The sequence below is a fragment of the Thamnophis sirtalis genome, unplaced genomic scaffold, assembly GCF_051295495.1.
Source record: "Thamnophis sirtalis isolate CommonGarterSnake01/CBP01778 unplaced genomic scaffold, rThaSir2_p1.2 scaffold_4, whole genome shotgun sequence".
Taxonomy (NCBI): Eukaryota; Metazoa; Chordata; class Lepidosauria; order Squamata; family Natricidae; genus Thamnophis; species Thamnophis sirtalis.
Window position 1 is genome coordinate 20850054 of NW_028261384.1, and position 106883 is coordinate 20956936.

The window sequence follows — 106883 nt, forward strand, 5'->3', positions numbered from 1 at the left end:
GATTTTGAATGTGACTTTATTTCCCTTTTAAGTGCCATAGATGTCTTATCTATATTTATTTTAAAGCTTTCTATATTTATTTTAAAGCTTTCTAAATATCTTGGCTTTGGTTTATGTCACAGCTGAATATTGTGCCAGCGTGTGGCTTAACAGCGTCTGCATCCAAATGGCCGATGTCCAACTCCGCCAGACAATGTGTATCATCTCTGGCACATTTGCATCCCACTCCTGTGGAAGGGTTACCAGTACTTAGCAATATCATACTGACCCATATTAGAAGACAAGCTCTCATCCATCTGTGGTCAAAGATATTGAACAACAAGACCCTTCCTATTTACCAGGGTAATGCACAGCCTTTCAAAAGATTGAAATCCCTTAGGCCAGCAGGGAAAACAGCTATTCACTCAACATCTAGCCAATTTAAACTCGAGAATGCCTGGAGGGAGGAGTGGTCCAATGAACCTTCTTGTGGCCTGACCATTAGTGATCCCTCTACCAAACCATCTGATTTTGATCTGCCTTACTCTGTCTGCATGAAATTGAACAGAATTAGGTGTGATACTGGTAGAAATGCCTCTACCCTGTTGAGATTGTGGTTAGATGTGCAAAGCAATTATGCAATATTGACCATGATGTGCTTTGCTTAGAGATGGACTGGATAGCTCAGGGGTCGGCAACCTTAAACACTCAAAGAGCCATTTGGGCCCATTTCCCATAAAAAAAAGCTACTGGGAGCCACAAAACCCTTCCTGTGCCTGACTATTTCCTGAGCAGTCACAAAACTAGTACACTGTAGGTAATTGAATTACATATTCAATTTCTTCTGAAACTTTTCTTTTCTTGGATTTAACCATGGTTGGCCTGCTGGGGGTTGAAAACTCAATAAATCACATTCCAGTGGGTGTTGAACATTGGAGGTTGTGACAGATATTTTGAGCAACAGGGAGCCACAGCAGAGGGATGAAAGAGCCACATAAGGCTCTAGAGCCGCAGGTTGCTGACCCTTGGGATAGCTGAACAGGATATCCAGTTATGAGGTCATTGCCATTACTTGTAGACATCTTACATAAGTACCTGGACTGTGTATGTATGTTTACTTCTCTTTTGTCATGCTTTCATCATACACTAAATAACTACTACTACTACTACTACTACTACTACTACTACTACTACTACTACTACTATTACTACTACTACCTTGATGTGGTTATGGAGCTTGTGTGCTCTCAGGAAGATGAGAGCTATGCCAGGGGTTCAACTATACTGGACAGGTCTCATCAGAGGAGAGACTATGAGTGTCTCTCCCATCAAAAAATACAGTGAGATGTAAATTTCAGAAAGCGATACTGGCCCAGATGTCACCCGGGTTAACAAGGTCCATGCTAGATGTTGGTGTTCATAGGGTTCAGGATTGTTGGCTGAGCAACCAGGGCCAACAACTGCAGAATTACTAATTAATATGTTTACCCATTGCAAATGTACAGATTGAAAACAAAAAAATAATGATCTTTATTACAGATCAAGTCCAACAAGAAAAGGATTTTTGAAGTGAGTGCACCAGTTCTGGAAAAAAAACCCATCCAGAATCAGAAATAACAGAGCAGAGGCTAGAAGAGCAGAGGCTAACTTTGATTTATAATGCAAAATAAAGTATTCATAGAAGCAGAATTGGAAAAACTGCAAAGGTTTACACAGGACAAAGAAATCAAAGACTTGCCAGAAATAATTCAGAATATAGAGGCAAACCAGGGGAAATTGGTTGTAGAGGAACCCATCAGAGACATACAATTGTTTTCATTTGGAAACCAGGCACCTACACCACTGCCTCAGGAAGAACAAAGCCCACTAACTAAATAAGTAAAATAATTGAAACAAGGAATAAGTGAGCATCTAGCACAGTACAAAAACTTCAGAATAAAGCTGCCTGCATTGTAGCTTGTTCCAAAGAAACAGCTAGCACAAGTGTTGAAAAATGCAAATACTGCAATGTCAAATATAAGCACCAACTCACTGCACAAACCCACTAATGTACAACTGCAGTTATAACTGAATAGCTGGGATGCAAAAAAAGCCAGCAGTGCACCACAAAAATGGAAGATTTGACTGGAAAATAAGATCAACAAATTAAGTTCACATGCAAGCAAGGTAGAACAGATGGAAGAAAAGAAGCTGAAGATCAAAAAGATCAAAGGATACCCAATCAAGAAATACCACTTAGAAACAAGTGCCGTATATTTCTGAGTATAAGACGCACCTTTTTTCCTCAAAAAAGAGGCTGAAAATTTGGATGGGTCTTATACACTGAATACAGCATTTTTTGCCTCCTGAAACTCTGCCCCTTCACCAAAATTGCCGTACAGAGCCTCTAGGAAGCTTTATAGAGCTCCTGGGGGCTGGGGAGGGCAGAAATGAGCAAAAGATGGCCCACTTTTTGTTCAATTTTACTCCCCCCCCCCAGCCTCTGGGAGCACTCTACAAGCTTCCTAAAGGCCATCCATGCCGTTTTTTAAATGAAAAACAGGCCCATTTTTTGCTTGCATTTTTTGCTCAAGGCTATTTATGCTTTTATTCATTTTATTCATTTTTTTGGGGGGGGAAGGGGCCCATTTTTGCAAAAAGCGGACTATTTTGGGGAAATTTGCAGAGTGCAAAAACTTTTTTAAAAAATTTTCCTCTTCAAAACCTTGGTGCGTTTTATACTCCGGTGCATCTTATACTCCAAAAAATACGGTAAGATGAAAGAAGCACTGGAAATAATAAAGCAGCAAATAGCAGCTACAGCCAAGAAGATTAACTACGAAGCTCAAATTGCAAGTCGTAGGCAGTACGTCCAATTTCAATCCAATCAGAAACGTTTCTACCAATCCATCAATGGAGAAACTGCAATGAATTAGTCAGTACCTGACAAGGAAGAATCCATGCAATTCTGAGTGCAGATATGAAATAACATAAATAAATACAATGATGCAACTTGGTTAAAAGATGTGGATAAGAATAAAAAAGAAGTTGAAATGAAATAACTAGTAATAACAGCAGAAATGGTAAAGAAAAGAGCGAGGAAGATCAAAAATTGGTGAGCATCAAGTGAAGATGAACTGCATGGGTTTTGGTTGAAACATCTAACTGGTCTACACCCACTTGTTGCCAAGCAATTTAAAAACACAACACAAGGAGTGTTTTTTAAATCAGGGCAACCTGGTCTACCCAAATATAGGATGGGACATACTGTTGCCTTTCACTTTACAGCCCCAATCCAGGAGTCTTCGCAGGCAGTTGCTTTCGCGATAAACTTCTTCTGGGTTAAATTTTATATTTACCAACAAAGAAATAAAGGGAGACTAGTATAGATCCATTTCAAGCTATTTAAGTCTCGTCAGCTAGCCATACCCTTCTGGGATTCAAACCCAGGCTGTTTACATATTAGGAAGAACTCTGGGTTTATTAAAATCAGCTCTTTTAAAATTTAAGACACTAGTTGAATTATATTCTATTGCTTATGCTTGCATTATATTGAATTCCAGTATGGTATCGTCACTCTTGCCAAGTTTCTGGTAATTTCAATTCCCTCTAACACATCTCTATTAATAAGAATTAGATGCAGTATAGTTTTTCCTCTAATTCCTTCCTCTACCTTTTTGGATGAAAAAATTGTCAGCTAAATTGGTTAGGAATCTGTTCCATCTCCCACCTGCTGCAGAGTTTGTGACCCAGTTGATATCAGAGTAATTAAAGTCTCGCATTACTATTCTGGTATGTTTCCTACATACATTTGTTAATTGATTAACAAAGAGTTCATCTATTTCTTCTGCTTGGTTGGACGATCTCTAGTATTTGTCTATAGCCGGGATGGTGAACCTATGGCATGCATGCCAAGGTGGCACGCGGAACCATTTGTCAGAGCATGCGAGGCGTTGCCCTGTCAGCTGACTAGCGCACATGCACGCACTGGCCAGCTGAGTTCAGCCTTTTTTAAAGACATTTTTCGCCCTCCCCAGGTTCCAGAAGCTTTATAGGAGCCCGGGGAGTGCGAAAAGAGTCTCCCCTGCCCTCCCGGAGAGCCTCCGGAGTGCAAAAAATGGCCCTATGGGCAAACTGGAAGTTCGGGAACGGATTTCCGGTTTGCTCATAGGGTCGATTTAAGCCCTCCGGAGGCTTCAAGGACCTTCAGGAGACTTCCCTGAAGCCTCTGGAGGACTAAAAACCACCCTATGAACAAACTGGAAGCCACTTCTGGTTTGCTCGGAGGATCCTTTTTAATCCTCGGGAGGCTTCAGGGAAGCCTCCTGAAGATCCCTGAAGCCTCCGGAGGGCTTAAACCGACCCTACGAGCAAATCAGAAGTGACTTCCAGTTTGCTCATAGGGTCGTTTTTTGCCCTTTGGAAGCTTCAGGGAAGTCTCCTGAAGGTCCCTGAAGCCTCCAGAGGGCCTCCAGGGGGTGGGGTGGCTGTTTCCACCCTCCCCAGGCTCCTATAAAGCCTCTGGAGCCTGGGGAGGGTGAAAAAAGCATGGAAAAATGGGGGGGAGCGCCTCTCATGCACGCATGCGCACTGGGGGGTGTCGCGCATTGCATTATAGGTGTGTCACGCCCACACATGACCCCCCTGCGTTCCCCCCTTATGGCAACCGAGCCAAAAAAGGTTCACCATTGCTGGTCTATAGCAATGTCATTTTTTCCCTTATGTATTGATCCATATGGGTTCTGGAAGGTTTTCATCCTTGCTTTGTGTATTTCTGTAGAGATAGTGATCTTTTATATATAATGCAACTCCAGCTTTTCTTTTGTTTCTTTTGAATAGTTTGTATCCTTCCCTCAGTATATTCCAGTCATGACTTTCATCCCACCACGTTTCAGTAATGGCAACTATATCATATCTGCCTTCATGTACTAATACTTCAAGTTCACCCTGTTTGTTCCCTAAACTTTGATAGTTAGTGTACGGGTATTTGAGTTCTTTATGGGTCTTGGGTATGTTTGTTATATCTCCTAATTTGTAACTGTGATTTCCATATTTTCCATAATTCTCTAGTTCATTATATTGTTCTCGCCTCCTTTCCTCCTGTGATTAGTCATCTTGTGGTTTTTGCTGAGAATTAGGTTCTAAAAGTCATGAAGATTGGCTCCCCTCACCCCAATTTTAGTTTAAATCCCTTTTGATAAGATGAGCCAGTTGTTTTCCGGATATATTGTTTCCAGTTTTTGTGAGGTGCAGTCTGTCTCTTGCCAGTAGCCCTTCATCTAGGTAATGCAGACCATGGTCAAGGAAGCTGAAGTTCTGTTGAAGACACCAGTTTTTAAGCCAGTGGTTCATTTCTAAATTCCTTTGCTCCCACATTAGATGTTGGTCTTTGTTGGAAATATAGATGAAAACACTACTTGTGCTCCTAACTTTCTTTCCTAGCTGTTCACATTCTATTGTTATTGTTTTCAGATTCTTTGTTGTGTCATTGGTCCCCATGTGTAAGAGAAGAAAGGAATAGTAATCTTTGAGATTGATTATTTTAGTAAGATACTCAGTTACATCTTTGATTTTTGCTGCAAGGAGACTCTGTACTTCCCTAGATTGACTGCCTGGTCTGCAGGCTATAATTTCTGTTTCCCTAAGAATTGAATCTTCTATCACCAATATTCACCTTTTTCCCCTTTGGAAGTCTGGAATACTTTTCTTCCTGTTGTAGGTTGCTACAAACACCTGGATATCCTTCAAGCTGAATATCAAGCACACTGAAGTCAAGGAAAATATTAGAGATGAATGCATCAAGAGAGTGAAAAAGATCTTAAAGTCGAAACTCAACGGATGAAATACCATCAAAGCTATTAACACCAGAGCAACTCTGGTCATTAGATACACAGCAGAAATAGTGGACTGGACTCAAGCAGAATTAAAATCAAGGGATAGGTAGGCTAGAAAAATAATGACAATGAATCATGTCTTTTATCCTCGCAGCGACATTGACAGATTCTACCTACCAAGGCAAATAGGTGGGCATGGAATGTTGCAAGTGCATCAGATGGTTGAAGAAGGAAAAAGGGCTTTGAGAATATCTGAAGGGAAATGAAGATGATGCACTGAAGTTAGTATGCCAGGAAGGCTTACTGATTACTAGAGAGACAAAACTAGCCTACAAGAAAGATCAAGCGAATGGAGGCATGGGAAGTCAAAGCACTACATGGTCAGCACATTAAAAAAAATCAGGTAGGAAATGGCTAAAAGTAGGAAAGTTAAAGAAAGAGACTGAGGGACTTGGCTGCATAAGACCAAGCTTTAAGAACAAATGCATACAAAACCAGAACCAAGAAGACAGCAACAGAAATAAGTGCTGCCTATGCAAAGAAGCTGAAAAAACAGTGGACCACCTGGTAAGCTACTGTCTCTCTCTCTCTCTATCCTTCTACCTACCTACCTACCTACCTACCTACCTACCTACCTACCTACCTACCTACCTACCTACCTACCCTCTCTCACTCCCTACCTACCTACTGTATTTCTCTCTCTTTTTCTTTCTCTATTTCTCTCTCTCTCTCCCTTTCTCTACCTCTACCTACCTACCTACCTACCTACCTAACTAACTAACTAACTAACTAACTAACTAACTACTCTCTCTCTTCCTATCTACTGTATTTCTCTCTTTCTCTCTATTCCTCTACCTATCAACCTACCTATTCTCTCTCTCTCCTTACCTACAGTATCTACTGTATTTCTCTATATCTTTCTATTTCTCTCTATCCCTCTACCTACACTATATTGCCAAAAGTATTCACTCACCTGCCTTTACTCGCATATGAACTTACTGTAAGTGACATCCCATTCCTAATCCATAGGGTTCAATATGACGCCGGTCCACCCTTTGCAGCTATAACAGCTTCAACTCTTCTGGGAAGGCTGTCCACAAGGTTTAGGAGTGTGTTTATGGGAATTTTTGACCATTCTTCCAGAAGTGCATTTGTGAGGTCACGCACTGATGTTGGACGAGTTTACGTGGCCTACCACTTCATGGCTGAGTTGCTGTCATTCCCAAAGACTTCCACATTCTTATAATACAGCTGACAGTTGACTGTGGAATATTTAGGAGTGAGGAAATTTCATGACTGGATTTGTTGCACATGTTTATAAAAACAGTCTGCATGCCTAGGTACTTGATTTTATACACCTGTGGCCATGGAAGTGATTGGAACACCTGATTCTGGTTATTTGAATGGGTGAGCAAATACTTTTGGCAATATAGTGTACCTACCTACCTACTTACCTACCTATCTACCTACCTACACACACTCTCTCTATCTCTATTTCTCTCTCTCTTTCTATCCCTTTATCTACCTACCTACCTACCTAACTACTCTCTCTCTCTCTCCCTACCTACCTACTGTATTTCTCTCTCTTTCTCTCCCTCTCTATCCCTCTATCTACCTACCTACTTTTTTAAAAATTTGCCTCTTGAAAACCTTGGTGTGTCTTATACTCTGGTGCATCTTATACTCCCAAAAATACGGTAATGTGTGAGTGTAGCAAAATCGCGCAAACTGATTACAAAGATAGACATGACCAAGTTGCTAAATTAGTCCACTGGTCATTATGTATCCGAAAAGTCATGGAAGCATAGTGTGGAAGAAGTCACAGAAAATGGAAAGGTGAAGATCTTGTGGAACTTTTGAATACAGATGGATCGTCATTTGGAACACAATATGCCAGATATCACAGTTGTCGAGAGCTGAAGTGTACAGTTTATTGATATTGCTGTACCAGAAGATGCCAGAGTCGAAGAAAAGGAACTGGAAAAAAATTCACAAAATATCGCGACCTGGCCATCAAAACTACACAGCTATGAATGAAACATGTACCAGTGATACCTGTTGTCATCAGGGCACTTGGTACCATGTCCAAGAATTTTACAAAACATATCAAGAAATTGCAGCTTCTTATAATAACCCCAGTGGAACTGCAAAAAATTGTCCTCTTAGGAATATCATATGGTATTTGTGAGACATTTTTAAATGTTCATTTGACTGAGTTTCATGTTTAATGAATAAAAGACATAATACAAAAAAACCACTGACAATTCAAACTGCTGACTTCGCAATGACAAAGTTGAAATGGTTTCACATTTAATATATGAGTGCAGCAAAATTCTGCAAACTATTTACAAACCTAGACATGACTGAGTTGCTAAACTAATCCACTGGTCATTATGTAAAAAATACGACTTACATGTATCTGAAAAGTCATGGGAACACAAAGTGGGGAAAAAAAATGTCAAAAATGAGAAGGTGAAGATCTTGTGGGACTTTCAAATATAGACACATTGTCATTTAGAACACGCCAGATATCACAGTTGTCGAAAACCAAAGCGTACAATTTAATGATATCGCTGTATCAGGAGATGCCAGAGTTGAAAAAGAACTAGAAAAAATAATGAAATACCATGACCTGGCCCTCAAAACTATGTGATTATTGATGAAACATGTGACATTTATACCCATTGTCATAAGGGCACTTGGCACCATGTCCAAAAGTTTTAAAAAATAATCAAGAAATTACAGCTTCCAGCAATAATACCAGCGGAACTGCAAAAAACTCTGCTACTCGGAACATCATACATTTTAAGAAGGTACTTGGTTGATACCTAGAATGCTGGCAGCAACATGTATCAACCATTAGCACCAGTCAATGGTATTTGTGATACATTTTTAAATGTTCAGTTGACTGAGTTTCATGTTTAATGAATAACAACAACAACAACAAGCTCATCAGGTTGAGAAGGTTTTAGAGAATGAGAAAGTCAAGATCTTGTGGGACTTCAGAATCCAGACTGACAGGCACTAGGCCTACAACACACCTGACATAACAATAATTGAAAAGAAAAAAGTATGCTTCATTGACATTGCAATACCTGGTGATGCACAAATTGAAGATAAACAGCAAGAAAAAATTACAAAATACCAAGACTTGCAAATTGAGGTTGAGCAACTGTGGAAAAAGAAATCATGTATTGTCCCAATTGTAATTGGAGCCCTTGGAGCAATACCTAAAGGGCTTCCTCGCTGTTTGGAAATTTCTAAATTTACAGGACTTGAACATTCTGACTCTACAAAAAACCACCCTATTTGGAACAGCTTATTTCCTCCGACGTTACTTTAACAGTTCTTAGGTCCTTGGTTAGGACTCAAGCTGTTGAGCTACCAACCAGCTCCAAAGGCTGTGAATCTCACCAAAGATTAACCACATAATAATGTTTAACCTGCTTCAGAGATATTCTAGGATTCAAACAGATTACATCCTGACATTCCTAGAAGAGCAGCGTACCAACATACGTATGAAAATTACATTAGAGATTACAAAAATATTCTCCACTTAGCATGTCTATTTGGTTAATGACTAGTTTCTGGCCCTTTGCTGTGAAGTGTGAAGCTAACAGAAACTCTTAGCTTATTTCTCTCAAAGTCTGAGTATGAGAGGAAAAGCCAAACTGTAAAGATATGTCATTGCCTCAAAAGATTATAACTTGACAGGTTTGACACCTTGAAAAAAATGGAGGGAATGGAAGTGATGCAGGCTTAAAAGAGCAGAGATCAGGCCCACATGTGCTGAATATAATTCAGAGCAGAAAAGTAGATTCAGTTTATTCCTGATATTTTTTATTAGGAAAGGTATAGGACGGACTGTTATGAAAACCTATTGGGTAAATACAGTGACTTGCCTTTTTCTTCCTTTCCAGCATTTCCTTTTTAGTAGCTACTGCTTGGTGCAAAACCTCCTGTCCAGACAGCAGAGGTTCACCAGTGAATTATTATCTAAATGAAAAGAAAAACCTCAGAAGCTTCAAGAAAATAGGATAGCACTTAATCCATAGATGCAATGTAAGAATAAAGCTATTCTAAATTTCATGGGAAAGAGAAGGAATACAGTCATACTGACAAAAGACACATGGTGTCCATGAGTGGGAAACTTTTTTTGGTTCCAGATTATTTCTGGTCTCTTGGGGCCTGTGAGGGACCACTGGTAAAAATGAAACAATAATTTTTTCTTAGCTTCAGTCAATTGCTGTCCTGACTCAGCTGTAAACAAGGAGTGAGCTACAGGTCACATAAAAACCTTATGGGGCACTAGTTTTCCATCATACCCATAAAGGTATTGTTTGGAATTTATAGATAGTCCTTGATTTATGACTACAATCATAAATCTATTTTTAAGCAGTCTGTTCATTAAATGAAGCACCATGTGACTGCATCCAATTTTACAAGCTTTTTTGTCACAGTCATTAAGCCAGAGGTGGGATTCAGCCAGTTCATACCAGTTTCGGTGAACCAGTTGTTAAATTTTTAGGCAATTTGGAGAACTGGCTAATCGCACACTGACTGGCCCTGCCCACAGCGTCCTACCCACCTTGCCATTCTGAGTCACCCCTTATCTCGCCTCGCCAACCTTAGCAATTGTATAGCAGTTGCTGTTCTCTGGCTCACTCACTAGCTTGCTTGCCTCCACCACGTGCCCCCGGGGCCCAGCCCACTTGTCTACCTTCACACCATTCTCCCATGCAGCCCAGCTCCCTTCTGCCATTCTCCTCTGGCTTCCACGTGGCCCAGCTTCCTGCCTGCCTGGTGAGCTTTCCTTTGCCTCTTTGCTGGCGTGAGGCTCCAGCCATCACCACCGCTGCTTCGGCCTACCTGCACACCCCTCCCCCATCTTGCCGTGAGTGACATCGAGTTGGCCATGCCCACTCAGTCACATGACCACCCCCCAAATTCACACTTTTAAATTACTTGAGTCCCACCCCTGCATTAAGCAAATCATTAAATGAGACAACCCTGCTACTTCTCCATTGAAAGTTATCTATAAAGTTAAAATGATGATCACATGTCAACTGGACACTGTAACCATTACAAATATACAATGGTTGCCAAGCACACAAATAATGGATGTAAGTCACTTTTTTCCACTGCTGTCGTAACTTCAAATGATTGGTTTTTAGTCAAAGAATATCTCTGGTGGCACAAGAGCAGATTTTTTTTCTTCAAATTTGGAATCTTTAAAACGTGTACTACAACTCCCAGAATGCATGGTGGGTAGGGAATTCTGGGAGTTGAGTTCCACACATCTTAAAATTGCCAAGTTTAAGAAACATTGCTTTTGGGTTTGAACCAAGAAACTCATTGATTTGACAGAGCTATTTTGACAGCGTGAGACAATAGCCATGTTCAGAGCGGGTTTTCTCCCAGTTCGGCCAAACCGTTAGTGGAATTCGGGCCTGGGTCACAGAACCGGCAGTGACCCAGGCCTGTCATGCCCCTGAACCAGTTCCCTCGTTGCCACCACCATTTTGGTTTTTAGTGACTGCATGTGCGCAGTTCACTGTAAATTGTTCTGTGCATGCGTGAAGAACAATTTACATTGAACAGCATATATGTGCACAATGGGTTGTAAAACCGGCAGCAACTCACCCCTGGCCATGTTGTAGTTCAACATTTTTGAAGCTCTTTTGTGAATGTTTCTACCTGCTACCTGGTAGCTTGTTGTCTGCAGCTGAGCCTGTCACTAGGATTTTACCCACAGCAAAGTTCTGTCTGGGTTTAGAAAAACACTGAAGGGTGCCGAATAAACAAACGTTGTGTGATTTCACCTGTTTTTTATTCCACACTCTTATGAGAGATATTTGCTTCAGTTCATTCCAAGAGAAACTACATAAACGGAGACACTCAGGAGCATTGGCTGGATTTTGAAAAATAATCCTCTAGAGAACAAAGCGTTGGGCACTTAAGTCTTGAGCTGGGGTAGGGGGCTCATTTCATTACAAGCACCCCATCTCATAAAAATATACAGTTTATTCCTGACCTGAACTCAGGCAGTATAATGGATTCCCATAGCCGGAATCTCCTCCATCAACATGGCAAGCAGACTTCCAGGTGAGTAAAGAGAGTGATAACTCCCTGCAACTGTTGCCGTTTTACAGTGGTTTGCAACTGAAAAGTTGGTGGGCTGTAAGAGGCAGGAAAAGGAAAAGGTCGCCAGAGGACAGAACCCCTTCTCAGCATCAGATTTCAGATGAAGCGGTGGTGGGGGTGGGGGAGGAACATTTGGACTTAATTATAGCACTAATTTGGCAAATAAGGAACAGTTGTTTGCTGAAGATAGTGAATGATATACAGAAGGATTTTCTTTCTTTTTTTCTGCCTCATTGAAACATCACTTTGTAGTTTTCTGTTGCTTTGAACAAGAGAAAAAGACCCTGGTGCTATACAATTATTATGGGCCTCGTGGGTATACAGCCTAACTCCTCTGAAGCAACAGCTGTCACACAGTATTGGGGTAGATGTGCACGGCTGCATATGGGGTATTCCTTAATGAGAACCCTATGAATACAAATGGCAACAAATCTGATTTCCAGAATAATGCATTTTCAAATTTGTGTGTGCAATTTAACGTTGCTAAGCAGGAGTCAAATCTGTTTCTTCTCATGCATTTTTTTAAATTAAAAAACTTGGGTTTTTTAAAAATCAGCAGACCAGGTTTCTAGAATTCTCTGGTTTTTTTTTTGTTTTTTAGAAACAGTGACTTATGTTACATTTTATTGGTCCCTTGAGCCATTCGGAGAAATAAAATGATTCAGCAATTCTCCTTCAAAATTAATATTGCATATTGACAGGAGTTTTATTTATCTGGTTGGTTTTGGTCATGATGGGGAAGAGATATTGCAATAAAACCAGAACAAGTTACATGATTCTGTAACAGCTTTGTTCCCTATGCCATCCCTCTGGTAAACTCGCAAGATTAGTTTTTCTTGTCATACATTTATACATCCAAACTAGACTGCGTTGTTTCTCTGTGTAATATAATATATGTGGTTATGCAGGTATATGCATAATTTTATTTATTTATTTATTTATTTATTTATTTATAATTTTCTCATGTTTACATAGTACATATTGGAGGTGATGACCCTTTGAGCTGTATGCAACAAAAATTCATTTTAATGTATGCCAATTAGTGTAGATTCAAAGTGACAATGAAGTTATACTAAGTCCATGTTCTATCCAAATGCATGATCCACAAACCTAATGTTGTCAAATGTGTGACTCTGTTTTTCATTGGCAAAAGATAAAAGAGATATAACAAAATAAATATATAAAATAAAATAAAATAAGGGGCTGGGGAACGTTCAGTTCATAGAAGAGAAAAAAGCACCTGTTATTTGAGGAAAGGCAACATGAAATCACAAATGAAACTCTGAGCAAGGTGACAGCATGAGCCCTTAAATTGCAAAATAAATAAGAAAGAAAATGTAATTCAAAATTGCAAATGTGTATTAAAGTACTGATTAAAAAGAAAAGCCGAGTTAAAAGCTAAAACAGCAGTATATATTTTACAAACAAATAAACCAAAAATCTATCGGAAAGAGAAATAGTAATTTCGACTAGTAATCAATGCCAAATCCGGTGAAACAACTGGCCGCTGTGATACAATTCTGTTGTTGCGATAATAATAAAAATAAAACAAAATGCATTGTGTATTTTAGCAGTTTGGGTTATTCTGAGCTACAAAATTGCATTCTTATTGGGCAGGTCAAATGGATAGACTGAGGGTCTTGTGTTAGGGCATGTCAAATTTTTGAACTTTCAAATTTGAAACTTTAGGAGTGCTCAAAGGTTGTGACACTGCCTTGGGAATTGTAAAGATATTTTGGTTACTTTAACATAATTTAGACGTGTTTGGTAAGTAACCTACATAAATATCGTAACTTTTCAACATTTTGTTTGTTTAATTTTATGTTATTTGGGATAAGTCCAAGCCTTAAGGAAGTGGTGGCGAACCTATGGCACGCAGAGCCCTATCTGTGGGCACGCGTGCCATCACCCCAGCTCTATTTCAGGTCTCTACTGCGCGTGTGCAACTCCTGCCAGCCAGCTGGTCTTTGGGTCTCTGTTGCCATGATGTGAGGTGTGCTCGTGTGGGGTGCAGGTGTGCATGTAGCCATGCCTTGCAGTTTGAGCAGGGCATGGGTGATGTGCAGGATGCGCATGCATGCATGAAGTATGCACATGCATGCATCCACCCCTTGCAATTTGGGCATGTGCGTGCACTTTGGGCACTCGGTGCCTAAAAGGTTCACTGCCCTAAGGAAACAAACAGGACCCTCAGAGCTATAAATGTGGCCACCTGCGTTTCAAATCTGTTCTCTTCCTAGTTGATCAAAGGAGGGAACACATGGGTGGATCCTTGCAGTAGGAAATGCCTTGTTGAGACACGGAAAGGTTTTACTTTGCTCTGATTTAGTTTTGTGATGACTGATTCATTATCTAGCGGCCTTTTAGTATTACTTCATCCATATAATATTCTTCATCATTTCATTTTGAACAGCATCAGACCAGCGAGAGTCCTCTTCAAATACTATATACAGAAAGAAAAAAAAGGTAGCTATGATGATAAAGGTTTTTATGAAAAATTACTTTTTGCCCCAGAAATATTGTCAGTGAAAATTTGAAAGGGTTTAGTTTTGGCAGAATTGTTTTTGCATTTGCGACCACATTGGTAAAATGTGCTTCAATGAGTTGCGTAGTGTAACTATGGGAAAGATTGAGAACGTTTTAACTTGGGATGATCTCACCATTATATGCATTACCACAGGGAACAGCTGCAAGGAAGAAAAAGCCAAATCACCGTAAGTGACTTACATTCACATATAGCTAATGGTGCTGTTTTGTTCTCATGTATGCCACTAAACTGGTTATATTCACTCTGGTTCCTTTGGGAATTGTAAAGGATATATTAGTTTTGGTCAAATTACTGCTGAATGGCTATGGCTGCTTTCCACGGTTGGACGTTGCCATGGGGTGATGGGAACTGCAGTGCAACACAAAGGAAAGGCATAAGGTTGTAGATGCCTGGTTTATAGAATGTTATGCATACAATGCTAATATTACTGCAATTCAAGGACAGACAAATCTAATTTAAAATAAAGCGTCTGTAATCTTGAAAAGTCATCCAGAAAAATAATCTATAATTATTGTCCTTTTAGACTACAATTCCGTAGATTTTTCTCCTATGTAGCTTCAAATGGCGGCAATTTTATTCTAAGAAGGGCTATGACTCGAGAGGACTCTGTTGATGTGGACAGGATATTTATGGCTTAGAAATGGTTATCTTAATTCTAAGTCTTTCCAAACAAGATTTCTTTTTTTCTTTTTTTATATCAAAGGCAAATTTTAGGTATATTGAGTTTTCTTCTTTATAGATATAACTCCCCCAAAGAAAAATACTTTTCATTAAATTAGAATTGTTATCCTATGTTTTGTTTATGAAACATATATTTAAAGCCCTGAATATGAAATGAGATTAGAGATGTTAATCTGTAGCCCATTCCTGTATCATTCATTAGTGTTAGTAGCAGCTATCAGGAGATAAAAGTGTCAAGATGGCAGCCACAACTATGCAATTAAAGCCCCACCACTTTTTGTATTCCATATTTATTATGATCTCTGCCTCCCATTGCGTTTCATAAGTTTTATGGCAGCAATCTCTCTCATATAGTTTTTTTTAAAAAAAAGATCTTACGTGTTCCAAAACCCCACAAATACATGGTAAAACATTGTTGATGAAGGTCTCTATAAAGAATGTATTCAAAATTAATGCTATCCTCAAAGCATTTCAGGTTTTTCGAGGGACTATTCCTATATATTAATTGAAGAAATTATTCAAAGTAATAAAGCTTACAGATAATTCAGCAGCATCAAGGTTGCATTTCTCAAGGTATTTTTAAGGAGGAAATATGTTAAAATGATATAAGTAACCCTAGCAACTTGTTTTATGAATTATATTCCTCAAAGCTTCTTTGAAAAACTCTTGGTAACTCAAGATATATTGGAATTATTTTCTTTCATTTTTGAACTTAAAGTAATAATGATGATGTTATTGAAGTTGAAAAATGGAAAGCTGGTCGGCTGAAAGTAAAATACCAAATCCAGTACAAAGTTTATTTAAAAAAAACAACCTCATGAAACACTAGTTTTATGATAATTCTTAGAAAGTATAATTTTTAAAATAATGAGGCCTACAAAACATTGTGGCCCAATGTTTGGGTAGAAACTTTCCCAGAAAAAAGACAAAGATCCATACCTCTAATGTCTCTATTCACTAATCCTTCTCTAGACAGTTTGTAACTAATCTGAGGTCTCCATTTTAATGGGCTTGAAATACCATGAAATAGAACAGACATAAAAACAATACAATTACCAGGCAGTGCCTGTCATGTATTGTGTATAGTCAGTAGTGGAATTCCAAATCTTTTCCTACCGGTTCTATGAGAGAGCACTTTGCGCATGTGCGCAGTACTCAAACACCACCCTCGGTGTCAGCGCTGGTTAGCTGAGCTGTTTTTTAGCTCAGCTGAGCCGCGGCAATCTGCTCTGCCGCAAGAATCAGCAGAGTTTAAAAAAACAAGGAAATATAGGACAGGGAACAACGAGGGCAGGAGGGTGGGCCCAATCAGAGGTGGTATTTTCCGGTTCCCTGAACTACTCAAAATGTCTGTTACCAGTTCGCCTGAACCAGTCTGAATCGGCTAAATACCACCTATGTATTGTATAGTGTATAGTTGTCAGTTAAAGTTCTCATTCTGGTCCTCTGTGGGAGGGGGGAAATACTCTCCTGGTTGGTTGTTTGGCTGAGCAGTTCTCTATAAAAGGAGCTTTGTCAGCCAGGGAGTTCAGTTGCCTCACAGGCAGTATTGAATAAAGAGCTGTTAGAAATCAATCTCGCCGCACTTCCATTCTTCGCCCAGAACCTAACAGTGCCTACCCTCTTTTCCTTGTTCAGACTCTTATTCAGACTATTTTTTGCCTTTTCTCGGTTGATCACTCAAAGACTGTAAAGAACATCACCCAGCCTGAGCTAATATGCTCAGCTTAGATAGTCCCCGTGTATCTTGTGCCATGCATATTTTAATTTTAATAGTATTTTAATTGTTGACTTTTTAATATTTTTATAATGGTTGCTTTTATATTTTATTTAATTGTACACCACCCAGATTGCTTTTTTGTGAGATGGCTGGCTGTGTACATTTGATTTAATAGAATAAATATTTAAAATTACCTTTGTGTTTCTTAGCACATGCATTTGTCTGTATTAGTCTGGGGAAGTGATTTCTGTAATTGGAAGTTATTCAAGGAAAAGCTGATTGTAAAAAAATAAATAAAAGGAAGATTTCCTCCAAAATCTTCCCAGGCAGCAAGCCACTGTTCTCCTTTGTTGCCTTTAGTGCCTTGGTGACTTCAGAGGAAAAAACAACAGCATGTGGAGATTTTTACAGCTATGAGCTTTCCCTGAAAGTTATGGTTATGGTTGCATATTTATTGTTTTTGGAGGAATGGGGAAAATTTAAGTTCTGAATAATGCATTTGAAAATATGTGCTTATATTACTACAAAGCAAAAGATGATGGCCATGTTTTTTTCTGCTAAATTTCAACCAAATACCTGCTAACAATACCATTCCCCCCCTCCAACGTATGGGAACGAAGGTAATCTAATTTGAAGCAAGGCAAAACATAATTCAATAAACAAGGAAAATAAATAAAAAGGATAAAATAAAGTATCAAATGTACTAATGCATAATGCTTATGCAAATGCACTAATCAAGTGCAAGTACCCTCCTAGGAGGGTAAACATGAACTTATTCCTAGAGCAAATGTACCTTTGAAGATAGATTTTTTTTCATATTTGGCTTCTTTTGAAAAAACAAACCAGAACATAAAAAAATAATGTTGGATCAAATAAAAGCTATCATTAAATTTAAATATGAGTGTAAGACAGACATTATTTTTGCAAAAGGATTTATCAGTGATTTCATCGTATGTTACACATAATGCTTTGCCATTTCATTTTTCATTGAAATAGGGTAACCATGTTATCCTACAACACTGGGATTTAATTATTAAAATTATTAATAGCTACATAATGCAGCCTGAACCTAAGCATATTTAAATGGAACCAGAGTCTCCTGGAAAAATAGCCCCAAAGGAAGTGTCTATAGGTGGAGGAGATAACTTTGTATAATGTGGGATATAGGTACTGCACAGAAATACAGATATGTCAGATGTTGATGTAATAGGAGTAAACTATTTTTTAAAAAAAATCATGCCAAGTGCTAAGAATCTTTCAAAAGACAATTTGATTCTTATTTGCCAAGCTTTATTTCTAGTAGTAAGGGGCCGAATGCAATCTTTTTTAGAACTGAATTTGGAGTTTTTCCCCCCACTCAAAATAATCTAGAAAAGAATTCTCAAACTATTCATATGTGCCCTTATTATTCAATCCTATACCAGACTCTAAAAAGGGCACTCTTTGTCAAGACTGCTGACTACTTATTCCCCCCCAAATAAAGACTCATTGAAAAGTCATAAGATATGGGAACAGAGCATACAGAAATGTTAATTCCTGGGGAATAATACACTTATTATGTTATATTGCTTTTGACTATTTTTAACAGCTGTATACACTGACAAGGCCATTTTGATTTCTCCATCTGCAACATTTGGAAATATTCTTTTGAGAACAGTCCAGGGTCTGCTATCTACTAATAGAAATAACAGAGTTGCCCACAAAAACTCCACATGAATCCTGCTGGCAAAAGCGTTGCTTCTTTGTTGAGGTTGATTCTATTCCAGTTTATCTGGAAAGTTCATATACATCACTGAGGACTGCAGAACAGTTTTAACCTATTCTGTTCCCAGAACTAGGCACCTTTTAACTTACAGACACTATTCCAGACTAAACACATCCAAAGAAGCAATTTTGTGTAACATTCACTCAGATTTACAGAAAATACAATATAAACTGTAGTTATAATTTATATTTGTGCAAGGCTTCATTACCTACATTTGAATAGAGTGACACAGAACATGCACATGATATTTTGAACATATTCCATAAAAATCTCATAGCACTTTTTTCTATAACTGATTTTGATTGAAAGATGTAAGAGTATGAGGGCTTTAATAAAATTCTATACTCAGAAAAGATGCTATCAGAGTTGTGATTCTTTTGTCACCCTAGACTAATGTGGCTCTTGCCTATCATGTCTTTGAGCATGTTGAGAATATCTTTTATCACTATTGTACAATCAGCAAGCTATAAAATGATTTTTGCTAATTTAAAACAAGACCAAAAGCAACCAAATTGCCTTTAAGAAACCCTAACTATTATCCCTGGAAGGAATAATGAAGACCATCTCTTTTCCTTGCTCTTCCAACCCAGGAAACTTTCTTCCATGCGATGTGGCTTCTGAATTTCATAGTTCCTGAGAATTATGAGAATAAGGATAAGCAGACATAAAGGTAAGAAGAAAAAATACCCAAGAATAGAAACTGTTAGATGCGTCTCTTGGAACCAAGCAAAAACCCCACCTTTCTTTAGTCTACAACAGCATTAGATTATTAGGCAAACGATTAAAGAAAAAGCAAAACAAATCAAGAGAGAGACTAATTGTTACTTAAACATCTTTATTTTTTACAAGGTTTTTCAGCCCCCTGTTCAAATCTTTTCCAGAACAGCCATCCTAAGCATGCAATTTTATCCGTACTTACCTGGGAATAAATCCCTTTGTCTGAATTCTGAGTGAACCCACATAAGACTGCACTGGTGAGAGCGATTTAGCGGATTAGCTCTGAGAACTACCTTCGACTTTTCCCTCTTTTTAAAAATTATGTGATAGACCTGCCATCTACGCCTGTCTCTTCGGATGAATTAAGAGTTCAAGGGACCATAATTCCTGTTCAGCACAGCATCATGGGAGTTGAAGCGTTCAATATGCCGGGGCGAGTCTGGGTAGAAGGGGAGGGGCTAAAATAATTCCGACCTCATCCGGCCACCTGCTCCGGCCCCCACCTTCATGTGGCCGCAACAACAAGCCACGCCTTCCCCGAACGCGCGATGCGAGAGAAAGGACAACGAGTCAACCCCGCCCTCAGTTCCGAACGTGACATCAGCTAAGACTCTCGCGCAGGACGGCTTTGGTTTAGGACCGCGTGATGCCTGTGACGTCCTCCAGGCGTGACGCAGCGGGGCAGAAGGTTGAGTGGAACGTCTCTTTTTCGTTTCTTTCGTCGCTTCTAAATCTACGTCAAGCCTATTAGCTCCTCCTGACTGGTCGCATGTAGGCACGCACGGAATACTAATTTGGAAGCATAACGGTTTCTCTCCCCCCATCCCTCTGTCAGCCGGACCTCAAAAGAGCGGATTGGTAGCTTTAAGACTCAGTCTGGTCTGTGCTGCTTCCGCGACGTACCTCATCCCCAGGTGGCGGTTCGTTGCCCGCTAGGGGAGGGGGAAAAGGTTGTGGCGGTCTGTTCGGCGGGCATTTTGTGTTGTTCTTTGTCTTGTTCAGCTACACAGTTCAAGAATCCTGGAGCTCGCCTGTATCTAGAGGGATGGCTTCTAAATTCCGTTTAAACCCCAAAAAGAGGACTTCATCTCTTTCTTGCCTGGATTATTGCTTATTTATTTACCTCACAAATCTAGTTACTAAGTAACGTTAAATTATCTTACGTGTATATCGGAAGAAAATCCCACTGCTAAAGAGAGGTTATTTTTCAAAATTTGTGCCAAAATTGTGCAGGCTAATAAATTAGACTGAAAAGTTGTGGCCTCCAAAATAGTACTCCCTATTTACATGGCGAGCTTTCATTTTCCACATGGTCAATTACTGGGGTTCTGTCTGAAAATTCTGGGATTTGTATTACACTCAAACTCATCTGGAAGTGTAGCAATTTGGGAAAATAGTCACTTAGATAACAAGTGAGAAAAAGGGACCTGTCTTATAACTTAGAATTTTCAGAAGATAAGCGACAAAGAATCTGAGGCACCGAATCTAGTCAAATGATTAAATCAGAGACCTGTCAGGTTTATTTTTGAAATGCCATTAGGTTTCTTTGGTTACTGATATCCTAGATTAAATAAAATTAAATCATTTGGCTCAAGTTAATATTTCTATCTCAGCCCAGCAGAAATAGGTGGATTAAATTCACAACAGAATTTCATTTGCTAGAATTGTAAAATAAAAGGAATAGATTTAAGCTGTTCCTCACTATTTTCACAAACAGAAAATTCCATGTATAAGAATATTTATGAAGGCAGGAAAAATATAATTACACCCATTTTTAATTGTTGTTCAAAAATTGACCTGATGGAGCAGGTGTTAATTATGGTAAATCTAGAATCAAAAGAATTGCAAACAAAGGAATCTATTAAATCTATTTTGAACCTATTTTTGTACCATAAAATACTACTTGCATTCCATAAAAAGTGAAAATATCATAGCACTATAATGGATTAGTTAATTTAGGGTGAAGTAATACTACTTTGCATTCACTTAATTACCATTCAAAGTTATAGTGACTGTTTTTCACATGCAGTATCCCTATGGTGATATAATCAAAATTCTAGGTATGAATTAATCTGAATAATAAAACAATAAGTCTGAATAATCTGAAGTGCCAAATGCAAGTGTAAATATTTTAGATTATTTCAGTACTTGTCTGAGCAATCAGATTTCTGCATTCTCCAAAGAAAATATCAATGTTACATTAGGTTTATGGAAGTTATGTGAAATAAAAAACCTTGCCTCTGAAATTTGCAAAGAACTGTCTTATAATATCTGGGTTTTAAAAAAAGTCTAATCATTCAATTTTTATAGTTATTTATAATTGCCTTCTTTGGAGTTATTTCAATGTCTTCCTCTAGTCCATGGATGTCCAACTTGCGGCATCATGTTGCCATTACATGATGTTTTGTGATGTTTTTCCCCTTTGTGGAGCTGGGGTCCGCATGGCTTATGCATGATGCATCTGGTCCCAGTTTGAAACCCCTGCGCTAGTCTCTGCTTAGCTTTTTAAAATCTACCAAGATAGCTGTGTTGGAATTTGAACTTATTTGCTTTGAAATTCCATGTATAATTAAAATAAATCATATTGTGAGTGTGCTTGTTTTATTTGAAATAGTTATTATTCATCAGCAATGTAGTTAAATAAATAAGAAACTTTTTAAATTTTATTGGTTTTCTATCTTAATGTAAAATTAAGTTGTTCACTGAAGATTTTTTTAAAAGGAAATATACTTAATATATTGAATATTGATCAGTAAATTAAGCCAGAAATGAAACCAGAAGTTTTCCTGTTAGAACTATTGGAAAATAGGTTGAAAAGCTTGAAAAAATGTGGAACTTTGTTATATGTTGAATTCAATGAGAATTTTATATACTCAAAAATGGAACAATATCAATTCCCACAGTGGAAAAATAGGTGGAAAAAATATAGAGATAACAAAATTAACTGCTTTGATTAAGAATGTATCCAGTTTTGTTTCTATTTTGAAACTACTTCAGACCTTTATTCTCCAACTAGAAAAATGAATGTTTCATTTTGCTTTTGGTGATCAGATTAGTTTATTGTTATAGAAATGGCCAAAACATGTAGAGTAAAAAGTTGAGGTTATAATTTTATATTTTACTGTACTGAAAATGTTGGAAGTCATTGGTTTTTTTCCCTTTCCCTTGCACTTCCTTCCCTCTCTTCCATTCCCCTATTATCTTTTATATTATAATAAACTTCAATAAATTTTTTAAACATTGTTAGAAAAATCAGATATAGTTTGTGTTGAGTTAATACAAATGAAAAAGTTCTTTTGAAATTAAAATCAATTCTTTAAGAACCTACCTAAAGCAAGAATTGTGACGATGAGCGATCTTGCTTAATTCCTTCTACTTTATCTGAAATGATCTTTATGTCGATTACTCTTGCCTTTTCTTGAAACGAATGATGTTATTTTAGTAGAGTAGTTAGAATTGGGAATGTTCTTCTTTATGCACATAACTTCAGTTGAAGTAGAGTTGTAGCTGCAGCTTCTGCAACACAAATGAAACAGAATACAAATTGCCTTCATAAATCCTGAAATTTCTTGGCAATTCTTTCTAGGAGGAAAAGGTAGCAAAATCTAAGGGATTGCCTTTTTCCAAAAGTCTACTCATCCAATCAGATCAAGCAGAATGGACTGCAGATCCCATCAGCCAAAGAGGTTTGACTGATTAGTTTCATGAGAAAAGCTTTTTCTCCAATGCCACCTGTTCTATGGAGCATCCTCCCTTCAGAGAGTAGAATATTTTCTGTTAGCCTTTTGTAAGGGCCTAAAAACTTGGCTATATTCTCCATCCTAGGTGCTGAATATGTTAAGGAGCGCATTGCCTAGTTGTATTGCTAGCTGCCATATATGTGTGTACGTGTGGATGTAGTATATGTATATATCTCATTTGGATGTTGCAACTGTTTTTAATTGTTTCTAATGTTTTAAAATGTTTTTAGTATTTTAATTGTGATATATTTTTGAATTGTAATTATCTAATTCTTCTTTCTCATTTTCTTTTCTTTTCTTCCTAAACTTGGGATATTTATTTCTGGGAGTCAGACTTCAGAATCTTTGAACTTACCAACTTCAAAATACAAAATAAGAGAAAAAATGTAATCAAGAAGTTGTTAACGCTTGATTAAAGTAATTTTAGAAATCAATTTATAGTCTCTACAAAATAGCTATAGAAACTATTGACCTCTCTTCCAAGTCACATGGCTGTTGAAATGAGATCTGTGATCTTAATTATAAAACCTTAATGTTCTGCGTATTATGAAAGGAAAAGGCATCTATTCTAGATATTTTTAAAAATAATGTTATGTTTTATGTATGACTTTCTCCGTTCTTTTTTCCTCAGTTATTGTAACTCTGTAGAACAATTCAGTCTTGAACATTTGGAAGAACATTAAAGGGTTACTATCCATACTTCCTGTGCAATTTCTTCTGATCTTGTTGAGCTGCAATTATTTTCTTGAGGTTAAACATTCCCAGGCTCCTGTAACCTTCTAGACTATTTACTCTGGCCAAGTTTGTCCCAGGTGAACATGTGGGCGATATTCTTGGTTTTATAGAAAAGGAAATCTCTTTCCGTTGTAAGATAGCTTTCCTTTGCAGTCCCAGAAGAAATCCTTTGTAAAAACAATAATGTAAAAAAAAAGCCTTTTCAAGTCAGATTCAGAAATAAAAATTAAAATAAATAGAAATAGCAGCTGATTAAAATTGCAAGTTTAGAATGCTGGAAATTATTTATATTGAGCATGCTTCTTTATGTAACAGTGTGTAATTGAGAAAATATCCATGTTTGTGATATGAAGTCACTTTTCTTTAGCTCTAGTCAACATTATTAGCTGCTATTTTGTGTGTGTGTGTGTGTGTGTAGAAAGCATGATAAGGGAGGAGTAGGAATTGAATCCCAGGATTTATCACTGTATTTCCAAATGAAATATATATGGATAACTTTAACATTTCAAATATAGATTTGCATGTTTCTGTTTCATTAAAAGGTTGGGCCTTCAAATAAAGCACTTCTTATCAGTGCTGGTGGCCCTTCTAATGAACTCCATATCAGATGTAGCAAACAAAAAGCAAAATGCTAGAACTGTATTCCATGAGGAGCAATGTCAGGATTGAGTAAACAGTTTCCAGATTGACTTTCTTAAGTCAAAGGTAATTGAGATTCTTGGAGTTATAGGCCATTGACAGACTACTGAGCTGTATTTGGACTTGTCAAAAGAAGGCAAGATGTTTCAGCAGAGAAAAATAAGTGGGTTGCACAAAGGAAAGGTGTCAATGTTTCAAAGCATTTATGATGCTTTAAGAAATTACAGGGAGATAAAGGATTTAATGAATAACATAAAGGGAAGGTAGAAAGTGTTCTAGATTTAACAAATGTAGCAACTTAGAGAAGCAACTAAGAACTAAGGAGAAAATTCCTGGCACTTAGAACAATAAAATCAGTGGAACAACTTGCCTCCAGAAGTTGTGAATGCTCCAACACTGGAAATTTTTAAGAAGATGTTGGATAACAATTTGTCTGAAATGGTGTAGGGGTTCCTGTCTAGGCAGGTACTAGAAGACCTCCAAGGTCCCTTCCAACTCTGTTATTCTATTCTATTTGTCTGTCTCACCATCAGCTTCTCTAGGCAATTTAAAACAGTAAAAATGGAGAAATGAAAAGAAGCACTAGCAGAAAAATTAAACATAAAATAAACAATAAAGATACAGCAATATGTGATTAAAAGATGGCTGGGGGGAACTGGGAATATGGCAGGGGAAGTGGTTTGCTTTCAGTCTAGTATCCACCACCAGTGTTGTACTTTCCATTCAGTCCCCAGGCAAATTGACAGAGCCAGGTCTTCAGGCTGTTGTGGAAGGACAGGAGGGTAGAGGCAAATTTTACCGTGGGGCATACGATTTTCCAAAGATTGGGTGCTAGGCCAGAGAAGACTCTTTGTCTGGATCTTGATAGCTGAAGTTCTTTGACAAGATCTGCAGTAGGCTCTCCCTTCCAGTACGAATGGGCTGACCTAGCAGGAAGAGATGGTTCCTCAGGTAATCTGGATCCATACTCCTAAAGCTTTTAAAGGTCATAACCAACACCTTGCACTCATAAGCAGATTGGCAGCCAGTGCTATTTGCAGAAGAGGGCTGTAACATAGGTCATTCTAGAGCAGCGGTGTCAAACTGGTTTTCTTTGAGGGCTGAATCAGCATTGTAGTTCTCTGCGGGCTGGCCAGGAGGCAGACCTGATGGATTTCCATGCAATGCCTCTTGCAACACTTTGCTGGCCAAAATGGTGCATTGGGGTGGGGACTATATACAACTTTAGAAAATTACCAAAATGAGGAAAAATATGAAATGTGATGTAAGAAAAAAATGGCCTCATAATGTTAACACTATATTTGTAGATAGTCTTGCTGATCATAGTTTTGAGTGAAACTGTGCTTTAAATCCATTTGCATTGACAGCTTTCTTTAGTTTGTCAATTGATAGTTTATTATGAAAAAAGTATTCCAATCCACATAATTAAACCTGAAAAAGTATACTGCAGTTACATTGCTTAAGACTAAGCAAATGTGGATGAATAATTCTTTGAAGTTGTTTCGTCTACAGTAGGCATAGGGAAATTTGCAGTAATAGAATAGATAAACTAAAAGCACAATTTTGAGAGGGAGGTATGATTTAGGACAGGCGTGTCAAACTGGTGGCCCGCACCAGTCACGCACAGGCTACGCCCACCCCAGTGCAAATGGGAAAACATCGCAAAACGTCATGTGATGGCAACATGACGTGAGTTTGACACCCGTGAATTAGGAAATCTATTTCTTGTAACAGTAAAATATACATTTAAGTTTTAATCAGAACAAGTATTTGAAAATCTAAAACTAAAGAAAAAACAAAGATTCTAGATAAAATGTTGCCCTTTAATAAATATTGCAAACTATATTTTAATATATAACTTATCATGCAAATACAGTTTACAGTTACTGAACATGTGTTTTTTAAAAAAACCTTTCAAATTTGAAAAGTGTTTTGCAGTCTAGCCTGCAGTTTTCTAAATGGCTATGGGCCAATCACTGTATCAGTGGTGGATTTCAAAAATTTTTGGAATCTACTCTGCGTGTGGCCTGCTTTGTGGGAGTGGCTTGCCGGCCATGTGATCAGGTGGGAGTGGCTTGCCGGCCATGTGACTGGGTGGAAGTTGCTTGGAGTCATGTGACTGGGTGGGAGTGGGCAAGACGATGTCACTGAATTCTTTGCCCCAATGGATGAACTACAATAAATTAAAATAAGTACAAAAACATAAAACAGCTACTTACAGGAAGAAGATGACTGTTCTTGCCAGTCTTCAATATCACTGACTCCAATGAATGGGCTGCACAAAGAAGAGACACAGAAATGAACTCTTTCATTCCCATCATTGGGATGAAACCAGCACACAAAACAATAAAGACAGCTACTTACAGAGGGAAGATTACTGCCTTGCTTGTCTTCTGCACCACCACCTCACTACCTTGCTCCAATAACCTGCACAAAGGAGAGAGACAGAAAGCAAGACTTTAATTGCATGCACTGCATTAGGATGAAACAAGCACACAAAATAATAGAAAAGGAAAATTACTGTCCTTTTTTGCGTCTTCTGCACCATCACCTCACCAAGAACAAAACCGGGTCACTTACCAGCAGGCAGCGTCAGCAGCTCTCTGATGCGATGGATCCGATACGATAGATGGATGCAGCAGGGAGCAGGCAGGCAGCAAGGCAGCAAGACAGGTAAACCTACCGGACTGAAGGGATAAGGGTTGTCGGTTAGCTAGGCATGCTGCCTGGCAGGCTTAGCCAGCCAGGCAAGGCTAGAGAGGGATGGCAGAGGGCTTTCGGCCGCATGGTGTACGCCAGCCCGTGGCTTTGGCTAGGGAAGGCCTGAAGGCCTTCCCTTGTGAAAACTAAGCCGCTGCCGCCGCTACCCACCCACTTTTGACCATGTGGCGTACACCAGCCCGTGGCTTTCGCTAGGGAAGGCCTGAACTTAGGCCTTCCCTTGTGAAAGCTAGGCTGCCACTGCCCACCTGCTTTTGGTGCGTGGCATATGCCAGCCTGCGGCTTTCACTGGGGAAGGCCTAAACTTAGGCCTTCCCTCACGAAAGCTAAGCCACCGCTGCCGCCCACCCGCTTTCGGCCATGCAGTGTACACCAGCTCGTGGCTTTCGCGAGCTGGTGTAAGCTAACTCCCCCCCCCCTCGCGCTTAGTTGCTTACCTTAGTTGCAAGCTGCTGGAAGGCGAAGCAAAGAGAGGACCGATCAGCAAGCTGTCAGCTGGGGAACAAGAAAGAGGGGAATGTTGGTGTTGGCGCCACGCTTTTAAATGGGTCGCCTCCAGCCTGCTCACTGATTGGCTCGACTCCGGCCAAACAGTGAGCGGCAGGCTGGGTTTAGTGCGGATGGGCGGGGGAGCAAGTGAGCTGCAACGGCGAGCAAGCAACAGGGCCGGGGCAGGAATTCCGGAAGTTACTTCCGGGTCCACCGGTCGAACCTCCTCTCACCGGATTGGTAAATTTCACCAACTGCAAACCCACCACTGCACTATAATAAATAAATAAATAAATAAATAATAAGAAAGATGGTTAATTGAAGGTAAGTTAATTTACTCAGACAAAATATTCTGTGAAATAGTTACAGGAACCTCAAATTGCTGCTACAGCTTTCCTAATCTGATTCTCTGTGTCCTCCCTAGATGTTGGGGATGCATCTGAGATCTAGGTGTCAAAGTCTTAATATCCCTAGAGAGCACCAGGTTAGAGAAAATAATGCCACAGTGGCTAATGTTATATAAGGATAAAATATGTAGGTGAAACAAATCTAAACACAGTTGAAGTTCAATATGACAGAAATGAGATAAGTAAGTACCACATTCAGTATCTCCCTCCAGCTTGATGAAAAAAACTTAATAAGAACAGAGCTTGAAGGGATCTTGGAGGTCTAGTCCAATCCCCTGCTCAAGCAGGACACCACTATTCTATGTTAGTTTTCGCATCAAACCCTTGAGCTTTGGCTGGTTCATTTTTACATTATTCCTTCAGGTAAATTTTCTTTCCAGTGTCTCAAAGATACTACAGTATTATTTTCTGTATTTAAAATTTGGTTCATGGTTGACATAGAGATGTGGTTGTAGATCTTTTTGCTTCAACTGGTCACTCAAATTTCTCTCTGTTGCCAGTGAAAATAGCTGAGTTAAATATTGTATTATTGGTGATTTTTTTTCAATACCCTTTTCATGGAAAGCCAAGATGCACTTCCCTTTTTCAGCTCAGTATAAAACCTGGCACAACTTATCAAGCTGTTCTGAGATACTAGGAAGCTAGGAAACTGAAGCCTCACATGAAGTCAAGAACTCTGGAGAAAAGGGTCAGTATCATTTTAATAAACCTGTTTTGTAAAAAAGTGTAAAATAAGTGTAAAGTGCCATCAATACAACATGTCATTAATATACATATATGTAATAATATTAATATAGGCTTTTAGAAATAAAATTTGAAACTATTTGGGATCTCTTGATTGCTGGATATAACATTACAATTTGTTTTTATTAGTTGTTCAAAAGGCAATTCAGAGAGGGACCTGAAAAATCAAATTTGTATGTAGCAGGCTTTAGGAAACAGAAGTTCAACTTCAATTAACCAAATGAATGTATTTCATAGCACCAACTCACACTCTGTGGAAACCCCTGCTGCCTTTCTTGTTATTAACATAAATGCAGGTGCAAATAGCATTTATGTATGTTGATAGGAAGCAGTTGGAGGCATTTCACCGTGGGATGCAACACTTTCGTATTACTTTCATCTGTTCAAATAATGTATTCATGCTTAGTGACATGAGCATAAGGAAAGAAACATCTGCCCCAGAGACCATTTCAATAAAGCAGATGCTTAAATCTTTATTTATGCAGATGTTTTGTGTGATGAACTGAGTGAAAATAAAAGCAGGAAAAATTGATAAAGACTTCTTGTGTGTTAAGGAAACCAAAATAACAAAAATGTCAATAATATATATATTTCATTTGCAGGTATATAATTTAAGAAGAATTGAAATCAAAATACATTTAATAGTACACCAGCTAACCAGGGACAGTGATTTTGACTTGACCTTTTGGAGTGACTATAAATATAAAGCTACAAGTTTGGTTTAAAACTTCAGTCATAGTTTAGGAAAGTATTAAAAGGATTGCTATTTACAATGATGATAGCAGATACATTTGGCTTTGCCATGCTATACTCATACAGATAACTATAGAAAGGTACTTTATAGAATGATCAGATCATTCATATTTTCAATGTTTAGTACAACTTACCTAGAAAAATCTCTTTTGAATATTAACATGCAGATTTTTCAAGGCATCAGCCATACTACAAAACTATTGCTTGGAGCAATAACAGAACTAAAGTTGATTTCATTTACATTTAAACATAATTGTAATTAAAAAAACCTCCACTGATGTATTTAATGTTATTTTTCTATCACATTAAAACTACAACTTTGTAATTGTTGATGGTCTTTGGGAGATATGGTTAAGATTGCATATGAAATGACAGCTGATACATTTATGCTCTTAAATTGGGCAAAGGCATTTCATGTCTCCTTTAAAGTTGCATTTGCCAGCAATGTATCTTAGAAGTCTTAGCAAGCAGTTTCAGCCTCACTGCATATGGATAGGTTTGAATGGTGGATTTTAAAATTGACATTCCACATGGCTGTTGTAATAAATCTAACAGAGGGATACACAATGGCTTTTTAAGGTGATTGGTCACTCTTTTCAATAATATGCCAGCAACCACATTTCAACAAGTGGATTGAGCCAAAAGCAGAACAATAACTATAGTAAGTTTAATTTAAATTAGAACTAAAGTAAATTATAATACAATTATTTTATTTAAAAACAGTTTGGCAACAACTTCTGGAGACTTTCTGAAGGCCATACTTGGTGGGAATGTAGAACCCTAAAGCTCTGTATACCAAACTGTTCTAAATCAATATAGAGAATATTTTAAAATTATTTTATTATAGAAAACTAAAAAGAAACAGTGTACATATATACAAGAATATTGGGAATCTAACTACAAAAGAATTAAAATTAAAAGAAGGATATCCTTTAAGATTATAGTAGAAAACTTCCTTCTCTACATTGCTAAAAATTTCTCATTACTTTTTTGAAAGAGAAAATCCCAGACAAAAACGCCATTAATAAACAATTGCTGAAAATCTGTTACAGATTTATCCATGCAATATTGTATTCTTTTAGCCAGATACCATATCTGAAAGACCCAGATGCCATGTCTTGATGGGTTGATAAATTTAAATATTGGAAATGTAGCCAAGAAAAAATTATTTGAGCTAAATTCATATTAATAAGTCTGAGTTTCACCATTAAATAGGACATTAATAGGACATTTCTTACAGCAAGTAGACCTAACCTCTAGTGTAAGGAGCAGGTAAATTAAACAATGCAAGCAGTACATGCTAATTAAAACTCTGATCCATATGTCATCCTCCAGGAGTAGCTCCCAGCACCTCTGGCTTTTTTTACATTTTCTGGAATGGAACGGTTTATTGAAGTAATATAGCCAATGGCCAATACAAAACAACCACACACAAACAAATCATGCAAATCAAGTTCATGTATAGTGTTACTTTGTTATTTATTTTTCTTTACAGAGCTTCTGAATCTAAATGGTAGATGAATGTGGATGGAAAGACTACTTGAGTATTAAGATGGACTTGTGATTAAATGGACCAATGGTCTGATTGTGTATAATGACATCTTTATGTTCATAGAGAAATCCTTCAAATAGTAAGTAAATTCCTCAAATATTTAAAGGGTTGTATGTGTATGCTGGATCTTTTAAGCTGAATTACTGTAATCAAAGATGGACTATACAGTGTAAGCATTGGTTTTGCATTACAGTGCTGTATAATATCTATGTATTTTTATCCATGTAGTGTGTCTATAGCAGTGTTGGTGAACTATTTTGGCACTGATTGCCAAAACGCGAGTGTGGGCATGGGTGTGCCAGAAACCAGAAGAACAGCTGCCCGGTGGGCATGTGCGTGGACATTTGCCAGCTGGTCTTCATGCACACACACATGTCAGAAAGTGGAAGACAATTGGCCAGTCGCATGAACGTGCCGGAAACCAAAATATCATCTTCCCAGCACACTGGGTAGCTACGCCTCTGGTTTCTGGCGCGCCCGTGTATGTGAAGACCAGCTGGCTGGCATGCCGGAACCTGGAAATGCAGTGGGCAATGGCTCGCATGCCTGGAGAGATGGCTCTATGTGCCATTTCCGCCATGCATGCCATAGGTTCACCATCACAGGCCTATAGTAGTATTATTTGTCCTTATTTTCTTTATTCTACCCTTTTATTGCGATGATGTTGATAATGATAATGATTCTGTTGCTTTGCATATACATTGAATGCTTCTATACCAGAGACAAATTCATTTTGTTTTTAATCCTATTTGATCAATAAAGTTCAGTTCAATTCAATTCAGTCAGGTACAGGTTTAATCTCATTTGGTTTGAGCAAGTTACTTGCAGTTGTAAGTGTATTCCTGAGTTTATGTACAACTTTTTAATCAAAGCAGGTTTTCTATTTCATATTCATGAGATATGTCCATTTGATCTTTAAAAAAAATGTTATCCTTTTAAAATTCTGTCTTAATATTTCATTCTCCTCCGATACATAATCAGCATAATCTTTCCAGTATGGTGGAAAGAGGATGCTCATTACCATTTTATATTATGTATTATCAGCTCTTTTAATAGACTCAAAGTATTCATATTAATTCAAAGAGGACATTTACATCTACTTTACAAAGATAACCTGCTGTGAATGGCAATAAACATCTCCCTCTGCTATATAGTGCAATTTGAACCAACATTGTTTTACAATTGCTTCATAATAGAGGATGAATCAAATGCCTTGATATTATTTGTATCATGCTGCAACAAAAATGTTTTCTTTTCCAAGGTTTCCAGATTTTTGAAGAGCAATAGACATAAATCTACTTACATTTCATTCTACTTGGAAAGTTTAAAAGCTGAAAAAATCTTCTCAGCAGAGTCTTCTCAGTGATGGCTTTAACTCTGGTGAATTTATATTAAATAGACTTTATTCAAACACAAATATATGGATAATGCAAAAAAGAAAGCAAAATACATTGAAATACATTTTAGAATGTATTTGGGAAGGTTTTATATCGATGGGGAAAGCTGAACACGTAACAACCACATGAATGACTTAACAACTATAGTGGCGCAGTATAATACTGCATAAATATTCCAATTTCATTCTGATTTAGCGTGTTTCCCTGAAAATATGACATGTCCTGATAATAAGGCCATGCCATATTTTTCTGGTGGGCAAAAATATAAGCCCTCCCCCATAAATAAGCCCCCTGGACAACCCCCCCACCTCCGGCCAGGCAGAGGGCTGCTCACTAACCTATCGGTATCCCGAAGGTGCCAAGCCGCGGGAACTGGAGGGGGGAGGCAAAGGTGATCGCGTTGCTTGGCGCCTTCGGGATACTGCTAGGTTGGTTAGCAGTGCTGTGCCCAGCTGAAGAGGGGGGTTGCCAGGTGGCTGCTCTCTTGTGAGCGGGCTCCCAAAGAGCCGGGCACAGTCTCATGGGTGAATGACTGTGTCATGCACTGTCGCAGCAGCACAACACAGCAGCCATGAAGCTCATGAGCAGCCACCCGGCAAACCCCCTTTCCAGCTGGGCACAGCGCCATTCACTGACCTAGGGGTATCGCCAAGCTGTGTGAGCGCCTATTCACCGCCGCCTGACTTGCGTGGCTTGGCGCCTTTGAAATGCCAGTGAATGGCGCTCTGCATTGCTGGAGAGGGGGGTTGCACGAGCGGCTGTTCCGCTCTCACCTGTGCGCCTCCCAGTGTCATGATGCCCTGGCCCAGCTCTCTCTGCAGAGCCAGGGCACCTCTGCTGCCGCCGTCGCCACATTGCTTTTGTGGCGGCTTCCAAACCGAGTCTTCCGGCAGTGGCCGCTCTGGATGTATGCTCTATGGTTGTGGGCCAGCTGCCAGCAGAACATACAACCATAGAGCGTATGCCAAGAGCAGCCACTGCCGGAAGACTTGGTTTGGAAGCTGCCGCAAAAGCCCTGCTGCATGAGAGAGCTGGGCCAGGGCATCGTGAAGCTGGGAGGCGCGCAGGCGAGAGCGGAACAGCCACTCGCGCAACCCCCTATCCAGCTGTGCAGAGCGCCATTCACTGGCATTTCAAAGGCGCCAAGCCATGAGAGCCGGGCAGCAACGAATAAGCACTCATGCGGCTTGGCGATACCCTAGGTCAGTGAATGGCACTGTGCCAGGCTGGGAAGGGGGTTTGCTGGGTGGCTGCTCGTGAGCGTGGTTGCTTCACAGCTGCTGTGTTGTGCTGCTGCGACAGTGCAATATAGTCATTTGCCCATGAGACTGTGCCCAGCTCTTTGGGACCCTGCTTGTAAGAGAGCAGCCACCTGGCAACCCAAAACAATAAACTCTCCCCTCATAATAAGGGCCAAGCCATATTTTGTAGGTAAAAAGAAAATAAGACCTTGTCTTATTTTCTGGAAAACATGGTACTTCATGATGATTGTGATGTAGTTTACAGCTCAAAAACTCATGCAAACATTTGAAATTCATGTAGAGTACACATAATCCTTAACTTGCAACCATAATTGGAATGAGAATTTCTGGTGTCAATGAAGGCAGTTGTTAAGTGAGTTACATCTTATTTTATGAATTTTTGGTTATTAAACAAGCCACAACAGTTGTTAAGTCAGTCATCTAGTCATTAAGTGAATTCAACTCATTGATTTGCGAACTGAGAAGGTCACAAATGGAGATTACATAACCACAAAATGCTAGTTGCCAAGCACCTGTATTTTGATCATGTGAATGGGAATGCAATGGTTGTAAATGTGAGGATTGGTTGCATGTCACTTTTTTCAGTGACATTATAACTTTGGATGGTCACTAAATGAATGATTTTAAGTTTGTTTGTTTGTTTGTTTGTTTGTTTGTTTATTTATTTATTTATTTATTTATTTATTTATTTATTTATTAGACTTATATACCGCTTCATAGGGCTTTCAGCCCTCTCTAAGCGGTTTACAATTTTTTTTAGCAAATTGAGTCAGCAACTTGCCCACACAGTCCGGGTCCTCATTTCACCCACCTCGGAAGGATGGAAGGCTGAGTCGACCTTGAGCCGGTGAGATTTGAACCGCTGAACTGCAGATCACAGTCAGCTAAAGTGGCCTGCAGTACTGCAAGTTGAGAACTAGCTGTACCTGATTAACCTGGTACTTGGTAGAATTTATAGCTAAGTAAACATACTGCACACATGTATATAGTGTGAGCAAAGCAAAATCATTAAGAATATCCAGAAATCTTTCCCTCTTCTGCCATGCCACAATAACAAAAATGCAAATGGATAACATTTGGAAGAAGAGTGCTCTCCCTTCCTCTCTCTTTGCAGGCCTCGCAGTTCAATATTTGTGGATGTGTTTTATTTTTAAAAGGAAATAATGGGAAAATTTTCAGTTGCTATACCTATGAGCAGACTGAAAGTAGTTAGCATATTCAGTCTATCATACAATTCTTCTGTCTCCACCAATCAGGGCTCCCTCAGTGGGCAATACAAAAAAAAACATCCAGAATAGATTCTGGATGCCAAGAAATGAAAAGCTCAGATAAATTGGTGTTATTGTGCGAAGTGTTAAAATCTGGGAAAAGCTTCCTTAGGTCACGCTAAACAAATGGGGCTATCTGATAGCTTCTACCCTTTGCAATTGTGGAGACATGCAGACTACAACACATATGTATACTTGCTCTTTGTGTCCTGATCAATGTACACTTGACCTTATGGCAGCATAACAATGTAATTAAAGTTGCTAGTTTCTGAGCAAGATCTGTTTAATTTGTAGATATTTTAATCTTGTATTTTATAGTTTAAATTTTTGTCATGTAGTGTATCTTGTTTTAAGCGTATTTCTGACATGAATAAACAAACAGCATTTGTGACTTGGTCAGTGATATTGATCAGTTTGGGTCTAGAAATTCAAATTTTGTTTCCTGTGTAGTAAAAGTAAGAAATAGCTGGAATTAACTTCTTTTAGTTTATTGGCTTTGGTTTAGGTAAATTGGAAAAAATGGACTAAATTGGAAAATGCCACATATGGGCATCAGGAATGATACTGATAGGGAGCAAGATCTGAGAAAAATGGGAAATGAGCAGCAATTGAGGTATGAGGGAATTCTGAGAAATGTAGGGCTAAATAGATAATATATGTTGCACTGCAGTGAAAGGTGGAAAACTACAACTTGGTGCTGCTTGTTATTTGGGTAAACTTTTAATGTAATGAACATTCAACAAGAGTTTGGAACATGATGAGGCTCAGAAACTTCCTGGTTCCTTTTCTCCATATTAGATAGAAATATTAGCATTGGTTAAATTATATTCAAGATTGAAATAATGGCATAAATTATCCTGTAAGTTTTCTAATATAATTGTGCAGTGTTGTGACATCCTGTTTATTTTGTACTCTTAACTGAATGGCTTTACCTGGAGTCTAATTCAGGAAGGAGTAAGAATAAACAGCAAATGAAAAAGAATTCTGAACAAAACTGAGAACAGCAAGCAAATTTAGCATGTTGGTAGGTTTTCAGAGCTAAACAATTGGATGCCTTCCAAATGTTTTAGGCTACATTTCTTCCTGTTGGTGATATTGCCTAGGACAAATAACAGCTAAAGTTCAGTTGCTGTCACATTATTATAAGCTACTGCTTGGAAATCATTGTGGAAACCTCAATACAACATCATTAGTATTTGTCCTTCTCAAGTGAGGTTGATCAAATTATTTAGTCTAGCTTCATGAACATTAATATGCAGCATTAAATAACTTTGATTCATTCTTCTCTGCCTGAACCCTACAAATGTCTTTCTTATCCCTACCTTCTTTTACTTTCTTTTTATTGTATCTGTTTGTTTACATTTGGGTACATATATTTTGTAGTAATAATATGAACAGATAATAAAAGCTCCTACATTAAAAAAGGATTGTTCAATTTAGTACTGATTGTTAGCATTAACTTGGAATATATTTTTCAAATATATTTTAGAGCAGTGGCCATTGGGGGCATCAGGAGCCAGTTCCATGGAGGGTGATTTTTCTGTAAAACGGGGGGTAGAGTTTCATGTTTTGCCTGAATCTTGCACATGGATGCTTGGGATTTCACTCATCTATGTTCCTAGTGGGCCATGGATCAGTGCTGGCATGTGGCCTGGGGATCCCTGTTTTAGAGCAATCATTGGGTCCTATCCAACAAGATGCAGTTTAGTGAGGTCTTCACTTAGGCAGGAACAAAACAAATGCATAGAAATAGGAGGTATGTGACTCAACAGTAATAACTCTGAGAGAGATCTAAGTGTCCTAGTGAACGACTACTTAAGTATGAGCCAGTACAGAGAAAAGCAATAAAGATGGTAAGGGGCTTCTAAAACATATGATGAATGATTGAGGAATTATTTATATGTCTAGCCTAGGATTAAGGAGGACATGATAATTATCTTTCACTACTTGTGGGAGTTATCTCAGAGAAGAGGGGATTGACTTATTCTCCAAAGCACCAGAGGATAGGAAATGAAATAATTTGGAAATTTGTAAAAAGGGATTCAACCTAGAAGTAAGGAGAAATTTTCTGATAGTCTGATAGTTAATCTGATAATTAATTAATGGAACAACTTGCTCCCAGAGTTGTGGGTGCTTCATCATTGCTGGATTAAAAAAATAAACTGGACAACCATTTGACCAGGGAGTGTAAGGTCTCCTACCTTAAGCAAGGGATTGGATTAGAAGATCTCTGAGATCCCTTCCAGCCCTATGAATCTATGTTCCTCAATATGGGTGTCCTTCTAATGCATGAACTTGAAGAATACTGAATGGACAAGATGGAATACATCTTAAGTTAGGGAAGGATGTTTTAGCTGATTAAATCTGGTTATATTATTCATAAAGTTTCAAATTGTTCCAGAAAACTCTTATTGCTTCTCCTCAATTTAAACATTTTAGAAGAATAAGTATAAGTCTCTCTCTACAATGTATATTTCTCTTATCTTTCATATTTATGACTCTATTACAGTAATACATCAAAAAGACAAAATCGAAGTATAAATTATCTTTAGGTTAAATAATGAGTTCCATAGTTTCTGATAAGAGTTGTTAAAAGTTAGAGAGGATCACAATGTACGGCTTTCTTACGTTTCTTCTTTCAGAAAGTCAAGCCAAGCAAGTACTTAGTTTAATTTTTTTCTTGATTTGTTTTAATTTACTGCTTTTTTGGCATGAGCTGCAATATATCGATTGCCAGCACAGCAGATTTATTTTTTTCATTTCCCCTTAGAAAGTTAATATTTTATGGAAGCACTTCTATTGGCCTTAGGGTTGATTGATATTTTTCAGAGCCTAAATTTGTAGATAGATTTTACATAGCCATATCAGTGATGACATATTGTTTGTACAGCAATCCTTTTAATTTCCATTAATTTAAACACTGTTAAAGGTAAACTATATGTTGAATATAAATGTACTTAGACCCACTGTTTCATTTTTGTTTTAAGAGCAGAGAAGTCACATTGAGAAATAGGATGTGTAAGTCTGCTCTGGACTTGAGTGTAAATCTGTGCAATATTCCTTGCATGCATATTTAAATTTCATAAGCGTCCTTGTTGGGAGAAATCTGCTTTGAAACCTCTTTGGTAGAGAATATGCACAAGAACATTTTATATTCGAGAAACAATAAAGAATTAAACTTCTTTCAGTTCTGCTTTGCATCTCTGTACAAAATTCTCTCTCTTGAGAAGGCTTTTCATTTGTAAATATCAAAACTGGATTTTAGTTACAAATTGAATCTTAGCTACCTAACCTTTTTTTAGTTATCCTGATTTGGATTTGAGTTGAAGGGCCAAATAATGTATGTATATTCTAGAATTTATCTATTATTCTAATACCTACATTCTAATACATACATAGTATCGTGTTCCATGACCACCTAACCTGATTCTTTTGCATTCCAAATTCCACCTCATGTTTCTAACCATTTGTAGAATCCATCCCATGTAGCATAGTATTCTGTATCCCCTTTATCTTTTATATTTAGCGTTAGTATGTCCATTTCCACACAGACTAGTATCTTCATTATTGTCTCCTCCTCTGAAGGGGTATTTTCGCTCTTCTACTGCTGTGCATACACAATTTTTGCTGCGGTCAAGATGTGTCATATTAGACACATTGTCCTTTATCATAACCATCTGATATAATACCTAATAAAAATAATTCTGGCTTAAACACTAAAAGTTGTCTGGTCATTTTTTCTAACCACATATGAATTTGAAACCAAAATTTCCTTGCCTTTATACAGGTCCACCGTTTGGGGACATATTGCAAAACATTTTGGCCTATTTTGCCAGGGGCAGATGCTACCTATAGAACATTTTAAAAAGATTTTACTTATAAGATCTAGCCATTGTAAATTTCGGATTTCTTTCCCAAAGCTTTTGCCATTTATCCAAGTCTATATTATATCTAAAACTTTTAGCCCATACTATCATCGTCTTTTTAATTTATTCTTCTTCCATTTCATAATTTAATTGTATAGTATCTTATCAGGGACTCAGTGGCTAAGATGCTGAGCTTACAGCTTGGCAGTTCGAATCCCTAGTGCTACATAACAGAGTGAGCTCCCATTACTTGTCCCAGTTTCTGCCAACCTAGCAATTCAAAAGCATGTAAAAATGCAAGTAGAAAAATAGAGACCACTTTGGTGGGAAGGCAACAACGTTCTGTGTGCGTTCGCTGTTTAGTCATGCCGGCCACATGACCACAGAGATTTCTTTGGACAGTGCTTTGAAACGGAGATGGACACCGCTCCCTAGAGTCAGGAACGACTAGAACATATGTGCCAGGGAAATCTTTACCTTTACTTATCTTTATCAATTTGTCATCTGTCCCCACTAATATCTTGTCCAATGTTGTTAGTTCTCTATAAAAACTCCAGGTTTTCACAACTTTCACATATCACGATTGTATCTGCAGGTGTGGCCACACTCTAATTCCACCCCTTGGTCTTTTAGTTATAATAAGGTTTTCAATTCACCATTCTCATTTAATATATTCTTATAAGAAACATCTCCCCATATTTATAAGATTTGGCTGTATCAATGCTTCTAAGATGGGCAACCAGACTAATATTTCCCTATAGTTTTATTGTTTAATTTTGTCAATCACTAATTACAATGTGTTTCTTACATAATATCTTTGGAAATATCGATGTGCCGTATTTCTCCCATACCAGAGAAACGCATGCCAGCCTAGTTGAAGGTCATGACGCTCCAATAATAATAGTTTTCTATTCCTCAAAATGATTCACCCTTTCACCCACGTGAGTGTAGCTGCTTGGTAACCAAAACCTTCTTTTCCTTTTGACTCTTGCAGTAGTTTCACTTTTATTCTTGTTTTTTTCCCCTTGCCAAATGAATTTCAACATTATTTTATTCAATTCCACAAAATGTTTTTTCTCTAGTTTTATTGGTATTGGTGGGGGGGAAGTATCTTCGGCATTATGTTCATCTTTATTGCAGCTATTCTACCCATCATGGAAAGTTGCAAGCTTTTCCATCTCTCCATATCCAATTTAATTTGATGCATTAATTTTGTATAGTTATTCTCTTTGGTTGTTATACATCTTACTGTTAGATAGATTCCTAAGTATTTCACTTTTTTCACTATCTGGATATTCATTTTTTAAATTAATTCATCCCTCTGTTTATTTGTAAGATTTTTAACTATCATTTTGGTTTTTTCCTTATTTATTTTTAGTTCAGCAACCTCTCCATATTCCTCTGATTTCTCTATGAGTTGCGGGCCTGATTCTAATGGTTCCTCTAAGATGAAAAGTAAATCGGCTGCAAATGCTTGTAATTTGTACTTTTCTCTTTTGATTTCCATTCCTTTGATTTGCTCATCTTGTCTGATGTTTCTGGTTAGTATTTCCAGTGTTAAGATAAATAACAATGGAGATAATGGGCAGCCTTGCCTTGTACCTTTTTGAATTGAAACATTTTCAGTCACCTCAACATCACAATCACTTTGGCTTGCTTCCTTTGTGTGTATTGAGAGGATGATTCTTTTTATCTAGTAAGAAATCTATCAATGGCTCCAGAGCACATAAAATTTAATCAAATCAGTGTCTCTAAGCAAAGCATTCGATTTTGCCATTTCAGCAAGCTCCATTAATTTCAAAGTCTATTCTTCTATTGTGAGTATATATTCTTCTTTCATCTTCAGACATAAAATATCTTGTTATGATTTTGGTAGCATAATTAGTCAGGCACCATAAATTTAAATAACAAGAAAATAGATGATTTAATGTCTTTATGAACATATATTAAATGATCATACGTGGAATTGTATACATATTCGGTTTGCCCTATTATAAAAGAAAAATTTGAAATTTTTTAAAAAGTGTAGAAGAGAACCATCAACAATATCAAAAGACTTAATGCCATTGGGATTCTCCCATGACAAAAAATAATAAAGTTATAATTTTTAACTTTTTAAACAGAGTAATGATGAAAGATCTAAGGAAATATATAAAATTATGTAAGGTATAAGAAAGTAGACACAAACGTTCCTTTCCTAATTTTAGACAATATTACAACCCATCATGGCTAATCAAGCTGAAAAAGGGATGAGAGAAATAGGTTCGAATGGAAGAATTTAAAGACATGATTCATGGCCTTTAAAAATGTTTGCTTTGCTATAGAAAAGACAAAACAATACATATTTTAAAATAATATAAATCTAAAATTGTAATATCAGGGTGTATTGTTAACCACATCCATTATGCATTCTGGAGTAGTATTTTATACTTTAAGCAAGAACAGGATCCAACTTGTAAATAGCATAGAGAGATACTGCAGGTATTTGAAATTAAGCCCACTCAGATGGGACATGGTTTGTGTTTGTTGTTATTTATTTTTTATTTGCATCTATTTTTTATTTTATCTGATGAAGTTAAGGTGTAAAACTTCAAAAAAATCCAAAACAGGGCAAAAAAAGAACAAAACAATCAAGACATTAAAAAAGAACAAGTTACATAAACACATACATATAATATAATACACATATAATATCCCTCTAAGTCAATACTAATTAATACATTACTATGTCATTGATTCCCACCCCTTGCGAAATAGGCACCTCACCAAACTTTTAAACTGATACATCTATTTGTAAGTTATTGACCTATCTTCTACATATGACAAAATAGTTAAAAGGAAGAATAATAATACTAAAACAAAACAAAATTAAAGTTTCAAAATTCTGTTAACCAACTCTTACTGTAATCACTCATAAAATATTTACTATGGAATCATATTTATCCCAGATCATCCTAAAAGTTAAAAATAGTTCTGATAGTTTAGATCAAATCCAACAAAAACTCAGGTATGTGCTTTCCATTTTCATAATAAGCATGTTGCTAGAAAGCTGCAAATTATATGAAAAGGGATGTTATTGGAACATTGCCATAGCCCTAAATATTTAGGGGTCACTTTAGATAGGACCCTAATATATAAGAAGCACTCTACCAACATTAAACTGAAGGTTAGTGGATGAAATAACATTAAAGATTGTATCTTGATCAATGTACACTTGAGGACATTATAGTAGCATGAGAGAACACAGTTAACACTGCTGGATTCTGGTCAATATTTGTTTAATTTGTACATATTTTAATCTTGTATTTAATATTTTAAATTTTATGTCATGTAGGATGCCTTGTTTTAATTGTGATGCAAACAATTGTGATGCTTGTAAACAAACAAGCAAGTACTATAGTACTATAGTAGCAAGTAAGCCAAATTGTATTAAAACACTGGTTATGCAATCAGTTTCATAAAGTAACTACATTGGACAGCTTCAGATAAACAATAGCATTCATAAGAAATGGATCATTACATTTGTTAGCCTTTCCAGGTAAACTAGAAAGGAAGTATAATCAGATAAACACATTCTTCTTTATTGTAAAGCTACATTAACCAATCTGCAAGAGTATTTTTCATACCATCACTTTTACAGCTCAATAACTTAGGACCCGTTCCTCCTGAGCTTCTCGTAACATCCACTGTGCAGCTCCGGACTATGCTTCTGTCATCTGACCATTCCCTATAGGCAAAATCTCTTTGCCAGGTCTCAGACCAGAAGTTGCTGATTCTTGGAGGGTTCTTTTAAGCTTTAATTAAATTTCAGTTTGACCAAAGAACCAAGTCCAAATCTGGCTTCTAAAATATTTTATGAATGGTTTCTTTGCTGAATTTGATGCACTGTATCATTGAATGACTGAAGATCTCTTTATTCAAAGAAGCAGTAATTCTTCAATATTGACAGAAGCGACAGTGCTAAAGGATAAGTGGAATTTATCTTTACTGAGTAGTTATGACCTGAAATCAAGCGCTCTGCCAACAACTTCTTCTGGGTGCTAGTTGCTTTCCAATCTGTCATAATGTACTGTTCAAATAAATCTTCATCTACTTCTCAGCCAATCAGGATTTGGCTGAATTCTGAATTTCACCTGACCACTTTTTCCTATCTGCCAACATATTTTGTTTCTAAGTGCAAATCAGAACTCATTGCCAGTAAATCTGCTTTCATACCTTTAAGTCATATTGTCACCTACTATGTGTTCTGCCAAACTAATCAATGTAGAAGAAGGTATGCTTTAAAATATAGACAAGGTCTAGAAGGCTGTTGCTCTTTGGCATATTTAAGAAGATTAATAGCATATCTGTAGGGCTTCAGGGCTGATCAACTTGTTTTCTGTCTAACATGATAAATGGAAAGTAAGAAAGAAGTATGCCAGGAGAGCCTCAAGAAAAAGTTTTGGGTTCTATGAATTTCAAGATACTTCACGTGTCATGGCTAAGCCAAGATAATTTTCTGTCTGAAGAATATACAGAGTCTCTGGCACTCTCATTTCATGTGCACTAGCAAATTTAATTGGTTCTTTTTAAGTGATCCCATCCCCAATATAGGTGAACCCGAGAAGAACAAACAAGAGTCATTTATAACATACAGTGTAAGGACTGCTACAACCACTATGTAGGACAAACAGGCAGATGACAGGCAAAATGCATCCACAAACACCAATTAGCCATCAGAAGACATGATGAAAATCCTATAATTTCACAACATAAATACAGATTTAATAATAGTTTCAATTGGAAAAATGTGACCATTCTAGACCAAGCCATTTCCAAAAACACCAGGGAATTTCTAAAAACCTGGCACTCTGACAAATCAGCTATCAATAGACACATAGATATTAACAACATCTATAGACTATAGACTATAGAACATATATAGACTATAGAGCCTGCCAACCTAGCAGTTTGAAAGCATGTAAAAATTCAAGTAGAAAAATAGGGACCATCTTTGGTGGGAAGGTAACAGTGTTTCGTGTGCCTTCGGCATTTAGTCATGCTAGCCACATGACCACAGAAACGTCTTCGAACAGCGCTGGCTCTTCGGCTTTAAAATGGAGATAAGCACCACCCCCTAGAGTCAGGAACAAATAGCATATATATGCGAGGGGAACCTTAACTTTACCTGTAAACTATGCAAAAAAGACTATCACCCAGCCCAAAAAGGAGCAAAAAGACCCAAGCATCTCTCTACCAGCAATCAATACATGATCAGCATAAATTAACAATGCTGTTAAACAGGTTAACATCAGACCACCATTCAAGTAAACAATACTCCAATCAAGAAAGTGCCAAAGAAGCCAACAGCAAATAGCCCAACCAAAGAATTACTAAGACCGCCCCCACCAACACTGACAGGCATGCCACCAGAATATAAAGTGACAGTAAACACCACTCCTCACTAGCACTGATGATGTTACCTAGTTTGGGTAATAAAATGTCTGCCAGAAAACAAGCAAGCTCAGAGAGCACCAAGAACCTCTCATGTCAACCCTGAGCTACAAATATTCTCCATTATTCGTACAATTTATTATGTATACTTTTTAACTGGCAAGTAACTGTCATGAAACCATTCCACCAGGTGATGTGAAGATTAGTTATGTCCTTTCAGCTGCAATTGTTGTTTTTTTTTGTCTATATGGGAGATAATTACTATCATTTTAAGTTGAGATTACTGATTTGCTTTACAACTAATGAGACACAGGGTCTGAAGTGTTTGTTAATATATAATAAAACTTCTGACTTATTAATTGAGTAAAAGAAGTATGTAATTATGTTACTATGAGAGACATTCTTGAATACATTCTTGTATTAATACAAGAGGTGAATGGCTGACCACAGAGTCTTTCTCGATTATGATATGAGGAAAAACAGTATTTCCTTAGGAATCCTAAGATGCTATCCATGACATGACTAATTATTTTATAAATAATGCTCTTTGTTTTTTTAAAAGCAGTTTGATAGTAATGCTTGTTTATATACCTTGTAGTAAGATGTGTGGCAAGCAAATTAAATAAATATAGTATGTTGAAGTTTCTTGTAGTTAGGACACATTTTAACAAATACTCAAAAACGTGGTTCTTTCTCAGTTATTCATACTTTATGTATCAAAGCATATATTAAAAACTATGGCAGCAACACAAAAGTTTTGAAATTTAATGTTCATATTATGCTTGCTGTCCTCTCTGTACCTAGTTTTTAAAACAAAAAACAAACAACATGTCTTCTGTTTTGTAGAGACGCTGCTGGGTCCAGTAGCAAAGATTTTGTTTGCTAGTTTTTTAAAAAAAAGCTAAAAATAACCCCTAACTATGCTAAGATGTCCATATTTTAAATTCTTTATATCTCTAGATATTTAATTTGTTTTAAAGATATCTATTTGTCCTGAACTGAGGCGAATATAGCATGTGCTTAATGTTATTCTACTTATGGGGAAAATTGCATTAAATTCAACAAAGGAATTGAACAATTCAGCATCAAAATCATTGGTCCCAGGAATCTTGGTTCATTGGCATGAATAATTGATTTTTACAGCTCCAATATTATAGTACTGAATTAGATTGTACAGCAATACTTGCATAAGAATCCAATTTAATAAATAAGAAAGGCCTCTATCTTTAAATAAAGAATCCTTTACATATATAGCCTTTCGGGACTATAATTTTTTAAAGGACAAGGCAAGGAAAAGGTGTTTATCCAATCCCTTGAAGAACTGCTGTCTGGGCCTACAGGAAGGGAAGGGAAGGGAAGGGAAGGGAAGGGAAGGGAAGGAAAGGAAAGGAAAGGAAAGGAAAGGAAAGGAAAGGAAAGGAAAGGGAGGAAGACATTTGTCTCAATAGCAGAAGTTTTGCATCAGCAGTAAAAGCTCCTCAATGGTTCCTTTCACTCCATCAGAATTAGATGTCCTACACAGCCACTCCTGCATCCCTAAATCTAGTGCACAGGTGTCAAACTCAAGGCTTGGGGGTCAAATCCAGCCCACAGGGTGCTTAAATCTGGCCTGCCAAGCCACCCTGGAAACAGCAAAGGACCAGTCTGCGGTATTGTGCCAGCAAAAACTGAGCTCGGGAGGGCTGTCCACAGCCCTTCTGAGCTCCGTTTTCACTGGCAGAGAGTTGTAGCAGGCCATCACAGTAGAAAACGGAACTTGGGAGCCTGTTTTTGCTGGCAGAGTGCTTAGGCCACCACAGGTGCCCCCAAACACAAGTGACATTGAACTGCCCATGCCCACCCTAGCCATGCCCTCTGAGGTCAGACACAACCCTGATGTGGCCCTCAATGAAATTGAGTTTGACATCCCTGATCTAGTACCTTTAGGTGTTATGAAGAACTTTACTCTGCTTCAGGTTTCAAGGTAAAATTGAGCTACTAATTTATCTGGCTTCTGCACATGGAGTAGAGATAGAAATGTGCGCAGTAAGTGTGTTGATGATATCCAAGGATGGACCAAGTAGAGTAAATTACATTGAGTTAGGCCAAGGCCATAAGTGAACCAAGGTCATAAGCACACCATCATAACTTCAGGATAACAGACTTGAAAGGACCTTGGATATCTTCTAGTCCAACCCCCACCCCTGCTCAAGCAGGAGACCCAGATCAGACAAATGGCTGTCTAATCTTTTCAGTAATAGAGTATCCACAACTTCTGAAGGCATGCCATTCCACTGATTAATTGTTCTGACAGTCAGGAAATTTCTTCTTAGTTCTAGATTGGATCATACCTTGACAAATTTCCATCCATTATTTCAGGTTCTTTGAAAAATACATTTACTCCGTCTTTTTTGAGATAGCTCCTTAAATATTGGAAATCCTAGTCCGTTTCTTTGTTAGACCGGACATTCCCAGTTTCTGCAATCATTCCTCACACATTTTAGCCTGGAGTCTCCTGATAATCTTTGTTGCTTTTTGCGCCTTTTCTAGACTCTCAACATCTTGTTTGTGTCATGGTAACCAAAACTAGACATTTTTCCAAGTATGGTCTTACCAGTGCAGTATAAAGTGGTATTAACACTACACATGACCTTCATACTATCCCAAAGTACTGCTTTGAGTTTTCTTGGTAGTTGCAGCACACTGCCCGCTCGTATTTAAGAGGTTATCCACTCGGATTTCTAGATCCCTCTCATAGTTACTGCTGCTGAGTAAGGTTCCATCTATTCTACACCTGTGCATTTGTAGTTTTTTGCCTAAGTGTAAAACTTTACTTTTCTCATCATTGAATTACATTTTGTTGGATAAGGCCCAGTGTAGATAGGGCCCTTCTGGATCTTTAGCCTATTATCTAAAGTGTTGGCTATTTCTCCTCACTTGAAGTTGTCTGCAAATTCAATGATTTCCCCTTCTATCCCCTCATGTAAATTGTTTTTGAAGATGTTGAAGAATATTGGGTCTAATAACAGAACTGCCATTGCAAGCTTCCCTCCATATAGATGTAGTTTCCTTAAGAAACATATGTTCAGTGCACGTTGTCAGCAGGTTATCAATACATTTGGAGATGATGCTGTCTATCCCACATTTTTATACCTTACAAGAAGTAGGATGCGATCTACTTTGTCAAATGCCTCATTGAAGTCCAAGTAAATTATGTCCACAGCATTTCATTGGTCACTTCAAACTCACTGGTCATAACTTGAGGACTACCTGTATTACCCAATCACACTAACAGCACCCTTAATAATAACATGGAGAAAATTATTCAGTCTACAAAGCTCAAGTCTAATCTCCTCATCCAAGTAATAAGAAGGAACAGCTGTAAAAATAATCAAGAAAAACAAAACTGGATGCAAGCAGCTGTGTTAAAAAATATACTTTATTTCTGAACAGATGGGGTGGATATGATTGAGAGGAAGCTATTCATTACCAAAAGGGGGAAAAAGAAGAGAGGAATTTACTTATTTTCTTTAAAACCATGATGGAAGGAAGTTTGCATGGGATTCTGAAGCAATCTTAGATCTGTTTTTTTCCCCATGTGACTTATAAACATGTTCCAGGTTAAAATATATCTATACAAATGCTATCAATCAATTAAGTATTTTACTTGTGGGAGCTCTCCAATATTTTGCAAATATATGCAGCCAACACCTGCCAAAGTGGTAAATATTTTCTGTCACCTTTTTAAAGCACCTTGTATATTTTTTAAAATGAAGTAGAAAGAAAAGAAGAGAGAATTCTTCATGGAACATCTGAAGTGATACTCTGTTGTCTTCTCAAATTTTACTCCATCAGTTCATTGCTTGTTGGGTCAGGGTTTATTTTTATGCTATTTTGCATAATTAGTCATGCTTTTCTTTTTTAAATGGATTTTCCTCCAGACAAATTTACAAGGAAAGACAGTAGTAATATTAATAAAATTTCTTAATTAATAAGAAAAAAGTAAAATCAGGAGTAAGGAATCAAAAATATTCCTGATAAAATTAAATGTTTGAGGACCTCATAACTTTCTGCTTCAAAGACTAAGATTTTATTTAAGCATGATTTTTGTGTTTGTTAAAGAGGAAGTGAACCTGGACAGTGATGTATCATTAAGAGGATAAAACATTACCTTGGCTTCCTTCCTTTCTTTGAAAATGTTCAATGTTTTTTTATTTGTTTATTATTAAACTTGTGCATTACTGCAATCACTCAACTGCTTACAATAGAACCGAAAGTCATACAACTATCAAAAGCAGAGATCAACGTGCAGAAAAAATAATGGTGGCGTAATACATGAAATCAAAAGACCTCTGAAATGATTATTTTCAAAAATGTCTGAAAGCTAGTGGTAAGGGAATGAGTTTGCTCTCGATAAGAAGACTATTCCCAAAGCAAAGTACCCCTACATAAAAACTGTGCTTCTATCCTTGGTCCCATCACAACCCAGAAGGCCATAACCGGTATTTCCTACACTATTTAGTAGTCAAAGTTAATGGTCCCAAAGATGGGTAGGTGCCAAATTACAAAATATTTTACAAGTGAGCTCCTTAAGTTACCCAGACTCTAAGGCAGGCTCTGCAAAATTGATGTTATATGTTTCCATCCCTTAGAGCTAATAAGTATACCAATCACCACATTCTGTACCAATTGTAGTTTCCAAACAGCCCTTTGTGAAAAACGTTGTCATAGTCTAGTCTGATGATGATAAAGGCATGAGTTACTATAGCTAGGTCCCTATCTACCAGGTAAGGTCACAATTAATATATCAACTTGAGCTTGGCAAATGCCCTCTAACTCTAGTTCCTAGTAGTGAAACTAGAAGGAACTGAACTTGTGAATCTGCTCTTTCACAAGAAGTGTCTGCCAATCAGACACAATATCTCTGTAGAAAGAGAACCTCAATGTACACATAGTAACTCTTTCTTACTTGTGTTCAATTTCAATCGTTTCATTTATTGGTTTTGCTCATAACTTATAGTCTCCAAGCATCTGGCAAATGCATCAACAGTTTCTTCTCTATGTCCCAGAGTGGTAATATAAAGTTGGGTATCATCAGTGTATTGAAAAGTTTGCATACAAAACCATTGTATGGGTGGCCTGCCCGAGCAGTATATACATAATTGTTAACCAGCAAGGGAGAAGGGGCTTTGGCTCCCTACATAAACAGAAGCTATTGGACCAACCTTTCATTCCTTATCACCATTTGAGAACATGTGCTGAGGAAGGAGCAGAATCATTCCTCTCCCTAACCCATAGACAATTCAGTGTCATTCTTAATTATAAGTGAATCATGGCATGATCTGCCCAAGATAATAAGATGATGGAATTTGTCTTCAGCTAACCAATCATCTGCTCAGAACCAAAATAATGTCTAAAGTGTAGCCACCAGTATGGTTTAGGCCTAGAATTACTTGGGAAAAACTCATGAGCACCATGAAGGATGGTCTCCACCACAAGATCCAATAGCTCAGGAAGGGGAAGAGCTATCAGTACAGAAACAGGGTCCCAAGCTCATCCATCTAGTCCTTCCTAATATTTAAGCACTCATACCTCACAATCTCAAGAGCAGCATCTCTGACTACATATAAAGCAGCACATATGATAAGAACCATTCCCTTCCCTAATCTTGGTATTAAGCTGCTGAAGCCTGGAAAGTCAGATAACTAATGAGGTCTATAGTTATTCAAATAAACATTGCTTTTTTATTGTTATGACAAAAAGAGATCATTGCTAAACTCTGGTGTTAGACAATATTTTCTTGTCCACCTATAATTCATCTGAAAAGGAAGCAAATTGATTGGGAATTATTTATGTAATGAATGTGAATATGAAATTATGGTTTGAGTCCAGTTTTAGCTTATTTTAGAGTATAGATGTTGTACTGCTAAGACTTGTATATCTCTGAAAAAAACATTAAGTAATCTTTGTAGATCTGGTTTAAGTGATAGTAAATTTAACTTAGGTTTATATGAAGATTAGAGAAGTTAAACCTCAAACCACTTGAAGGGTGGTAGAAAGTGAGCATAGATAAAAATCTCTATTATGAAGACACTTGTTAGAATGATGGTCTGAAATTCTGAATGTCAAAGTATACAGGTGAAACTCAAAAAATTAGTATATCGTGCAAAAGTTCATTTATTTCAGTAGTGCAACTTAAAAGGTGAAACTAATATATGAGATAGACTCATTACATGCAAAGCAAGATAGTTCAAGCCGTGATTTGTCATAATTGTGATGATTATGGCTTACACCTCATGAAAACTCCAAATCCACAATCTCAGAAAATTAGAATATTGTGAAAAGATGCAATATTCTAGGCTCAAAGTGTCCCACTCTAATCAGCTAATTAAGCCATAACACTTGCAAAGGGTTCCTGAGCCTTTAAATGGTTTCTCAGTCTGGTTCAGTAGGAATCACAATCATGGGAAAGACTGCTGACCTGACAGTTCTGCAGAAAACCATCATTGACACTCTCCATAAGGACAGAAAGCCTCAAAAGATAATTGCAAAAGAAGTTGGATGTTCCCAAAGTGATGTATCAAAGCACATTAATAGAAAGTTATGTGGAAGGGAAAAGTGTGGAAGAAAAAGGCGCACAAGCAGCAGGGATGACCATAGCCTGGAGAGGATTGTCAGGAAAAGGCCATTCAAAAGTGTTGGGGACTTTCACCAGGGGTGGACTGAGGCTGGAGTCAGTGCATCAAGAGCTACCACACACAGACGGATCCTGGACATGGACTTCAAATGTTGCATTCCTCTTGTCAAGCCACTCCTGAACAACAAACAACATCAGAAGCGTCTTACCTGGGCTAAAGAAAAACAGACCTGGTCTGTTGCTTGGTGGTCCAAAGTCCTCTTTTCTGATGAGAGCAACTTTTGCATCTCATTTGGACACCAAGGAGTATGGAGGAAGAATGGAGAGGCACACACTGCAAGATGCTTGAAGTCCAGCGTGAAGTTTCCACAGTCTGTGTTCATTTGGGGAGCCATGTCATCCGCTGGTGTTGGTCCACTGTACTTCATTAAGTCCAGGGTCAACGCAGCCGTCTACCAGGAAATTTTGGAGCACTTCATGCTTCCTTCCACAGACGAGCTTTATGGGGATGCTGACTTCATTTTGCAGCAGGACTTGGCACCTGCTCACACTGCCAAAAGCACCAAAACCTGGTTCAATGACCATGGGATTACTATGCTTGATTGGCCAGCAAACCTGCCTGACCTAAACCCCATAGAGAATCTTTGGGGCATTGCCAAGAGAAAGATGAGAGACATGAGACCGAACAATGCAGAAGAGCTGAAGGCTGCTATTGAAGCATCCTGGTCTTCCATAACACCTCAGCAGTGCCACAGGCTGATAGCTTCCATGCCAAGCCGCATAGAGGCAGTAATTGCTGCAAAAGGGGCCCAAACCAAGTACTAAGTATATATGCATGCTTATACTTTTCAGAGGTCCGATATTGTTCTATGTATAATCCTTGTTTTATTGATTGCATATAATAGTCTAATTTTCTGAGATTGTGGATTTGGGGTTTTCATGAGCTGTAAGATAATCATCACAATTATGACAAATCATGGCTTGAACTATCTTGCTTTGCATGTAATTAGTCTATCTCATATATTAGTTTCACCTTTTAAGTTGCATTACTGAAATAAATGAATTTTTGCATGATATTCTTAAATTTTTGAGTTTCACCTTTAACCTTCACAGAGTTTGTACAAGATGAAGTTTTAAGTTTTTTGATAGAAAAGTACTTCAACTATTGAGGGTGAAGGTTCATTGTTCAATCTTGTCAGTTGGTTTCTGGATGTTTCGTTATCAGTCTAGGTAACATCCTCAACGGAGTTTAGGGCTTGTCAGTGTTCTGAACACTGACATTGATATCCCCAAAACTCTGCTGAAGATGTTACCTAGCCTGGTAATGAAACATTCGGAAAGCAACCTGCAAGCTCTGAGAATGAACCTTCACCCTCATCCTACATCCAAGCTACAGATATTTACCACTATTGCAAACTTCAACAATTATTAACAATATTCAGCCAAGACCTTCCCCCAGCTTTTCAATTTTTGCTTTGATAAAGGCTCCTAACTAGCATGACTTTTTTTCCTTGTGCCCATTTTGAAATTTATAATTGCAGCAATTTAAAAATGTCAAATGCGTTGACTTGAAAATAGTTCAGGTGATGCTCTCTTTTGAGGATTGGGACATAGAACATAAGAAAATTAACAGACTTAGGGAAAAGTAATATATCAATGATTTCTGCAGGAGTAAAATAGTATAACATGTGGAAATGCATTGTTAGCAATGAACATTCACTAACATCCATCATTCAAAACTTTCTGATAAAAAGTATGTGTTCTATAAAAATGTATGTTTAGCAAATGGAGTATGAAATAATAGCAAGAATTAAATCTATGTTTTTTTAAAAAAAATACATTAAAGAAGGTTGCATATAAAACAATGTACATTGGGGAACGTTGCCTACAAACGTTTATGTTATATATGTACACTTAAGACATTAGCAAAGATTTAATTTATATTGATCCATAGATGTAATATCTCTGATCATATCCCTGGCAAGCTTTAAAAGTTAAATAGAAACATGTATGTAGAACCAAAGATAGAACCACAGAATCAGAAAAAGGATAGAGCTAGAAGGAACCTTGGAGATCTTTTAGTCCAACTTCCTGAACAGATAGGAGACCTTATACCAACCCAGACAAATCATTGTCTGATATTTTGTAGAATGTAGGAAAAAGGACAGGAAAAAGAATGGCTAACAAGACAATAGTCAAATAAGTGAGTCTGAAGAAAAAATGAAATCTAAGTAAATGTCTCAGATAAGACCCTCACTAAAGTGAAGGAAGGAAGCATAGTGAGACTTGCAAAATTCTATTACTATAGTTTATATAATAAAATTAGTATTGATCTAAGGACATAGGATTCCTAGTCTGATCTACTTTGAAGGGCTGACACATCTCTGCCCATCTTTTTTCATGGTTGATATTATTCATTGGGAATATATCTACTACAAGATGTCCATATTGCAAATAATACACAATGCTGAACAGAAACAAGCAAAGAATAATAACAAAACCCACTCTACTTCTACGGTAGAATCTGGAATGGTAGATATAGTGATCATTGAGATTTGTCAGTGCTTTGGATTCAAGTCTCAAGAGGTTTGTTCTATTACTTGGTGTTCTCTGTAATTCCTTAACTTTCACTGTATCTTTCCCTGGAATTGTGTGGTTACGCTTGAAGTTGCAATATGATCCTGAAAGAATACATGTTTGGTTTGAGAAATTACAGGTGTACATGCATACACAAAGTACTTTACCTCTTTGCTTTTGAAACCTAAAGTGCCACATAACCTAAATGCTATATAGCATTTAGTCATCATTCTTTTGCAGCTCTATTATTTTTCTCTCTAGGGCAGCTGGAGTAATGGGAATATTGTAATATATTTCCATTACATGCATTAGATAATTCTATCAGAAAAACACAGAGATCAACTTTGGCTCAGTTAGTGACCTGTTGTGATTGGATTTATTTCCAACATACCTGGAAAACAACATTGAAAATGATATGGACATTTCCTCAGTGCAATTCCATTTAAATATTATGGGTTTACAATTCCCAAGATTACCATCTAGTCTGGTCGTTCTGGTTTATAATTCTGACAAGTGGGTAAAGTTACTGCAGAGAGTTCCTTGCAGCATTCACGTCAGTGGTGGATTGCTAACCAGTTTACTACCGGTTTGCTCATGCATGCACTTGCATGCAACAATTCTGTGCCTGCGCAGAAGTGAGTGGGTGGGCAGAGCCTTCCGCCGCCACCACTACCAGTCGGGCTGAACCGGGAGCAACCCATCTCTGATTCACATGCATGTAATACATGCAGCAACACTAAATAGTTCTGGATTATAGTCTTACACCACATTTTAATTTTACTCTTAGTTTCATCCAAATTCGAGACCTAGGTTTGCTTCATGTGACAACACAAAGGGAAACATTTGCCAAACATCTGTTATATATTCAATTATTGTTGTACTTCTAATCTCCAAGTCAGTTCTTCCAGGTCTCTCGTCTCATAAATTACATACTTCATCCCTTCTTCCATTTAAGTTGGCCCTCTAAGAAGGGCTGCAGATGAATAAACTGAACTTCAAGACCAATGATTTAGCCTGCTTATCATACTATTGATCTGTTAAGAGGATGTTCCTAATAAAGTACTGAAGAAAACTTTTGTAAGTTTGATGTCATGAAACTGTGGAATTTGTACTGTTTCATTTTCTGGGTCAACAAAAGTGACAGGCAATTAAAGGTAAAGGACTGATATGCTTTAAAAAATAAATAGAAAGGAGAGGTGAATCAGTCTCTTGGCCAGAGATTAAAAGAAAATGTGGGCCTTTATTTAACTGTAAACTGACAGGTGAAACAGACCAGGAAGAAGTACCAGGAGTGATTCAGGGACACAGTTCTTGAATTGCAGCTTTTAATTTCTCTCTGGGCTAGAATGGGATAGGAATTATGCAATAGTCCCTTAATATCCCTCCCAGCTGTGGAATACAAGTACATCTGGAATGGAATATCGCAGTGGAATTATATTACAGCTGCAGGGTTACTAAATACTTAACTACAAATATATAAAGAGGATTAGAGGAATACACCTAATTTTTCATTAGCTGAGAAAAAGAAATTGGAGTCAGATACAGAGATATTTTTTTCATTTTAAAAACTCTACAATTAAAACAGTCCAGTTATAAACAAATAGGAAATAACTGGTCAGTTTGAGAGGTCAGATGCAGTACACTGTGCTGTGGAAAGGTGGGTAATTGCCAGTCATTTAGTTCATTGATTTATGTTTTTTTTAAAGCTGTACCACTATAACTTCCCATTTCTAGTATGAAATATCTTGAAAATGATCTTTTAATATTCAGATTTCAAATCACTGTTTAGTTTAAAAGATGAGCTCATTTAGGGCAACAGTTAGTATAGCCTGGAATCTTGTTTCTACGTTAGCCAAACACATACCTACAATAAATCCCTAAGTTTGGCATGAAGGCAGCAGTATTTCCTTTTCCATCTGCAATGCCTAAATATTTGAATAAAAAGATTTAAGGAGACATTGCTTTTGAACGTGGAAGTTCTGTTTAGTTACCATAGTTCATATCTGTTGAAAAAACCCAGTTCTCTATTATAGTAATGCCCCTAATCCGGCTTTAAAACCACTTTTTAGCAGCCTGAAAGTTTAATAATTATTTTATTTTTTAAAGAAACATTTATAGTGTGTCTCATCCAAACAATTTTAGAATAATGCCTATGAAAAGATCAAGACTATTATAAAATATGTTTGAACCCATCATATAAAAATAACACCAAAAAACACAACACATTATTAAACAATACCTCAAACTGCATTGTAACCAACAACAGATACTGTAGTCCTTCTTAGACTTAAAATCTCCATTGCTAGGCAAAAATTGTTAAGTGAATCATGTCTGTTTTTATCAAGTATTGTACCACAGTTGTTAAGTTAATCACTGCAGTTATTAAGTGAAACACAGTTGTTTAACAAATCTGACTTTGCTTATCAGAAGTCAGCTGGGAAGATCACAATAGTGAATATCTGACCTCAGATTTTTATTATTTGACTGTGATGTTGCTGCAATGGTCGTAAGTGTGGGACTGATTGTAAGTCTTTCCCCCCCAGTGCTGTTGTAACTTCAAACAAAAGCTGAGGACTACGTGCAACAATGCCTTAGCAAATTTAAATGTCTTAATCCGTGACCCGTCAAAACCGCGGACAATAAAATCGCGCTCGACGAAAGCGCGCATTTGACGTCATCACAGCGCGACGAAAAAAATTAAAAATTGAAATAAAAATAAAATTAAAGCAGTTAGGTTAAGGGTTAGGTTTAGGGTTAGGTTTAGGGTTAGGTTTGGGGGGGTTAGGGTAAGGTTTTCGCTTTATTTTTACATTTATCGATCACAGCACGATGTTTTCATCGCGCTGTGATGACGTCAAATGCGCGCTTTCGTCGAGCGAGATTTTGTCGTACACGGTTTTGTGGTGGAACCGTCTTAATATGGTGTTGAAAATTATGACATTTCAGTGCTCTCTTTGAAGATAACATTTTAGAGCTGGAGAAGACCTGTGTAACATGTGGTAGCTGTATTCATGATGGTTGTATCTTATATGAATATCTTAACAGACAGTGGCCTGATCAACTATATCATCTACAGGTAGTCCTTAACTTAATAATCACAATTGAGACCAAAATTTCCATTGCTAAGCAAGATAGTTGTTAAGTGACTTTTGCCCCATTTTATGACCTGTCACAAATATGAGTCAATTGCCAAGTGTCTGAATTTTGATCATGTGACCACAGGGATGCTGCAGTTTCCCTAGGTGTGGAAAATGGGCTTAAGTCACTTTTTTCTGTGCCTTGTAACTGAACTGTCAGCAAACAAATGTAAATCAAGGAATACCTGTGGATCTATAAAAAAAGTTAAGGGATGATACCTTCAAGAATCTCAGACTGCAAAAATTTTCAATTAAGGAGCAGACTAATAAATAGAAAGAATGAAGCTCTTTTTATTTTTTTTTATTTTTTTCAGCTTTATACTGGCACTCATAAAAAGATGCATTCTAAAAACCTTTTTAAATTTCAAGAGATTGGACTTTATTATCCAGATGTAATTCAAAGAAAATTAATTTCAGATAGCAGGAACAAAATAAAGCAGGGAAAATGTAGAGTGGCAGCTTCATTATAAGAAAAAGCTCGTAAACTTGATTGCATAATCAAATCAAACCAAATCAAATTCACAGGAAAAGTCTTCTCAAACTTGATGTTCTCCAAAAGTGTTGAGATTACCATATATCTCCTGGGCTCCTCAATAATAGTGACAGAAATGTCTGTATAGTGTAGCTCAGGATTATGGAAGACACTAGTTTGGGAAAAGTGAAAAAAAACCTGCTCTTGTAACTACATCAAGGGTAGACTTCAAAGGTTCCAGCAGTGAGTTCACTGTCATGTTGCTGGGTGGGCGTGGCCATGGTGGGCATGACCTAGTCAGCTTCTTGCAACATAGCAGGGGGTGTTGCCCTCCCCAGGCTCTGGAGGCTTTCCTCGAGCCTCCAGGAAGGCGAACACTGCTTCCCCTGGGCTCCAGAGGCCAGCCAGGGCATTTAGGGGTTTGTCAAACCAGGCAGAATCCTAGCTAGAGGATCGTCTGAATCCCCCGGCAGCCCATCCTGAACTACATCATATAAATACATAATATGGATGTGAAAATCTTCCAACTCTGGATGTAATCTACTTATAAAAGGGAAAAAAGAACTCTGATAAGGTGTACAATGACAAAATATGTTAACAAAAAAAAGTGAAGAGAAGAGCAACTGAGATGTTTAAAGGGAGCTAAAACATATGCAGAATGGTTGCAGGAATTAGCTATGGCCAGTCTAGAGAAAAGAAGGACTAGGAGTGACATGACAGCAGCATTCCAATAATTGAGGAACTGCCACAAAGTCAAATTATTTTCCAAAGCATCAGAAGGCAAGACAAGAAACAATGGATAGAAACTAATCAAAGGGAGAAGCAACTTGGAATTAAGGAGAAATTTCCTCACAGTGAAGACAATTAACCAGTGGAACAATTTGCCTTCAGAAGTTATGGATGCTTCATCACTGGAGTTTTTAAAGAAACAAAGAAAGAAACACAGAAAAGGGAGAAGACAGGAATAGAGAAGTGGGACAAAAGGCTTACTAGGAAAAAAAAAACCCAGATAATTAGAAATTGTTGCATGGGGAAATATATAGCTGAGATATGTGGTTCACTCCTATACATGATAATAAATTTGAGTTGCTAACTGATTGAGTATGATAATGGAAAGATAATTAAATAAAGGTTAAAATATAAGGAATATGGACAAATACGAAACTTGTGGGGAGAATGTAAAGCAGAGGTATGTGATTCACTTTTATACATGATAATTAAACTGAGTTGCTAATTGATTTGATATGACAATGGAAGGACAATTAAGTATGGGTTAAAATATATGAAACATGGATACATATAGAACTCCTAAGATGATAAACAAAGTGAGATGTGTACCGCTTGTTATTCTATATAGTAGATTAAGGGGATTGTAATAGCAATATATACCGCTTCATAGGGCTTTCAGCCCTCTCTAAGCAGTTTACAGAGTCAGCATGTTGCCCCCAACAATCCGTGTCCTCATTTTACCCACCTCAGAAGGATGGAAGGCTGAGTCAACCTTGAGCCGGTGAGATTTGAACAGCCGAACTGCAGAACTGCAGTCAGCTGAAGTAGCAGTAGTAGTAGCTGAAGTAGTAGTAGTAATGAACATTGAACAGTAAGGATTGTTATTTAAAGACAATTAAGGGTAATCTAAGCCAAGATATGGAAAAATGGAGAGGGAACATGAAATATAACTACAATGGGAAATTATTAGGATTACAAAGACAGAATCAAAAATTTGGGGTGTGTAAGGATGCATAATTATACAAATACAGTGATGAGAATAGCTGGGAATTATAACCAGGTCTACTTCTCACTCAAAAATAGGCTATGGTTTTTAAAAAAATACAATTACTATATATGTATACTTCTTTTTTTCTCTTTTTAAAAAAAGAAAGAGGAAGATATATGTTAAAATTAAATATGTATATTGAAAAGGAATTATAAATACCATCAACATAAAATGGAGCTCGCTCAGAGGCTGAAATACACCAAGTAAATGAGATGAAGAGTGTGAAGTAGAGGAGAGAGGTAAGGGAAGAAGAGAGGGATAGGAGAGAGCGCGGGGGGAGAGGAGGGGAGAAAGAAGGAGTGGAAAGGGGGGAGAGGAGAAGGAGAGAGTAAGGAGAAGTAGAGAAGGACGACAGAGGGAAGAAAGGTAGGGAAGAGGAGGAGAGAGGGAGAAGAAAGTGATGGATAAGGTACACATATGGTGTATGGAGAGCAGAAGAGCCAATAATTGTTTTTGGGAGTTGATGGTAAGACGAATTGATATAAACAGTTGATAATATAATACGATGTTGGTTATGTAATAGTATACATGTGGCTATAGGTTATGAAAATGAAAAAATAAAAAAAACTTGGGAAAAAAGGTTAATGGGTGCTTCATCACTAGAATTTTTAAAGAAGGGACTTGGTAGCCACCTTTCTGAAATGATATAGGATCTCCTGTTGAAGAGAGAGTTGGACTAGAAGACCAGCTCTATTCTGATTGGATTGAATCTATCAGCTGAAAATTTGGTATCCACTTAAGCAATTTGAAAAGGACTAAAAGCCATACATGGATGGGTAAACCCAGAAAGCACAAAACTTACTTAGAAAATAATATGTAAAGCTTTGAGAGCGGCAATTTTTAAATCACATATTCTGTAACAAAGCTGCTGTTTTATAATATTTCAATGTGAAGAGTTAATCAAGATGTCGGTCAATCATCCAGAAATCTGTCCATTCAATTCCAGAACGGTCCAGCATTTTTTCCCCCAATCATATACTCTCTTCTGGAATTTTCCAGCAAAGCACAAGTCAGTTGGCTGGATCTTAATATGGAGCAGTTCATCTTAACAGCAACTGACATTTGGCTTCCAAACATGTAACCTTCTTTCACACTCTTTTATCCCCCATTTTATTGAAAGAGCCTTCCCTCAGCTCTTCCAAAATAAATTTTAGAGGTTACTGACTCAAGACCAGTAAATGTAAAAGTAACATATGGAAGTGCTTAAGGTGCATTGATGTATAAAAGAGAAAAGTGCTGAGGTCTTTCCTTGGCTTCATTTTCAGCAGTTCATGTGGTGAGTGGAGGAGATGAGTTGATCAGCTGCACGTCCTAAACCTTTGGAGACTTCTGTACCATTTTAGAACTGCAAAGTAGAGGTGGAGAATCCATGGGGGTTTGTATACATTGTATGGGAGAAATATTTCCTTCACATTTGAAAAGATAGGTAGGATATAGAATTTTAAACTTCAGATTTTATTTTTGCGGGGTTCTTGATGCTCTCTGAGCTTGGATGAAATGTTCTTGCAGACATTTCCTTTCCATCATGCTAACACTGATGATGATTTGATAATGTTTTCTAGCAGCAGCAGCACCAACAATTAAAAAAATATTACAGTAGTAAAAACTAATACAAACTTAAATATAGAAAAACAGAAAGAGTAGAAGATGCAGGAAGGATAAAAAAGGGAAAATATGAAGGTATATAGAAAAGAAAATAAGTATGTATTAAAGAAAAGTCATTCTTGATCTTGTCAGATAAAACCTATCCTTTTTCATATCATATTGCAGACAAAGACTCTCTCCGCGTATACCAGATGTCTATCTTGACATTGTTAATAACCTGAGTCCAGGAATAATGTTCAATATGTCCAATGTTAGAATATTTTGCTCCATTCTGTAATTGTAAATCAACTTTAAGTGGTGTTCTCCTTAATTGTAATTTTTATTTCTTATAAATATCCAATTTTTAAAAAGCTTTAAAAAGATTTTCTCACAGGAAGATTTTTTTTATAATTAATTCCAAAATCTAATTTCAAATTTATCTAGACTTTTAGTCTATTTGTAATTTTCTAAAACTAAAGTTTTAATAATAGAATAACAAAATTGGAAGGGATCTTGGAGGTCTCCTAATCCAACCTCCTGGTCATGCAGGAGACCATATACCATTCCGGAGAAATGCAACCCAATATCTTCTTAAAAACTTCAAATGTTGGAGGAGCCACAACTTCTAGAGACAAGTCATTTCATGTCAGAAAATTTCTCCCTACTTCATGATAACCCTTGTACATTAACAACCCAGTAAAAAGCACCTATTTTTAAGAATCCTATCCCCGTGGCTTTTCTTTACTGTAAAGCAGGGGTATCAAACTCATGTTGTCAGAGCAGCATCACATGACTTATTGGGACTCTCCCCCCCCTTTCACTAAAATGACCGTGGGCATGGCCAGCACATGACGCCTATAGCCCATGGACCAGGATATTTACAGCCCTGTTGTAAAGAAATTATCCCTGTGGCAAACAGATATCAGTGATCATGGTGCCTTTAATCAAGAAATCTTCACACATCTGGGAAGATATTAGATTTTGGTTTCAGTTTGAATTTTTCAACTCTGGTCTCTTTAAATGCTAAGTGCTCTTTATTGTAGTGTATTTGTGTTCTTTTAAGTACTTTCCTGACTCAGGATGCTGAAGCCTGAATCTTTAACTTGGACCCATTTCCTTCCTTGCCTCCTACCTATCTCAAGAATTTCAAACTTCCTGTTTTATTTAACAGTAAGGCAATAAATGCTAAAAACAGGGACTGTGATGCAACTGTTGTGCCATCAGTTGTGTAAACTCCCTAATTTCCTAAGGCTGTAAGAATACCTATAGAGGCTTTCAAAGCTTCAATATACAACTGGTCCAAAGAGTTGCTTATACTAAATTAGAATTTCCTGTGTAAAAATTTTCATTGAAGTTCAGAGTGGCAAAAGGAAACAGTTGAGAGCCAGTCTGGTCTGCCTACAAATTATTTTAAGATAATTTGTTCTGAGAAGCACATTAGTCTCTTGAAAGGATGATTAAGGAAATGCAGCATTATATATATATTTTATTAGTCTGGAGCAAGGGTGTCAAACTAAAGGCCCGGTGGCTGGATCTGGTCTATGGGGCCGCCCTGGAAACAGCGAAGGATCGGCCCATGGTGCTCTGCCAGTGATAACTTGCGAGCTCCATTTTCACTGGCAGGAGGTTGCAGGAGGCCATTGCAATCAAAAATGGAGCTCGGAAGCCCGTTTTTACTGGCAGAGCACTTGGGCTACCACAGGAACCCCCAACACAAGTGATGTTGAACTGGCTATGTTCACCCTGGCCATGCCCCCCCCAGGTGAAACCCAACCCTGATGCGGCTGTGAAATCGAGTTTGACACCCCTAGTCTGGAGTATCAGTAAAGCCAGGGAGGTTTCATTAATCAAGGATTGAGCTTGAACGGGAAGTGTGTGAATTCAGGGTGCTACGCTTTTTTTTATTCTGGCCAAGATTTGGTTTAGTTGGATTAACTGAACACTGATCTTAGATACCATACAATTAATTATTCCATACTACCATCACACTGAATATGGCAAATTAGATCGAAATTAAGCACAATCCAGTTTTAGACCCAATATATTTTTGTGCTGAGTGTAAGAAATAGAGAGAATGGTTTGGCATTCAAATAAAACTTATCAGATGTTACTTCATACAACATAACTTTGAACTTAAAAAGAAGAGATAAGAGAAAATGCAAAATATTCTGGAGAGATAAAAGGAAAGGAAGAATTTAAAAAGGTTCCAGCGAAGCTAAGTTTCTTCCTACAAATTAAGCATTTACAGTAATAGCTATCCATGTTAACAGTAAGAGAAACAAAAATGAACTACACAAATTTATGAATAAACCAGAGTAATGATTGGCATGAGAAAAGAAAGAGGAAAGAAAACAATACTGAAACTTCAGGTGGGAGATACTGTGTTAATGCATATTGTGGCTGTGCAAAGAGTATTTCATCAGTTAAAAAATCCCTATTTGTGTGATGTATCAGCCCAGGCCCTCTCTTCCATTCCTTGCCCTCATTCTGTCCCATAGAATTAATTAGTGGGAGAGTAAAGTGGAAACCCTGTATAGAGAAAGGTCCGGAGTCCTTAATGGGATGTTATACAAATGTGACAGGCATACAGATGAATATAGCAAAGAAGAAAATAAGAATTTTGAAAGCCAGAGGTAGCCATACAGCTGGAATTCAAAATCTTTCAGCTCTGTCTCATGATCTGCCATGCTAACCCTTCTCACGCTTCCGATTGGTTTGGAAAACAATTTTCCATTGGCTAGAAAGGCATCTCTCCTCTAGAAAACAGAAACAAGCCTCTGTCAGCGCATCTTAGCAGCTGAACCAAATAGAATTCCTTTTGATCAGTGATGTTTATGAAACTGCCTCGACATGGGGACACACCCTCAAGCATGGCCTGCGTAGTTAAAGCCCTAACCTTCCAAAGGCTCCCATTGTGTTATTTTATTTGCACTGTTCCAGGCTGATTTCTTTTATTCTCTCTCTCCCGCTCCTCTCCCCACTTTTGAAGTTACAAAAATCATTACCATCTGTTTAAAAGCGAGCAGCGAAAACTCATTGCTAATAAATGCCAACTTGGACCGCAAAGCCCAAGGGAATTGATGCAAACATTTTGGTTGTTAGTATGAAAGATTAAAAGCTATTAGCATACAAAAGTGGATTACGGTAGATGGCTTAGTATTATTTCTAATGATGTTTCCAAAAAAACAGCAAGCAAAATCTAGAATGGAAGAAAAACCTGTAGTTTTGTTTGTTCATGATTGCTACCCTTAAAATTAAAAATAACCTTTCCCCGCCATATACTCAGCTGAGTTTGTGCTTTGGCAGTATTTTACCTACATCACATTGAAACTTTTTCCTCCAAGCTAGCCTATGTCCCAACAATTCAAATCTGGCTGAGGTTAGTGACGGCTTGAATTCGGGACATGCTATCTCATAAAGCAAAGACATTTTTTTTATATCTCTCCAAGAACACATCATCACATTTCTTTTAACAGCTTCAGTGATTTTTATATTTTATATATTACAACTGAAAGAAAATTCAAAAGTTTGAAGCTTGAAAATTGCCACCAAAAAAAAAAAAAGCCTTGTGGGCCAAAATTCTCCTAAATGCAATGAAACAAAATTTGGGCTCTTGCATAGTACTAAAATGTAATATTTCTTTATTTAAATATAGACTGCTTTATTCCTGTGAACCCATCATTGTTTTTTGCAGATCTTGGCTTATGGGATAGTATGTTGCCAGCTATGTGTGTGTTTATGTCAGCCAATTAAGGTTTACCCAACAAATTATGTTTATGAAACCATGACTGTTTATCTTTTGTCTTTACTTATCTCATATCATATGATTATTCCATGATTATGTTTAATAATATCTGCAATAGCAATACTTATCAGTTTATCCAAATGTAACATTTCCTTGGCCAATCTTCTTTTGAGGATAGAGAAATGTAGGTGCTAAATACATGAAAAAGGGGCAAGGGAGTAATTTGTTAAAAATATACTGTTTTTGGTAGTCTTGCAACATGTAGCCCAGCATTAGACTCTTTGTTTTCTATATCATTATTCTATTGCTTTATTTTTACATTGCACAGAATTATTGCATATGAAGAACAGTAATGGTATTGTGATTTTTTTCTCTATCTAATTTGCTAGGAGTAGGCTTACTGAGTCATTCATGCTAATTCCCTTGGGTCTCATAAATGTAATACAATACTCAATCTCCTTTGATTTTTATTTAGTAAATACTTAAAAGCACTTGGGTCAGAAAAAAAAGAAAAGAATCAGGAAGTGGGGAAGATAAGATTTCTTCTAATCTTCTAAAGAAAAAATGAATACATTGAGATTTGAGGCAATTGATTAGGACTCTGAGCAAAGGTGAAATACTTCTTTGAAGGGTTGCTTTATTAATCAAAATGGCACAGAAAATGTGCAGATGTACAGATTACAGATTAATAGAGTTGGAAGGGATCTTATAGATCATCTAGTCCAATCCCCCAGTCAAGCAGACCCTACACCCATGATGGTGAACCTATGGCACGCGTGCCAGAGGTGGTATGTGAGCCATCTCCAGCTGCTCTTCTGGTTTCTGATGTACACATGTGCATCAGCCAGCTAGTCTTCGCAGGCACCTGAGCGCTGGAAAACAGCCTGAAAATGACCCAAGAAACAGCCCAAATCAGCTGAAAAATTGCCTGAAAATGGGCAAAATATAGGACGCTTTCTGGACTGTTTTCTGGCTATTTGTCAAGTTGTTTTTTGGCCATTTTCAAGTCATTTGTCAGGCCAAAAACAACTAGAAAAATAGTCAAAAAACAGGTATGCATTCACTGGCCAGCTGGTCTTTGTGTTTTTGGTGCTCCGGTGTGCGTACGCGCACACATACATGCACGTTCCAGTTTGGGCATCAGTGCCGAAAAGGTTCACCATCACTGCCCTCACCATTTCTGACATATAGCAATCCAGTCTCTTTTTGAAAGCTTCCAGTAAGGAAGCTGCCACAACTTCTGAAGGCCAGCTATTCCATTGGTTGATTGCATTATGCCTTGTCTGGTCTTTAGGTGCTTTGGAAAAAAGTTAGATCCCTTCTTCTCTCTGGCAGCCCCTGAAATATTGGAACATTGCTATCATGTCTGCCCTAGTCTTTTTCTTCACTAGACTAGCCATGCCCAGTTCCTGCAACTGTTATTCATATGTTTCAGCCTTTTTGTACTCTTTCTAGAGTCTCAATATCTTTTTAAAATGTGGTGACCTAAACTGGATGCAGAATTCTAGGTGGGGTATTACAAAGGCTTTATATAGTGGTCTTAGTACTTCAATTGATCTTGATCGTATCCCTATGTTAATGCAGTATAGGATTACATTGGCTTTTTTGACTGCTGCTGCACACTGCTGGTTCATATTTAGCTGGTTGTCCACTAAGACTCCGAAAATCTCTCTCACAGTTACTGCTATTAAGCCTGGTTTCATCCAATCTGCATGTGTAGTTTTGGTTTTTCTTGCCTAAGTGTAAGACTTTACTTTTTTCTACATTGAATTTCACTTCGTTAGATAGGATCCAGTGTTCAAGTCTGTCAAGATCCATCTGGATCTAGAGCCTATCCTGCAAATTTGGTAAGTTCCCTTTCTATTCCCTCATCTAAGTCGTTTATGAAGATAAATGTATCTACATATACTTATGTAGAATTCACAGCTTTTTCTTTAAATGCCAATATCTATCAAAACATTATGAACAGAATTGTACTAGCTTTACATATTCCCACTGCCATGCCATTTCTTTACAGTTGTGAGGTGCTGGGGGAGGGGGCAAGGAACTTGACAATGGGACTGAGTCCATATCCTTAACTACCCATGTCATAGAAAGGACTTTGGAGATTTTTCAGTACAACTTCTTAATCAGGGCAAGAATCCTTGCCTAGACAAATGAGCGCCTGACTATTGTTTTAAAAAGTTTTGGTGCCCATGAATCCAGGAGGCAGATTGTTCCACTGGTTCTTAACTCATAGTTAGGAAATTCCTCCTCATTTCAAATTTGAGTTTCTCAATGTAGATCTTTCATCCCCCGGTTCTTGTCCTATTCTTGGATGCTCTGGAAAATAGATTCACATTCTATTCTGTGACAGTCTTTCAATGATAGGAAGATCGCTATCAGGTCTCCCCTTAGCTTTTTCTTCCTTAAGCTAAACAGGCCCATTTATTTTAACCATTCTGTATAGATTTTAGTCTAAGGTTCTCACTGTCTTTGTTGCTCTTCTCTGCACACTTTTTCAGCAATTTTCTTATATTATGTATACTAAAACTGGATCCAGTATTCCTGATACAATTTGACTGGTGCAATGTAGAGCAGAATCATCACATCTTGTAATCTTGACAGCTGATGCAGCTCTACCAAGCCACCCATATCTTTGTGACTAATACTTCTGTTGAGCGAACTATCATCTATCTTATACCTGTGGCCCTGATTTTTCTCAACTAAATGCAAAACACTGCATTTCTCACCCCTAAACTGCATTTTCTTGGAAAAGTCTCATTATTCAAGTCAATCAAGAGCCTGTTGAACCTTGAGCATGCCTTCTGAGGTATTAGCAGTCCCTCCCAGCTTTGTGTGTACTATACACTTCAGTAGGTTAAAGAAAATGAAAAGTAATAGAGCAAAACATGCATTATATGTAACATTTTGTTATAAGTAAGTTCTTTTTATTTGAGACTTAACTGATGGATGGAGGACCATCATCTGATTTTTACTGTTCCTTAAAAGTTGGTATGATTTGAATTTAGGAAAGGAAGGTATGGGTCATATTCTAAATGATAAAAAAGATGGGACTTCATGGGGAAGATATGTCCAGATATCATTCATATCTTCAGAGCAGAAAGAAACAGAGGAAAGAATTTGCTTCGTAATTGGTTAAATTGTAACTTGAATCTAAGTTTAAGGGATAAATGTTTGGATCCTCTTTACTTCAGAAATTCTTTCTCATTTTAACATTTAAAACAGAGTCAATCCCAGCACAACTGAAATCTGAAGCTCAGCTTGGAAAATTTACAATTTTTTTGTTGAGCTCAAGAATCAGAAGGGAATAGAAGCTACATTATGAACTTCTTGGATAATGATAGACTTTTGGTGTCCTTCTGCACATAATGATTTCAAAAATAGTACTTAAGGTTTGGGAAATCACTCGGAGTTCTCCAGGATTGGTAAGGTGATATGTCCTATAAAACATATAAAATATATAAAGTAAAATATAAAATAAATACAGTTATGCAATATTCTCTTCCTGTATTTATATGCCACTTTTCTGCTAAAGGATACTTGTAGTTTACAACAGATGTAAAACTCATGACACAAAATACAGTATGTAGTTTAGACTCTTGCATGATGAGATCACATTTGATCTGATACAGTGGATGAGAGAGAGAGGAACAATCAGCATATATAGCAAAGGCTGCGCTATATGAATTCCACTTAGGAATTCCATTCATCTTTTGTCAACCATGGCATCAAGATGGCCCACTAATAATTTGCAAAGGTCATGACATTTCCTTCATCTATCCCCAGCTCAGCATAAAGGAGAGATCAGATATCTCACTCTTGCCTAAGCTAATACGTTGCCTAAGCTCCTAATATACATGGTTCTATGTTACAAATAATATCTATCTAAACTGGGAGACATTATAATGTGTCAAATGTGTGAATCTGGTTAAGGCCAGTGATTGGTGCTTGTTTTTCTTGCTGGCAGATGATGCTGAATGGGAGGAGAAAAATACTTGGGGAAATCCATTCATTACAGCCCTTCAATTATCCCACCACATATGTTGCGAGGACAACACTAGTCAGCAACCTGTTACTGAGGCAGAGGAGGAGTTGGCCATCAGGCATCACAATTTATGTTGGCATACCTAGATGCCAGCGCATGCATTATAGATAGGCGTGTTAGTATGATCATGACAAAAAACCCCGAGTGGAACAGATATTTTAGGGATACCTGTGGTTGATTATCACCTTGTTATGTGTACATAAGTGAACATCCCAAAACATTTATCATCTTGAAATGTTGCAAGATATGTCATCTGGGAGTTTGTTCTGAAGCTCTTTCTTCCTCAATGAATTGCATTTCCAGTAATTTGGAACTGAATGTTTTAGCAGACTATCTCATGGTTTAAGTTACACAGGAAAGCAGTCACTGTTGCAAGAAAATATTTCTTTCCCCCTGAACCATAAATTTGTAACATTCTGTCCTAAAGGTGATTTTATTCCTGTGCTAAACCTGTACTCTGTAATGTGATCTCTGATTACACCCAGGATGCTAGATTTATATTTATCCCTTAATAATCCTTTTATGTGAATAAGGCAGTAATTTGCTCCTTCCTCTTTACAGCATTTATATTAATCCCGGTTGCGAGAGAGAAGGAGAGAAAAAGCAGTATCCACATGACTGAATATTTTCGGGTGGACTCCAACATATAGGCTCTCGAATTCTGGGAGTTCAAGTCCAGTATATTAAAGTTGCCTTAAACACTGGTTCAAAGAAATCTCTTATGTTTTAAAAAAGCCCTGCTTGTTGATATCAAAGCCCACTCCTTGGACATTTTGAGTTATGAAATGGCCAACCAGCTGCATCTGCGAAGCTCACAAGCAAGGAAAGATGAGCAATAAATCTTTCATTGTTTCTTCCAGTAGCTGGTATTTAAGGAAATAGCTTGTTCCTTTAGGCATTTATCTAAGCCTCTTTAAAAACAATCTTAGTTCATGTCCTTCACCAGAGCTATGGAATGCATATTGTAACAAAATACTTCTTATGGGCCCTAAATTTTCTCACTCATTTATTTCGTTTGATTGCTGCTGAAATGCACATAGATCTTTAAATGAGGGCAGTGAGTTTCTTGCCTTATTTGTCATATTTTTGGACCAGTAAAGATCAGGAAGGCAGTAGAATAAATCATACCAATTACCAACAAGGTTAGAAAGTAAACCCATTCTTCTGTAATTGGAGGATTATGTTTTGCATATAAAGGAGAGGTAGGTTGCTTCTGTGCATGTGCAGAAGCATCTGGACAGATGGGCAGAGCCTTCTGCCACTGCCACTACCAGTTCGCCTGATCTGGGCCAAACTGGGAGCAATCCCCTCTGATATAAAGAAGTTCTAATTCAGAGGAGTCATGGCTGAGTTCACCATTGCACTAAGGCATGTTTTTGTGAATTCTATGATTTCCAGATTGTGCCATATTTTATTGATTTGTACATGGTTTAGGAACTGGTTTATAAACTACAGACTTCCAGTTGTACTTCCAGAGCCTTCAGAAGCCTGATCTGCAAGCTCTGTGGTCAGCTCCAATCTCTCCCTGTTGGAGGGTCCAAATTCAAACCACAACCACCTTGAAGGGGTGGTGAAGTAAAGGGGAACCACCTGGCAGGTAGAGGAGAGTCGCAACTCTCCTCCTTGACTTGGAAAGCCCCCTCATCTGAAGAAGAGGTGCAGCAGCAATCAAAATGAAGGCGGGGACAGCCTGAATACTCAAGACTGTGCTGGAGTGGAGAAAGTAAATGGAGTGTGATGTGGGTCAGAAAATATTTTTTATTGGAAGTTAACTCCAGCAATCCAAAGGGGAAGCATATTTAAAGCTATTTGTTGAAGCTGCAAATGGGCACATAGGAAAAATACTGAAGAATTGAAGAAGAAGAAAATTGCTTTTTAAATAATAAATAGAAACTTGGTTCCTCAAAGCTAAAACATGTGGTATTGAAAGCATTTTAAAATACTGGAATTAAAGTCCCAAATTTCTCTTTAGAAACAAATGCTCAATTATTGGATTTATAATTTTAAAATAATTGAAATTGGAACTATTAACAATATCACAGAGAGGCTGAAGCAGACAGAAATGAGAACACCTCTCAGGCCTGCAGCCATCTTTTCTTTTGGATCTTTGGTCTGCCACACTTTCTATTATTCCACTATGCATTTTCTATTGTGGGAAAATGGGAAGGGGGATTGTACAGAGTTAGTTGCTATGTAGCCATAACAAAATTCTTTCTAGAAAGCCAAGGTCATATCTCAATAAATTGGAACTTTGAGGAATCCTTTGCCTCGGGCTCTGATTTAATTTTGGATGCTATTTGGAACCCTGACAGAGCCATCTGCTGACAAAAAGGGAAATATGAAAGGTTAGAAATAACTATTCAAAAGACTGGAAATATCTGTTGTACACAGACCTACTCTAAGACCACTAAAGATTTGATTATTAACTAAGGACTTCAGTTAAGAGCCCCTGAGCAACATTGAATATTATGGAACATATAAAGTAATTTGAAGAGGCATGGATAACCTCCTGGTGAATTTAAACTGTTTGGACTAACTATTGATGAGACATTTAAAATTGTGACTTGGAAGTTTGGCTTTTTGAATTAATGAACAGTGGACCAAAAAGGAGATTGATTAAACACAAGTACAACACAAGATGGAAGTGAGGAGAACCTAAACAGAATGGAGCTTTTTCAAAGCATTGAGAAAATATTTGATTGTACACCAAAAATTAGGAAATTTAATACAAAGAATAATGGACAATGATCAGGACAAGGAAGAAAGAATGGAGCTACCAGAAGAAACAGAGGGGAAAATGGAAAGAAATCAGCAAGAAGAAGATAATAAGGAGGAAATGTTACCAAAACTAATAGTGATTAAGTAACTAAAAAAGGAGCGAAATAATGTAAAAGACCTAAAAAGGGAATGGGAGAAACAGGAAGAGAACTGGGGAAAAGAGATAGGAGGTGGAATGGATAATTCTGGAATTAAACAGTGGGAAAGGGTAGAGTTGGGAGGAAAAGTTAGACTGCATAGTCAAATAGAATAAAAGACCTAAGGGTCAAATATGGGAGGAAAACTAAAAAGAAAATAAGATTAAAGGTTTGGATGCAGTTTAGAGATGTTGGACAAGAGAAAATAGGATAAGAGAAAATATCAAAACTATACAGTTCTGATATTATTATTTTAGTGTGATAGATAGGATAATATTTTAATATAAATGGATATGAAGAATTAGAAAAATAGATTTTGAATGCCTCTACTAATAAATATATATAAAAATATGAACAACAGTGGAAGGTTAGAACTTAACAATGGACTATTAGGGAAATATATATTAATCTAAACATGTGTATTAATAGTAGAATTATATGGATTGAAGAACTGAAAAGAATATGAATAGAAATACTCTAAATGTATAAATGATTGTGATTGATACTGAAACTGTATAAGGAGATATTGAATAATGGAAAAATGAAGGATGGAACTTTGATTTAACTGAGGAAATATGAACAACTAAATAGGTGGACAACACGTCTTTGAATACTATAGCGATATAAAAGGGGGAAGTTAAAATAGGGATAGAAAATAATGGGGGGAAATAATAATATATCAATATGTTAAGATATACAAAATGAAAGATGGTTCAGAAATGGTGATAATGAAAAGCATATATAAATAATATGAAATGTAATATTTAGGAATAAGAAGACTATGTTTATGTATACTGAAATGTACTGTATATACTCAAGTATAAGCCTAGTTTTTCAGCCCACTTTTTGAGCTGAAAAAAGCCGCCTCGGCTTATACTCGAGTCAGTGAAAAATTTGCCCGAAATGGAGGAGAAAAAGGGGCGGGGGCATGCCGCTGGGTGACGCTCGTGAATGGCCCAGCGCCCCTGAGTTTCCCCTCCCTCTGTGTCAGTTTGCCGCGCAGCGTGCACCGCACCATCCCCCCTCCTCACGTTCTAATGTAATGCAGGGCTATCTTACGATTCCCCTTCCTCCCCCTCCTGCCGCTCTGCAACGATGTCCCACCTCCTCCTTGTTATGGCAAGCAGCCACATAGTGATGTCCCACCTCCTCTGGTACAGTGATCCAATGATAGGAATCACTGTGCCGTGTGTCATAGGAGGCGGGACATCATCATCACAGCGGGACATCAGCATCATGAGGTGAGTGAAGTATTTCATTGAATACACCGGTATTGTGTGATAATAATTTGTTATGCAGAGCAAATTTTTACAATGGCTACTGTATATTTAATGGGCACAGGCAGGCTGTATATGTTATTCAATGGGCAATGGCATTATTGGTATCTATTTTTATTTTTGAAATTTATCGGTAGCTGCTGCATTTCCCACCCTAGGCTTATACTCGAGTCAATAACTTTTCCAGCTTTTTGGGGTAAAATTAGGTGCCTCGGCTTATATTCGGGTCGGCCTATACTCGAGTGTATACGGTATGTTACCCAGTTACCGCACCATTTACACCTTTATATGTATAAAGTATATAAAAAATAAAAATTTGATTGAAAGAAAAAGAAACTATGAACTACAGAAGTCACTCTGAGATGAGCTCAAATGAATGATATAGTTTTACATACTATGTCAGCTTGAACGTGATTGGGCGCTGTTATGGTCTCTTAAAATCATCATTAAAATTAGTGTGTGAAAGTAGGCATAGTTTGGACTCATGTGCACTTGGATTCTGGCAAAAAATCTCTCCCCAGTGACCTTGCATTTTCTTCCATTTTAGCTTTTTCCCAACATAAAGATGACAAAGGATAAAGGTCAGCCTGTGATCTCATGGATATGTAATTGATTCATATTCTTACTTTATTAAGGGCATAAGCTGCTCATAATCACTTGATAATGAAATACACAGCATATATATTTAACAAACAAACAAACAAACAAACAAACAAATATTAAAGAGTTAACCTTGTTCTTTACCCACCCTACTAAATTTTTCATCTGATTGACAAAATGGGATATTTTATCTTCCAATTAATTTATAAGATATCTTTCTGATATCAATCCCATTTTAAAGATTATAACAAAAGGAATACACAGACCCATTTTTTTTAAACAGCTGTGATGTCAAGTTAGAAGAATCACAGTTGCTTATTTGTTTACTTTATTTCTACACTGCCATACTACATGTATTCTGTTCCATAATTTACTGGGTTTACACACCATTGTTTGAAAAAAAACCTTCATTTTCTGAATATTGCTTTGTCCAGCTGAACAAACTTCCGAGCAGATGTTTGGTGTATGATGATAATTGGATTTAGTTGAAGGCACGGCTCCTGTCTGGATGTCCTGCAGTGTGAACTTAAGATACCTTACTATATCTATCTTGTTTACAAGAAAGTGGCTTGGTATATAGAAAACATGGGAGGAAATTATACACATTCGAGCGCTACATTTTTGCTAGCATCAGGTGTATGTATGCATGTATGTATCTATACTATACTATGCATGCATGTACACACACACACATACACACACACACACTTTTTTGAGGAATCTTTATTTCCCTCCTATAAACAAACACCAGGAATAAGCTGTCATGACATCGACATGACAACATATACATGATGATGCCATCATGAAAATATTGCAATTATTTGCATTGCAATATCTGACACAAGCCATAAGGTCACATTGTACATGTTACTAATTGCTTCCCCTACTACCCCCAGACTATAAAGATTTCCCCTGTGCAGTCATGCTTGACCTAGGGGGCGGGGTTGCTCATCTCTGTTTCTTAGCCAAGAGAGCCAGTGTTCTCTGAAGATACTTTTGCGGCCATTTGGCCAGCATGACTTTACAGTGAGGCTCATGGAACATTGTTATCTTCCCACTGAAGTGATACTGTTGTGGCTTGTCAGCTGCTGGCCCCTTCAGCAGCTGAATTGGATGAGGAAGCATGGGAGTCAAGGTCAGCATTGAGACAACCTGAGAGCTCCAAGGGGGAAGAGGGAATGGAGCTGTCAGAGAGAGACAGAAGTAGAGCCTGGGCCATCCGTCAGCCGTCAAGATGGAGAATCAACAGCTCCCAGATCTGGGGGTGGCTGATGAGGAAGAGGAGGAACAGTTGGGTCCCAGTGCATGATGTGCAGAAGCAGAGGAGAGCAGTGGAAATCTATGGGCCAATCCTTGGGATGGAAGAGCCGCTGCTGCTAGTGAAGCCCCACCTAGCTTTGGGAATAAAAGGCAGGGGGCAGAGATGAATAGATGTGGCAGACAACTATTCATCTCCCTTCCAGACAGACTTGTTAGCCTGTGGTGAAACAAACTTTTTGCCAGGACTGCTGGCACTCCTAATAAAGGAATCATTGTTTCAAATTCAGAGGGTTTGTTGTGTTTGGGGAGTTGGATCAGAACAGATACCTATTTATCTACTTTCTACTGAGCCATTGTGCTCTTCTCCCCAAGCCATGAACATTGTAATTCAACAATATCTGGAGGACCTTTGGGGACCTTCGTAATCCTTATTATTGTGTAAGTTCTTATATGCAATATATGGTTTTAAATATATTTCAAAGATATGAAAATTTATTAAATGGAGGTGATATGACTGAAATAAACCTTTAATGGACAATAGGGGATAACAGGCTATGAAAAATCAACCAATATTCCTTTTGCAAGATAGTCTTTTTTATGCCAAGGAACAGTTAAATTGGATATTGTACTTATGATACAGCATGCAGCCATGACTTGATTTTTGTTTACTGAGTTATAAACATGGACTATCTTAATGACCATGCATGAGGATAATTCCATATTTCCTGATTAGAAAAGGAGTAATCTAATTGTAAGGCTAAGGGGCTTCAGAAAAATAAATGTTTGGCACCGATAACAAGTACTGCTAAAGATGTTTGCTTGGCATTTTTAGCTCGCAATATACAACACCATATTGACATCCCTGCAAACACAGTAAATGCTTTCTATTTTTTTTCTAAAGAAAGGAAATTCAACATAACTGAGCCTTTTCTGCTCTGACATTAGCATTCTTGACAAAGGTTAGTAGCATAGCGGACGCAGAAATGACAACTTCCTTGGCAGTTCTGTACAAACGTCCCTTGTTAGGGTGAAAAAGACAGCTGAGTACATCCTGACTGCTGGATCTGTAAGATGTGTGTGCATCCATTGTCTGATAATTAGTCCTTTTGAAATGGCATAGGACTTCTGGTTCCTGAAATATATATCCTGGCCAAGATGCTGGCTACTTTCACTGTCTGCCTCCCCCCCACAGAAGAAAGCCTGTTAATTGCAGTGGTTTGCTTCCTATGCATAAACTGTGTTTAGACTGGAAAGAGCAAAATCAAGGAAGCAAAGATCATGCAAGTTTCCACCAATGAATTATTGCTTACAATGTATTATTATCAGTCAGCCAGGTATGAATATTAAATGTGTTATTCTGCTTAACTAGAATGACCCATATCAATTTGTTATTTATTCTCTAAAAATCTTTTAACACATCCCACTATATTTGCAAAACACAGCCTGTCAACACCAAACATCTTAACCAATTCAGAGGAAGTCAGGTAGGTTAAAGGAAATCTGAAGTGTACTCTAAATTGGGCTCCATTTTTTTGTAGTGGTTTTTATGCTTTATACTTAATGGTCTTTGCTAGCAAACATTAAATAAATGTTTTTGCAAGGACAGTCTGTAATGACATTAAGAACAATCAACCAACGGAACAGCTTGACTTCTGAAGTTGTGGGTGCTTCAGCACTGGAGTCTTTTAAGAATACTGGACAACCATTTGTTTAAAATGGTATTAGGGTCTTCTGTTTGAGCAGGTGCTTGGACTAGAAGACTCCAAGCTCCCTTCCAACTCTGTTATTCTGTATCCGGATCCGATGCTTTGTATCTTACAAATTAGTTTTCATAGCTGCTATCTTCCCAGGAATTCTGGGAGTAAAAGTCTAAGCGGTGGCCACAAAGAAAAGAGAGTCAAGCTATTCTCCAAAGCACTTGAAAGCAGGAGTAATGAATGGAATCTAATCAAGGACAGAAGCAACCTAGAACTAGGGAAAAAAATCAGTGGAACAACTTGCATCCAGAAGTTGTGAATGCTCCAACACTGGGAGTTTTTAAGAAGATGTTGGCTAACCATTTGTCTGAAATAGTATATGGCAGGGGTGTGTGTGTCAAACTAGCGGCTCATGGGCTGGAGTCATCACACCCAGGCCACGCTCACCCCAGCTCCATGAAGGCAAAAAAGTCAAGATACAACAATGTCTGATGGGACATGCATTGTTCATTTGTTTTATATATCTTAGGTGATCAAGTTGATTAGAGATTTAGGAATAGGGAATGACTCAGTGTCCTCCAGATGTTGCTGAACTACAACTCCCAATATTCCTTACCATTGGCCATGCTGGGAATCGGAGAGGAACAACATCTGTAAGGCTAGTGGAATGTTTGGCCCAGTTGACTATTGAGCACACTCAAAACCCCATTCATTATCAGAAAGATAGCGAGGTTCCCCATAACAATAAGATCCCAGCCAATCTCAAGTCTCAATAAGCTACAAATTCCTGTTAAGTATAATCTTTATTGTCATTGTACTTAAATACAATGAAATTGGTTTCGTTCTATATTTTTGTTCTATATTTTTTCCTCAAGAATGTTTCTGAATTATATAGGGGATAAAAAGCATATCAAAAATAAACTATTAAAAATGTAAATAGTTTTAAAAATAAAATTAGTTAAGGAATATACCCTAGCAGAACTGAAGGAGGTAAAAGCAAATGTACTGTTGAGATCCAAAATTTAGATGCTAGCCAAGAATGGAGTCCAGAAACTGAAGATAGATCTTGTTGCATGTTGATGCAGTGCATCAAATGATAAACTTGACCATTCATGGTGAGTTCCTCTATTTCTGTCCATGCCCTCTGCTTTTGATTCCTGTCGTTTGGTTGAACACAGAAATTCAGTTTCACCTGGCAACGTTTCTCCTTACGCCACCTTACTGCTTATCTGAGAGACCTTCTTTCCCTCAGCTACAGCCTGGTTGATCTGGGCAAATGTATTATCATCCTGTGATATGTCTTTCAACGCACTGATATTGCACTCTATATTTATTTCAGCTATACTTAAATGGAAACAGAGAAGCTTACTTGTCCTGTGCTAAAAAAGTGGTGAACATGTATGCACACATCCACATACACTGTCAAATACACTACCACCCCCACTCCTGCCAAGATTGTTCTTTAGCAGCAACTGTGTTACTTAATATTGTTGACAATAAATTAAGACAGCATGGTAAACATAATTTCTCAAAACCAGCTATGTTCAACCAGATGGTTTAAAATATTTTGGCAGGCCAATTAGCCCAGGTTCATACATATATGAAGACCGAAGTTTGTTAGATGACATATGGTGCCTATTTACTATTTTCTGAGAAAAGATAGTCATTTCCAGCTTTATTATGAAGGCAAGAATAGAAGAGTTGCTTCCTGTATTAAACGGGAATTCCTGACTTTTTAGGAGAAATGGAGAAGCAGTGGGAGGGGAAAAGACAGCATAGTAGGGAATAACCCAACAAAAGGGATGGATACTAACACAATAGAAATCTGGCAGGGCTCCTCTTCCAGTTCTGTTTAACATCAACCACAAAATCCCCAGCCAGCACAGAATCATGGGAATGTCAAGCTGACACATTTGAAGGGCATCAGACTAGGACATCGTTTACTGTTTTTGTTTTTTTAATAGCATTTAGCAATGAATGTTATCACGAATGAAGGTAGATAAACATATTTCAAGATTATGTTGCAGGATCCAATCTGGGTTGGGCACTAACTAAACCAACAATATGGCATACACTGCCATGCATCAGAAGCATTTTGGAAGCAGTGGAATACAGCTTTTGAGATTTGCAAGTGGACATCACATACCATCCAGAAGTTATCATACAAGGGCAAATGCTTTGCAAAGAACACTTGAAGGTGGAAGATTCTTCTAATGTAATCTACCGGATCCCCTGCATGGAATTGCCCCTGTGACCATGTAGGACAAACAGAGAAGAAGCTAACCACCAGATTGCAAGAACACAAGCAAGTGGTCAGACAAGGAGACCCAAACTCATTGGTAACCTAACATTGCAGTGAACAAGGACATACATTCAATTTCAAGGCTACTAAGATTGTTGGCCAAGCAGGTACAAAAATAGCCAGCAAAATAATTTAAATCTTGTCAATAAATAGGAGGACCGATTTACCATCAGATTACCAGGAGTCAAGGATTTGGCAACATAAGAAAGCAATAGCCAACAACTTAATAACTGGCCATCAACACCCCAATCAACAATTAAAAAACCATATACAACCAGGCACCACAGAAATACTGGGCATAGAATAGCCCAAAGCACACATTCTGGTGAGAGAGATATTTCCTATTCCCAAAAGCTCAGACTAAACCTCTGGTCCTGGTGACCGACCCAGCTTGGATCCTGCATGAATGTTTTTTTATATTTATTTGTTTTTTTAATACTGTCCCTCATTGCTGCCACCTCGCTGCTCCGTGCCCCCATTTTTGGCTTCTTGCATCCTGTTTTCAGCCTCCATGTGCCCCATTTTTGGCCTGTTCCAGTCAGTGGGGATTGCTGCTGTTGCCTATCACCACTGCCTGGAACGGGTCAAAAATGGGATATGTGGAGGCCGAAAATGGGGCATGTAGAGGCAGAAATAGGCAGCAATAGGCAGTTGCAGTGATGGGTGATGGACAGTGGCGATCTCCGCAGTCTGGAAGAGCTGATAGACGGCATTCCAGGAGGCCGATCCAACCACCAATCAGTTGCTCATGCTAAATCAAGCTGTGCTGAAGCTGACCAGGCTGTTTGCTGTTTGTTGCAAGGGGGCAAATTGCTGGGAGGCAGAGGTTGAAGGGTGGGGGCCGGCAGCTGGGTGGGGCTTCGGCAACATTCACTGTATAAGACACACAGACATTTCCACCCGCTTTTTTTGGGGGGGGAGAAGGGAAGTGCGTCTTATACACTGAAAAATATGGTAAAGGACAGTAAAGTTAATGAAACCAAATGTAATCATAAAAATAACCTACATGAAAACAGTAGTGATTATCCATGTAATGAATAAAAAAGTCTTCAAATATCTGTTGTGACAGATGAACCAATGTGTTTTATTGAGTTTGAGATAAAAAGCTTCCCAAATACAAGACAAATGATCAAACTAGCATATGGTTCGAATGAATCTGATTCTGTGAAGTAGTTGGTAGAAATTAATAATATGCCAAACTTTCTTTTTTTCAATATAATTGAAAAATAATTGAAATAAGAATAGAAAATCAAAAGTAAAGGTAAAAGTTTCCCCTTCCCAGTCAGGGCCAACTCTAGAGAACAGCGATCATCTCCATTAGCCAATGTTGTCCAAAGATGCTTCTGTGGTCCTGTGGCCAGCATGACTATATGCCAAGGTGCACAGAATGCTGTTACCTTCCTGCAGAAATGATACCTATTTATCTACTCGCATTTGCATGCTTTTAAACTGTTAGGTAGGCAGAAGCTGGGGCAAATAACGGGAGCTCACTCCATTGCACAGCATTCAGGTCTCAAACTTGAAGGTAAGGGGTGGGGGGACATGTCAACATTTCCAAATACATAGGCTGAAAGCAAACCAGGTAACTTATTTCAGGGCAGGGCAGAATGAACAGACAGGTAGCTAAACACAACAAGCCTGTCTTGTCTCATTTGGAAATAAATGAATTGATATACAATACCATCTCTCAAAGAAGTACTCTTGTAGGACTATTACAAATCAGTCAAGACTTAAATGCACCACTGACCAAGATGAAAACCCATTCAGAAACCCCGACTTTGCAAAATGCATTGAGCCTCAAATTAACTTATTTTACCAAAACAGGATACATGGTGTGCTTGGTCTATGGTTCATGTGTAGTACACATCTCGCCAATTACATTATTAATGAATCATGGTTATATTTGCTAGCTTTCTTGGAGAAAGACAGGATATAAATATATAGGACAGATAAATACAAAGATAATTATAGTGTTACTTGAAAAGCAATTAACCAGAAATTCTCTTGTGCATTTTAATTCTTCCCAACCTATTCTGAAAAATATTTCAGCACAGGGAAGTAATAACTATAATTACTTGGTCCAGCATTCTCCAACCGCTCACCATATTTTGGCATTCCAACTCTCAATGGCCCCATCCTGTATGGAATACTGCTAATTGCTAGAATTTTGCACAAAATGGAAAATATATTTGTTTTGAACTCAAAAGAAAATATAAGTTTCAGTAAACATATTGGAAACAAAATTTGAACAGGTACTAAACTACTGTTTAAATTCTTCCTACTTTTCCTCCTCAGAATTGCCTATGCAGCTTGCAAGCATCTTTTCCTTCCTTCCTTCCTTCCTTCCTTCCTTCCTTCCTTCCTTCCTTCCTTCCTTCCTTCCTTCCTTCCTTCCTTCCTTCCTTCCTTCCTTCCTTCCTTCCTTCCTTCCTTCCAAGGTCCCCTTCCAATGACCCTTCCAAATGTGTTATTCTATGTTCTCAATACATCATTGCACAAAAAACCTTGCATTTTTCTAATTTTTGTTTTTTAAAATTATTTTCACTCCATAGTTGGGACAAAGCAGTACTACTTTCCTCAAAATATAAACCAAAGTATTCAAAATATGAATATTTTAGTTTGGATAAACTTGCTGTTCCACATATAGAAAGTTTTAGCTTAGTAACTACATAGTTTGGGGAAACTGTAATTCAGCACCCAAAAGGCTCAAATTGGGGAAGTTTGATTTAGATCATATTCAATCACCTTAAATGTCTTTTGCAATATTACAGAGCCCGTAAGACCCAAACCATATATTCAAAAACACCTTGCTTATTTTTCCTAAATTGCACCGTTTTGAACATCCAAATACTTCAATTCAGTCAGCCTTTCCATGTTAACCAACTGTGTGCATGAAAAGGAAACCTAATACTGTATAGATAAGGATAGTATAATATGGGCCTCTTATTATCTTAGATTAGAAAGAGTTTCTAATTTCAATCTTTCTTTGCCTTTCTCACTTCTATATGTTTCTCAGATATTAAAGGTAAACGTAAAGACTGTCCCTTGTCCAGTTGTTTCAACTCTAGGGGGCAGCACTCATCTCTGTTTCTTGGGCAAGGAAGGCAGTGTTGTCCAAAGACATTTCTGTGGTCATGTGGCGAGTTGAGGCACATGGAATGCTGTTACCTTCTACCAAATAGTTTGAATAGTTCTTTTTTACTCAGATTATCCACTCCAATCATATTACTGAGGATCTTTTCATCTGACTTATCTGCTTTTTTCTGGCCAACTACAGTGAACTTAGCTTGATCAGATATTACCTTCTATCAGTTTTCTATGCTACTTCAAGGGTCCCCAGGTTTCTTAGCATCTGGGCAAGGAAATGCCTTTTTGACAGAAGATCATAAAGAATTGAGGAAGAAAACAAATGATTGCACAGAGAAAGCTGGTTTATGTCGACCACTTCAACTATTTCAGACTAATTTTATGTATTTATTTGTGGAATTTTTATGCCTTTATTTTTCGCTAACTCAAGGTAACCTACATATGGTACTTAATACTTCATATTAATAGTAACCCTGTTTTCCTCAAACCCAGAATGCTATGAGTTAGGGCTGAGAGAGAATGACCATCCCAAAGTAACTCAACTACCTTTCATGCCTAAGGGAAGACTAGAACTCACAGTCCCCTGGTTTCTAGCTAGCACCTTACCCACAACATCCAACTGGCTGTATAATGACTGGGATCAGTGAAAACCAAAGTCCTACAAAATCTAAAGTCCATAGTTTTCCCACCATTTAGCCTGGATATTTTTTACACTTTTGGTTTATGCTTCATTTATTTGGCCAAATGTGGTTCTTAAAGATAGGAGAGGACATGGGGTGGGTTCTGGCTCCTGTTACTCCCAGTTTGCTCAGGGACGCACTTTGTGCACATGCATGCTTGATGTAGTAAAAAAAGTAGTAAAAGAAAACCTACTAGCAGTAAAAAAAACACCACAAGATGGCAATGCCTACAGCTCTGCCGATAGAACCGTTTCGGGGGCATGACCAGCTGAGTTACTCCTTACTTGGCTGATCTGGGCCAAACCAGTAGGAACCCATCTCTGGAGAGGACATGACTGCAACAAGGAAGAACCTTAAAACAGTCAGCAAATTTCACTGTTCTTTTAATCTGGGTTGACAGCTAGTTATTTATGAATATGATCCTTTAAACAAATATATACACTTATTCGGATCTGTATGTACCAATTTATGCATTTATTTAGTATTTATACAGTGGCCCAAGGCATTTAGCCCTCCTAGCTAATTTGTGAAGAAATAGGTTCCAGCAAAAACATTTTCTTGATCAATTCCATAAAATTGACTGTATTACATTTTTCCAGTTGACCGCCTTTTCTCTTATTAAAATAAATTAAACAAGTACTGATTTTATTACTTTCTTTTAGGGAAACATTCCTCTACCCTCTTGAATGTTTGCTATTTTTAATCTCATTACAGCAAAACAATGTCTAACTTCTGACATACAGTACAGATTTGATCAGATTTACCTATAAAGAATGATACTCGCCAAGAGAAAAATCAAAGTTAAATCAATGTATTTAGCAGCATCTGTGATGTTCAAAATGACTTAAATAAAACAGCCAGCAAATTCCCTTTGTGAAGTTTTATTTAAAAGATTATTGCAACATTTTAACAAAGAATTTAACTGAAGCTTTAACAACTCCCAATGTCTTTGCAATTGGCCATCAGTAAACCAATTTTTGACATTTACTAGCAGCCATTAGGTACCAATTTAAAGGCAATTATATGTGATAGGTATGATGTAAAAATAAAAATATTTGATACAGTCAGGCTTTGTGATGTGTTAATTAACATGTGATCTAGCTAGAAATTGTACATGGAAGAAATACGAATTTATAGAATTTTTATGCAGCTTTGATTTCATAAATTGCTTCAGAATACAGGTCCAAAGAAATGTGTCATCACAGATTCGATACAAGGTATGAAGTAAACCTGGGAAAATATAACATTAAATTTGTAACAGAGAAGTAATATTTGAACTGAAAAGAGAACAAGGGATACTTTTCACATTTGATTGACGGGCTTAGCTTGGAATATCTTGGCATCCAGCTGTGCCAGGGCAGCAGTCTCTGGATTCATCCACAAGCTGAGTCATTGACAGTGCAGTTCCAGATGTCAACAAGTCCGCGCTGACTCATTCTTTGCTCCTGTTGTATAATGATTCAATCCTACATGCACATTGTGTGGACTTAGGCACTTGTGAAGCAAGTACATGGATGCTCTGTGCTGTGTATTCGTAGCAAGGTAATTATCTTTATTAGGATCAACTAAAATAACACAGCAGGGTTTGTGAGTTTTCTCCAGGTTTCTTTATCAGGCAAGATGCTGTTTAAATGATAGAACAGGGGGAAAAAAACAAGTCCAAATCCTTGGTTAATTATTTAAACCACTTGGTGTCTTGCTCAGAATAATTCCCAATATAGAGTTATGGCTCTATTTACTGCTGTTTTTAGATTATGTCTAATCTTCAGAAACATAAAAAATAATTATTCCCCCAATTCTAATAATACGAAGTCATTGTCTCCAGTGAACTGCTTCTAATAACTATAGGCAGAAGAGTCAATCTCCGATCTCAGTCTTTCCAATAAAGCCAAGAAGCTTTTTTTTTTTTTTTTTTTTGGTGGTCAGTAAGTATCAAGTAACCCAGAGGTGGCTTCCAGCTTCTTCTACTGCTGGTTCCCTCAGTGACTTGCTTTGGGTGTGTGCGCTTGATGTGCGCTACTCCCGCATGCGCAGTAGATAAAAAATGCTTCTGCGCATGCGCAGAAGCAAAAAACAAGATGGCGCGACCTATGGCACGGCCAATAGAACCGGTTCAGGGGCATGGACGTCCGAGCTACTACCTACTCAGCCGAACTGGTCTGAACCAGTAGCAACCCACCTCTGAAGTAATCCAATTCTATACAATTGCCTGCATGGTAGAACAGGTATCTGCTAACTCACATATGGTAGCCATTGGCTTCTAAGTATATTCAAGGGCCTTAGGAGATCTAGATTATTATTTTTTTCCTATTTAAATATTACCGTTTGCAACTTATGGTCCTTCTGTAATATATTATTCCTCACTAATATTGGAGGAGGAGGAGGAATGATTTGAAATGCCCACCTTCAGAGGCCTTGTTCTGGATCAACATTGCATTTCCCTAGATATGAAAGTCATGTTTTTAGAAGGCATCAGTGATTGGCAAAGTTGATTTGGATCCTTTGCAATCTATTTTTGCTGATACATTCTACCTTGTGGTTATTACAGAACAGAATAAGAATAGAATAGTAGCCTAGCCTAGCATAGAATATTTTTATAGGTCAAGTATGATAAGGAATTTGTCTTCAGTGCATAAGCTCTCAGTATACGTACCAACAACAAAGTGATTAAATCATAAAATGCTATCATAAATCATGAAATACAACCAACAAAGTGATAGTCATAAGACACCAACAGGAGTAGATAATAAGAAAGATGAAAAGGACAATAGTAATACAGTCCTGTATTATAGATATCCTTAGGCATGGACAAAATGCTCTGGAAATTATGTGTTTAGCAGATTAATAGTATTGGGGGGGGGAACTGTCATAGCGTCCAGTTGTTTGATTTATTTAAACTCTTGTAACTTCCATTAAGCTTGTAAAAAAGATTATTATTTAACTGTTTAACTGTAATAAAAGTTATAAATGGATGACAATCCTACTGTCTGCCTTAAAAACTTACTAAAAAGATGTGTATGTGTGGGAGAGAGAAATGAATCCTTCCTATATCTTCCATGTTTCGATAGAGACTCAGTCATTTTACTTTTATGGTTTTGAGCCATGGAATCAGGAACTAGTTATCTTTTGAAGTCCATGTGGTGATTAGACATCTTTGTTTTCTTAGACATCAGAGAGAGGACTTTAACAGAATAGATGTTCCAACGTTGATATTAATTATTGATTTATTTCTACAGTTGGAAGAAAAATCTAAATCTTCTTATAGGCAATAGAATTATACTGAACAGCAAATGTAATAATTTCCACCGTTATCCAGAGGTTTATCCACTCATTTGTAGTTGATATATGTCACCAATGTTGTTTGGACTTATTGCCAACAGAAACGCCTTCACTGAGAAACAAAATAACTATGAAATGAGGCAAGGAGAGAGGGATCTGCAATTGTTATTGGCTAAAGCTCAAAACGCAAGTCTCTCTCTCTCTCTCTCTCTCTCTCTCTCTCTCTCTCTCCCTCCCTCCCTCCCTCCCTCCCTCCCCCCCCTCCTCTCTCTCATAGGGCTTTCCTACATGAGTACATATCAACTATTAAACCATCAAACATTTTCCAAGCTTGCTCCAGGTAAAACCTCCTCAATTGTGTAGCTTCAAAAGTGTTTATGGGATTTTGTTGATGTGATGGAAGGTAAAGGGGGTTCCCATTAGCCAGTAATTTCCCAGTAGTGCAGGCTACATCAGGCAGGTGATGATATCTTATCAGGATTCTCCAGAAAATGACATAATTGCTTAATTAATTGCGGGGGATAATAAAGAGAGGGGAAAGGCTTATTAGAGAGGAAGGTCGCTGATGCAATGGAAGAGCACTTCCACAAAAATCTACATTCAGAACTATTTATTCTGCAAGTGCGTGCTTACCATTTCAAATTCTTCCATGAGTTATGCCATTTTTATTTCTTTAAATAATCACAGAAAATGATAGTTCAAGGATAGGAATTTTCTCTCCCTCTCTTTTTTTCTGTCTTTCTCACAGGGGATTGCTTGAAAAATCTGGGTTCATCAAAAGAAGCATCAGAATGCTTCTGAAATTTGATGGTCTGCTTCCTAGGAACACATCAAATAGGCAAATTCAAACCAGTACCTCAATATGATAGAGGCTCAGGGTCAACACTTTTCCATATTCTTGGGCAAATGAAGTTTTCAGTTCTAAACTGAAGGTATATTTGGGACAGTAAGGGATTATTTGCATGAATGCTATGTATAAACTGAATTATGCAACAGCTACCAATACTTAATGCAGTCTGTTTATAATCTACATCTTGAGACAGAACTTAATCTGCAAACCTTCCATTTTGAATTTCAATGTTCTGAGAATTCCAGTGAATGTTGGAATTTCCAAAAATGGCATTTTTGTAGCATTTAAATTGATCTATATAAGGATACTGCCCTTCAATAGAAGATGGAATATTATTTTCTCATTGACTAACATATCTGTAATTGATTTTCATATTTTGTTTGTTAGATTTTTTACCCCATTTTCATTATTTTACAAGTAACTCAAGATAACAAACATACATAATGTTCTTTTCTCCGCCTCCTTTTCCTATAACATGAAATGGGTTGGGCTGATAGAGAGTGACTGGCCCAAAGTCATCCAGCTTACTTTCATGCATAAAGTGGGACTAGAAACTCCCAGTATCATGATTTGTAGGCTATCACCTTACCCACTACACCAAGCTGGTTCTCCTACACAAGCTTATGTTATAAACCAGATACGTTGTACAATATCTTCCATTATTCACTACTATATGATTCATTACTGATCAACTGTTAAAGAAAATCAAGTGTTCTTCCTTGATACTGATGTATACATGTTTACACATCCAGAAGTGAGACCGGGGGACCTAACAATGTCCTAGAAGAAGACTATGATAAGCTATTTCTGAATTGTTTCCCCCCCTCCCCCAAACTTCATAGATGTGACTAAAGAGTCATCAGAATGTGGCGCGATGACTCAGCGATTAAAGACGCTAAGCTGTTCAAGTGGAAAGCTGACAGTCCAGATTTGAGACCGAGTGCCACATAATGGGATGAGCTCCCATTACTTGCCACAGCTCCTGCCCACTTAGCAGTTCGAAAGCATGCAAATGCAAGTAGGTACACCTTCGGTGGGAAGATAATAGTGTTCCATGCAACTTGGCATGTAGTCATGCTGGGCACATGACCACAGGAGCATCTTTGCACAACACTGGCTCCCTTAACTAAGAAACAGAGATAAGCACATCTCCCTAGAGTCAGGTACCACTGCATAGGGGAAACTTTTACCTTTACCTCAGTCATTGGAAGCCAAGCTCTATAGAAAATTTCTATCAACTACTTTCTCTTTTTAATTAAAGAAAATAATTTGCAGAGAAAGATGCACAATGCTGTGTGTTCTTTTCCAGGAAAAAAAGAAAACAAAGTCAGATACTGCTATCACAAAAACACAATTCTCCTTCCTGTTTGTACTACCTAATATAGACTATTTGAGTTTCATGGAGAGCTTGCAAGGAAGGTTGGACTGCAGCTGGTTTCTGGGGCAGCTGCAAGCTGAATGCAAAGATGAGCTCACTTTTTTGTTTGTTTGTTATTTGTTGGATTTCCTTATGGGCCTATTTTGGTAAAAATCCAAAACTAGAATGGACTTTCTTGCATTGAGCAGCTGTTGTTCAGCCAAAGATGGACACAGAACTGTAGGATAAAGGGGTGGGGATATAAACAGTGCTTAAATACATCACTGCTGACACGGAACCTGAAATCAATTCCATGGGAATAATCCCTCCACACTAACAATAAGTCTTATTAAAGATCTTCCCTGCTCTTCTGTTCATCTATCATATTTGTTGACCCAATAGTTCAGATCAAAAGATAGACCGGAAATGTAGATCCTGGATCTCAGCCAACCATTTTTCTAATGCCAGCAAAGACTTGCTGGCAGATAGTTGTCACCACAGACTGAGACCCTTGGAAATGAACCTGAAAACAGCTCCCATAAATCTTAGAAGAAACATTTAGAAGAACCAAAAATAAAAACAAGCAAATAAGCAAGAAGAAAATGGCAAAAAATTTCTGATATCCAGTTTTGTTTTTGCTTTTAATGTTACGATATTGGATCTCAAATCTAATGAGAAACATTTTCTAAGCGTTAATTGTAAGCAGATTATGTATCTTCATCTAAGCAATGAAGATAAGACTTCTGAATGAATCATATAAAACCAAAGTAAATAATAAATACATTGGTCTTTACATAGATCTGCTAGAGAATTTCTCACAAGACACTTGCAGCTCTAAATTCCAGAACCAAACAAAAAACAGAAATTTTTATAGGAGAGTTGGCAAACTTTCAAGCAAGGGCTATGATGTCAATCCATTTAAATCTAATCCATTTTAGTTTTTAGCAGATTAAAAAAATCTGATTTATTCATAACTTTCTTTAATATACAGAACTTTTGCATGCAATTTCCTATAATGTATATAGTTGTTCATGTACATTTTTTAGGTAGTGTTCCAATGCAAACATCTCTGATGTCATTCTTTCTGAGGTAAACTTTCCTCATATAAGCTTTTAAAATAATTCATTTCCATAGAACTTTACTGCTAAGGTTGTGGGAAGAGGCCACTTTGCAGAAACTTCCTTTGAACTTTCTGACCTATGTCAGAGCTCCATCCTCTGAAAGACTTTCCCACGTTGTCTTCAGTTGCACAAGCTGCTGGATGAACACTTTCACTTGGTAGCTAACTCAATGAAAGTGTCTTCTATGAAGGCATAGATATCTCTTTAAGTGACATCAGGAGGCCCTCAGAATAGGTGCACTCAAACATTGCAGGACACCATCAGGTTTGAAATAACAACTTGGTTGAGCTTGCATTTGCTGGAATGTGTGGGTTCCCCCCCCCCCCCCGGACAACAGTTCCCTATAAAAATGGTTTTTGATTGTTGATTCTTAGCAGATTTTGCATTTCATATCTACTGAAGATGGAAACCAAAGTGTACAGTAGTTCATTTTGGTGAAGGTCCTAAACTTATCTCCATAAAAAAAATGTGTCAGGTTTTGTTTCTATCTTCACTGTGAGATTACTCCCATTTTTTTTACAAATGATTCTATGGGTGTGGCTTGGTGGGCATGGCTTGGCTTGGCTTGGTGGGTGTGGCAGGGGAAGGATACTGTAAAATCTCCATTCTTTCCCTACTTCAGGGGAAGGTTACTGCAAAATCCCCATTTCCTCTCGATCAGCTGGGACTCAGGAGGCTGAGAATAGATGGGGGCAGGGCCACTCAGAGGTGGTACTTACCGGTTCTTTGAACTACTCAAAATTTCCACTACCTGTTCTCCAGAACTGGTAAGAACCTGCTGAATACCACCTCTGCATTACTCTAATGAGAAGTACTCATTTCGTGTACTGATTATGTGAGTACAGTCAAGGTAGCAATAGTTAGCAATAGTTAGGCTTATATACCGCTTCATAGGGCTTTCAGCCCTCTCTAAGCGGTTTACAGAGTCAGCATATTGCCCCCAACAACAATCTGGGTCCTCATTTTACCCACCTCGGAAGGATGGAAGGCTGAGTCAACCTTGAGCCTGGTGGGATTTGAACAGCCAAACTGCTGAACTGCAGTGCTGCATTTAACCACTGCGCCACCTCGGCTGAAAACTACTCCTTGCTATTTTCCCACAAATGCTTCTTCCCTTGCTTCTTCCATTCTTCCTTTCTCTGGATAACCCGAGACATAGCGAAGAGCCAGTTTCAGGATGACTTTTCCTTACGTAAACAAGTTGTGGAAACTTGCAGTCATAAGCCATTTGGGGAGAGCTGATGCTCCTCACACATCTCTAGATTTCCATTGATGAAACTTGCAAAGAAAAATTATCCATAAAAATGTTATGTTAATAATTGAAACCTTGGCTAAAATCTAGGCAAGAACATTGTCTTGGAAATAGGATTTGAATGTCAACCCCTAAAACATAGGCAATAAGCTAGGGAATAATAGAAAGCATATCAGGTGCGTATTGGAAAATATGTTTTGCTTTTTGCTTTTCCGTCCAGATATGATGGGAGGGGCAAAAAGACTTTCCCCCTTGAGTTCAATTAACTACAGGGCTGGGCTCATATACATTCTTGTAAGTATAAGCATTGCTGATTATACAGTTGAATACTCCTTTTGTCTAATAACATCTGTAAAGGAGAAATGATGCAAATTCTGCATTTTTATTTCAACATTTCTTTCGACCCCAAAATATAGCCAATTTTTCATGCCAGGTTTATTGGCCCCAAAGTTAAAGTCTATCCAAACCTGATAAGTTCATCTCTTAATTCTCCATCCATGTGGCCAAAGGCAGTGAAACTTTGGGTTAAGATTTCCATGTTCCACATTTTGGGTTTTCTCCAAGGAAATGCATAGATGAACTCATTCAGCTTGGCTACTTGACCACAATTGTACTCAATTGATTCTTTGTTCCTTCTGCTTTCTCTGACTTGATAATCTGTAGGAGGAGACCTGTGTTTATTATGTTGGCCAAAAAATCAGAAAAGTCTTGCAGCACCTTTTCTGACTAACACACTTATATCTTTTAATAACATTTATTAATCGGAAAAGGTGCTACTTGACTATTTTGAATTTGGGCTTGCAGATTTGTTCAACTACTACTCCTGTTCTTCTATCATAGGTCCATTATTATCAACAAAAAAGAGTAATAGTTTTAGTCGGTCATGACAAGAGTTCCTAGGTTCAAAACCCTCATGTTTTCCAGTATAGCTCTATGGTTTGGTATGTATGTGTCAAATATACCAGCCCTGTGTTCAACATATTTATTTTTTCTACAGCTGTCCTTCCTGCTTGGTCTCTGCTCAGTATGAAAGCCCACACTATTTTGGATTCTCTGTTTCCTGCTGTCCTTGTATTGTTCTGCTCACTCATAAAATAAAGCCAATCACTACAAGCCATGAACTCTATAGTTAAGAAAATGTTTGGGGAAAATATGGTGCTGCCACAGAGAAGGCTCTGTTTAACTAGGCACCTGATTTTTTGACACTATGTAAATGCTAGGAAGGATGTCTTAATGAAACAAAATTATTAGAGCCTTAAGGGTCTGATGGCCCCTTGCACTAACCAGGGGATTTTCACCTACATATCCATCTGCAAAACTGGGAGCAAATGAGGCAGATAGTGTTTGAAGCACAGGTGCTTCCCTCTTTAGAAGCCAACACCGTAATAATAATTCTCTTTATTCCTACCCCCTCCTTTCAGTTCCTCTGTGGCTGAAAATATCCCCTAGCTGAATGGAAACTGAAGTCTATGCTGGTGACTGAGAACAGGAGCAGGGCTGAGAATTTGGCAAGAATGCAGCAATGGTTGTTATATTTAGTGTCAGATATGGGCAGATGGAAACCTGTCCCAGGGCATCCGAAGACTCTAAAATATGTAGCCATTCCCTCCACAACTGTGGTGGGAGCCAGAACTCTAGGATGATATAGCTGTTTTTACGGATGGAGCTCCAAGTAACTTGGAGAAAGGCTTCTGAGCAAAAGGGTATGTGTACATAATGCTCACACAAACACACACACACACCCTCACACACATATTCAAACACACACACACACACACACAAACACACACAAACACACACACACACACACACACACACATGTAATCTGTCTTTCTATCTTAGTCCAGCTGTTTTCTTCCCCTCAGTCTTCCTTCGCCTCACTGGTTTTTTAAGCACTATGTTGTCACTTCCCTTCTGAATCATAACCAAAGTGCCTAAATATGTATTTGTTTCTTCTTGGAAGAATATCTTCCTGGGGCTGAAGCCAGATTTGATGATACGTAGAATAGACCCATTATAGTCAATGGAAATGGAAATCCCCATTAATTTTTGTGAATGTACTCTGAATGTAGAGGAATCTGGATCCAATCCATCAAGTTATGCTTTACATTAAAGGTGAAACAATATGTATTATTCTCATGTTTTTGTTTCCTTTAAATTTAATATGATTTTTCTTTAAAGTTCAGCACCTCTATGCAAAACGGATTTACTTAATAGTCTTACCTGAGTCTTTTGACCTTTCCTATGTCTCCTAGAATCCTTTACATGCCATCAAGGAATTCCAGAAAAAAAATGGCTATAATTCCCTAGGAACTTTAAGATGGTGGGACTTCCGGAGGGGCTGTCTGCTAAATTTTAGCTCAGGTGTATAAATTTGGGACTCTGCAAATGTTTTGGCTTTTTCTTTGGCAAAGTTGCTTACTTCCAGCTTTAGCCAGCCTGTGATAGATTTAAACAAATGTTTTAGAGGTTGATCTCTTCTTTGCATTGCTGTGAAAGGAACAGGAACAAAAATAACAAGCTTAGCAACACATGAAGCCGCCTTAGCCCAGTCTTGTATATCACCCAGACTGGCCCTGGGTCACTGCAGGAATTTTAGACTTCCGTTTTTCTCACCCCTACAAGATGCTGTTCATTAAACCCAGGGGCAATAGCCTTCTGCATTCAAGGCACAGTTCTATGATCTCAAAACATTTTTGGTTTCAAGACCCCACAGAGCTTTGATTTTCAGGATTAGATCTGTCAATATTGACTGTATTGGAAATCAGATTTTAAAGGGTTAATTGATTTGACTTTGTGGTCCAGAGGTCCCCAGACCAGACTTTTAAGAACTGCTGTCCTGGCAAATGAACATATGCTTAAAGCTTTAATGGTCACATTTCTTTGTGCCTCTCCAGGAAGATCCTCCCGGGCCCTGTCTCTGCCAGCTCTGATGAGGTGTCAGGAACTGTTTAAGACTTGTTGCCCTGCTGGGCCTCCGCGAAGGGAAATCTTCCCCCCTCCACCTAGTTCCTGTCCAATTGTGTCATGCTGCGTCATGAAAAGGAAAGGAAACTCTGACCAAATGCTACTGGCTCTAGCCCTGCTTTCTTAAGTTATCTCTAAGCATATTAATGAATGCCTCAATGGCTCAGTATGCTTGCCAGTAAGCTGGGTGATAAAAAAAACAAAAACCATCTTCCTGAGAATAGCAAAAGTCCCCAGTCCCACATAATTTCCTGCTCGCTATTTTGCGGAACAGAAAAATATATATAAATAAAGCTATCTCCTGATTAAGCTGCTATTGCTTTAATCGACTGTCAAGAAATCTCTCCTCTTTTCTCTTTATATTCCAGCCAATTCCTGCAAATGGAATCCAATCTCATGAGGTCAACTGGAAGGGTGAGTGGGGGAATTTTCAGTTTGAAAGTGGAGCTCACCTTGGACATACCTTGTGTGGGCCCGAAACAAGCCGTTCACAGCCTTAGCCAACAATCTGGAGTTTTTGTCTGATGACCAAAAAAAAAAGGCTTATATCTTGTTGCATTCCTGTAAGGAAACAGAAGTAAAATACTTGGAATTAAGTATGAAGAATATTTTTTTTTCTAGAGATCGTGCTTCCAAACCAAACACTTTTAGGATCCACAAATGTTCCTGGAGCTAGTTCTGTTACTCCTTCAATTTCTTTGAATTAGAGAATATTAAAAAAATATTCATTACCAAAAGAGAGTAGGGCTTTGCTGGTACAATTTCATTTTTCATCCTTATGTTTTTGAGATTCCTGAAGACCTCCCTGAACATAATTAGTGTAATTAGGATGAAGTCTGAAAAGATACGAATTTTGTAATAATTAGGACAACGGTGTTCAACTTCAGCAACTTTAAGACTTGTGGACTTCAACTCCCAGAATTCTCCATGACTGGCTGGGGAATTCTGGAAGTTAAAGTTGAAGCCTATAAATTGCCAAGATTGGAAAACCCTGACTTAGGATAAAACACTTTGGAGGTTGAGGAGCCTAACTCCTCTCTTGAGATGGATTGTCTGAGAATTCAAACCCAATATATTTTGAGAGCATCAACTAGAAGGAAGGCAATTGCAGCTTCCACAAAACCATTGTTGTGATTAGGATCCATTCATATAGCCCTGTTTAAGTCACATTCCCTATCGGAAAGGGGGACATCTTTACTTGCAAAATGGCTGGAAAGGGGTATCTTTAAAATTCTACTTTCTTATCAGAGAAGAACGGGAAACAGCCACCCTCAGACTGGGTTTGATGTGGTTACCTCAACTTTGTGACTTCTGCAGGAACATGTGATGAATGGGTTCAGAAATGGAGAGAGAGAAACCTGTATTCCTCATTTAACATCCACTTATTTAAGGACTGCTCAGTTGCAATAGTGCTAAATGATGCTACTTATGATAGGTCCTTCTGTTTGTGGGCACTGTGGCATCTCCATGGCTATATTATCTCAATTCAGACACAAGGCATTCATGGCCTTCACTGCGAGCTCTCAACAAGCAAAGTCATCAAGGAAGCTGACAGGAGGTTGTTAATTGTGACCCTGGGATGGGGATATTGAGACTATGCAGGATTAGCCTAATGACAGCAATTGGGGTGGCTGGAACTGCCATTGTAGCTCGGTGAGGTCATTTGACTCATGCCTTGCAACTGCATTACTTAGCAACTGAGTCCCTGTAACGAATATTGTCAGTAAGCAAGGATTAAACCTAGAAGCCAGGACTTTTTAAAAGCTGGGCTGTCTGTCCAAGAAAATGTGCATGATCAAACTCACAAACAGTACAGAACATTTGTAGTTTAGGTTTAGGTTAGGTTTAGGTTTATTGGGATTTATATGCCGCCCTTTTCCCTGAGGGGACTCAGGGCGGCTTACAACCACAGGGGAGGGGAAGTGCAAGGTCAAAACAAACACTTTGTGAACAAAAGAAAAATAATAAAACACAGCTTTCATTCAGCAATCAAACACTCGGGCGGGTAATTGGAAGCCTATCCCCAGGCCTGCTGGGAGAGCCAGATCTTGAGGGCTGCGCGGAAGGTCTGGGTCGTGGTGAGGGTGCGGATCTCCATGGGGAGCTCGTTCCATAGGGTCGGGGCAGCAACAGAAAAGGCTCTCCTCCGTGTGGTCGCCAGTCGACATTGACTGGCAGATGGAATTCGGAGGAGGCCCAGTCTGTGCGATCTGATTGGTCGATTTAGGGAGGTAATCGGCAGAAGGCGGTCTCTCAAGTACCTAGATCCACTACCATGGAGTGCTTTAAAGATGGTCATCATTATCCTGAAGCGCACCCGGAGACCAACAGGCAGCCAGTGCAGCTCGCGGAGGACAGGTGTAACGTGGGCGAACCGAGGTGCGCCCACTATCACTCGCGCGGCTGCATTTTGGACTAGCTGTAGTCGCCGGATGCACTTCAGGGGCAACCCCATGTAGAGCCCATTGCAGTATTCCAGTCTAGAGATCACAAGGGCTCGAGTGACTGTTGTGAGGGCCCCCCGATCTAGGTAGGGCCGCAACTGGCGGACCAGGCGAACCTGGGCAAATGCCCCCCTGGTCACAGCTGACAGCTGGTGGTCAAAAGTCAGCTGTGGATCCAGGAGGACTCCTAAGTTGCGGACCCTATCTGAGGGGTATAAAATTTGACCCCCCAGCCTAAGCGTTGGTGTATTAGCCAAATTATTGGGGGGGAAACACAACAGCCACTCGGTCTTATCCGGGTTGAGCACCAGTTTGTTAGCACTCATCCAGTCCTTAACGGCCTCCAGACCCCGGTTCATCACGTCCACCGCTTCATTGAGTTGGCACGGGGCGGACAGATACAATTGTGTATCGTCCGCATATTGATGGTATTTTATCCCGTGCCTCCGAATGATCTCGCCCAGCGGTTTCATGTATATGTTAAATAGTAGGGGGGATAGGACCGAACCCTGAGGTACTCCACATGTTAGGGGCCTCAGGGACGATCTCTGCCCCCCCACTAACACCGACTGCGACCTGTCCGAGAGGTAAGAGGAGAACCACCGCAAAACAGTGCCTCCCACTCCCACCTCCCGCAGTCGTCGCAGAAGGATACCATGGTCGATGGTATCGAAAGCCGCTGAGAGGTCAAGGAGAACCAGGATGGACGCATAGCCTCCATCTCTGGCCCTCCAGAGATCATCGGTCAATGCGACCAAAGCGGTTTCTGTGCTGTAACCAGGTCTGAAGCCGGACTGGAAGGGGTCAAGATAGCTAGCTTCCTCCAAGGCCCGTCGTAGTTCTTCTTCTACTGCCAAGTAAAGAGAGAAATGAATCATATACAATTGCATACGTGTCTATGTGTGCACATGCAGACACACACACACACAGAGGAAACATACACACACACACACACACAGAGACACAGAGGAAAACACATCCATGGCTGTTGAATCATAAGCCTGCAATGCTGGGAGTCCTAGAATTTCTCATGGGGAAATGCTAATGGCTGGAACTAGCCCATGTTCTCTGCCGAGTCATATTCCACGTTGTTCACTTTTCAATAGCTTGTGTTTCAGGGTGTTAAATGAGCCGTGGACTTTATTTGCAGCACTCCAATCAGTTGCACATTTTTTCCTGACATGGAAACATGAACTATTGTGTGAAATCAGTCCCTGACTTGCTGATGTGACAGCAAATACAACCCCATTTTCCAAAAAAAGACAGCTGCCTCATGCCAAGAACTAACTTAGCTCCTCAATTGGCCTGAACCACCATCTAGTGGTAGTTTGAGAGAATTTCAGGCCACTTTAATAAATATCTGGGTACTAAAAAAATATCCTTGATTTTAATAGCAACAACGTTCATGACAGTTATTGTCCATGCTATAAGGGACCTAGGTCTCCGATCAATATAGAGCAGTGATTCTCAACCTGTGGGTTGGGACCCCTTTGGGGGGGTCGAACGACCCTTTCACAGGGGTTGCCTAAGATCATCGGAAAACACATATTTTTGATGCTTTTAGGAACCAAGACACCAATTTGATGTTTGGGGGGTCACCACAACATGAGGAACTGTATTAAAGGGTCGCGGCATTGGGAAGGTTGAGAACCACTGATATAGAGGGTATCAGAACTGAACCCTTTAATTGGCACTTCCTTTGCTACAGGAACACAGTGGCTTAGTGGCTAAGACACTGAGCTTGCCAATCAGAAAGGTTGGCAGTTCAGCGGTTTGAATCCCCAGCGCCACGTAACAGAGTGAACTCCCATTATTTGTCCCAGCTTATGCCAACCTAGTATTCGAAAGCATGTAAAAATGCAAGTAGGAAAAATAGGAACTACCTTTGGTGGGAAGGTAACAGCATCCCATGCTCCTTCGGCATTTAATCATGCCAGCCACATGACCACAGATATGTCTTTGGACAGCGCTGGCTCTTAGGCTTTGAAATGGAGATGAGCCCTGCCCCCTAGAGTTGGGAACGACTAGCACATATGTGCGAGGGGAACCTTTACCTTTACTTTACCTTTGCTACAGGATGAGAGAACGCCAGTTTGGTATGGTGGTGAAGGCACCAGGCTAGACCTCAGGAGACGTGAATTCTAGTCCCATCTTAGGTCCAAACCAATCATGATGACCTTGAGCCAAGCTCAAGCTCCCTCAGCTCTAGAAAGACAGAGGGAAATCACTTCAATAAATGTAGTCAAGGAATGCAGTGCCCAATCCGGGTATACTCCAGGAATCAACATCAACGTGAAGTCACAAAAATATTGCTTTAGAACCTGTTGTGCACCTTTCTGGAAAAAAACAACACCTTTGTGTCATGATCAGGCCTCTCCATTCTGTTGCACAAGGGTGCCTGGAATTTTTTTTTTTAACACCATATTCTCATGACACTCCTTATCTCATCCTGAGACTGGATGTCATCTTCAGCTGTTCCAGTTCTGGTTTCCCCCTTTTACTCAGCACCATTTTTATCCTGGATATTCCCCTGCAAGCCTCATGCATGATGCCATTGCTGACATTGTCAGAGGTGTGAACTTCTCTCTGTAGCCATTTGGGAAGACCTGACATCCAGTTTCCCATAAAAGCAAATGACCACATAAACAGTGGCAAAGATCCTGGATTTTTGTAATACCTGCTGACTCCCACTATGACTGCCAAACCAAGTTAGCATGCTTCAAGTTCTGTCTAGCATCGTTCTCATCTCAAGGAACCTGGAATCCATCTGAGATCTACATACAGTAGTTCCAAGCTTGCCTCCCTTCCAGAGAGCACTGAAAATCTATTGATTTATTTGCATTTTGTGTACACAGAGTTATGATGACTATTAAGGAATTGTGTTGACTGTCTTTCTCCCTGTAGGGCACTGGAATTCAGTGCAGGTGGTTTTCAACTTACAACCTTTCATTTAGTGACCATTCAAACTTAGAATAGCACTGAAAAAATAACTTATGATTGTTTTTCATTTTTATGTCCTCATGGTCATTGCAGCTGCCCCTGGTCATGTAGTCAAAAATTGGACACCTGGCAACTAGTTCTTATTCATGAGGGTAACATTGTCCTGTAATGTGATTACCTTTTGTACTCTTCAAACAAGTGAAGTCAACGGGAAAGTCAGATTCACCTTACAACCATGTTACTAACGTAACATCTGTAGTGTCTTACTTAACAATTTTGTCAAGAAGGTCATAAAACTCACTTAACAACTGCCTTGCTTAGCAACAGAAATTGTTGGCGCAATTATGGTTGTAAGTCCAGGACTACCTAGACAGGCCTACCCAAATGTTTGGTTCAGCCCTTGATCACTAAGAGTTGGCCATCCATCTACACAACCAACTAAATTAACACTTTTTGATGGTATTCTTGTAGGATGTTTGTAGCACAAACTCTGATCTTAAGTTAAGTTAAATCTTAAGCTTCATTAGAATAAGAACAACTATTTTCCATCTTCTCCTGCTTTTATTTCTTTTGCTTCTTTTCTTTTAGTTTATATTATTGTGTGTATGTGTACATGCTTTTGAATCAATCCTAATACTGCTAACTGCCATGACAAGTCCCTGCAGTTTTGCAGGTTACATTTTTAGGGTGGTTTACCCTTCCCTCTTTCCTATGGCCGAGAGAGAAGAACTGGTCCCAGGTTACCCAGTTGGCTTTATGGTTAAAGCAGGACCAGATCTCATAATTTCCTGGTTTCGTGCCTGGTATTTTTAGGCAAGCTGATTCTTGTGATTGTATGTTATTTCATAATTTAAAAAAACCCCAAAACATTGGATCCTCTGAGTATGGAATTTGAGTTTGCACAAGTTTCTAACGCACCAAGATGTAATCCAATACTTCCTAAAGTCCCAACCATCTTTTCCCAAGTTTTAACTTTTTAACTGTTCATCAGGATATTAATTCCTGTTCCGTCCTCCTTTGCCTATCGGTACTACCCATATCATCATCTCATATGACATTCCAAAAGTAAAGCTAGAAAACGAAACTGGAGAACTTTTAGCAAGGGGGAGAGATGGAGAAAGAATGATGGCAGCGCTTTAAACTGACTTAGCATCTGAGGAATGTGCCTTAAATTCTAAATTGTATGATAACATTATGAACACAATCATATCTGGCCCGCAAAAAACACTATGACCACTAGAGGGAAACAGACAGAGTTAATCTGCCACTTTTTGCCATCATCTAGGTCAGGGGTGTCAAACTGAAGGCCTGGGGGCTGGATCCGGCCTGCAGGGTGCTTAGACCTATCCCGCGGGGCTGCCTTGGAAACAGCGAAGGATTGGCACACAGCGCCTTTGCCAGTGAAAATGGACTCAAGAGGGCTGCATGCGGTCCTCCCGAGCACTGTAGAGGGTTGCAGCCAAAAACAGAGCTTGAGGACCCATTTTTTCTGGCAGAGCACTCAGGCCACCACAGCGCCCCTGACACAAGTGATGTCGAGCTGGCCATGCCCACCCTGGCCACACCCAGCCCAGCTCCCCAAGGTCAAACACAACCCTGATGTGGCCCTCAATGAAATTCAAGTTTGACACCTCTGATCTAGGTCATCAGGAATTTTGCATGTTAACCCCCCAAGTCTCCCATTTGCAATATGTAATGCAAATATAGGCAAAATAAAGTACAATCACTTTCCTTCAGTTCTTAATGAGATTTTAAGAAATTGAACAGTTCTAAACTACCAAATCTGATATTTCTTTACTAAAGGGATATATTGCTTCATAAACACAAGCAGAAAGATGTTTCTCGGCAAACTTTGTGCATTTTCAGATGTAAGATCTGGACCAGTGGTGGGTTGCAGGTGGTACGCCTCGGTACGGGCGTACCGGATCTTGCCCAGAGCACCGGATACTGTTCCAGTACAGTGCTCTGGAGGGCCCACCCGCTCATTACCTGTGCTTTAAGCTTTTGGTGCTGCCACGCATGGCACATATGGCCATGCGTGTGATGCTCTGCCGAGCAGCTGGCTTGCGGAAGCATGCACAGTGCCACGTGGGTGATGCCATATCGGTTGGAACAGAATCCGGAACCCACCACTGATCTGGACTCACAACGCACGCCCAGAATTTTCTGCTAACTTGCTGCATGGAATTCTGAAAACTTTTGAAACACCTGAAGGCACCAATTGGGCATGATTAATCTAAGTGCCATGTAAGCTTTCCCTGCACTATACATGAACTTTAATTGCACTTTAAATCATTCTATGCCATGATTGTTCATCTGTCTCCCTTGTTACATTCTATTACGTAATAATTTTGTGAGAAAGCATCCCCTGTTCCTCTGAATATTAATAATTAAAAACTAGAAAAGTTTTCACAGCAATATTTTAGCTGCCTGGTAAGGGCAGTGTAGCTACCTAGAATATGTCAGAAAAGATAAAGCACATAACAACATTCATTCAAACTTTTCTGGAACAAAGCCTCTTTACTTGAATGAATTGCATAGGATAAACTCAATAAACAACATTTTTGTTAGAAGTAAAATATCACACAGATGTTTGGCAAATAAAAGCAGCCAAATCAATTTCTTTTCTCACCCTCTACTCTCCAGCTTAGTGCCCATTTATCGTAAAATATGCAGTAAAATATGAATTTTCCACTGAAACTGAAACAGTGATGATAAAATGTTGACAGCACCAACTGGATTATTAGACAACAACATCTAATTTATGGAGTTAAGATGCTGATGCCTTTCTAAATATGTCACCCCTGCTATGAATGGGCTGTAAAAACAGTAAGCACGAGAGCTTTCTGCTTTACAGTAACCAAAAAAAAAACCAGATTCCTAACAATAGAAATGAAATCTGATTAAATTTCATATACTTTTATAACACAGTACAGATTTCTAGAGAAGAATTTATAAATATACCAATCGAGAGGTAAGTGTTAAAGCAGCAAATGTAGTTCTGTGAAATCAAGATCTTAACTTATAAACATAAGACACCTGGGTTGCAGATCATGATCAGGTAAAAATATCTCAAGATTGGCAAACAGAGCATGAAAACATCTACCAACATCCTGATACTTATAAAACTATCAATATTCTTGATCCTGTGGAACACCTCGACTTGTCCTTTTTTCACAATATTTTGGAAGTGTTTGCCGCTGCCTCTTTCCTAGGGCTGAGAGAGAATGATTGGCCCAAGGTCTGCTATAATGCCTTAATAGTTTCACCAAAGTGGCTCTCAATGTTTTACAGGTAGTCCTCGACTTACGACTGGTTGTTTAGCTATCATTCAAAGTTACAACGGACCTAACTTAGGTCTATTTATGACCGGGGTCCAAATGTACAGTGGTCAGGAATCTTTGCAAATCACGTAATGGAACTTCAGGTACCTGATGAAAAAGTAACATTTTCAGCTGTTTGCAGTGTTACACGACTGTTACACGACTATGTTTTATGACATTTTTGCTGAAAACTATCACTTCTGGTTTTCAGCAAAAGCATGTCCATAGTGAATTGGTTTGCTTAGATTGGGTTTGCTTCGCAACCGTGGTAGCTATTTTACACCTACCACATTAACTTAATGACTACCACAAAAAAAATCATAAAATTGGGTCAGTCATAAGACTAACGCATTTTATGATGGCCATGACTTGCAACCATATTAGGTAGGCTCCATTATAATTGTACGTTGAGTACTATTTGTATTACCTTTATTCAAACTGGCTAGAATTGTTGTGCACAGGTCTGGTCTCTGTATTTTTAAAAGGCAACTGCAAAACTAGAAAATGTACAGAAAAGAGCTTCCTTCATTTTCGTCATAATTTCCTTATGAGGAAAGGGTGCGTGTGTTTTGGAGGCTGGAGAATGCTACGAAAGAACATAATTAGGCATGTGGTCGGAGAAAACGGAGGATGGCATGAGAATCTTTTCTCTCTCTCCCTCGGAATCTAAGATTACACGAAATGGTAGGAGATTCAGGATAGATAATAATAAGTTGTGCTTGGCATCTGCATAGATAAACGGTGGAACTCACTGCAACAAGACCTAAAGTGTGTTTTTTTAGATCAGCAACATCTGAAGTGTTCATCAAACTCATCTTCTGGATATTTCATAGATTTCGTGCCATACGGAAGCAACTTTCAATTGTTTCTTCCAGGGATGTGTTTTCAACTCTCCCGTCGAGCTTACAACTTTGCAATTGGCTGATAATTTCTCCTCAAAGTTCTAACAACCCAATTAAATGACCCAATTTAGTCTCTACACCATTGCCAGGTCAGCCAGGCGCTGCATCCACTGAGGTCAATTATAATTCAGGCAATATAAATATGTACATAGTTGTTTGCCCAGCTGGATTGCTGTTTTACCTTTAATCTGACCTTAATGCTTTGATTTCATTACAAATGCAACAGAAGACTCCAGACTGAAGCCCCTCAAAGAGTTCTAGTTCTATTGAGCAGTGTTGAGCTTCAGATTTATTGGCTCTGATCTAGATAGCAGATACACTGACATTTTGCCAACAGCTTCAAAGCCAAAGCGTCCTGCTATACAGACCTCAGACAACAGAGGCCAACTAAATTTCTGGTTTGTCACCAATCAGGACTGGACACAGAGAATAACCGATGAAGGACTAACCTCACTAACCTGCAACAATCAGAGACCAGCTGGATAAAAAGACCAAGCAGAAATCAGGTGACTTGTTTATAAAGTCAGAGCCTAGTAAGTCTTTGACCCATATTGTTGCACATTTTAGTGTGAATGATCTAAGATCGTCTCCATGTATCTCAACTCCTTAGAAACTGTAAATGTCAGTAGAATAACAAGAGTTGTATCTGGGATGGGAAGCCAAAATCAGCTATGTATGCTGTATTTGGAGCGTAATAATCCAGCAACTGTTCTTGTACTACACAAGACATCCATCAATATGGAGTTGGATATAGGAAAAGGGGGTTTGAGGATGTAGGAGGTAAAATGCTAAGCAGGATCGGAGAGAGAGAGAAAGAAATTGATGATGCTCCAGGAGATAATTTCAACAGCACGCTGGTCAACCTCAGTGGGAACTCTTTCCCATATTGTCCAGACTCCCGGAATCCCCCCCCCCCCCAGTTAACTATTTGAGTTCACATTGCTTAAGCCAAATCCATGATTAGTATGAATGAATCCCCTTTTTTTGTCTTTTGGAATCAACCATGACTGAGCATCATGTATGAACTCTCTGCTAAGGACTCCATGTTTACAGGTAGTGCGTGATCCTATGATCTCAACTTGGAGGAATATAACAGAGAGGCCAGGTATAACAAGAGCCGAGGTGGCGCAGTGGTTAAATGCAGCACTGCAGGCTACTTCAGCTGACTGCAGTTCTGCAGTTCGGCTGTTCAAATCTCACCGGCTCAGGGTTGACTTTGCCTTCCATCCTTCTGAGGTGGGTAAAATGAGGACCCGGATTGTTGTTGGGGGCAATATGCCGACTCTGTAAACCGCTTAGAGAGGGCTGAAAGCCCTATGAAGCGGTATATAAGTCTAACTGCTATTGCTATTGCTATTTGGTTATTAATGAGCCTAAGCTAAAATAGTACTAACGGTGGTGTCCACACCTCAATTCTGTCAGAATCTGTGTTAAAAGGAAAAAGAAAAGAAGGGAAAAGAAATGTTTTGACTCAGACTTCCAGCCCTGCAGACAGATGGGAGTGAGACGCCAAGTACAGACCCTATTTTATTACAGGAATTTGGCAGGAATGAAACAGTTAAATTATACCCTAAGGAGAAGCAGATTTAACAGCCACAATTCCCTGGCTGGTAGCCCAGAGTACCTTCCTGAAGCTAAGCTGGTAGGCGCTGCCTAGACTGACAGGGTTGCTGGCAGGCACCGAGGACCTGCAAAAGAGGCCGTATTTCTGGCTAGGCATGTGACAGCAATGAGGCCTTGAAATGTAAGTTTAATTTAGATCCATAATCCTGGAAGCTGTATGACGTGGCATTTTCCCTCTTTCCCATACAGATTAAATTAAAATCACTTAGCAGATAAAACTCAAGAAAGATAGCAGTAAACTATCTAGTTACAGTTAATCCAATCCCAACACAGAGAGAGGGGGAGGGGGAGAGAGAGGGAGGGGAGAGAGAGGGAGAGGAGGGAGAGAGAGGGTGAGGCAGAGGGGGAGAGAGAGAAGGGTAGGGGGAGAGAGCGGGAGAGGGGGTAGAGAGGGAGGGTGGATGGAGAGAAGGATGGTGAAGGGGGAGAGAGATACACAGGGAGAGGGGGAGAGGAGAGACAGGGACAGTGGGGAAAGAGGGAGAGGGGGAGGGAGAGCAGGAGGGGAAAGGGGAGGGGGAGAGAAACAGAGAGAGGGGGAGGAGGAGAGGGGGGGAAAGAGGGAGGAAGGGGGAGAGAGGGAGGGAGAGGGGATGGGAGAGAGGACTTCATAGTCTGGAGTTTTTTCAGGCTAGAATCAGAATAATGGAATAACAAAACAGAACCGAAAAAAGCAAAGTTAAAGAATAAACAAAATAGCAGCATAACAGAGTTGGAAGGGACCTGGAGAACTATTTTGCAGAATGAGAAAGGCAATCTGACATTAGTGCTTCAACTTCAGTTCTTTCCATACCACACTCTCGTAGGGAAGGTTTCGTTCTTGCAAGCAGAAGAGAGAGCACTTCACTCCCTCTTTACTTTACAGGAACTCTAGCACTTTACTCCTACTTCTGTTCTTCACAGGACTTCTACCTGTTCAAATGGCATTTGGAAGAGCTTAGGATGACGTTCAACATATTGCAATGGGTGGGAGATTTTTGCGTAGAGAAAGGCATCATTTTAATGTGTGAACAAAATATAATCCTCTTTCCTAATATCTAGCAGTTTGCAGGATTTTAATCAAATTAGGGTTATCCCTACAGATGTAGTTTCTGTAGTTGCTATCAGAGTAACTTTTGCAGCGTACTCTAATAAAGTACAATTTTTCACATGCAGTAAGGCTGAATCATTTTAATGTAATTTCTAGCCCGACATAGAAAAATGAACATAATAAATAGAAGGGCAGGTGTAATTAATTATCTGACTTTCTGCCTTTCACTTAGCAATTGACAAAGTTGCCAGTCTCTATTATGGCTGGTGAGAACTTCCTGCATTCTAAAAAGTGATGCCATTTAATATTTTCATTTTTCAGGTTGTTTGATAATGGTATTTAAACCTTAACTGATTTTCCCCCCCGTTTTGTTTATTTCATGCAGTTGCCTTGAGCCTTCTCTCAGTTGAGAATTGGACAGAATGTCCAAGTTTTCATGGTACTACAAGAAAGAAAAATGTAGCCTTAATTAAACATTAGAGTTTTGGAAAAGGATCAAGCAGGATGTCTACAGAGTATGGTTTTTTAAAAATGCAATACATATAAAAACCAGAGCCATAGCAGCACCATCATAGCTGTGCATAAACCTCCTCTATGATCTTTGACTTTTTTGACCGTAATCTTTTGACACCTCTGTGATCAGATAAGTGAAAACTGAATTTTCTGCTCCAGAATCTAGCAGAAAAATGTGTAAACAATAAAAGAATTTAGCTTTGATTTTAATGAGCCAATCCCTTGGCATAGTGATGCAGATTGCATTAACCAGACAACAGAATTTATTTTAAAATATTATTATTCAGAAGATTTGGTGATACAACTTGACTTCTGATCAATCAATTTAAAAAAAAAAAACTTTGCCAGAGTGTTGGAAGAAAAATCCATCTGGTTCAGTTCCAACCCAGAAGAAAGGCTCTGGAAACAAAATGGAGGCTGGAGACTGATTGGTTCTCTTTATTGATGAAGCAGAACCACCAACCACATGTGATTCTGGGCAGATGACAAAGTGGAGCTGACAGTAGGTGGGTTTTATACCTTCTTGGGGGTTTGTATTTGAGCTTCCTGTTCCTGTGTAATAGCATGTCCTTTAATATTCTTTCAACTGTTGTTATATTCCTATGGTGTCGTAGCTGAAATGCAAATCTTAAGTGTTTGAGCTAATATTGTCAACCTTTTCTTTGTTACTTATCTGAGTTTCTGTCTGGACTCAGTCTTTCTGAATGGATTACCAAATGTGCATTTCTAAAAGCTGGCCTCCTCAGTTTCTGCTTGGGAACCTGAGGATGGCTTCTGCTTCCCTTAAGATTTTTAAATTTCCCCTTTAGTGGAAACATTTTATCCTGACTTTTTAATTTCCCCCAAAATATTTCATTCTTTTGGGGAGGTGGTGCTTCCTACAAGACTAAGATTTAATTTCAGATTAAATCATGAAGCTGAATTTTAGGATTAGAACCCTCAAATTGGCTCCGTAAATCATAAATAACTTAAAGTAACTGTTGACTCTTTCACCAGAAATTTAAACATTTCCTAAGTAGAGCTTGTCCCATCTTGAATAAGGATATGGATTCACAGCACTTTTCACTAAATGCATCTTCTTGAGAGCCACCAAATGCATCTTCTTGATGTAGTGATTAAGGCACCAGGCTAGAAA

The 106883-nt window shown here is 38.4% G+C and overlaps 1 long non-coding RNA gene across 1 annotated transcript; it reads left to right on the top strand.

Moving 5' to 3' along the window:
- Positions 1-23765: 23765 nt before the first annotated feature.
- LOC148045780 (uncharacterized) lies at positions 23766-106251 on the top strand. The gene is made up of 6 exons (XR_015696322.1): positions 23766-27154; positions 28688-28786; positions 31091-31226; positions 93342-93387; positions 102997-103088; positions 105621-106251. It is a non-coding gene; the product is annotated as an uncharacterized LOC148045780 (long non-coding RNA).
- Positions 106252-106883: the final 632 nt, after the last annotated feature.